Below are 129659 nucleotides of genomic sequence, written 5' to 3' on the forward strand. Positions count from 1 at the left end.
GTACTGAAAATTTACTCTGCAAAGTCACATGCTGCTAATGGCATTTACAGATGGGGCCTTAGGGAGTGAGGTGGTTTGAAAGAAAATGACCCCCAAAGGAAGTGGCACTATTAGGAGATGTGGCTTTGTTGGAGTAGGTGTAGTCTTGGAGGAAGTGTGTCATTGTGGAGGTGGGCTTTGAAGTTTTCTATGCTCAAGCCATGCCCAATGTCTCAGACCACTTCCTGTTGCCTGCAAGATGTAGCACTCTCAGCTCCAGCACCATGTCTGCCTGCACTCTGCCCTGTCCCACCATGATGATAATGGACTGAACCTCTGAACTATAAGCTGCCACCTCAATTAGACGTTTACCTTTGTAGGAGTTGCCATGGTCATGATGTCTCTTCACAGCAAGAGAAACCCTGACTAAGACAGGGAGGAAACTAGTGAAGAACCAAAGTTCCTCCGTTTTGTTCTCTGCCTCCATCTTCTGTCTTCTGTAAGCTATTTCCTGTAAAACATTCAGTCCTCAGAAATGACTAGGGGCAAGAGTAACAGGGTAGCCATCTGGAAAGTACAGATAACAGCAGAATGTTCCCACCCGAAGGTCAGCCGATAAGAAAACTTGATAAGCAACAGAGGAGGTTTGAAAACAAAATTTCTGAAAAGTCCCTGGACAAGAGCCAATCAGGATTGAACCCGTCACCCCACACTCTGCTAATGTAACTTTTCTAAGTTTTGCCTTTAAATAATGCCTTCTAGAAGGGCAGGGTATCTACCTCCTCTTGCTGCTGCGGTGCTGACAAGGTCTCTGCTGGCTTTTGCATTTTGGTGAGTCGGTCTCTGATGTAGGTGGATCTTCTTTCTATGTGTTGCTTTCATTGGTTAATTAATAAAGAAACTGCTTGGCCTGATAGGTCAGAACATAGGTGGGTGGAGTAGACAGAACAGAATGCTGGGAAGAAGGGAAGTGAAGCAAACGCCATGGAACCAGCCGCCAGATCAGACATGCTGAATCTTTCCTGGTAAGCCATCACCTCGTGGTGCTACACAGATTATTAGAAATGGGTTAATCAAGATGTGAGAATTAGTCCATAAGAGGCTGTAGATAATGGTCCAGGCAGTGTTTAAATGAATACAGTTTCTGTGTAATTATTTCAGGTAAAGCTAGCCAGCTGCTCCTTCTACAGGTCTCCCTGGTGGTCTTTTGGGGTCCAAACAGACTGGGCATAACCATTGGGTTTAGAAAAGGTCATGAGAGTAGGCCCCCACAATGGCATTAATAGTTTTATGAAAAGAAGAAAGACCCAAGGTGGCATGCTTGATGTACTACGTTCTGCCGTGTTATGATGTAGTGAAGGGTCCTCACCAGAGTCTGTTCCAGGCCGGTGCCATGCCTTCAGCACTGTGAGCTAAGTAACCCCCACTCTTTATCAGCTACCCAGTTTCTGCTATTTGCTACAGCAGTGGAAAGACAAAGGCACAGCCTTTTTGGCAAATTTTGTTGTTCACACAGGCAAATCCTGGAATAACTCAGAGTGTGGACACTAGAAGACCAGGATCATGGTGGGGGGCACATCTTGGAGGCTGGCTGCCACAGGCAACACATTTCAAGATGCCTATCAAAGCATCCCAAGAGCACTGGAGAATGGAGTGACATCCGTACGGGTAGGAGGGGATCATCTATCATCAAAGTGGCAGCCAGAAATGAAAAAAAAGCAGACAGATAGACCCTACAGGCAACTGCATCCAGGGACAGACTTGCGTGGCAGCTGGCAACCACTGTCAGAGGTCAGATGCCCAATGAAGATCCTACTGGAACGAGCAGTGACAACAGGACTGCTCCAGATGGAGATCATGGCAGCCCAGAGTGCCAAAGTGACCAGATCACCACTGCAGCAGACGGAAAGGGTGGCCTGTCTTGTGAGACCCTCCCATGGCTCATTGCCCACTTCTCTTCGACCTGTGGCAGGAAGGGTAACAGAGCATCTGCCTCAAATGAGACCTCTCCCTTCCAGGTTTGAAAGCTGTTTCCTGATTGGTTCCAGTCTGCACCTCTGTGTATACATACAGCCAATCAGGGCTCATCTGGCTCTGTATAACAGGTTGCTCAAAGGCTTTTCACAGTTCAGGTAGCTAAAGGTGGGGGCGAGGCTGTTTAGGTACTCTGGGAAGGAAGAAGACGCAAGACTTACTGGACGGGCGTGAGAGATGGCTCAGCAGTTAAGGCCATCAGCAGCTCTACATAGGACCTGGGTTCAGCTTCCAGCACCCTCATGGCAGCTCACAACAATCTGTAACTCTAAACCTAGGGGTTCCAACAACCTCTTCTGGCCTCCAAGGGCACGAGGCATGTATGTGGTCAAAAACAGCTACGCATATAACATATAAAAATTAAAAACAAACAAATAAATAGATGTTGAAGACTTTCCAGAGAAAGGTCCCATGAAAAAGCCAAGATCTATAGTGTCCACTGCAAGAATGGACGGATTGCCCAGTCTTTGGGACCTGCAGAGATGGGAAACTCATACTCTACTCTCTGCAGACCTGCACACTGGCTCTTAGGAGCTGTCCTTGGCTGGGCATCTTGAAGCCAGCTGAGAACACTACCAACCTCTCTCTATTGGTTGATACTCTGTATCCACTCTCCTGCTTGAGACCTCAGGCTCCTGTTTAAACTCTTCCTATGCAGCAATCAAAAGGTTCCCCTTCCCGTTTCCCTTTCACTGCCAGCCACGCCATTGTTGAAGTAAGGGCCAGGCTAGGACCTGGTTGGAGAATCGGCTGTCTCAAGGTGTGAGATGGAGTAGGAGGAATCTCCAAAAGCAATCACAGCCAGTGGCCACAGTAGGATAGCCTCTAGAAGGAAGCAAGAAAGTCTCTGACTGGTCAGGAACAGGTGCAAAAATCCCGGATGCACACTGTTGCTTTATATCCACCCCTAGGCTCGACAGCCAAATGCCCACATCCCTGTAACTGCCACATCACCAAGGGACATAAAGCTATTGTTCTGTTTGAGAATCCACCCCAATTATAAATGACTTTCGCTTTTCTAGAGGCTGACAAGTTCTTTCCTGATTGGTCCGTATTCTTCTTCCCTTTTGTTTGCATACACAGATCTAACCAACCAGAGACCTTAGAACTTTTATGAACCCATGGACAGTGCAAGCACATTGGTTACTCTGGCTCGTGGACAGGCTCAGACTTTAGCCAGATGGGGAGAGCGGGGATTCTCTGATTTTCAGACCTTGATGGCCCTCTCATTAGACAAGGAAAATGGAAAGACCCACTAGAAACAGACCGGCCTGAGATCTGTCATTCCAGCTGCAGATAGGGGACCCACTCCTGCTCGCCGGACTTGTTCTTCAAGGACTATTCTCTCGGTTGCATCCCCAGGTCTCCTGAGCGCTTCGAACTATAGCGCTGTCCAGTTCTTTGACTGTTGGGACTCCCAAGAGCCCAGAGCTTCTACTCTCCCACTCCTGTGGCCCTTCCCACATGGCGACCTTCTGTTTTCCAGTTTGAACTGTTCTCTTCCGTGAATGAAAAACCCTCCTTTTTTTTTTTTCACCTTTAACTCTTTACCGACTTCATCCTTGTAGAGAGCAAGACAGGAAGGAAGCCAAGCAGAAACAGAGAATCAACAGGGTGTGGCCTGGGGGAGGGGGTGGATCTGGCACCAAAGACCTAAACTAGCTCTCCAGCTTGTTGGCTCCTGATTTGTCCTTTTGAACTCTTTGATTAACAATCGCTGCCTTATCCCTTTCGCCCAAATCATTAAGTAAATGTGAAGTTCTCACAGCCCTGAGGCAGCTACTCCCAGCTGGATAACTGGGGCTAGGAACATGTTCAGGGGCTAGCTGGAAGATTCAGAGAGGCCAAGGTGACAGCTGTTTTCTGAAGAATCTGCAACTGAAGTAAGAAGCTCAAGTATGTGTGTCAAGTATTGTATGTAGCTGGACTTGCATGTATGAGTCCTCCATGTCAGCGGAGACCTCAAGCCTGAGAATGTCTCATGGATGTGCAGCTCCCCTGCACCCTGAGGAAGGGACTGGATCACGTTTGCAGAATGTGCTAAGGCTTATGAAACCAGACCTTGCTTGTTACGTATTTTTCCTTAGCTGATAAACCTCTCCACCATGCAATAATGGTTTGATCTGATCAAACCAGATCAGACCGAATTAGAAGACACCCAGGTTTAAGGGATGGCAACACTCCCAGGTGTCTCCCGCCACCACCACCATGACCACCACCACCCCAAAACACAGAGAACCAAAATACCACAGGAAAACTGGGAGACCACGAGTTCGATCCCCTGTGGAGGAGGGCAGTTTAAATAGCCTGTGGGAGGACTGGAGAGATGGCTCAGCGGTTAAGAGCATTGCCTGCTCTTCCAAAGGTCCTGAGTTCAATTCCCAGCAACCACATGGTGGCTCACAACCATCTGTAATGAGGTCTGGTGCCCTCTTCTGGCCTGCAGGCATACATGCAGAAAGAATATTGCATACATAATAACTAAATAAATATTAAAAAAGTAGCCTGTGGGAATGGGGAATGGGGAATGGTCTTGACCTTCCCTGGGGAGGGGGGTCACTGTTTGGTGGGCTGCCTTGGAGGCGGAGTCTGGACTGCGGCCACTCCCAGGGCTTGGAATGGAGTTTTCCTGCCCAACATTTGAAGATGGATGCCAGGGGTCTGGGGTGAAGCCCCCAACCGAACATTCCAGACTCTTTGTATAAACGGGTGTTGGGGAGCTGAGGTGATGCTTTTAACCAAACACTGCTGACATTCGAGTTCAGTCCCATCCTGCCTAAGCAACCACAGAGGGTGGGAGGGGCTGATAGAAAGCCTAGGCAGGCTGGCGGGAAATGCCACTGGCCCAGTGCTATGGAGCTGTTGCCTGGGGAGCTGAAATAGTCCATCCTTGGGTGAGCTCATAAAACAGAGGCAGCTGGGGCCTGGACTGCTGTTCAGGAAGTTTCCCAAGCCCTCTTCCAAGGAGAGCACTGGTAAACAATCAGAGGGGGACCCTGCGCTGGGGCTGCTTGTGAACCCTGCAGGCAGCAGACTGTAGACTAGGCTGACCTCAAACTTGGCAATCCTCCTGTCTCTGCTTCCCAAGTACCAGGATGTTGTGGGCACATGTCACCATTGTCAGCTTTCAGATTTAAAGTTTGAACTTTTCACTAATCACTTTATTTTTAGGATAAGCAAAAAAATATGCAATAGCATTTTAGAAATAGGACGAACACTGTCATGGGACCAGCTTTCCACTCCCCTCCTTCTAAGACTTCATCCCCACACAGACCTCTGACTAGCTGCATAGGCCCACAGCCTCCAGGGCCTCTCCCTTACGGCAAAGCCTGAACACAGAAGAGTCTTGTCCTTGGCTCCCAGTGCCAATGTGTGACACACTCAGGCCAAAAACAAGGGAATTTAAACTCACATGGGGGCAGGGCATGTGAAGAAATCAATTCCTGCCCTCCGTCACTGGGGTGGGGGTGGTCCTGCCAGCCATCACTGGGGTGGGGGTGGTCCTGCCCGCTGTCACTGGGGTGACAAAAGCCTGTGCACCTATCACCATCCAGTGAATGTTCTGTTATGGTGGCCACTGCGACCACCAGCCTTCAGGAGCTGCTCTGAGATGCTGCCAGGTGGTGAGGAGTATAGGCGTGACATCCTTAACTCCCCCACCAGCGATATAGTTGTTTGCTCTTCTGCCGGCCAATGGCTTTTTGTTCTTTTACAACACTAGATTCTAGAGGAAAAAAATGACAGATCTACACTTCCTCTTCACTCTGCCCCTATGTAAATATCAGCTTTGCCAAATAAGAAACCGGGTGGGGGGCTGTTCACACTGCAGTTGTCTCCCTACAGCCCCTGCTGCTCCTTCAGATCTTCTTGGGGTTACTAGGCAAAGGCATCCAGTGTAGGAAACCCGGCAAGAGAGCCTTTGGGCTAAGTCTTACCTTCGTACCTCAGATAGGAGTCAATCTCAAAGCCTCTGCCTCTGGCCCAACCTCTCCCGTTCCTGGTGGCTCAAGGGCTCCTCCCTCCCATCACTCAGGGCCCACTAGAAGGCACGAGGTTGTCCTAAGAGTCAGTGTGTCCCTGACATGTGGCTAGACTCCACAATAGCCTTTTGTTGCTGAGTGTGGGATCACATGCGTCAGACCAGGTTAACCTCCAACTTGCTATGTAGTTTGGGGTGACCCTGAGTGTTATTCCTCCTTCACGTCTCTAAATCCTGGGGTTCTAGGGAAGGGCCGCCACACATTGGGCTTCTTTTTTTTTTTTGCTGTGTGTGTATGTGTAGTGGATATACAGATTCTTATAGGTTGCTTTTGTGCCTGGAGGTTAGAGGAGGACACTGGTGTTCTATTCTGTCACTCTCGGCTTTATTTCCTTGAGATACAGTTTCTCCCTGACTCTGGGGCTAGGCCAGAGGCCAGCAAGTCCCAATAATACCCCAGTCTCCACACAGCACTGGGGTACAGGCCAACAGGATGCAGCCACAGTTAATTTTTTCACATAGGTGCCTGAATCAGAACTCAGGTCCCAACGGCTTGTACGGCTGACACCCACGCCCACTGAGCCATCTCTTCAGTCCCACTGATCCTTCTGTTTGAAATGTTAAGTCTTGTTTTGGTCCAATAAGCCTCTCCGCCAATGCAATAATCCAAATCAGATCAAATCTGACCGAATTAGAAAAAGGCCCAGGTTTGATGGATGCCAGCACTCCCGGGTGCCCCTTTCCCGGGAAAACACGGAGAGGGGAAAGGAGAACTGGGGAGAACTGTTCATTCTCTGGGGGGCAGTTTAAATAGCCTGTGGGAGTGGTCTTGACTCTCCCTGGGGAGGGGTCACCATTTGGTAGGCTTTCTTGGAGATGGAGTCTGGACTGGGGTAACTCCTAGGGGAGTGGGCTTGAAACTTTTCCACCAAACATTCCAGACTCCTTGTATATAGAAATGCCAGGGAGCTGGGGGAAAGCTTCCAACCAAATATTCCAGACTCCTTGGATAAAGGGGGGGCCAGGGAGCTGAGATGATGCTTCCAACCAAACACCTTAAGAGACGGGGAGCCTGTGACGTTCAAGTGGGAGCAGAGTGCTTGGCTTACTCACACTGATCAAACCTCTGTATGGCCGTCTCATCAAAGCCTGCTAAACTCATCTGTACCATTTGGAGGGCAGCTCTCCACAGGAGATGGACCGGTCTGAGGTTGGAAAACACCGCAGGGACCAGTGCCCCCTGGTCCAGGCCTCAGAGGGTCTTACCCTCCCTATGCTGCATGTTGGGGGCTGGGACAGCAGGAACGGCAGCTTCATCTTATTTCCCAGGTTGACTCTTGATCAGATCCCGAGGGCAACAGAGAAGAGAAACAAAAGGCTTGTGTCTTCTGAAAAGGATGTGGAAACGGATGTAGTCTGCCTCCTGTTTTTAGAACCTCCCCTTAGGCAGCTGCCACTCCCCGCACTTAACCTTCTGTGGGCTGTGAACTCACACCTCCCCCTGCTTTTAAAAGAAGCACAAGGCACTCTAGACGGCGCCAATCACGTCGAAACACAGCTACCCAGAAATAAGCAGCTATGGTCTGGAGGAGAAATGGTGGCTCACTACAACATCCGATGACAAGAGCTAGCCATAGGTCTAGCAGCAGGTTCTAGAGAAACGATTCTCAGAGATATTTTGAGGTTTCTGGGACACTCAGAGGGGGATGTGAAACGGCCTGAGCCGCGGCAAAGTTGCAGGTGCCTCTGACAGGCAAATTTCTTGCCTATTCCGCTTTGGCTCCTTTGGTTTTTTTGACTTTGGGTGGTTGGTTGTTTTTGGTTTTCGGCCCAGTTTGTCTTGGAACTCAATATGTGGAACAGGCTGTCCTTGAACTCACAGAAATCCTCCTGCCTCTGCTTCCAAAGCTCTAGGATTAAGGCATGCACCAACACTCCCAGTAGCTCGTTGGTTGTTTTTTCCCCACTGGCCTGAAACTTACTTGCTTTTTAGATCAAGCTGGCCTTGAGCTCACAGAGATTCTAGTCCTTGGGGACTAGGATTCAGACAAGTAGCTCCAGTCTCAGTTTGTTGTTTTTGTTGTTGTTGTTGTTTGTTTTGAGACACGTGTTTTACCTGATGTAGGCTAGGGTTGCTGTGTGGGTGAGGATGACCTTGGTCCTGCTCTTTTGACCTCTATCTCCCACGCGTTGGACACCTGCTGCCCCACAGCCTTTTATCCTTTAACACACGTCTGTGGGGTGTGTGTGTGTGTGTGTGTGTGTGTGTGCATGTGTGTTCGTGTAAGTGCATATGTGTATGTGTGTGTGTGTGTGTGTTGTAAAGGCCTGAGGCAGACATCAGGAGTCCTCCTTAAATACTCCTCCCCTTATTCACTGAGTCAGATGAAGCTAGAGCGCACGAGGCACCCATTTCTACCCTTTGAACGACGGAATTAAAGGTGGGCTGTTACTCCCACCCAGCTTTTACATGAGTTGGGGTTCCAAACCCTGTTTCCCACACTTGTGACGCACACTTTACCAACTAAGTCATCTCGCCCGCCCCAGCTGCTCACATTCTTAACGGAAGGAAAAGCTACACTTGATAAAAATCAGGGTGTGATGGTTTCCTTGCCAGTTTGGAGACTCAGCTCTGGGGACCACTGACAGTGAGCCTCCCTGGCAAGCCTCTTTCTGCCGCACTCCTTGGTCTAGAGAACATAATTTACTGGCTGGCAGGCTCTCTCCGGACTTGTACCCCCACCGCCTCCAGTCTAGCACTGTTTCCTCAGAACTCAGAGTTTTCAGACCGAGGGCTTTGCTGAGAGAACCTGGACACAGCTATGACCCAGCCCCCCAGTGAGCAGCTGGCCTCAGACCCTGGGTTCTTTACTCAACCCTAGGCAGAGTTCATCTAAACACAGGGGCACCTTGGCCTGTGGACTCTCAAGCACTGTGAGACCCATAGGTGGCCAGCACAGTACTCAGGACCTCCCTGTTCGTCTCTCTCTAGGGGCTCTAGCCTGGTGCCAGCGCTGTGACAGGGGATGTCACAGTGGCGTTTGGGAGGACTTAAAGCTTATTCAGAAATGCATCTCCTCAACCTCTGTGGAGGTGGCTCTCTAGGCACAGTCTCCTGGTGTTTTCTATGGATCCACAGCTTGGCTTTTCACACTGGGAGGTCAAGTTCCTGCCACAGCTCAGCCTTCAAGGCCCACCTTCCTCACTAAACTTAATGACGTCTGGATTTTGAAAATGTAGAAAACACAGCTTTTACATAAGATCGCTGTTGGAGATGGCGGTGACAGGACACGAAGTGGCTTGCTCACTCATATCTAGCTGGAACAGGAAGGAAGCTGAGAACGGACAGTAAAAATACTGAGCTAAAAACCCTAAAGCCCCGCCTCCCTTCCCCCTCTCTCTCCCACCCCCTCCTCTCCAGCTCTCTCCCCAGGACCCGGTCCTCCAGCTGAGCCTCCACTTCCTAAAGACTCCACCTTTTCCCATCAGCTAAGGACCGAATGTTCACACACATGAGCCTGTGGGGGACAGTTCACTTTTGAGTCATGTCTTAGGGAACAGGGACCCCTGAGGAGAGCGCGGCAGGGGACAGCTGGCTGGTGGAACCATCAGAACGTACAAGAGCAAAGCAGTTATGATAGTAACATCAAAGCACGGCGACCTACGTGATGAAAAGGTTTGAAATATTATGCAAATTCCCAGAAGTTGACACAGGACCATGAGCCATGCTGTTGGAAAAGAGAATTGATCGAAGCAGGATTGCCACACAGCACGATTCTGTGAAGCATCGTATCATTCAGCGGATGGGCGATGCTCTGAAAAGACTCTGAGAAATGGTCAGAAAGCGACCAAACTGGGGCTAACGTTCAGAAACACGACGTGTGGTAGGCACTTCGGAGTCCCCTGCTGCCTGCAGGACTGAGAGGGCAGATCTCCATCAGGACCCCTGGAACGGGTGGTAGGTAATAAACTCGCTTCTGTGGCTAAGTCCACACGGTCCCATCACACTGGTGCATGCCCAGTCGCACCTTGCCCTTCCCTCTAAACCTCCCACGTAGTTTCCAGGCAAGCTCTATCCTGGAAACCCAGACAGCTGAACACAAAGGATGCAAAACAGCTGTGAGAAGCCACATAGCCAATTCAGCACAAGTGAAAAAAAACGAGGGGACAGCTCACGACTATGAAACCAGTTTGTTCAAGGTCACGCCACCTGCAGGCGGTAACTGCCGAGGACGCAGTACCATCTTTGCGAATTCATGGAGACTGGGCAAAAGGGCTCACTGGGTGACTTTGACCTCTACCCAGAAGACAAACACACCCAAGATGACCTATGTAGTAAAGATCCTGGAACTTTAGCCCAAGGTCGGTGCTAGCCAAATGTCACACCACAGACCAAACAGATGCCTGGGGGTGCAAGAGTCATAGAGTTGGTGACTTTAAAAGATTTCATTTACCATGAACGAAATGCCTGACTTTTTTTTGTTTGTTTTGCTCTCTTTTTGAGACAGTGTCTCACTCTGTAGCCTCAGCTGGCCTCTGATGTACAGCAACCCTCCTGCTTCAGTCGGCTAAGTGCTGGGATTACAGCTATGAGCCACCAAGTCTGGTTTAGGACCGAACATAAACAGTAAATGAAATGTACACAGGCAGAACGCACTGAGCACGCGAGCGCTGTGGGACGGGACGCTAGCGCAGAGTTAAAGGAGCCCAGACAGAGGGCCGCGCATGTGCTTCTTAGCGCTTGCTGTGTTTCTGCAACGTCTCTGGCTTTGCGTGTATCAGCTTTTTAAACATTACACATACTCTACGGTGTGAGCAGTACCCCAACTTGATATTAGAAAATCAGGCACGGATGATTTAGTAACATAGGGGAAGAGAAAGAATTTTCTCTCTACCCTGTGTTGTTCTGAGTCACAAGGGGTCCCTAATAACAAGAGACAGTCAACCAGAGAGACAGAACCAAGATGGGTAAATCTTAAAGGGGTCACTTTAGATCATGGTTGAAATATCATCTTCCAAAAAATGGAGAGGAAGGTCATGGGACAGGCTGGTAGAGGGAGGTGGCCAGGAGGACCTGCTGCTGCCCACTTTCCAGAACTTTGGAGTTGTCTTCCTCTTCGTGGTACAGAAAGGAGGACACCTTGCAAGCAGAGACCTCTCCTGTAGACTAAACGTCCCTTACTGCCTCGATTGCAGAACACCTCTTGTGTGTGTGTGTGTGTGTATGTGTTTTAAAAACAATCACCTCAAAGTAGCCTTTGTGCCAAACAGGTGTATTTGGGGCTGACATATCCTGATCTCCCACAGTGACTTGGCGATGGTCACAAAGTCAATCAGTGAATTCATACAGCCCACACCCAGTGCCAACCCACTGGAGCCCGTCGGTGTTCAGAGGGCAAGGAAAGTGGTGGTTTCTTAGGACATTTATTTGTTTGTTTGTCTGTGTGTCTGCGTATAAGCTATGGAGTTCCTGTAGGCTGATAGGAGTTTCTTTTCTCCTTCCTCTACGTGGGATCTGGGAATTGAACTTATATCATCGGGCTCAGCAACAAGCACCTTAAATCAGTGTGCCACCTTGCCAGCCCATGGGTAGCTTCTGAGGACGGGGATTGGGAAAGCTTCGTGGAAGAAATGGCATTAGAGTTAAGTCCTGAAGGCGAAGTGAAAGACTAGCATTGGAGTGGGGTGGTGGTGGCGCACGCCTGTGATCCCAGCACTTGGGAGGCAGAGGCAGGTGGATCTCTGTGAGTTCGAGGCCAGCCTGGTCTACAAAGCAAGTTCCAGGACAGCCAGAGCTGTCACACAGAGAAACTCTGTCTTGAAAAACTAAAAAGGAAAAAGAAAGAAAGAAAGAAAGAAAGAAAGAAAGAAAGAAAGAAAGAAAGACCAGCTTTGGTTAGAGTCCATATTGCTTTGCATTAGGCCTGGCAGAAGGCAGACAACAGCAAGGAGAGCCTGGGCTCTCTCTGGTGAGCTGGCATTATTCTAAAGGAAGACAGAAAGAAGGAACTCTACACTGAAACTGTCAGATCAATTTTTGGGGGGGAGGGGGAGATTATGCTCTGTGCAGCCAGGTTGTCCATGCGATCCTGATCCTCTTGCCTCCACTTCCCAGGTGCTACGTGGGATTGGTGTGCCACTGGGCCCACAGTATAGGGTGCTGAGGATAAAACCAGGGTTTTATGCATACTGGGTAGGCTCTCTACCAACTAAACTCCATGCCCAGTGCTCTCACCCCACCCCTCAACCTAGAGTCTTATGTATCCCAAGCTGACTTCAAACTCACTATGTAGCCAAAGATGACCTTAAATTTCTTTTTTTTTCTTTTTTAAAATTGTGTATCTATGTCTGTCTATGTGTGAGTTTGTGCTTGTGAATGAAGGTGTCTACAGAGCTCAGAGGTAGGCGCTGGATTCCCCCAGAGCTGGGGTCACACAGGCGGCTGGGAGCTGCCTGATGTGGGTGGTGGGAATTGAACTCAGGCCCTCTACAAGAACAATACACGCTCTTAACTACTGAGCTAGCTCTTCCAGCCCCGACCTTGAATTTCTGATCCTCTTGCCTCTACTTCCCAAGTGCTGGGTTTACAGGTTTGTGCCATCACACCTGATTTAATAAATGTCTTTAACAGCCACGTCAGTTGGTGGGAGAGTAAACCGGTCCTTGCTTCCACAGAAATACATCTTAATGAAAGACATAAGAAATGAGGACACTTCCTGACCGTAGATGAATTGTAAACTGCAAGAGAAGAGAGACAGCCCTCAGGCAGAGCGTGATTATAAAACCTCGTGGCTTGCAGATTGAAGGTTACAGAGACTTTCTTGTTTTGGTTTGCGTTGAGGGCTTGCAGGGGCGAAAGGTAGAGAGTTTGCAGGGAGAGAGAAGTCAGTAAGGCCAATAGGGGCAGTTTCTGGTGGAAGGCTTTTTACATCATGGACAGCCAGCCCCCAGGTTGCCTCACACAGGAATGAAATAGCTCATGCCCAAATGACTGCCTTAAAAACCTTCCTTAATCCCCATGGCTTGCTAATGAGAGAGGAGAGGAATCCCTATCGTCCGTGACTGGGAGTAATAAGCAAATTAGCCCTGACCCAGTGTTTCTGGATCCAGCGAGCACCATACTGGCTTCATGGCCCCACAAGAAGTGTTTCATTACCAGGAGAAACGAACTGTCCAAGCCATGGAAAGGGGCAACAGATATGAAGAGTTCCCTGGATCTGTAGAAGACGCGCTCCTAGACTCTTGGTGGGGGCCAGAAACCACAGACGGCCCCGAATCCCATGTATTCACTCCATAGACCTGTGACCAAGCTGAATGTATAAGCTATGCCCCATAACAGCTGAGCGATGACTTGCTTCGAAAGGCATCCTTCTTAAACAACTTGGTAGGCGGAAAAATGGGCAAGGAATGTCAGCAGTAGACCCAGGTTCCACCATCAGCAGACTCCGCCTCTTCGCCATTCATAGACCCGGCCTTCCCACCATCAGCAGACTCCGCCTCTCCACCATCAGCAGACCCAGCCTCCACCATCAGCAGACTCCGCCTCTCCACCATCAGCAGACCCAGCCTCCACCATCAGCAGACTCCGCCTCTCCACCATCAGCAGACCCAGCCTCCACCATCAGCAGACTCCGCCTCTCCACCATCAGCAGACCCAGCCTCCACCATCAGCAGACTCCGCCTCTTCGCCATCCATAGACCCAGCCTCCACCATCAGCAGACTCCGCCTCTTCGCCATCCATAGACCCAGCCTCTCTACCATCAAATCCAGTCTTCCTAGTGATGTTTATACTTTTCAGTCTCCATTAATTCCTAAATCTATCCCACTTTTCCTTACTTACAATACATGGCTTAGTACCCAAGGGATCCCTCATGGAATTTGTCTTTTCTAGGCTCAATGCTATTGGGTGTAAATGTTTAAATAATTGTTTCGTTTTGGTTCTGAGACAGATCTGTGTAACCCATGTTGGTCTCAAATTCACACAATTCTTTTGCCTAACCTCCCCAAATGCTAGGATTACAGATATGAACCAAAATAACTTATTACAAAACACTGTTATGACTATTTTTTTAAATTTTTTATTTTTTTTTAAACTTTATGTGAATTGGTGTGAAGGTATCAGATCCCCTGGAACTGGGGTTACAGACAGTTGTAAACTGCCATGTGGGTGCTGGGAATTGAACCCGGGTTCTCTGGAGGAACAGGCAGTGTCCTTAACCTCTAAGCCATCTCCCCAGCCCCTGTTATAACTATTATTAAAGATTGTTGTTAACCTTCTACTGTACTTGAGAGATTATTCAGTGGTTAGGAGTACTTATTGCTCTAACAGAGGACCCAAGTTCAGTTCCTAGTACCCACACTGGGTGACTCACAACCATCTGTAACTCCAGCTCCAGGGGATCTGACATCCTCTTCTGGCCTCTGGGGCACCTACCCTCATGTACACATACATGTACAATGACATATAGACACATGATTAAGAACACATAGGGCGGGGTGTTTTATTTATTTATTCCAAACACCGGGATACAGGTGTGGGTTACCCACTGAGCTTAGCTTCTCTGGGAAATCTTTGAATCAGATTTTGCCCTAATTTGGCAACTGGACAGGTAGGGAGGCACAGAGGCTCATGTGAGTAGAAAGTGAGTGTGTGCCAGCAGCTCAAAGGTGTGCTGGGCACAGAAAATAAAACCCAAGGATCAGGTGAGCGAAAGGACAGTCAGCAGGATTAGTGTCATAAACAAGAAAAACCAGTGTCAAGGACGGGTGGTGCTCTTAATTGCTTCCTCCAGAGATCCTGTTTCTGGAGCCCTCACTTACTTCAGAGCAGATCTCCCCGCCCCCACCCCACCCCCACTGTCTACCTTCCTGAACAGGAGAACAAGAGTTCACATCAGAACCTCCTCCTTAGCACCTCCACCACCTCAAGACCTGCGCCAGTGAGCTCCAGGGCCAGAAGGCAGCTCCACCCTCAACATAAAGAATCCTCTTAGAAACAGGAGCGTGGCTCAGAGAAAGAGACTTAAGCCCTCTCTCCCGGCGGGGTGTCTGTCTAGAGAACTACAAAGCTTAACAATGCTCTCAACTCCAGGGGCCTCTGACTGCATGGACCCCTGACAAGCTGGCCGCACTTGGGTCAACAGAAAGCCATGTGGCGGTTCTGAAATGCCTTCCTCCCCACATCTCTCTGTTCTTCTGAGCCACTGGCCCCATGATCAGACTTCCTCCAAAAACCTAAATCGCTCCCACTGGCTTTCCCAGAAGCCTCATTATGAGGCTTTCCACATTCGTATTTTGAGCTTCGGACTCAGAGAGAAAGATGAATCCCGCCATTGTCTCTCTAACTAGAAGTCAGAGGGTATGTCACACTGCGAGACACAGGATGACACACGAGCTGCTCTGAGATGTGATGAGTGTAAGGAGATAGGGAAGTAGGCCAGAGATATGGCCCCATGACTTTACAGGGGCAGGGAGAGAAGATAAGTCAGGAATAGCCTTGGAGAGGCAGTCTGAAACTATCTGGGGCCACAGCTTAGCAGGCGCAGAGGGGAACTGGCTGCAGAGGTAGACCAAATCCCCTCATGAGAGGCCACTACTACTTCTGTGGATAGTAGTATCAGGGAGGTGGGGGGTTGGATGCAGTCTGAAAAAATTAAGAATTGAGTGGCTGCCAAGTGCAGAGCCTGCGGAAAGCCTGTTCACTGCGTGGGCACTGTGAAGGGAGGGAAAGAAACGGCTCCCACAGGGGAAGGACAGGGTAAAAGAGAGAACTGATTCACGTTGGTGGACTTTGTGCCCTTGCACACAGAAGAAAGGCCCTGAGAGAAAGGAAAGCCTTGAACCCTTGAACGACAATGAAAGGAATTGCCAGAGGCGCATCCCAGCCAGAAGGAGCCTTGGGAAATCACACTGAATTGGGAGCCACTGAGCCAGTTAAAGCAGAGTGCGAGGCTCTGGGGTTACAGGGTCTGGCAAAGCTGCAGGGCCATCAAAGCTCAGCCCAGTGGTGATGTAGCAGTGACTTCCTGTCCCTGCAGGAACAGCAGACTAAAGCCACTTAGTTTTGGTTCACAGTTCAAGAGGATGCAGTTCATTATGGTTAAGAACTCATGGCAGCAGGAGCTTCAGGCAGCCAGCCGGGCACGTGTGTCTGCGGATAGGAAGCCAAATGCGATGGTGGAGCTCAGCCAGTCACGTGTGTCTGCGGACAGGCAGTGGAGAGGTGACGTGGAGCTCAGCCAGTCACGTGTGTCTGCGGACAGGGAGCAGAGGTGATGTGGAGCTTAGCTGGTCATGTGTTTGACAAAAAGAGGGGAAGGTAGCCAGGAATAAATCAACGGACAGTGAGTTGCATGGAAAAGGAACCAGAAGGGATAGCGCGCACACACACACACACACACACACACACACACACACACACACACACACACACACACGGTTAGGTGTACAGGGGGCTCAAATCCATTTCATTTTCAGTCATTTTTCTTTCAGGAAGAATTAGATGAAGGAGCAGGAACAGCTGGTTGATTTTAATATTAGTTATATCACCTAGGCCCCACTCGGCTTAGCCTCTCTCACTTCTCGGCTCCCCTCCACACGGAGCAAATGAAGAGCAGAGGCAGGATTCCGGTCCAAAGCTGAGATCTCGCGTGACTCCTCGGTCACTTCAGAGAACGTACTCAGCTGTCTGTCTTCCCACCTGTTGGAATACAGGGTCTTAGGGACCAGCCTGGGCACTAAGGGGTTTACAACAAGCTGGGCATGGTAGTGCACACCTATAATCCTAGTTTTTGTGAGACAGGAGAATCGTGAATTCAATGCCAGTCCAGGCTATACAGCAAGTTCTGGGCTACACAGAGACAACCTGACTCCAAAACAAAACAAAACAAAACAAAATAAAACAAATGTAAAGCAAACAGAACTTATGTTAGCTAAGTTACCTAACATAAAAGGCATGCTAGGGTCACAAGAGGACTCTGTGGTAAAAGCACTTGTCACACAAGCCTGGCAGCCTGAGCTCAATTCCTAAAACCCACAGTGGAAAGGAACTGAAAAATAATATAGAAATAGAAGAATTGATTTGAAGATCGATGCAAAATAAAAATACCGCAAACAGAGTTTAGTACAGGCAGACATGGAGACCCAGTGGGAAGGAAGGAAGCTCAAACATTAAGCTCAAGGTGCGCTCTGCACAGGCAGCCACTCCAGCTGGCTCGGTTCTTTACAGCCATTGGTTCGGGAATATGATGGACCTTCGAAACGATAAATTACCCAAGATCATTCAGGAGTAACCGGTAGAGGAAGAATTCAAGCGGGCTGTGGGTGACTACCCAGAAGCCTTATTTCTTTCTTTCCCAGTCTTTGGACAAGGGGAAAGGACCAGTCAGCATACAGAATGCTGTTCTGCTCCCGGACTTCTGGGACTTCAGTGATGTCAGTGGTGAGTCTATCTGATGAGCCACGGTGAGGGATTTGATAAAGGACTCTTCCCACGGAAGCTTCCGCTCTGATAGACAATCCAAAGAATGAAAGTTCTGGGGAAAAGAGGCCCCCAGAGATTGCGACAGCCTGTATTGTCAGGGCTCACCAGAGACGCAAAAACGATCGTACACACTTGTAAAGAGATTTATCTCAAGGAATTGAGCATAGTAGTTTGTTGTGTCTAACACCTGATGGCCGAAGGTAGCAGGCTATTTGGACTCAGGAAAGACTTGTGGTTCAAATTCAAAGGCAGCTGGGCCAGAAATCCAGGAAATGTCCATATTGCAGACCAATATGCAGTGGACTGACAGACTCCTTTCAGCTACAGTGAGGGAGATCAGCCTTTTCTTGTATTCAGGCCTGGACAGACTGGATGAAATGTGCCCATGCTGTGGAGGAATCTGCTGTTCTCAAGCCCATCCCTTTAATTATAAATCTCATCCCACAACACCCTAGGAAACCACCTAGAATAAGTTTGAGCAAATGCGTGAGTTATGGTTTACCCCATAGAATACATACCTAGAAAGTTTGCAGCCCTGGGTTCGGTTCCTAGAGTCCCCCTAAACAATGACAAAAACCTAGATACGGTGATCCAGCCAAACTAATATATTAAATTTTCACACTTACCAACAGGTTGGTCTGCAAATCTCGGAATATTGCAGAATCCGAGAAAACTGTCCACAGATGTGACAAAGCATCAGTGACCTGGAGTTAGCCTCCATCAGTGCAGTCAGCTGTCAACCTATCAGGATCCAGGAGCTAAGTCTTGAGCATGGCTGTGAAGGGTTTCCGCACTGGGGTGAGATGAGAGGATCCATTCTAACTACAGACAGTCCCATTCCATGGGCTGGAGTCTCAGACTGAAAAAATCCGGCGAAAGTGGGCTGAGGACCAGCGTCCATCTCTCTTTGCTTCCCAGCTGCGGATGCCGTGTGACGAGCGGCTTCAACCTCCTGCTTCCATGGCTTCCCCGCCACGAGGAGCTGTGAACGAGAAGAAACACTTCCTTCTTTAAGTTGCTTTAGGTATTTGTCACAACAGTGGGAAGAGCAGCTAATCTAATTATCCAGGTAGGTCCTGAATCCAGTGACGAGTGTCCTTCAAAGAGCTACACAGAGGGCGGTACAGAAGAGAAGAAAGCTTTCTGGATGCCCAGAAGAGGCTGGTGTGACACAGCACAAGCTAAGTAAGCCGAGAAATGTCTAAAGAAGCTGGGAGAGCCAAACAGAAAGCATCTCTAGAGCCTAAAGAGGGAGCACAGGTCTGTTGACATTTTGGTTTTGGACTGTGGCTATCAGGGGTGTGAGAATAAATTTCTGTTGTTCTACTTTATGGTTGAATAATGTTCCCGAGGAAGCTGACACAGCTGGGGGACACCAAGTGGTTCATCTTCCTCTCTACCCTACCTTGGCCAGTCACACCATGGACTTGTGTGGGCATGTGCTTACATGCACCCCACACAAGTCAGGGGCAGGAGGACTTCTTCAGACCCTCTCCCCACATCTCCTCTCTCCTCCTGCCCAAATCCTGCATTGCCGAAGGAGCCCCGTCCTTGCCCACTCTTGGCTGCCGTTTCTCACTTGCTCAGCACCTTGGTTCTATATTCTGCACTCTTATAACTGCCCTGACTCTCTCTTCCGGGCCTAAGAAGCCCTGAGCTGGCTCATCCCTGGACACACTCACTGAACCAGACCCGACTGCAAAGCCCCTCTCCAGAGTGCAGCATCATTTGTTGGTCTTTCCGTGGAAAACACACATGCCCAGTGGGAAGCAAGGCCGGGGCTACCTCTGGCATGTGGGAGTTATTTTATTGACAGTGTAAACCTAAGGCCTATTCTTTTGTTTTGTCTTGTGACAGTCTCAACACACATCCCTCACTTGCCTGTAACTCACTATCATGGACCAGCTGGCCCTGGGTGATCCTCCACCCTCTAGCTCCCAAGTGCTGGGGATTCAGGCATGTTCCACCATGCCTGGCTAAGGTATAATTCTATTTGTATAAGAAAAGACACAGAACGATGAAGTTATATTTATAGAGTAAAGGTTACCTAAACACCGAGTCTACAAAAATGTGAGGTTAAGACTGATATCTTGAAATCTTGCTCCTTTCCCCCCACATTTATTTATTTTTTTTGCATTTGCCTGTATGTGTGTGGGCTTGAGCAGATCAGCTTGCTGATTTCCTCTACCACGTGGGTTCAGGCTCCAAACTCGGGTCATCAGACCTCGTGACAGACACCATTACCTGCTGTGCCATCCTGTTCAACAATTTTTTTTTTTTAAGTAGCGGCTCATTTAGTTCAGGCTGTCCTTGAACTCACTGTGTAGCTGCGGATGACCTTCAAATCCTAACTCGTCAAACAAATTCTGCTAGTGCTGGTATGGTGGCGCACGCATTTAATCCCAGCACATGGAAGGAGGAAGCAGGAGAACCAGAAGGTCAGACTAGATTACGTAATCTCAAAATTACAAAATCTCATATTTATATGAGATTATTATATGTATATTTATATATATTTGTAATGTCAACTTGTGTGACATATACTTCTGCAGTTGTAATATATGCTCTCCATATCCAAATTTCCTTAAAACAAGCACTCCACCACGCATACACACGTCAGTTCCTGCTTCCTAGTCCTGGTTGTCTCAGGACTCTCCCAAACTCCACATCCTCTCAGGCCCTGAGCCAGAACCGTCCCTCTTCTCTAAGAAAACCTCCTTGCTTCTTTTCTACTGTTCTTGCTTTAAGTCATCCAAGGCATGTTTACTCGCTCTGAACTGACAACTGGCCCACTGGGGTCACCTGGGCCTGTACGTGTTGGGAGAATCAATATCTTCTCATCTGGGAACAGAGTCTGCATGTTGACTGAGGTCTGAGGTCCCTCCAGCAAAGATCTACAGCTTCTTTGTGTAAATGTCTTGATCATTTTCAACTAGACTGATTCCTGGCTGCTCTGTTTATAGGCTTTGACACTTTGCAAATGAGAATTTTCTTTTGCTACTTAAAAAACATTATTTACTCCTGGCAATTTTGTATTTAGCCAAATTGTCAAAAATTAATTATAATAATTTTTAGGTTGAGTCTCTTTGGGGTTATCTAGATAGCCAACCATGTAATCCGTAGGTAATATGGTTTTATTTTTTTTAATTATTTTTTGGATTTTTGAGACAGGATTTCACTGTAGTTTTAGAGCCTGTCCTGGAACTAGGTCTTGTAGACCAGGCTGGCCTCGAACTCACAGAGATCCGCCTGCCTCTGCCTCCCGAGTGCTAGGATTAAAGGCGTGTGCCACCACCACCCAACCCGGTAATATGGTTTTAATTCTTTCTACTACTCACACTTTTATTACCTCTGTCGCGTGTGTTAGAACTGTCAGTGCAGTACAGAGTGATGGGAGGACACTGTGAGGATTTTATCTCAGCATTACCTGTGGTCCTCGCTATAGGTTTGCAGTTTTCTAACTGAATTAAGATTAGGCTTTTGCTAGTTGTTTGCTTTTAAAATCAGAAATGTGCCTAGCAAATGCTTTTTCAGGAGTTATCTAATCTAGATTATTCTTCTGTGAATGTTACAGACTGCATAAAGAGATTTCTGAAGTTGAGTCATCCTGATGCCTGAGCGATGAAGGCCATTCGGCCATTAGGGATTATTCTTAGCATGCATTGTTGGGACTCCCTGGGAACCTGCTGGTCAGAGAAGCAGACGGGCAATCTTCGGACCTTTACTCCCCCGCTTTCCTCCAAATCTAATCCCCCAGTCTCATCCTCAGCTCAGGAGCAGACTATAGGCTGTGGCCTTTCTACCCCCCTCTGCCCCCATCCCCAGGAAAAGAAGCAGATTCTAGTGGCAACCCTGCTTTACTCCTTTCTTAGACAACCAGTGTACCCACTTCTACCCCGTCACCACCCACAAGTGTCAGCTCCCAGTACCAATAAACATGTTCTAAAAAGAAACCCCAGTGGCCACACCTGGCAGGATGTCAGAAACATTCCCTTCTGGGGTACCTACACACGACACACTCACCTAAGAACGAGACATGACAACAGAAACCAAGGAATGAACACTGACGCCATAAAGACGAGACCAGATATCAGCACCTAGAATTACAGTCTTCCCAAACTCAGAAACCTAAACACCAGCATGCAAAAAAAAAAAAACCCAAAAAAAAAACAAACCAAACCAAAACAAAACAAAACAAAAAACAAAAAAACAAAACAGCAGCCAGGACAATATGCCTCCACTAAAGCTCAGCAACCTTACTACAGTAGGCCCTGAGAAATGAAATATAGATGAAACACAGAACAAAGTCTTCAAATTAGCCTTTATGAGCTGGGCAGTGGTGGCGCACAACACACCTTTAATTCCAGCACTTGGGAGGCAGAGGCAGGCAGATCTCTGTGAGTGGGAGTCCAATCTGGTCTACAAGAGCTAGTTCCAGGACAGGCTCCAAAGCTACAGAGAAACCCTGTCTCGAAAAAAATGAACAACAACAACTAAAAAAAAAAAAAACAAACCAAAAACCAAACAAACAAAAACAAATTAACCTTTATGAAAATAAGAGATGTCCTTAAAGAGGAGATGAAGAAACCCATTCAAGAGATCTGTAAAATACAAGCAATGGAATGAAATGAATAAAACAGTTCAAGACCTGAAAGTGGAAATAGAATCAATAAACAATACCATCTGGGAAAAAAATTAAGGAATTCGAACAAGAATACAGAACAAAGAAAGAGTATTAAAAGCTGCAAGGGAAAAAGACCCTCACATATAAGAACAGACCCATTAGAATAACACTTGTTTTCTCAATTGAGACTCTAGAAGCCAGAAGTTCCTGCACAGATGTCTTCTAGACTCAAAGACACCACAGAAGCCATCTTAGACTACTATAACCAGCAAAACTTGCAGTCACAATAGATGGAGAAAATTAGACATTTCATGATAAAACCAAATTTAAGCATTGTCTGTCTATAAATCCAGCCCTACTGAAGATGCTAGAAGGAAAACTCCCACCTAAAGAGGTTAACACCCAAGAAAACCCAAGGAACAAATAATCTCAACTAGCAAATCAAGGGAGGGACACACACAAGAACATAACAGGAGTCAACAAACACTGTCATTGATAACTCCCAACATTGATGGTCCCAATTCCCCCATAAAAAGACTAACAGAATGGATGCAAGAACAGGATCCATCCTTCTGCTCTACCCAACAAACACTCCATCAAGGATAGACATCTCCTCAGGATAAAGGGATGGAAAAATACAGTCCAAGAAAATGGACCTAATAAGTACCCAGTATAGCCACTTTAATATCTGACAAAACAGACTTCAAACCAAAATTAACCAGAAGAGATGGAGGACACTACATCTTTGTCAAAGCAAAAATCCACCAAGAGGACATTTCAATTCTTAACATCTGTGCACCAAACACAAGGGGCACCCAAGTTCATAAAATAAGCACACTACTACAGCTTAAAACATATATTGACCCTCACACTGATAGAGGGAGATCTCAATACCCTGCTCTCACCAATAGACAGGTCATCCAGACAAAACCAAATAGAGAAATATTGGCATTAATAGATATTATAAACTAAATGGACCTAACAGATATAGAACATTTCAAACAAACACAAAAGAATAGATCTTTTCTTAGCACCTCATGGAACTTTCCCCAAAACTGACTACATGCTCAGTCACAAAGCAAGTCTCAACAGATAACAGAAAATTGAAATAACACTCTGAATCTTATCTGCCTACCACAGATTAAAACTGGGTATCGGGCTGGGGAGATGGCTCAGAGGTTAAGATCACTGGCTGTTCTTCCAGAGGTCCAGAGTTCAATTCCCAGCAACCACATGGTAGCTCACAACCATCTGTAATGAGATTTGGTGCCCTGTTCTGGCACGTAGGTATACATCCCAGAATACTATATACATAATAAATAAACTTGAAAAAAACTGGGTATCAAGAACAACAGACCCAATGGAAAGCTTACAAGCTCACGGAAACTGGACCACTCACTACTGGATGAGAAATGGATCAAGATGGAAGTTAGGAAAGACACGAAAGACTTTCTAGAACCGAATGCAATGAACACATACCCAAACTTAAGGGGCACGAGTGAGGTGATTCTAGGAGGCAAGTTCTAAACTAAGTGTTTTGTAAACTAAGTGTTTACAAAAAAAAAAAAAAAGTGAGCTGGTGGTGGTGACACACGCCTTTAATCCCAGCACTTAGGAGGCAGAGGCAGGCGGATTTCTGTGAGTCTGAAGCCAGCATGGTCTACAAAGCAAGTTCTAGGCAACTGGTGTTAATACACAGAGAAACTCTGTCTCAAAAAACCGAGAGAGAGAGAGAGAGAGAGAGAGAGAGAAAGAGAGAAAGAGAGAGAGAGAGAGAGAGGAGAGAGAAATCTCATGCTAGCAACTTAAAGCACACCTGAAAGTTCTAGAACAAAAAGAAGAAATAACACCCAAAAGGGATAAAGAGCAAGACATAATCAAATTTAGGGCTGAAATCAATAAAATAGAAATAAACAAATAAATCAATGAAACAAATAGTTGGTTATTTGAGAAAATCACTAAGATTGACAGATCCTTAGCCAAATCTAAAATGTGAAAAGAGAAGATCCAAAATAATAAAATTAGTGATGAAAAGGGGAACATAACAGATTCTGAGGAAATCCAGAGAATCATAATGGCATATTTAAAAACCTCTACTCCACAAAATTCAAAAATCTAAGAGAAAAGGATAACTTTTTGAAAATATATCATTTATCAATATTGAACCAAGGGTAGATAAGCAATTTAGACAGACTTCTAGTGAAATACAAGCTGCAATTAAAAGACTCCCAACAACAACAAAAACAGGGCCAGCCTGTTTTAGCGCAGAAAACCGAAAACTATCAGCTTTTCAAAGAAGAGTTAATGCAAATATTCTTCAAATTATTTCACAAAATAGAAACAGAAGCAACATCACCCAAATCATTTTATTTTTTTATTTTATTATATTTACAGTTTCAGACTCAAGAAAAAAAAAGAATTACAAACCAATTTCCCTGGTGAACATAGATACAAAAATTCTCAATACAATACTTGCAAACCAAATCCAAGAACACATCAGAAAGATCATCCACAATGATTAAGTGGGCCTCATCCCGAAGATGCAGGCCTGGTTCAATATACGAAAATCAACAAATGTCATACACCATATAAACAGAGCAAAGACTGAAAACCTCATGATTATCTCATTAGATGCAGAAAGGGTCTTTTATCAAACCCAACACCCCTCCATGATAAAAGTCCCAGGGAGATTTAGGAATACAATGGACACGTCTCAACATAATAAAGCTGATTTATAGCAAGCCTACAGCCAGACTTAGCATCAATCACTAATTAAGAAAATGTCATCCATGCTTGCCTACAGCCCACTCTTAGGGAGGCATTTTCACAATTGGGGTTCCCTCTTCTCAGATGACCTCTTCTCATAGCCCGTGTCAAGCTGACATAAAATTAGTCCTGTTTCCAAACGGACTTCAAACTCAAGGTCCTCTCCACACTGTGGAGCGCTGAGACCAAGGCATACCTCTGCATCAGCGAGGCACATTATGTTTTAATTATAGATTTCCCTAAGTGTGTGACGTCATGCGGTAGACAAGGCAGAGCAGAGTAGGTAACTGTGCAGATGGCTGCTTCCCATTGAAACGGCTGGCTGTGTTTGGTGACAAGCAGATCATTAGCCTGAGTTCCTTCGGGGGTCCCTGGACACTAAAGATACAAACTGCACTCTCCGTAAGCTAAGAGCTAAGGCTGTTTCCTATCCTAACGTAGCTGAGAGGAAGGCGATTTGATTTTCCTTCAGTCTAATGAAGCTAAAGGTTTTTCTAAACATAGAGCAGTCTGTGGTTGTTAAGGAATCCTATTAAGTCTCTAATTTCTTAATTGCTTTGTTCAGCGAGCACATCAGTAGATGTTCTGAATATTCCTGTGTGAAAACCAGTGGAAAGGACAAGAGAGATTTTTATGATAGCTATCACTGGGTTTATACTCAGGAACTTTTTTTTTTTTTAATTGGAAATAAAAATCACTGAGTTGAGTCACATATTAAGAATAAGGAAGTGGCCCTCAGGTTCCTTCCTTCCTCCTACTTCAAACCCACTGTCCAGGAACACAGGGAGTGTTCATAAACACACACACACACTTACACACACACACACACACACACACACCCTTTCCAAAGAGGCGGAGCTTAAGAGTTAGTTTGGAACACAGGTGCTTACTAATGACCACTTCGTGCCAGCTAACCCAGGAGGACAGACAGCTGCTCGGTGATTCTAACCACACCTCGGGGGACAATTGTGCCACAGAATGGAAGCACGCACTTATCTCTACAGGGAACCGGGTTACCCAGGACCTCATGTGAGTAAGGCCGGGTCTCTCGAGCACTGTGGCTTTGCTCTCAGACACCAAGGCCATCGAAAGGAGGAAGGGGAAAACTTTGGTTTTCAATCTGTCACGTTTATTCATTTTTAAACATCTTTGCCCTGCTCACGCTGGCTCGTCATTCTGTGGTTAGTCACTGTACAGTTCTGGGTTGTGTCTCTGTCATCGCCCTGGCTCCCATGGTCTCTTTGCATTTCCAAACAGAAAGAAAAACAAACTCTTTATTATTATTTATTTATTTTTACATTCTAACATCAGTTTCCCCTCTGCCCTCTCTCCTCCCAGTATCTCCCCTACCTCCCCTCTGCTCCCCCATCTGCTCCTCTTCCTAAAAACAGACTCTTTCCTGCCAATTCCTATTGCTTTTAGATAAAACAAGTTTTGCTTTTACTTTTCAAATTCCTTGCTTCATAAATACAGTTTCTTTCCAAAAGGTACAGTGTTTGCTGTAACTTCATTTTTTAGTTTTGAAACATGACGCATAGACCGCCGTAATGGATATCCATCCCTACTTCTGAGTTTTCGAGTGACCATATGGCGGGGGGTCGCGTTTTCTCTGAGATAATTAGTATCTAAGCCCAGATAAAAAGGGATCTCCATGTTGATCCATCTTTAGCTACACCACACAGTACATTATATTAGAATGTATGTTTAAGCGAGGCTTTGACTGAAGCATCTGAGCAGCCCCACGCTCTAGGGCATCATCACATTTAAGTCGAACTGCTCGGTGTAAAATAAAGGTCACCTACAGTGAGGAAACGGCTGGAAGAACCTGTCAGAGGAAGGAATGAGAAGCAGGGCAGGAGAAAGGGAGAGAGTGTGTGGAGGGTGGGGTGAATTTAGCCAAATCGGAAAGAAAAACTCTCTATGCAGCCCATTACTTTGTCTCACGGATATGTGCCAGTAATTTTTTTTTAAAGAGGAGAGAAATCAGAAACAAGTTTTTAAAAAGACGTTTTCAGTTAGGTGGTGTCATTCATTCCAGTAGTTTAGGCCAGCCGTGTAGTGGGGAGTGAAGCTGCCAAGGCAGGGAGAGCCAAGTTCAACGTCTTCAATAAAAATGCATTATTTTTATTGTTTAGCAGTTAAATTCAAGTTTAGACTTTTTGAGCTTTTGCCTAAAATTAAATTGTTCCCTTCCCCTCCCCCTCAAGTCTTCAGTGAGATCTAGCGTGTACCGGTTGTCTGTAATTACAAGCGCGAGAGTTAGTCTAAGTAACCACTCTGGCTATTTTTAAGTCTCATCAGACTCGATGGCCTACAGAAAATGAGAGAGAAAGGGCAGAGGGAGGCAAATATGTCTCTCAGGTCATTGGATAGGCCAGGATTCCACTCACTGGGAACTGTGGTTGAGGAGAACGCCCAGGTGTAGGAGGACAAAGATGTCTGTATTTGGGCAAGATTGACTTGTGACGTCTGGGACAAATGAAGTTGACCTTTAAGCAGCTGGTTAGTGGCACTGGTGTGGGGAGCCTCTGCTAGATCTTCAGACTTGGAATCACTTTAAATGAAGGCTAAGCCACGCCAGCAAATGAGATCAGGCATGAACATTAAAATGGCACATAGGAAGCCTGGGTACATAATTCCAGGAGCCAGCTTTTTCCACAGGGATCTGAGGAAATGCAGAGTCTAAAGAGGTCAGAGACAGATAGGAAGCAGGGGTCCTGTGAGTCCCGGAAGTGGGATGTTTCGAAGAGGCTTGTGTTGTGTGTACGCTTGCAATCCCCAGCACTTAGAAGGTCCTTGACGACAACTCTAGTGAGTCCTAGACCAGTGTGGCACTCTGTCTCGAAAAGAAAAAAAGAAAGAAGAAAAAGAAGTAGTTTAGGAAACCTTAAGAACACCTTAAGCTAAGAGTTGCTGGAGGGAGAACGGGTGCTTGGGCTGTGGGGACAGGAGAGTGAGTGAGAAAGGGGACAGGTCCAGAAAAGCACACTCATGTTCAGGACAAAGTATCACAGAGCGAGGTGAGGTTTCCACAGAACTTTCTACCTTATTAAATTCAATTTCATGATGTTTGAGACTAAAGGTCTGAGACCCAGACAGTCAAAACACGTAAGAAACAAATAGCGACAGATGTCAAGTCAACCTTTGGCCTCAGAGAGATGGGATCCAGGGTGCATGAAGGCTCTCAAGAACCTGGGGATGTTCAAGGCCCTTGTAGAAAATGAGGGTGTTTTCATATGGCGATGACCTTCTCACAGCCCCTGTACAGCTAAATCTCCTCTAATCATATACAATACTCAGTACAGTGGAAACACTATGCAGTTTTTATGTTGTATTATCTGGCAAATTATGACAAGCAGCCCACACATTCTAGCACAGACACATTTCCCCCCAAATATTCCTATCGATAATTCTTTAGATCCATGGATGTGGAACTTGTAAGCGCAAAAGGAAACTTTATCAAAAAGAGTTAGCTGGGCAGTGGTGGTGCACGCCTTTAATCACAGCACTTGGGAAGCAGAGGCAGACAGATCTCTGTGAGTTCCAGGCCAGCCTGGTCTACAAGAGCGAGTTCCAGGACGGTCTCCAAAGCTACAGAGAAACCCTGTCTTGAAAGACCAAAATAAAAAAATTAAAAAAATAAATTAATTAAAAAGAATAAAGTAAAATAAAAAAGAATTGACCAAAAACAACTGGGAATCATGGCAGAGAAATGTGGGTGGCAGAAAGTATAGCTGGACACTTCCCTGGCAGGGGAGACACCATGGTCACAAAGGTGACTTTCCCAAGACGAGGTTTATCCACTGCATTCCCGTGCTGGACAAGGTTTATCCATCACATGCGCCTATTCCTGAGATTTCCCCAGATGTGGGAAACTCAGCTGGAAAAAACAGTAAGAACAAAGCCAAGCCAAAACAAAACCAGAAGAACAGTTAGGCGGCACCTTGAACTGAGTGAGAAGTATGTTAAAAACAAACAAAACAAACAAAAAAACGGGTAGTAGGTAGTGGAATTAATCATGTCCATGAGATATCTGCGTTTCTAACCCTTGTTTCCTCTGGATCCCTAGCTTCACAAAAACCTCCTAAGGTTCTACAGACTCAACAAATCCAAACCGAGAGCACCCACCTTCCCATCCAGAGCTCACCCCCAAGTGTGTCTCTCTTCGGGTTCAGAAGACGGCATTGCCGATCACCCACATACTGAACTAGGATGGATGGTCCCCACCCCCTCGAGCATTCCTACCATCTGGCTCTATCCGGTCTTCCTCCACGCTCTTTAGATTCCCTTCTCAGGATTCATTCAGTCTCTCCTCTTGCTTCTCTCTCTCTCTCTCTCTCTGTCTCTCTCTCTCTCTCTGTCTCTCTGTCTCTTTCTCTCTCTCTCTCCCTTGTCAGGACCTCACTGCTCACTACGCAGTCCCTGCTGTCCTGGAGCTCACAGCACTCTTCCCACTTCAGAGCCAAGTGCTAGGATTCCGAGCGAAAGGATTCGCTTTCTTAGTTCCTGCTACCATCACTTGCTACCATTTTCCTCTAGTCCCTCCTCTTCCCAACCAATCACTCGTAATTCAAAATACAGAGAGGAGAATGCCCAACTCCCTTACAGTGGAACATCCATATCCCTTGCTGATATGGCCTTGATCCATAGCTCGGTCACAGCTCCGGTTACTTTCTGCCTCCACACCTCAGTCTTATAACAATACTGACTTTCTCCTTGTTCTTCAGCTCGTTACTAATTGTCATACTTAATCATTATAAAGTCGAGGTGATTCTGTGCAGCCAGCTAGATGGCTCAGTGGATAGAAGGGCTGGCTGTGTAAACCTGGCAACTTGAGTTTGATCCCCAGATCCCAAATTGTCCCCCAACTTCCACATGTCTGCCATAGCATGTGTGAATGTGCAAATACATATGTACCCACCATGATTATAGTTTTTATTTTGAGAAAAGGATATTTAGGCCTAACTGATAGAGGATGACCAAGGAGGTTGATCACACAGTGATATGGGCCATAGAGAGAAACCGGAAGATGTGCAGGACCACTGTTAGATGTCTCAGTTTTTATTGACTACATTTCTTACGTAGGTACTGACTCGGGGACCCTCGGAGAGAAGCACATAGGACTAGCTTCAGAGGACTTGGGATCTGATTAGGAACTAGGTCACAGATAAGGAAGTAGCTAGTAGGACTGGTTTTCACAGAATACCAATAGGGATGCTAAATGTCACAGTTATAAACATAACCATTTTAAAGCACTGGATAATTCATAAATATGAAATGGGTACTCAAGCCAAATGCTACAGAAATCCAGTAGAGGTAGGATTATCTTTGGATAGAGTTCAGATTAAGTTTCAGGATAAATAGGATTTGAAATCCAGGTAAGGCACAGAAGCAAAGACAGGCTCAGTTCAGCACAACCACAGGAAGCAGAAAGGAAGCGCCGAAGGCCGAGAGCCTCAGGCTGGGGTGTAGTTCAGTGGTAGAGTGCTTGTCTAGCGTTCCTTCACAAAGCCCTGTGCTCAACCCCAGCACTACTTAAACCTGAGCACGGTGTAGTAGCCCAGAGAAGGGAAGTGAGGCAGGGGTATTAAAAATTCAAGGTTGTCGAGTGAGTGTTGAGGCTAGCCTGGTACACAGGAGATCCTGGAGAAGGGAAGTGGGGGAGAGGAGAGGAGAGAAAGAAAAAAGAGAAGAGAAAAAAATGAGAAAAGGGGGGAAATGGAACCAAAATCTCTGTGTACTGAGTTTGAGGTCGGGGAGTACCTTGACTAACGGTAACTCTAAGTGTGGACCCAGATTGGGGAGGCTGCTGCCGGAGTGGGTATCCAGGCTTTATCTACATGAAAGTCTGAATGGAAAGCTTAAGAATTAAAGTTCTGAGGACACAGTACATAGAGGGCCAGGGAAGGGTTGAAGCCCTAGCATGGCAGTGCCCACATTCACGGACAGGACAAGATGTAAAGAAGAAAAAGAAATGACCTGAAACATAGAATTGATGCTATCCCAGTCGGGGCACGGAAGATGCAGAGCAGAGAAATTGAGGCCTTTTGTTCATGCCAAGGCTTTAGAGATATTAATTATGTGTATTTGGATATGCCTTACACATTCATCTAGCATTACTTTGTTGAGATGGAGTCTTACGATGTAGCCCAGGCTAGTCTTGAGTTCCTGGACTCAAGGACTTCTCCAAGACCGAGCCACTATATCCAGCTTCGCTCCGGTATTAAACAGCCCGCTTGAACCACCAGGCCTGGTATCACATTCTTGTAATCTCAGCATTCACAGACTAAGGTGGAAGGAAGGACAGCAAGTTTGATGGCAGTTTGAGCTGCAGAGTGGAGGACAACATGGGCTACACAGCAAGATCCCGTGGGGCCTTTCCTTCAACCTTAGCTGCACGCATGCTTGTTACTAAATATGACTTGGATGCTCAAGGAGCACAGCTGATTAACATACAGTATTTATACAATGAATATGGTCGTTCCTCGGTCATCCCTCAGGTGTGAACCAGTCCTGAATAATCTCCTTAGCCTTTGTTGGGACATCATGAAGCCTCTCCTAAGGTTTGTGGATATTGAGTGCCGTTGACCGTTGTTAAGTACCAGGAAATTCAACAGAACAAACTTGTATAATTTTCACTGAGACATTATTTTAGAGAATAATTATGTTGACTCAACTTTATATTGTAGAGCCAAAGTTAAAAGCAAACTAGCTTTTTTCCAGGAAGTACAAATTTTTAAACTTCTATTAGCAAGGAATGTGTAGGCGGTAGCTGCTTGTTCATTCCCGGCCCCCAGACCTGAAGTAACCACACCGAAACTGTATTAATTAAAACACTGCCTGGTCTATTAGCTTATGCATATTTCTAGCTAACTCTTACATCTTAAATTAACCCATTTCTATTAATCTGTGTATTACCACGTGGTTGTGGCCTATCAGTAAGTTTCTGTCCAGCATCTGGTGTCTGTCTCCTGCAGCTGCTACATAGTTTCTCCCTGAGTCAGCCTACTATGGTTTGAAATTCCTGCCTTGCCCTGTTCTGCGCTACAATAGGCTGAAAGCAGTTTTTTTTTATTAGCCAGTGCTATTCACAGCATATAGAGGGGAATCCCACATAAGGAATGTCTGAGTGTTTCCTTGCCTTTACCATTTCTCTAACATCTAGATAGAACAATTTATCTTCATAGTCCATAGCGAAAATTGCATTTTAAATTCCCAAATAAAGAATGATATTCCACAGAAACAAACCCAACAACATTGTGTTTATTTGCATGTCTCTCCTGTAGCTGGGAACAGTAGCATAGAGTCGGCCTGCCATCACGGAACTGTGAAAAGGTTGGTGAGTGGTAAGTGCAGCAATGAGGAATCATTAAATAGCTCTGGAATATAAGCTTCAAAAGGCTCATGTTGCAGTCATGAATACTCTCACCAGCCTATCTTTTAATCTCAGACTAAAGTTGATGCTTTAGGATATTCCTGAATTCTTTCAGCCTATATAATCAATCGTGTGTGTGTGTGTGTGTGTGTGTGTGTGTGTGTGTGTGTGTATTCATGTGTGTGAGTGCGTGTGTAAATGCAGGCCCACTTGAACATTGTACACAACTGTGCAGAGGTCAGAGGTCTTCACGTTGTTCTGTTTTGTTTTGAGGCAGTCTCTCGCTCTCACTGACCCGGAACTCTACAGAGTAGGCTAAGCGCTGCTCAGACAATGTAATTATTTTATTTTATTTATTTGTTTATTTTTTAGTTTTTCGAGACAGGGTTTCTCTGTGAAACAGCCCTAGCTTTCCTGGAACTAGCTCTTGTAGACCAGGCTGGCCCTTCAGAAATCTGCCTACCTCTGCCTCCTGAGTGCTGGAATTAAAGGCGTGCACCACCCCGCACTGCCCAGCTCAGTCAACGTAACCTTAACCCTAATGATATTTCCTGGATGGAGGGGATGCTTCTCTATGTAATGCAGCTGCAGAAGGCCACTTAGTGCAAGAGAAGCCCTTCTCTGTTCCGAATGTTCTAGGAATCTTTCAGGAGTAAACTCCAGCACCAATGAGAGTGGAAGAGAGCCCGTATCACCAGGACAGCACCCGAAACGCCCCAGTGCTGGGTCCAGTTTGTGTTCCCATTTTATACTCTAATGCCTCAATCTGAGGTGAGCAAGCAAGATGAGTCAGTCAGGTTGTTTGGGTCTCTCTGTTCCGGGTAGCAAGTGTGGTCATGCTTGGCAGTAGGCAGGACAAGCAGTGCTCTAAGTGAACACTAAGCATACCAACAAACCCGTACTAAAAGTTGGTCTTTTCTGCCTTATTCCATGTCATGAGGAGAGTATAAACAATAGAGTGTACAGCCTGCTTTACCCCCAGACACTCAGACAGCCTGTCAATCCAAAGTATTATGAGTGAGAAAAACTAAAGGGAGGTTGATAGCTACATGTGAATATTCAGATGGATATGGCAGTCGACTACTCAGTTTTTGTTTGTTTGTTTGTTTTGGTTTTGAAATAGGGACTCCAGGATACTCTTTAGCTCACTGTAGTCCAGGCTGGCTCTAACCCATGTTGATTCTCCGTCTCTGGAGGGCTAGGATTCTAGGCAGGCCTAATTCACCATGCCCAGCTGATCACTCATTTTTTCCCACCCTGTGATTATCTTCTTTGTGACTCAAAACAGAGACAGGAACTACATAATGCCGCCTCCACCTCTCTACTGGCCCCGTCCAAACAGCACAGCACACACCCAAGAACTCTTTCCTCCACACTCTTATTCAGCCCAGGGTCATCGGGACAGCGTTCTCCAGGCAGCCCTCATCAGTGAGTTGGAGTTGGGACGCATTTTACGGGTCTCGCTGACGTTCCGCTCTGTTGATCTTCTGACTGCCTGACTGAAGGAAACAGGCACTGAGAGGAAAGGCTCACTGTAGCTATAGACACATTGGCTCCAGCATCAGAAGGCGGCACAGTGGCGGAGCACCAGCATCCCAAACAAAACAAACAAACAGACACAAACTAGAAAACAGGGAAGAAAAGTAAGCCTAGCTTCCAAGCGATTGAAACCAGAAAGCTGTTCAGGATCCTGCCTCACGCTCTACCAGCCCTGCCTCAATAGTATCTGTGTCTGTGTTTTTAATATGCCCCCCTTTCCCACACATATCCCACCACCTAGCTACTGTCTCTGTCTGTCTAACGGCTCCAGAGAGCTAGTGCAGCCCACCCCGCAGTTACTGATGTGTTTGGTAGGCACAGTCTTGGTGCTAGGTTTTTTGGGGATTGTGGACAGGCACCTTCTGAGTAGGCACTGATAATGTATTCTTTCTTTAGCTTAATGGCAGATTCTATTTCAAAAAAATACGAAGTCAACACTTGATTTAGCTATTTGTGGATGACTCAGTAATAAACACACACACACACACACACACACACACACACACACACACACACACACAATGTATATATATGGAGGGAGAGGGAGAAAGAGAGAGAGAGAGTAGTAGCTAGCTCCGTGGGCAAGGGAGATAACTCAGTTGGTAAGTGCTTCTCCGGCAAGCATGAGGTCATGAGTTAGAATACCTAATGCTTACATGAAAAAGTTAAGTTTGGGGAGAGTAAGAGAAGTGGAATAATTTGTGTGCTGTGAAGGGAGGCTGAACTGGGTACGTGACAGCAGTGAGGAACAGCCTGATGTGAGAAGCCGTAGTTATGCCCAGGCCCATACTGCTGCCGAGGGGCTAGGTCTGTGGCCCTGCCGCATCCGGGGATTGTGTTCATGTCGATGGCCCACATTACCACTGAAAACCATTCAGATGTCTATGGTTTGTGCTACTGCTTGAAGCCATGTTGAGGTCTGTAGGCTGTGCGGCTGCAGGTGGCCATATTGATCCGGTGGCTTATGCTGCCTCCTGAGGCCATGTTGATGTCCGGGGCCCATGCTGCTGCCAAGGGCCGTGTCTGGATCTGTGGCCTACTGCAGCTGGGGTCTGTGTTGATGTACATGGCTCGTGTTTTCACCAAAAGCCATGCAGATGTCCGTGTTCTGTACTGCTGCCTAAAGCCCCTCCTCACCGGCAGTGCGGAGGCAGAGGTGTGGGTGAGGGAGAGCTGGTCCTGTCCCTTGCCTGGGCAGCACAGGAGAGCTGGCTCCAGTGGCATGGGCACAGGGAGGCTGGCGACCTGACCAACTCAGCTCCCACCCAGGCCCAGATCCAGGGCCTTGAGTGGGACCACCCGAGCATCTACGCCACCTCCGAGCTGCTGAAGCACCTTGAAGGGGCGGTCCTGCCAAACCGTAGCCACAGGATCTCCTGGACTCCTGGCAATAGCGGAATATCTGAGAGGAGTTTCAGTGAGAACCCAGAGTTGATGGTGTTGCAGAAGCCGTGAGCCAGACTCGTTGCAATCAACATTTGCAAGTAAAGCTGCCTGGGCCAAAGGGTCTACTGTGTGACACACCACAGCTTCCAGTGCCACCATGACAAATGGATGTGTGACCGAGAGGCCGGTAAGACAGAGGAGCAGAATGGTAACTGCACGGCGGAGCTGGAGATTTGACATCTGGGCCGGGTGTGAGGAAAGGCTGCAGTTGGTAGAGGAGCAGGTTGTGCCCAGAGAGGCCGGCAAGACTTTTTTTTCCCCCAAGTTTTAATTTTTATTCTTTATTTTCTTTTTGGGGGCGATTACAAGGGTGGAGGGAGGATGTGGGAGGACAGGGAGATGAGTGGGATGGGAGTACATGATGTAAAGTTCCCAAAAGGATCAATAAAAAATTACGATAAATAAATAAACAAATGAAAATTCAGTGCCCCCCCCCCCCACAACGCTAAGTGGCACAAGCCTATAATTCCAGTGCTGGGGAGGTAGAGACAGGTGGATCTCTGGGGATTGCTGACTAGACAACCTGACTTAATTAGTGAGCTCCGACCCAATGAGAGATCCTGTCTCCAAAAAAAAAATTGCAAGATGAACATTCCCAGGAATAATACCCAGGGTGACCTCTGTCCTACAAATGCCTGCAGACACACCCAAGAGCTTTGCCAAGCTGATCTCATGCCCCCCATCAGCACCTCTTGTGTAATGCTGTGCACTGAGCCCAGGCAAGCTCTCTTAACACTGAGGTAAACCTCCAGTTGACATTTTCTTTATGTTCCTTTTATTATTATTATTATTATTATTATTATTATTATTATTATTTTGAGATCTGAGTCGCATGTATTCCAGATTAGCTTCAAATTTATTGTATATTCAAGAAGGACCTTGAACTTCTGAACCTCCTGCTTCTACCTGTTGAATACTGGAATTACAAGTAGGCACTATCTTGTCAAGTTTTATATGATACCAAAGGTTGAACCTAGGGTTTCATGCATGCCAGGTAAGTACCCTGTCAACTGAGTTACAGCCCCAGTACTTGCCCCCTTTCCTGGGGTAGTGTCTCACATAGCCCAAGGTGCCCTCCAACTTGCTATGTTGTTGAGTTTCTAGGCTTCTGATCTGTTTACATACAAAAGAATTCTGCAGGGCATGGTGATGCACTCCTCTAAGGCCAGCAATTAGGAGGTAGAGGCAGGTGGATCTCTGTGAGTTTGAAGCCAGTCTGGTCTACATAATGAATTTCAGCTAGGACTATGTAGAGAAACTCTGTCTCAAAAGACAAAATGATCAATAAACTAAATAGGAGCTCTAGAACAGATACCTGGATGTTGTGATGAGCCCTGGGCATAGATAATAAGCAGTTACTACTATGGGTAGCATGTACCGAGCAGGGGAGTACTTTATAATATTAAATCACCAAGTAAAAGAACAAAACAAGTCCGTGTGGTGAGAAATGTTGCCAAAATGGCCAGCTAAGTACCATCAGGATCCCCTTAGAAAGGGCTCACCTTCCATGAGAAGGCTTAGTAATTCTTCACAGTCTGTGTTTTGATGTTTTCACATATGCTGCAATCAATGGGTCAGCTATAGAAAGATCTTATTTTAGCCAGGCAGTGGTGGCACATGCCTTTATTCCTAGCACTCGGGAGGCAGATGCAGGCGAATCTCTGTGAGTTTGGCAAACGTGGTCTCCAAAGCTACACAGAGAAACATTGTCTCGAAAAACAAAACAAAACAAAACGACATTATTTATATTATATTATATTATATTATATTATATTATATTATATTATATTATATTATATTATAAACTGTAAGTCCTTAGATCAGAGTAAGGAAAGCAGGCAGATGGCCCTGCGTGGGAAGACTTTGGGTATGCCAGTTCAAACTGCTGACTAGAAGAGCCGCAGAGCCCCTGAAGTGTAGTCTCATTTGCACATAGAAAAATGGTCTGCACACTGAGACGCAAGTCCTTGGAAGGTTCTTGTGCAGTTCTGAAATTCAGAAATGCAAAAGGTGAGGTCATTATTTCATTTAATGTTAAATGACAAACACCTTACTAACTACCTAATATAGAAATATAAGATTTTTAACATTGGTTAAGCAACAACAACAACAACAACAACAACAACAACAACAAATAAATACACAACAACTTAGAACTGTCTTAAGTATGTATGGAGTCTAAAAAATGCTTTTCTTTTTTCTTTTTTCTTTCTTTCTTTCTTTCTTTCTTTTTTTTTTTTTTTTTTTTTTGCTGCGTTGGGATTGAACCTAGTTCCTCACACACGCTAGGCAAGCTCTCCACCACTGAGCTACATCCACGGCCTGTGGTTTTCAAAGTGTGTTTACATTTATATTAATTTACAGTATCCCCCTGCATACAGCCTTTTTTCTTCTTTTTCCTTTCTTTTCTTTTTCTTTTTTAAAGACAGGGTCTTGTGTAACCTCCGTTGGTCTCAAATTCACTATGAAGCTCAGGATAACCTGAACTGATCCTCCTGCCCCCACCTTGCATGTGCGGGTGGTACAGGTGTAATCACATCTTGCTCTAGATACACTCTTAAGCATTAATGTTATAGAAACACATTGCTGTGTAACATGCATACAAAAAGTGCATCATGGTAAGCACATGAATATTAAGAACATGCATATTAAATGTACAATATGAAGTTGTGCAAAACTAAGCATTATGCTAGTAGCATCTGAATTTCATGATAAATAAAAATAAACATTAAACATTATTTTATTTTTCTCTCATACATTATATCCTGACTAAAGTTTCCCCTCACTCCACTTCTCCCAGCACCCCTGCCTCCCTTGTCCCTCAGATCCACTCCTCCTCCATTTCCCTTCAAAAAAAGAGCAGGCCTCCCAGGAATATTAATCAGACAAGGCATAACAAGCCACAAGAAGACTAGGCATAAACCCTCATATAAAGGCTGGGCAAAGCAGTCAAGTAGGAGGAAAAGGGTCCCAAAAGCAGGGAAAAGAGTCAGAGACACCCCCACTCCCACTATTAGGAGTCCCACAAGAACACCAAGCTACATAACCATAATGTATATGCAGAGGACCTAGCTCAGACAGGGTCCATGATTGCCAGTTTAGTCTCTGTGAGCCCTATGAGCCCTGCTTCGTCTATTCTGTGGGCTATGTTCCAGAGGTGTCCTTGACCCCTCTGGCTCCTACAATCCTTCTTCCCCCTCTTCTGCAGGGTTTCTCTGTCTCTGCCTAGTGTCTGGCTGTGGGTCTCTGCATCTGCCCCATCAGTTGCTGGATGATGCCTCTCTGATGAAAATTGGCTAGGAACCAATCTACAAATACAGCAGACTATTATTAGGAATCATTTCATTGACTTTTTTTTTTTTGACAGCTATGTTTGATTTCTCCTGGATCTTTGGGCTGTCTAACCTCTGATTCCTGGCCATTCAGGCAGTGTCAGGCATGGGCTTCAAGGTGAACCAGTCATTGGCTGGCCACCCCAACAAGCTCTTCGTCACCATGACCCCATCACATCTTGCAAGCAGGAGAGATGGTAGGGCAAAGGATTTGTGTCTGGGTTGTTGGCCCAGTTCCACTGCTGGAAGCCTTGCCTGTTTCTAGGCTGGTTAGGACTCTGTACCCACGGTACTAGGATAATCTTTGTTAGAGTCACTCTGACAGTTCCGGGGACTTTATCCTGCACTAGGTTTCCATATCCCACTAAATATTTTCCCCGACTTCAGCCATCTCTCCCAGTACTCCCTCCCTCCGTCCCTCCACGTCCCTTCTGTTTCCATTCCCACCCACTCCCACTACACCTGAAAAATCTATTTGATTTCTCCTTCTCAGGGAGAGCCATGTGTTCTGTCTTGGGCCCCCCTTGTTACTTAACCTCTCTGGGTCTGTGGTTTGTAGCCTGGTTACCCTTTACTTTACAGCTAATACCCACTTATAAGTGAGTACACATCAAGTTTGTCTTTCGGGGTCTGGGTTACCTCACTCAGAATGTTTTGTTTGTTTGTTTTTGTAGTTCTATCCATTTGCCAGCAAATTTCATGATGTCATTGCTTTTAACAACTGAGTTGGACTCCATTGTGTAAATGTGCCATATTTTCTTTACCAATTCTCTGGTTGAGAGACATCTAGGTTGTTCCCAGTTTCTGGTTATTATGAATCAAGCTGCTGTGAACATAGTTGAGAAAGAATTCTTGTGGTAGGATGGAATGTCCTTTGGTTATATGCCCAGGATAGTATAGCTGGAATTTGAGGTAAATCAATTACCAGTTTTCTGAGAAACTGCCATATTGATTTCCAAAGTGGCCATACAAGTTTGTACTTCCACCAGCAATGGAGGAGTGTGCCCCTTGCTCCACATCCTCACTAGAATGATCTGCCATTTTGCTTTTTTATCTTACCCATTCTGACAGGTGTAAGAAGGAATCTCAGAGTTGTTTTGATTTACATTTCCCTGATGGCTAAGGATGTTGAACATTTCTTTAATTTTTCTCAGTCATTTGATATTCTTCTGTTGATAATTCTGTTTAGATATTTATACCATTTTTAATTGTATTGTTTGATTTGTTGATGTCTAGTTTCTTTATCCACGTCGGGCGCCAACTGTTGTAAGGGGCTGCGGGCAGGCCTGCTTTTCGTCCCACCCGGCTCCTGCATGGCTAGCTTAGTCCCAGAAATAACAACACACAAATTGTATTCATTTAAGCACTGCCTGGCCCATTATCTCTAAAGAGTTAGTTACTGACTAACTCTCATATCTTGATATTAACCCATTTCTATTAATCTGTATCACACCACGAGGTGTGGCTTACCGGGAAAGATTCAGCATGTCTGACCTGGTGGCTGGCTCCATGGCGTCTGCCTCACTTCCCTTCTTCCCAACATTCTATTCTGTTTACTCCGCCTACCTAATTTTCTGTCCTATCAAAGGGCCAAGGCAGTCTCTTTATTGACCAATGAAAATAACACAATAGACAGATAACCCTCCTCCATCAATTTTGGATAGTAATTCTCTGTCAGATATGGAGTTGGAGAAAATCTTTTCCCATCTATAAGCTGCCTTTTTGTCCCATTGATGGTGTTCTTTGTGATATAGAAGCTTTTTTGTTTTATGATGTCTCATTTATTATTGATTATTGATATTAGTGCCTCTGTTGTCAGTTTTCTGTTCATGAAGTGATCTCCTGTGCCAATGCATTCAGAGCTATTCCCCACTTTCTCTTCTGTTTGGTTCAGCATATCTGGTTTTATGTTGAGGTCTTTGACCCACTTGGACTTGAGTTTTGTGTCGGCTGATAGATATGGATCTATTTACATTCTTCTACATGCAGACATCCAATTAGAGCAGCACCATTTGTTGAAGATGCTTTTTTTTCCCATTGTGCATTTCTGGTTGCTTCATCAAAACCAGATGTCCATAGGTGTGTGGATTTATGTCTGGCTCTTCTATTCAGTTCTATTGATCAACGTGTCTGTTTTTATGCTAATATCATGTCCTTTTTATTACAATAGCTCTGAAGTACAGTTTGAAATCGGGCATGATGATAACTCAGAAAGTTCTCTTATTGTACAGAATTGTTTTAATTATCTTGGATTTTTTGTTTGTTTTTCCATATGAAGTTAAGTATTGTACTTCAAGATCTGTAAAGAATTGTGTTGGAATTTTGATGGGGATTTCATTGAATCTATAGACTGCTTTGAATAGGATGACCATTTTTACTATGTTAATTCTATTGATCTATGAATATGGAATATCTTTTCATTTTCTGTTTATCTTCTTTGATTTCTTTCTTCAAAGACTTTCTGAGTTATCAACATGCCCGATTTCAAACTGTACTTCAGAGCTATAGTAATAAAAACAACATGATATTAGCATAAAAGTTTTGTCATACAAGTCTTTCACTTCCTTTGTTAGAGTTACCTCAAGATATTTTATGTTATTCGTGTCTATTGTGAAGGGTATTGTTTCCCTGATTTCTTTCTCAGCCCATTTGTCATTTGTGTATAGGAGGGCTACTGATTTTTTGAGTTAATTTTGTGTCTAACCACTTCACTAAAAGTGTTTATCAGCTGTAGGAGTTCCCTGGTAGAATTCTGGGGGTTCCTTATGTATACTAGCATATTATCAGCAAAACCCGATACTTTGGCTTCTTCCTTTCCAATATGTATCCCCTTGATCCCCTTCAGTTGTCTTATTATTCCTTATTCAGTTACTATATTAAATAGATATGGAGAGAGTGAACAGCCTTGTCTTGTTCTTGATTTTAGTGGAATTGCTTTGAGTTTCTCTCCATTTAATTTAATGCTGGCTATTAGCTTGCTGTAAATTGCCTTTTTTATGTTTACATCTGTCCCTTTTATCCCTAATCTCTCCAAGACTTTTTATCATGAAGGGGTGTTGGATTTTGTCAAAGGCTTTCCATCATCTAATGAGATGATCGTGATTTTTTTTCTCTCTCAGTTTGTTCATATGGTGGACTACAGTGAATGATTTTCATATGTTGAACTATCCCTGCATCTCTGGGATGAAGCCTACTTGATGATCTTTTTGATGTACTCTTGGATTGGTTTGCAAGTATTTTATTGAGTATTTTTGCTTCTGTGTTTCTGAGGAAAATTGATCTGTAATTCTTTTTCTTTGTTGAATCTGTGTGGTTTGTGTATCGGGTGACTGTGGTCTCATAAAATGAATTTGACAAGGTTCCTTCTGTTTCTATTTTGTGAAATGCTTTGAGGAGTATTGACATTGCTTTTCTTTGAAAGTCTGGTAGAATTCTGGGCTAAAACCATCTGACCCTGGGTATGGTCCACCATGCCCAGCTAAACACTGATTTTTGAAGTTAGCTTAACTTCAACACTGGCTATGTAGTAATGTAGTATGTAACTTAAAAGGCAGATGCCTCTCTTGAACATCCTCCATGATTTCCAAGGCACTCATGACAGACAGAATAATGGCTACTTTCAAATGTCCCTACCCCTCCTTTGGAGATAGAGTTTGCAGGTGTGATCAAGCGTTTTGTGCTCATCACCTTAGCCTTAGTCACCCTTTGAAGTGCCACAACAAACCAGCCAATTACTAAAATTAGAAACCTGGAAGCTATTCTTTATTCCTTCCTTATAACTAATCAATTATAAGTTTCACCAGTCTTATAGCCAAATAAATTATATTTCTATCTACTTCAGCCCAGTTTCCCTGGCACCAATTCTTGATGAGCGCCTCTCATCCTTGTCTACCCAGGTGCCCGAGAGGTGTTCAGAAAAGACACGATCAGAGATGTGTTAGAAATGGGTGTGTTAGCAGAGCAGATACAAATGGCGACTCGGTCAACTTACAGATTACTCTGACCTCAGAAAGGAAGGTAGATGAGGGTGCACACCTCCATGTACAAAAGCTCTCACTGTACTTCCAGGGTGATGTGACCCTTGCTGGGTCCAATAAGGCTGCATAAACACCATGCAAACCCCAACTTCACCCTTAACTGAAATAAGTCACAAACTGCAAAGTGTGATATGGTTTGCAATTGGTTTTATGGCAAGAAACCCCAGTGGATTGCTAGATTGTTTAAATAGTGTCACTTAGTCAGACTGGTGGACCACGTCTCTAATCCCAGAATCTGGAAGCTGAGTCAGGAGGACTGACATGAGTTTGAGACCAGTCTGGACTACACAGTGAATCCTATGGCAGGGTCAGCTAGCTAGGTACAGTGTAAGACCCTGTGTCAGAAAACTAAAGAATGTTTTCAATGTTTCATTTGTGATAATCTTTTTCTTGTTTGAGACATGGGTGCAGTTATATTGCTCAGACTACTTGTCCAACTTCTCATTCTGTTCCATGCTGGGGTCAATTTCACCCTATCAAGTGGTACGGTTGTTTGTAACTCCAGCCCCAGGGTCTCTGATGTCCTCTTCTGGACACTCTAATATACACCAACCTCAAACACACACACACACACACACACACACACACAAATAAATAAATAAATAAAATCTTAACACAAAACCCAAACACTTCAGTAGGAGCTAAGTGCTCAGGCCCCTCTTCCCCTTCCTGGGTCTCGGAGCTGCAACCAGCGTGGCAGAGATGAAGATATCCTAGAGATATCTGAGTCCCTCAATCTATCAGACTACTGAAACAAAGGACTCAAAACTGGAATTTCCCCACGAATCTCATGCTGGGAGGAGGACAAGGCTGAATCCTGATGTTGGAAATAGATTTCACACGGGGCGCTTTACTGGAGAGACTGGAATCTAGACAGTAATAGATAGAGCTACAGCCTGATCAATTTAGATATGTACATCCAACTCTCCCTGTATATTATAACCTCAGTTTAGGGGTTCCAAATGGATCTGGGGAGAGGGCATCCTTGGATATCTTTGTTCCTCTTTGCAATATGATCACATTGAATAATAATAATGATTATTATTATCATTATATTAATTCTGCTGTTCTCATTGACTTATAGAGGATAGGTGGCAGAACCTGGCTTTTCGGGGCACAAACAGTGACACCCAAATTCGGTAATAGAATGCTCAGCTAATATATGCGTCTTGTTACTCCGCACTCCACCAGAGCCTCCTGGCTGGCGTGGCCAGGCTTAATCCCAGGGACCACTCTGGGCTGGTGCTTGGTCCATGAGATGACTCTCAGTTTGAGCCCAAGGCTGAAACAATCATCTCGTGGAAAACTCGGGCTTCACAGTGGGTTTCGGCAGAGGAGAGATCACCCCCAGGCTCAGCAAACCGAGTGGATGCCACTACCCGAGCTGACGCGACAGCGGAAGGCACTCTGTGCAACAGCCCGGGGCTAACAGAAATGCTCGGGGTGGGGTGAGGGGGACGGGGGCGGGGCCAAGGCCGAGGCCGAGGCTGGGCGGAGCGATCGACGGTTCGACGCTCCGCGGGAGGGGGGGGGGGAGGACGCCTGGAGGAGCAGCGGTCGGGCGGAGCGCCGAGTCATCGAGCGGCGCAGGAGTAGCGGAAGCCACGGGGTGCGCTGGCCGGGGCCCGCGTTGTAGGCCGGCTGGAAGCTCGCTGAGCGCTGAGGTGGCGCTGGAGGGAACTAACTCGGCTAGGGCCACACGTCAGTCGGTGACTCACACGCATCGTGCCGCGCTCCGACAGCTACCGCTGCAACTGTGGGCCTTGAGCTGGGTGCCCCGGGACTGCGCGGCAGGGCGCCTCTCCCGCCCGGCGCGGGGCTCCGACGCGTGACCCCGGAGCTGTCAGACTCAGCGCGTGGGTGAATGGGAACCCGGGCGTGAGGAGGTAGGCCTGGTCAGGCTCCTGCCGGTCCCCGCGGGCAGCGCAGTCCTGGGGCCCAGGGCGGAGGCGTGAGGGAGCTGCTGGCCAGCCCTGCCCCGGGTGGACGGGGTGTGATCTGGGAGACGGTCTCGGAGGTCCGCCCAGCACGGGCCATCTGGACTCTTGGCTTCCTTGGAAATGCGATCGGCGTTTATATCCATCCAAGAACAGCCTTGTAAAATCGCTAGAGCACAGTTGGGCGTTGCTCCTCAGATAGGAGGGGTGTGGCGGGGGTACAGTTTAACCGTAAAGAAAATGGTTTAGCCCAACTGTAGAGGCTCTGGAAGGAACGACAGACTGGATTATAGCAGGGCAGCGGGGTGCTGAGAACTCCGCACCCCGTTTTATCGCGGTGTGTTCCATCCGCTCGGCGTGAAAGGAAGGTGTGTCAAGATCTCCAGAAAGGTTTGCGCTCGTGGGTGTTTGTGGAATGTACACACAAGGCAGAGGGTGTGTAGGGCAGTGACCTCAGTGCAGGAAGATGGTTCTGTCAGTCATTAACTATGTTTAACTGTAATTTAGAGCAAGATGATTTTTTTTTTTTTTTTGCTATACCTCAATGTCCCTGACCGTGTAGCGGAGTGAATGAGATAAGATTGAAAGATGCTTATAACGTTATGTTAGCACAGTGCGAGGTGAAAGCGCTTAGCAGTGTTTACCGTGTGACTGGTGGCTACTTGCACAAGCGTACTTACAGAAAACTCTCTCGTGGTTGGGACATTGACATTACCACCTTTTGCAACGTTTATAAAGCAAGATTGAGTTGAACGCGGTATGTGAGCATTGCCATTTCTTGGAGCTTGGAAGATGGCTGGTGGTGGTTGCTGGAGGGTGTGAAGCTGAAAACTTAACCTGAGTTTAGGTCCTCAGAACCCGGTAAAACCAGTTGTAGAATTCGAGCAGCTGTCATGCAGACAATCCGAAACGTTGAGTTCCCAGGAAGGGGCGGGGAGACTACAAACAGCCTGTCTCCGACAAGGTGAAAGTGTAGCGGGGTGTTGGTGAGATTGTTCTGTGAGACAAGCAAAACATTGGTGGAGAAAGCGAAATAAAAAGCTCTGTTGAAGCCAGCTGACTGCTGCTGTTGGGATGGGATGGCCCAGATTTGAGGGTCCTTGCAGGTGGTCTCCGGGTTGGGCATTTTATAAACCCTCGTGTCCTCCCATTTCCCTTATTGTCTGGTCCACTGATCAAGTGTTCGCCCAGGTAGCCTTTCCTTCCTGCTGATTTGCTGTGTTCCTGACGTGACGGGTCCCCCACCCTAGCCCAGAAGGCATTAAGTTGCGCTCTGTGTCTGTGTTCTAACTCTGCTTCAGCTTGGAGGACTGATACCCGAGTTTGTCTTTGTGTGTGTGTGTGTGTGTGTGTGTGTGTGTGTGTTTTGAGACAGGGTTTCTCTGTAACTTTGAGGCCTGATCTGGAACCAGCTCTTGTAGACCAGGATGGCCTCGAACTCACAGAGATTCGCCTGCCTCTACCTCCCGAGTCCTGGGATTAAAGATGTGAGCCATCACTGCCCGGTTGGAGTTCGTCCTTTGACCTCCACTTTCACCTGTGCAGCCAGCCATCTCACTGGCTCGAGTGCTCAAAACTGTTTGCATTTTGCAATGTTTGGGGCCTCAGACTTTGGGATGGGAAAGTGCATAGTATCCACAGTATGCACTGACAAATATAGATACAGTTGATTAATTTTAATCTTTGTCTCGTATTCCACCATGTGGAATTCAAATTCAATCCTGTTTTACATTGTACTTTATGAAGCATAAATTACCTTTAAGTGGTTTGAGTCAGTGTTGTCTCATTACTCATCCCATATTAGTGGTGACGATGCTGGTCACTGTCTTCAGTATAAAAATGTGTCTTTAGTGGTGCAAGTCTTTAAACCCGGCACTCAGGAAGCAGAGGCAGGCAGATCTCAGTGAGCTCCAGGCCAGCCTGGTCTGCAGAGAAAATCCCAGGACAGTTATGGGTATTGAGAGAGACCCCCGTCTCAAAAACACAAAGAACAGATTTTTTTAAAAAGTACTTTTGGGAATACTTTATTCAGAATAAATAACAGACAGTTTGTTAAAGTTTCTGATTTCTGTTGCACCTGCTTGTGAAAGCGGAGTGGCCGGGGTCTGTTGTGTTCCGGGCCGTCTTCCACAATATTCTTTCCTAAAGTCAGAAACGGGACCTTTCTCAGCTCCTCACCCATGTCAGTTTTCTGTGCAGTGCCCTACACAGATTAAAGACTCTGTAAGTTCTTGTTCATTCGGTGTTTATTTTCAAGGCTCTTACAATTCTTCATTTATTTGAAAAGCTGGTAACTTGCACAGTTGGTTTAATATTTCCATTGTCTTTAAGTTTTTCCTTGTTCCCATTTAATTCATAAACACAATTATAAATATTTTAAAAGTAAAGAATGTAGCAATAGCTTGTAAAATGTTACCAATTGCATACTATATATTGTATTATTTATAAATAAGTACACACACACACACACACACACACACACACACACACATATATATATATATATATATATATATATATATATATATGAGGATGGTACATGCCTGTAATTCCTACACTTTGGATACTTACACCGACCACGGCAGACGAGCCAGGGCTACATAGGGCTGTCTCAAAAGACAAACAAACAAACAAAAAACCCAAGCAAGCAAACAGAAAACCACTAATAAGCCCAAATAACAAATGTTAGGGACAAGGAGAGGAGACGGGAAAGAAAAGACGGAAATGAAGACAAACCAGTACTGTGAGCCGCTAAGAGCCACGTGGCCGAGAGAACGGCCTGGCCGACCTTTCATTCTGAGGTGTGGTGTGACCTTTTCATTTGAAGCCATGTGAATACACCACCTAATCATGAATTTGTGTATTTATTTATTTATCTGTTTGTTTATTGGGATAGGGTCTTACCATGGAGCTCTGGCTGACTTGGAACTTGCATGTAGTCCAGGCTGATTTGGATCTCACAGAGATCTACCTGCCTCTGCCTCCCAAGTGCTGGGATTAAAGGTGTGTGCCACCATGTCCAGTATGCAATAATTAATTTTTAAAATTCAAGAAATGCCCCTCTTTAAAAAGTTTTAAGATTTACTTTATTTTCCTAAAAAGTTTTGACTTAAGAAAAAAAAAAAGAACACGCATAGTTTATACAGCTGGCTAACGGTTGGTTAGGACGATAGCTCGGTAACCTGGCAAACAAAGCGCTGCCAGCTGGAGCGTTCACCGTCCACGTATATAATACATTGGCCAACGCCAGCCGTTTGCTTTGCCTCACCCAGCAAATTAAATATCACAACTGAGTCAGTCCACATTTGTTCAGTGGAGGGAGGAATGTGTACAAGACACTTAGGATGGCCGTTCTCTAGTGATTAGGTAGTGCTTTAGACTCTTGGCAGTATTCTCATTTGACAATTAGTTACAAGGGCTTTTCGTAGGGTAGAATTAGCCTTTCCTGGGTTTTATGCTTTGGAGTGGGCCTCAGTCATCATGGGACAGTTTGCACGATCAGGGAACTCCACTCTGAAGTGTGCCCACATCAGAAGACCCTCGATGGGCTGACTGCTGAGCCTCGGGGGCTACTCTGCTCCCTTTATAGCCTGGATTCCTAGTTCAAGTTCAAATATTGCTGTACTTCCTCAAACCTAAGCACCGAGGTCAGAGTCCATGAGGTGAAACTTAGCATTGCTACTGGGAAATTTAAAGTTTTCCATAAAGAAAGTCCCTCCCCACTTCTTTGTAGCTCCCCCCCGCCCTGTCTCTTTTTCCCTTCCTCATCTCATTTCTCACCATGTATACAGATAGGCTTCCAGCTCAGGATCTTTGAATCCTCCTGCCTCAACCTGACAAGGACTGGGGTTGTATGATAGATGGCCTGCAGAAACAAGTTCCCTAAGTCAACCATCTCTTGCTCTGGTTTTGACTTTGTAAGTGAAGGGTGTGGGGTGAGGGCAGATGGAAAGGTAGGTCGGCCGCGGAGTTAAACAAAAGTGTTTTCATGGGTGTAGCAGGACCACAGTGCTGAAAAGGAGGTGGCTCTGCGAGGGATAGGGTTAATGAGGCCTCCCCAGAAGAGGTGACACTTGACTGGGGTTTGAAGCCTGGGTAGGAGTCTGGGCAAGAGGGGAAGGAAGCTGTAGGTCCAGGGGCTTAGACCTAAGACTGGCATAGATCCACTAGTAAGCAACGGGCATTTTGATTCGCTGATGCTTTGACACTAGTAAAGGTCGGAGAGATGTGGTTTAAAAACAGACTGAGGTCCAGATTAGCAGTTTGGATTTTATCCCATAGTGAGGTATGCTGATTGGTGTGACAATCAGATCACTCTGAAAGTCTGTGGGAGAAGGACAGACAAGAAATAAGCTCACCACTTTGACCACTATCTCAGACCCAAGACAAATGGACTTTTATCTAAGGGAAGTGCTGGTGTGGACAAGAGGAAGAAACAGTGAGCTCAGGAGGTACTGATGAGGAATGGAAGCGGCAGGATAGCAGGGAATTTGGATGAGTCGTAGTGCATAACTGGGTTAGGGAACAAACCAGGAGAAACAGCTTTGCAGGAGAAAATGAGTTCAATTTGGGACACTGACTTTCAGGTGCCTTGGGGAAGCGTAGCAGAGCTACGCTTTGGAGTCGGCTTTGGAGTCGGCTTTGCGACCTGGCATGTGGTGCAGATGAGGTCTCGAGGGAGTTCCTAAGGAGCATCTCTCTTCCGAGGGAGTGTCATGTGAGGGCAAAGACATTCTCTTTGAAGATGTGATCTTGAATCTTGGGGCAGTAATTTTCTCTCTAGACCTATCTCTCCCTTTTGTGAAATTAACCAGTAGGTGATTCTCTACCCACATTTTCTAACAGTCTGTTTTGTTGGTCTCACTTGTGAGTATACCAAGTATTTTTTTCCTTAGTAAGTACTTTTAAACTAATAATTAAAGAAAGGATATTTGTTTATCTTTGGAATGAAAACTGTGTTCAGGTGTGGCAGTGAGAGAAAGGATGGAGGCTGCCAGCCTGCTGGGGGTTCCTCGTTTGACACCCCAGTGAGGGCTTTGCAGGTGGAGCAGGGTGGAGCAAAGACTGGACGCCTCTGTATTGAACCACAGTGCTTTCAACTGGAAAGTTCTACTCTCCTACTTCCTAGTTATTCCGGCTGTGAACAATAACTTTTATTTTTGTATCATTAGGAACTCTATTTTAAGAAACTCTCAACTAAAAAAAAGCAAGTCATGGAGAAGAATGGGAATAACCGGAAGCTTCGGGTTTGCGTTGCTACCTGCAACCGCGCGGATTACTCCAAACTCGCCCCGATCATGTTCGGCATTAAGACGGAGCCTGCGTTCTTTGAACTGGATGTGGTGGTGCTGGGCTCGCACCTGATAGACGACTACGGGTGAGACGAGTGCTTTCCTGTGCTTCGCCCAGCAGTGCGCCTGGGAGAGCCTGGGTTTGTAGGCTGCTGCGGGCCTCGGCCTCTGTGTACCGCTGGGGACTGGGGAAGACGCTCAGAGTCTGTTACTTCAGTTATAAACCAGGGTAAAAACCAAATGGTGATGAAGCCTGCCCCAGTGCTGCTGTTCAGCAAATACTTGATGATTGACAGCTGGAAATGTCACTATTTGTTACTACACTCAGAAGAAACACATATGTGTGTGTATAATTGTATGTAAAATTAGACATAATAACATGGCTTCATGGCATAATTTTTTGGTGTTGGGGTCTGAGCCCAAAGCCTCAAGAAAGCTAGACCTGTGCTTTATGATGGAGCACGCTTATTTCACCCCAGGGTATCTTGTGAGTTCTAATGGCAGTTCTTCAGAATGGTTTACTAAAACTGAGTGTATTGGTGTGTGCCTATAATCCTACCCGCGCTGAGGCAGGAGGATTGCTTTGAGTTTGAGTCCTGCCCAGATTGCAAAGTGAGGACTGCAATCCTGTCTCCAAATAGAAAAAACAACAAAAACCAATCCTGGTTTACAAGTCAATCACATATTAAGAAGTATACATGAGACAAGATTTATAGAAATCTAACTTATCGTAAGGTAAATGAAAATGTTATATTACCAGGATCATTAATTTGTGTGTATGTGACCTTAAGATCTGTACTGTAGGGTAGCAGGGATGATTTGAAAACTGAGGGGTAAACTGAGAGAGACCAGGAAGGAGCCTTGGCTTTGCTCTCCTCGTGCACTTAGTGCCCCCTTGTGGTGTGAGCCTCCTAAGACTGGGACCGTCATTTTCAGACTACTTTAAAGGCACAGCGGTGCACCGCCAGAACAGTAAGCAGAAGCAGAATACCACTGTCTCCTACACTCTGTGGCGGGTGGCTTGCTCTAAGAAGACAGTTAAGGAGCAGTGAGGAGGCTCATGGGTAGCTCCTATAGATTTTTTTTTATTGAAATGAATCTGGCTATCTAAAGTAGGCTACTTGAGTGATTGGACGTTGTAGTTTGAGCCAGAGGTAGAAGTCTCGGTAAGTTCTCTTCCGTGACAAAGCTTGTGCAGGAAGCTGGTGCAAGGAGGCTCTCTGGCAAGTGGTAGTTGCTGTAGCACCCGAGTGGAAAGGTATATTTGATGGTGAGGCTATTGAATAGGAAAATCAACTAGTATTTAGGAGGATTTCCTGGGCAGGCTTTATCTTGATCTGGAGAAAGCTACTGACTGTGTAACAGTGTGAATCAGGTGTAGGTACATTTATGGTCTTTGCTCTTTATTTATAGTTTATACTTCAATTTAATTACTTGTTTTAACAAGCGAGACTGTGAACAGATGTGCTCTCTTGTGTAAGAACATAGTGTCACCCCTGTGCTCTGCTTTAGAAACACATATCGCATGATTGAGCAAGACGACTTTGACATTAACACCCGGCTACACACGATCGTTAGAGGGGAAGATGAAGCAGCCATGGTGGAGTCAGTAGGCCTTGCTCTAGTGAAGCTTCCAGATGTCCTTAATCGCCTGAAGCCTGACATCATGATTGTTCATGGAGACCGATTTGACGCCCTTGCCCTGGCGACATCTGCTGCCTTGATGAACATCCGAATCCTGCACATTGAAGGAGGAGAGGTCAGTGGGACCATCGATGACTCTATCAGACACGCCATAACGAAGCTGGCTCACTACCACGTGTGCTGCACCCGAAGCGCAGAGCAGCACCTGATATCCATGTGTGAGGACCATGACCGCATTCTGTTGGCAGGCTGCCCTTCCTATGACAAACTGCTCTCAGCCAAAAACAAGGACTATATGAGCATCATTCGGATGTGGCTAGGTACGTAGGCCAAACTTTATTAAGGCTAATGTTTTTTGTTTTTTTTTTTTGTCAGAAAGTGTTGGGCATATTTCAGTGTTTTTGAAAACTCATGGACACAATATTCCATTAGAGACCAGAGAACTAAGGTTTTACTTCACAGTTCTTACTTTGTGGTATATGCTTACCTCCAAGGTTCTCTATGAAATAGAAAAGCTGGATTGATGTTAAAAATCTATACTATGTTTGTACATATGGAATGCTTTTGCTCCACTGAATATTTTAGTGAGTAGTATTCACAAGGATAGTTCATTCTTTAACAGTTTTAATTTATGTGTTGATAAGCTTTTTAAAAATGAATTTTATTATTTGTGTGCATATGCATATGTGTGTATGTTCAAAATGTGATGTGCATACAAATCTGGAGTCAGACCTCCACTTCCGTGTGTTCTAGGGATTGAGTTCAGGTCCACATGCTGGAGCGCTTTAACCCGCCTTCACTTTCTTTTTCTCTTTTTCTCTTTCTTGAGACAGAATCTAGTCTAATCTGGACTTGAACTTGGTATATTGCTCAGGATAACCTTGAACTCTTGATTCTCCTGCATCTGCCTTCTAAGTGCTAGGATTATAATCATATGCTACTATACCTGTCCATGAGTACAATTCTTACTTTATCAAAAAAATGGGGAAAAGGAGAAGGAGATAGCTCACTGGGTCAAATGTTTGACATACAATCTTGAAGACCTGAGTTTGTTCCCTAAGAATCCACATCAAGAGCCAGCTGTGGGGGTGCACCCTTGCCCTGGCATGGCGGGGCGGGGTGGCATGGAGACAGCTAGTCCAGCTGGATTGGTAAACTCTGAATTTAGTTAGACCGTCTCAAGAGGTATAAGGTGGAGAGCACCTGAGGGAGACAGTCAGAGTTGCCCTCCTGTATTCGTATGTACACATGCATGCACATGTGTACACAGTGTTGGGGGAGCATGCTATAAAACTGCATGTATAATGTGATCCATCTCTGTAAAAGCTGTAATAGTGGAAAGGCTAGAAAGTAGGTAAAACTAATTTATTATATTATTTTCCAGTGTGAGCTTAGAGTACTTTTACCTTTTCTACTTTTTTTCCCTTGGTTTTTCAAGACAGGGTTTCCCTGTGTAGCTCTGACGTCCTGGAACTCGTTCTGTACACCAGGCCGGCCTCTGCCTCCTGAATGCTGGGATTAAAGGCATGTGCCATCACCACTTGGCTGCATTTTATTTTTTAGTATGGAAAATTGTTGCTTTTACTTTTGTGTGTGCACATGGGTTTGTGGAGGCCAGATGTTGATGTCCAGCGTTTCCCCACTGCTTATGGCTTGAAACATGGCCTCTCACTGAAACTGCAGCTGACGGGTTTGGCCAAACCGGCTGGGCAACAATCCCTAGAAACTCTCTTGTTCTCATACCTCAGGGCTGGGAGTATGGGTAAAGAATGCCATACTTGGGGTTTTGGTTTTGGTGACTTTAAAAGAAAGCGAGCGTGCTGGGCCAGCAGGATGGCTCAGCAGGGAAAGGCTCTATCTAGCCCCTGACAGTGCAGCCCTTGCAGCCCACATAAGGTGGAAGAGACCGGGCTCCACAGAGTTGCCCTCTGACCTCCACATGTGTGCAGTGGCATGTACATTTCCTCACACGAGGCCCACAAAAGAATACTAATTTTTTAAAAATCAAGGAAACAATGTAGTAAGATTGTAAACACAAGCTTAAAGCCCTGTTTGACAGTTTATACTTCATGATGGAAAGAGCAAAACCTGGATTCTTACTTTTTATAGTTATTTCTTTATTTTTAGACAGAGCCTTGCTATATAGCTCTGTTTATTCTAGTACTCATTGTGTAGGTCTGGCCAGTCTCAAAACTGTAGCTTTCCTGCCTCATTCTCCCGTGTGCACACAACTGTGCACACAATACCCAGCTTCTTGTTTTACTTTTAAACTGGTGAAAAAGCAGACACAAGACAGTGAGCCAAACTGTATCTAGCAGTAATACACTTGCACAGGTAGCACTGTCTGCTTCTCCTCTAGCAGCTTCCTACATTTTCACTCTGCTCACAGGAAAGTGAAATTGTGCAGGTCACCTACAACATGCAGCTTTATCACCCGATCCCATAAGAATATTAGCAAGGTCGAGAAGATACAGTAAACTTGTAGTAATGAGAGGCATCCCAACAGTAAATATCAGTCTTTGATGCCAGGAATAGATAGTTCTGGCTCAATGACTTGAGCTTTCTTTCTCAATATTAAGACAAAACAAAACATAACACAGCAAACAAAAAATACCTAGTCAGGTATGGTGGTACATGCCTGTAATCTTAGCACTTGGGAGAAGATCAAGAGTTCAAGGTAATCTTTAACTGTATTGAATTTAAGGCCAACCTGGAATACCTGAGACCTTGTCTCAAAAAAAAAAAAATGCCCAGCTGGTAAGAACACTTGACCACAGCCTGAGCGTGGTCCCTGTAAGATGGAAGGAGACCACCGCAGGCTATCCTCTGCATGCATCTGACCCTCACTAGTAATGATACTCAATAAGACAAAGGTTAAAAAATTACACTCAAAGTATAAGGTAAATGACAAGTGGAAATCACTCATGGAGCAAGATGCTAGAATTCTTCCCCGAGATCTCTGTTTATTCTTAGCAATAGTTTATATAGAATGGTCCTTCTCATGGGACTGGAGAAGTGCTTTGATATCCCAACCCTCAGGGCTAACAATGCAGCTGGCTACTTGATTGGTGAACCTTGCGTTTAATTCCCAGACCTCTGGGAGTGTGTGAAGGGGAATCCTCTCACCTACAAAGAAAATACCCTGAAACGCCTAGAGATCAGAGATTTGCCTTCTATGTGCTCTCAAGACAGTAGGCAGACAAAGAATGACGATGAAGGACGTGGGACCAGGGGGGTGAAGAGACTCTGAGAGGAGATGGTGTCCTCCGTAGCTTACTGTCTACATAGATATTTGTGCTCTGGCTGCTGCTGTAAGGATGATTCCGAGGGCCTCGGCTGCCACATCAAAGGATGACAGCATTCCTCTCTCGGGATTCACGTCACAGCACCACGTGCCGCAGCTGAGGTTTAGAGTGGAGCTGTCTGTTGAACTGCCGTATCAGACGTGGTACGGCACTTAGATTGTCTGCACTTAGATTAGCTCACCCTTTAGACCATAACAGGAAAGGCTCTCCTTTTTCACTTTTGAAAATGTGTTCCAGGCCAGCCAAGACTACATAGTGAGACCCTGCCTCAAAAAAACAAACAACAGCAACAGGAAGAAGAGTCTTAACTAATGAAGCACTGTGGTTCGCCTCTCTTTAAACAGGTGATGATGTAAAATGTAAAGATTACATTGTTGCACTGCAGCACCCTGTGACCACTGACATTAAGCATTCCATAAAGATGTTTGAATTAACACTGGATGCACTTATCTCATTTAACAAGAGGACCCTAGTTCTGTTTCCAAATATTGATGCAGGTAATGGAACTTAAAAATGAAATTGTGCCATCTCCCTTTTAAAACTTTAGTTTCTGTTACTTTCCTCTCTTCTTTACAGTCACCTTTGCTTGCCTATCGTATCTTAGGGCCCTTCTGAAAAGCATCCCAGTCGAAGGTCACCAGTCAGAATGCTGTGATGGTGTGGTCCTCCTCTAGTAGAAACAGCAGGAAGTAAATATTCAAGAGGCTCTCTGCCCTGCAGTTTGCCCTCGTGCTCCGTCGTTTCCCTCCAGCTTCCTCTGAGAAGGACTCTAAGGGCTGTGAGGCGCACACCTTAGAGGGCAAGGTCAAGGAGGGTCTCTAGGCTGGGGTAGCTGTGGCCTCAGTGCTAAGTGAAACCTTAGGAAGTGATGGGGTCTGAGGTACACGAGACAGATCAGGGTCTGACACTAAGGGGTTTTCAAATCCTGCTTATTGTAGCTGACATTAGTCACTGTGAGCTCTTAGGATTCTCTTGGTAACAGAAGTGGGACCTTTTCTCTGAAATGCTAAGCTATTACCTGCCACCTTACTTAAGAAGAATTTTTTCTGTTAGAAGAAGGACTCTGAACCCAGATTTTGATCAGGCAATACAGCAATATCTCAAAATCCTTTAGATTCTTTTGGTTCCCTTAAGTTCTGGATAAGTAATTATCATCTATCTGCCTATCTCTGAATGATGTGTTCTGGTTGTTGTAACTTTCTGGGCTGTGTACGCTGCAGAATTACTTCTCTTCTGTTAAAGAAAGGCTGTGACATGCAGTGTGGTGCATCTGTAGTCACAGCTACTCAGCAGCGGGGGGATCCCTTGGGACACTGGCTCAAAGACAAAAGATTCTGACTTAAAGGGAGATTGTCTGAGTCCTGCCCCTGCACACCCTCTGCTGTCCACGGAGCAATGTCAGTCTGTGGTTTAGTGCCCCAGCACGCTTGCCGTTCCCGGGAGGGAGATGGGCTCTTGGGAATACTAGACGGGAGCAGTAGTTTAGGCTTCAGACCAAAGTGGAGCCTTGGAATAGGAGCACCTTCTGGGGCACCATACTCTCCTGTAATTGTACATGAGGACTGGCATTTAGGGAGGGAAGTGGCCAGTCATCTCCCAGGGCGTTGGAGTTCTGAGCCCATCTGCCTGTCTTTCACATAGAGAAACTTTAAAAAAGAGATGCACACACAGTTTCTGGTGCCTGGATGAGTTCTGTCCATTGAGAGCTTTATATGTTCACTGTCTGCCCTAAGTCAGATGAAGCCCTCGTCCTCACATGGCTAGAGGAGAATGGCTGGAACAGCAGAGTCCTGCTCACCTGTGGTCCTAGCGCTTAGGAGGCAGAGGCAGGAGGATCCTGGAGAGGTGGCTGAGAGTTAAAAGCTTGTGTTTCCCAGCATCACGTTATGCAGCTCACAACTGCTTGTAGCTACAGTCCTAAGAAGAATTCAACCCCTCTGGCCTCAGTGAACACCTTCCTGTACATGAACATACCCCCACAGAGACACCCATACATACACATAAGAAAAAAGGAATAAGACTAAAGATCTTTTCTGTAAATCACAGGAAAAAAGTTTCAAGCCAAACTGGTCTATATAGTGAGACCTTTTTCAAAAAAATGAAGGAAGTGGGGCTGGAGCTATGGCTCCGGGGTTACAAGTGAACTGTTTATGCAGCGTACTGGGCTTAGTTCCCACACGGCAGCTCACAGTGGTCTGTGCTCCAGTTCCAAGGGGACTTGATGTTCTTTTGACCTCCACCGTCTCCTGCATGCACAAGGTACACATACACTTGCACAAGCAAACACGTACACATAAGTAAGTCAGTACATCTTTTTTAGAAATTCTTGCCATCCAATACTAAGGAAGAGACTGGGGAGACAGCTTAGAAACTACTGCCTTCTTTTTAGCCTAATTAAGGTGAGAGTATACTGAGGTATTACTACAATATACTTGCTTTGCTAAGTTCTGTTGGAAGCCCCCGACTGCTACTGTGTGAGCTAGATGAGATGCAGAAGCTGACCACATGCTATGTGCTGCTCATGAAAATCCCAGCACCAAAAACTGGAAAGATGAGTGGTTCAAGTGACTGTTTTCCTAATAACTCGTAGAGGATTAGAGCTGTACTTGCCAGGAAAAGTGATTTCTTTGTCTCATTTGATTAAATGGTTGCATTTAATCATGTGATCTTTTCATTTTCACAGGGAGCAAGGAGATGGTTCGAGTGATGCGGAAGAAGGGCATTGAGCATCATCCCAATTTCCGTGCAGTCAAGCATGTCCCATTTGAACAGTTTATACAGCTGGTCGCCCATGCGGGGTGTATGATTGGGAATAGCAGCTGTGGGGTGCGAGAGGTTGGCGCTTTTGGAACACCTGTGATCAACCTGGGAACACGCCAGATAGGAAGAGAAACAGGTGCCTGCCTTTGCCTGTTTCTCAACTGACTAGTGTCTCTGTAGCCGTGTGATGGACTGGTGCTGACCACGTTTTTCAAATTCACTTCATTTTTTGAGAATTTTACAGATGAATACTGTATATTTACTTCATTTCTACCCTTTTACCCCTTCCGACTCCTCCTGTTTTCCCCTCCACTCCTTTTCAAATTCATGACTTTTTCTGATTTATATTTTACACACACACACACACACACACACACACACACACACACACCCCTACCTTACCCCTTATTGAATCCATTTATTGGTTGTTTGTATGTGTTTAGGGCCGACCACTTGGAATTAGACAACCTATCAAGGAGCTTGTCCCTGGGAGAAACTGTCTCTCCCTCTCTCAACAACCAGCGATGGCCGATAGTTCTTCTATCTAGGGGTGAGCCAGTGGCGGCCTCTAGTTCTATCTAGGGGTGAAGCTTTGTGGCATTTCCCCCATTCATGTTGTTATGTCAGCTGGGTTGAACTGTGCAGGTCTTGTTCAGGCCACCATACTGTTGAGATTTAATGGTGCAGCCTCCCTGTCGTGTCTAGAAGACACCGTCTCACAGTAGGTGTCCTGGTCCACTGGCTCTTAGAATCTGTTTGCTCCCTCTTTGGTGATTTTTTTCCTGAACCGTAAGTGTGGTGGTTTTGTAGTTGCAGCAGCCGGGGTTGGCCAGCCCCAGTCACTCATTCTCTGCATTTTGACCACTTAGGAATCTGTGTAATAGTCTGTCTGCTGCAAGAAGCTTCTCTGATGAGGGATAAGAGCTACACTTCCCTGTGGGGACAAGGACAGTTATTTAGAGTCTAGTTAGAAAATATATTGGTTAGGAACGTGGCAGTAGTGGGTTCTCCTATAGGGTCTGTGAACTCTCTAGCTGCTGACTGTTGAGTGGGCCTTGAGTCCAGTTTAGCAGCTGCTGCTTGCCCCAAGGTAAAATGCCACTGTTCCACCATCGGGATAACTTGCCACAGCCATTGTGCTTTGTGGGCATTACAGCAGGCAGGACTGCTGATTGCTTTCTCCTTGGGCATCTCACATAGCGCCTTCCAACACTGAGAGAGCCAGCGCTCAGGGAGGAGGCTTCCTCTACCTCCTCCGTCCAAAGTGCATGGGTGCTCAGCAATAAGTCTTTACATTCCAGTTCTGGAAAGCAACCAAGGACAATGGCAATAGCTTGTTTTGTTTTGGGATCCTTTGAAGGCCTCTGACCAACAATTCCAAGGGAGGTTCCCATTCTTGGCACTGAGGTCTTTGTTAGATTGTCTATGGCTCTTGTGTGTGTGTGGTGAGGGGAACATTGCCACCTCATGTGGCATAACTCTACTTTAAAAGTGTGTGTGTGTGTGTGTGTGTGTGTGTGTGTATTTCAAGTAATTCTATAAAATAACGCATTTCCTGGGGCTTTTTCAAACATTCTTGGAGTTACTTATCTTTCCTTCTTCCCTCTCCTCTGTATTACCTTCCCTCCACACTCCCCAGCTAGAGCCTCCCCGGTCCCGCCCCCATATAGCACCTGTGTCATGCTATCCCCTCCCCCCATGGTCTTCTACTTCTCTGGCTCCTGTGGTTATTCCAGGTTATATACCAGGTCTAAAGACTGGGGGCTGGGATCCACAAGTCAGAGACAACACAGTGTTTAGATTTCTACATCAGGGTTCCCTCACTCAGGATAACGTTCTCCAGTCCCATCTGTTTACCTGCACATTTAGTGATTTGCCAGCTCATCAGTTGAAGGCCATGGGGGTTGTTTCCATTTCCTAGCTGTTGTGAGAAGTGTGGCAGTGAGCGTGGCTGAGCAAGTGTGTGTGAACATGGCTTAGCAAGTGTGTGTGAGCATGGCTGAGCAAGTGTCTCTGTCGTAGGATGTCAAGTTTAGGTATCTCTCTATACTTAGGTATATATGTTTCATGTGTATCTCTCTATACTTAGGTATATATGTTTCACGTATATCTCTCTATACTTAGGTATATATTTTAGGTATCGCTCTGTACTTAGGTATATTTTAGGTATTGCTCTGTATTTAGGTATGTATTTTAGGTATATCTGGCTACGTGTTTTTGTGAACAAGGAGGTAAGTGAAGTGAATGGCCAATTGTAGCTTAATATCTATAAATAGCACAGATGATTACCACATTCGTAGCTCTATTTGCATTTTTATTGCTTTATAAAATCAATTAGAGCTGAATGGTTCTTAATTATGGTCTTTGGCCTTGTTTAAGAGAGACTGTAGTTGGATGCGTCTTGAGTGTATGAATGCTAGTCTGTATTCGAGCCTGGTCCAGTGTCCTTTCAGTCTGCAGAGTATGACAGTCCTGAGCAGTGAAAGTGTAAGTAGGATTATTAATGCATTGCTAACTGAGCTATGCATGTTATTAGCATTAGTCAGCTTCTAATGCTGTGTACGTGCAAATATGCATCCGTAGCTAATGGGAAAATGCATGTCATTAATGTAAAAAGAATTGGACTAGAACTAAGGAGATTAGTTCCAGCTCTGCTGTTTCTTCCATTCTTTTTCACACCACCCTACATTTCTATTATTGTTACATCATTCCCAGAATATTACTTTGCTCTCTATTTTATAGGGAAAATAAAAGACCAGGATGGAAATTCTTTCAGATCTGTTACGAAAACACTTAGGATGTATGAGGCACTGGGATATGGCGGTATCAGACTAAGGAGCTAAGGACACAGCATTTGTAGAGTGTTCACGCAGCAAACATGAAGCCCTGAGTTCAGTTCCCAGCACCGAGGCATGATGGTACACACTAGCAATCAGAACGTAGAGGCAGAGGGATCAGAAATTCAAGGTGTCCTTGGCTACATAGCAAGTTCAAAACCAGCTTATGCTACATGAGACCCTGCCTTTGAGGAAGAAATGAAAAGAGTGCTTTGTGTCTTGTGGTGGAAGGAAAGCTTTAGAAAAGGAGTGAGGAAGCCCAAATTACCAGAAAATTGGTGTGCTTTGGCTCTTGCTAGCACCCGAAAGAAACAGAAAAGCAGGAACAGGGAAAGTTAGCTTTTTCTGAATCAGAACTCAGGAGACAGGCAGACCCAACATGGTAGTTTGTAGGGACCACCACGTGCTGAGCTCTTAATGAATGACATTCTAGTGGGGTAGGGAAGACAAGTAAGCAGCCCCAAAAGAAGATACTAGGGTTTCTAGGTGCCATGTAGACGGTAATGCAGGGTAATGGGATGGGCTACATTAAATGCTGTGGAGGCCTCTTTGAAAGGTGGCACTTTAGCTGAGATCGGGCAGAAGCAGGTAAACATGCATGCCAAGGCTATAATTTTTTTTGTTTTATTTTGTTTTGTTTTTCTCTTTTGGACCAAGGGTCTATATAATCTTGATACTGGGGAAACAGAAGAGTCAGCCTGATTGTAAACTATTAGCTAAGAAGCAGATGAGAGCCAGGTGTGGTGGTGCACGCCTTTAATGCCAGCACTTGGAGGCAGAGGCAGGAGGATATCTGTGAGCTGAGACCAACCCAGTATACATAGCAAACTCCAGAACAGCCAGGACTGCATAGACCTTCTTTCTCCCTCTACCCAAAAAATGAGAGGCAAACTTTTTCGTCCCCAGATAGGGTCTATTTATGTAGCATTGGATTTCCAGGAACTTGCTGTGTAGACCAGGCTGGCCTCAAATTCAGTAATCCACCTGCTTCTGTCTCCCAACTGCTGGGATTAAAGGCGTGTACCGCCACTGCCTGGCCTCTAGTGTGAATTCTAGTTGATTTTAATAATAAAAACCTGAGTCAGATATAAGGGTAAATGCTGAAAGGTCAGAGAAGCAGAACAGCCAGCCACTAATTCTTACATCTACGAAATCCTCAGACTGAATGGGGTGTCCTGTCTCCACAAGTCCTCAGACTGAATCCTGTCTCCTCCTACCTTATATTCCTCTCTCTGCCCAGCCATATCTCTTCCCATTTACTGGGATTAATCCCTAGTACTGGGATTAAAGGTGTAAACCACCACTGCTTGGCTCTGTTTCTCTTTTAGACTCATTGAATCTCATGAAGCCAGGGCGGCCTTGAACTCACAGAGATCCACCTGTCTCTGTCTCCTGAGTTCTGGGATTAAAGATGTGTGCCGCCACTGCCTGGCCTCTATGGCTAACTAGTGGCTAGCTTCGCACTCTGATCTTCAGGCAAGCTCTATTTGTCAAAGCACAAAATATCACCACAGTACATTACCGTCTGACTTTTATAAGATAAAATATTGATGTCCTTGTTTGCTTTCTTTTGCCGTGGCAAACACTTGGGGAGGAAAGGGTTTCTTTGCTCTTACAGCTTATGGTTTTATTATGAAGGGAAGTCGGAGCCGGAACTGAAGCAGAGGCCATAGAGGAAAACTGCTTGCTCCTTAGGGCTTGTTCAGCTTGCTTTCTTATATATACACCCTTGGACCTCCTGCCCAAGGGGGGAACCTCAATTAAGAAAATGCCTCCATAAGATCAAGCTATAGGTAACATTGTGGGTGGTGCCACGCCTGGTCTGGTGGTCCTGGGTTCTTTAAAAAAGCAGGCTGAGCAAGCCACGAGGAACAAAGCCAGTAAGCAACACCCCTCCATGGCCCCTGCATCAGCTCCTGCCTCCAGGTTCCTGCCCTGTGTGAGTTCCTGTCCTGACTACTTCTGATGATATGGAAGCATAAGCTGAACAAACCCTCTCCTATTCAGGTTGCTTTGGTCATGGTGTTTCATCACAACAATGGTGACCCAAAGGAAGACAGTGGTGTATTGAGATAGAGAACATTACATGTGCATTTTGTTACTAAGGTTACCTAGTGCATGTGAGCTGCAAATGGAGGGAGAGCGCCAATGGCAATGTTTAGATTTTGTGCTGAGCAGTGAGGTGTGTTTTCATGACATGGGGACACTGAAGAAACAGTGGGAAAGGGATGGAATGAAGAGATTGCTTGTTACCATGATCAGCTGATGCCAGTCAGATCATCAAGGCAGAGAAGGAGCTGCATTGTGTCAGGGAGATTTAAAGATGGAGGTAAATTTGAGAATTGGTGGTTATGGATGGTATGTAGTAGGGCATCAATTCACTTGCTATAATGGAGACCCCCCCTAACAGCAGGAAATTAACACTATTTTCCTTTCTGGTGTGGCAGCACCTCAGCCCATGTTCTTGGTGGGTATTCTAGCTTTTTTTTTTTTTTGTCTAGTCTATATTTGGACATTTGGAAGAAAGGAAGGGTCACTTGTCTAGCCTTGAAAGTTGTAAATATTTCCTCTCACATCCATCAGAACCTGGTCATCACAGGTTACATCTAACTGCAAGGGAAGCTAAAGAATAGCCTTTGGATAGATTCCTAGATAGAACTCCCATCACCAGTACTACAAAAAGAAAAGATATTGCAGATAATGGCCCTCTGCTATGATGGTATTTTAAGCGAAGGAACTAATGACATATACCCAGGGAAAATGTCTAAATAGGGCAAAACTGCAGCCCAGCACCAACCTTGAAACTGTTCAGCAGTGAAATAGAAGGCCAGAAAAGAAAACAGAAAAGGAACTTTCAGTGATGTGATACCATTAGAGTCCAGAAGGAGACAGTTCCCAGGAGATGGTGCTGAAAGTTGCTCTGGGCCCAAATAAGAGGTCAGAGGAGCTGGGCAGGATGGTGCAGGTCTGGCGCTCACCTGTGGTCCCAGAACTCTAAGTGCTTCCTTTCTCTGCACTTAGCTAACTGCACGTTCCGTGGAGCCAGGGGCAGGGAGATGAATGTGTTTCCTGCGTCTCTGCTGCTCTTTGTCTTACCTATGCTTGAAATCCCTCTCCTCCTGTCTCTCCTGGGCCCTACTTACCCACCAGTCGACTTTCTCTTCCATGTGTGCTTAACTCCTTCATCGAGCATGCTTAGATTCTTATTTTAGGAAACAAAAACAAAACCCCCCTTTGGCCTCTCATTTCTCTCCAGCTACCTCTCTCCTACTCCTCTTAGCCAAGCCTGTTGGAGACCTAGCTGTTTGCAATGTTTACTTCTCAGAGATGTATAGAGAGAAAATGCCTGCCCTACAGCTGGCTGGCCAGCCCTGCCTGGCTGCTGACTGACTGACTGCCTATTGAGAAAGGGCTTGGTGGATAGGCAGGCAAACTGTTGGTTAATTCACTCTACACAAGTGTGGTGGCACATGCCTGTAATCCCACTCAGAAAGGTCTTGAGTTCGAGGCCAGCCTACGCTGTAGAGCAAGACTACCCCCCCCAATAAAAACCAAGCTTCTGTGTGATCGCACACATCTGTAATCCTATCACTTAGGGGAGATTCGGGGGAGTGCCACAGGTTAGAAGCCAGCCAGGTCTACATAGCGAGACCTTATCTCTAAAACTAAGTAAACTCCTGTCTGTTTTTATTAAGTGGCTTTGTCTGCTGTAAGGAAGTCTCATCAGGAGTGCTGTCAGTCTGCCGGATTTTAGGATTCAGTTATGGATCTGGTACATTGCTATTTGTTTTTCTTTGAATAGTCACCAAATCATTATGTCTGTGGATTTATTTAGGGGAGAATGTTCTTCATGTCCGGGATGCTGACACCCAAGATAAAATACTACAAGCGCTCCACCTCCAGTTTGGTAAACAGTACCCTTGGTGAGTATACAGCCTTTCATTTTGGAGTGGTTAAAAGGGGAGCTACCTCAGGCAGCAAAGGAAGCTTGCTCCATCACCCTTTAACCATCCTTTTTTAAAAATTAAAGATGTATTTATTATGTATACAGTGTTCTGCCTGCCATGTACGCCTGCAGGCCAGAAGAAGATACCAGATCTCATTATGAATAGTTGTGAGCCACCATGTGGGAACTGAACTCAAGACCTCTGACCTCTGGAAGAAGTTAGGAGCACTGACCATCTCTCCAGCCCTCATTTAACCACCTTAACAGAACGTTCCTTCTTACATTAGCACACCCTTCACCCAGCCAGGTGGCGGTGGCTCACTCCTTTGATTCCAGCACTCAGGAGGCAGAGGCAGGAGGATCTCTGCGAGCTTGAGGCCAGCCTGGTCTACAAGAGTTCCAGGACAGGCTCAATAGGTAGAGCAAAACCCTGTCTTGAAAAACAAAACTCAAAACAAACAAACAAACAATTAGTGCACCCTAGCAGCTGAGACGACAAGGATATCACACCCTCAGTGCTCTGCCCAGGTTCCAGTAGAGAAGTTTCAAGATTTATGTCTATTAATTAAAATTGTACTACCCCTACAGTGTGTTTCTCTGGTATAATTCGACCACATATTAGAAAACAATGTATCGGAATCTTTAAAACTTAATTTTGGCTACCCTTCCTTCTATTTCAATATGATAATTTCTCAGAATTGTAAAGAAAAAACTTCTAAAATATTTTTTTCTTGTAAAGAAAAAACTTCTAAAATAGCAAATCCCAAATTCACATACTAAGTTACAGTGTTGTCAAAAGGTCCAGACGTTACTGTACTTAGTTCTATGTAATTATGACTTGTGGGATTGTTGTTGTGTTTTCATTTTTTTTTTTGTTTTGAGACAGGGTCTGTCTGTTGTACAGCCCTGGCTGTCCTATAACTTAGTATATAAGCCAGACTGGCCTCAAACTCAAAGAGATCCCTCTTCCTCTACCTCTCAAGTGCTGGTATGTGTCACACACACACACACACACACACACACACACACACACACACACACTGTGGGGATGATATTTTATTTCATTTTATTTTTGTGGTGTAAGAGACTGAACTCAAGAGCCTCATGCACACCAGGCAAGTGCTCTACCACATCTACCAGTCCCCAGCCCAGAGAAGTTATTTTAAAAAGTACAAATTAGTTCTACCTGAAGACTCCGATTTCAGTGCCCTTGGTATCGCCTGTCATGCACAGCAAAACCATTTCACTGAACTGACTTCTTTGGATATTCCAGCTCAAAGATATATGGGGATGGAAATGCTGTTCCAAGGATTTTAAAGTTTCTCAAATCTATTGACCTTCAAGAGCCACTACAGAAGAAATTCTGCTTCCCTCCTGTGAAGGAGAACATCTCTCAAGATATTGACCATATTCTTGAAACTCTGAGTGCATTGGCTGTTGATCTTGGAGGGACAAATCTCAGAGTGGCGATAGTTAGCATGAAGGTAAAGTCACTGCAAAACATTTAACTAACAGCCCTGGTTGTCCTGGAACTCTTGTTGTAGACCAGGCTGGCCTTGAACTCACAAAGATCTGCTTGCCTCTGCTTCCGGAGTGCTGGGTTTAGAGGAGTGTGTCACCACGACCAGCTGAGTGATTGATTTTTTTAAAAATATTTATTTATTATGTATACAATATTTTGTCTGTCTGTATGTTTGCTGGACATGAAGAGGGCGCCAGATCTCATTACAGATGGTTGTGAGCCACCATGTGGTTGCTGGGAATTGAACTCAGGACCTTTGGAAGAGCAGGCAATGCTCTTAACCACTGAGCCATCTCTCCGGCCCGTGATTGATTTTTTTAAAAGATTTATTTATTATATATAGTGTTCTGCCTACATGTATGCCTTCAGGCCAGAAGAGGGCACCAGATCTCATCATAGACGGTCGTGAGCCACCATGTGGTTGCTGGGAATTGAATTCAGGATCTTCAGAAGAGCAGGCAGTGCTCTTAACCGCTGAGCCATCTCTCCAGCCCTGAGCGATTGATTTTTAAAATGTTTTAAGTGGAAAGTAGAACTAGAAAACATACAGGGAGTTTGTCATCATTTGCCTGTTGTGCTGACTTTGGAATCCATTACAATATTTTTTTCATATCTACTGATCAACATTTCAAGCTGGTGTGGTAGCTAATGCTTATAGTCCCAGTAGTTGGGAGACTGAGGCAGGAGGATTCCTGCAAGTTTGAAGCCAGCCTGGGCCACAGTGTGAGACCTTGTTTCAAAAACCAAAAATACAACAAAATAGACATTATGAATCCAGTATGGTAAGTCTGAATTGGCAATGGGGAGACCTCTGTAGACATGAGAGAGGGCTTTGCCACTCAAGAAGACAGGAATTCTATAGTTGTAGACACCATGAGCGTGGAGTCCAGTGATTCTTCCCCACCTACAGGTGAAGAAATGTGCCTCTTGTAGAGCATGGTCAGCTTATGCCTCTCCAGTTTGCATTTTCACAAGGCTGATCTTCCCAGAGTACCACATATCCCTTCACCCTGCTACCTAGCATACTGCTGGAGCTCCGGCAGGTGAGAAAGCCTTCGTGCAAACAGCAAACTGTGTTAAAATGATCTCCTACTGACCTTATGAAAAACAGGCCTCCCAGGAAAATCAGCTTTCAGCATCATAGATATGTAAAGTTTCAAGAGTCCTTGAGAAATGGCAAATATTTTAAACACAAATCATTAGAAATTTGCTAATATTAGGTCAATTAATGAAAAGCAAAACAAAACATAGCTTTCTCAAGAGAAGCCAAAAGACCTCCCAATACTTTAAAAAAGTTAATAGACTATTCTCCTAACGTAGGATTTTTATCAGTGACCAAACACCTTTTTAGAGGTGAAATTATAGAGACATTTCTATTGAAATCAAGGAAAAAAGTTTTCTGTTCTATAAAAAATAAAGCAAGGAACAACAAAAATGGAGATTATACATAACAAAAATATTATTGATAAGCTATAAATTAACTGGATTATAGAGTTAGGATGATCCAGTAAATGGCTGATGTTATGATTAATATGTATCAGTAAATTTCTGGTTATGTGAATTTGTGGCAAAGATCTTGGATCCCTTTATGTGACTGTGTCAAATATGCCTGCACATTAGCGTTCCTCAAACGCTGTGATCCTCCAGGTTCCTGGCTCCTGCCCAGACTAATTGAACTGGACCTCTGGGGACAGCACAGCTGTGCTCTGCTGACTCTGTCACACAGTAAAGATTAGAAGCACTCCTGTAGATTTATTTGTAATGATAAACAGCTTTAACCCTTGTGTTTGAAGTGTAAAAATCCATTAATACAAATGAATATGAAGGGAAAAGGAGATCCGATTTAGAACAACCAGATTCCAAAGAATAATCAAAACCATAAAACTGTGATTTACATAAATACAGTTATGAAATAGTACCATACAAAAGCCTGAAAAAAAATCCTTGGTGAAAGTGCTGAGTGTTTTTAAATGTCAGCACCTCACAAATTGGATTATAAATTCAGCATAATTATAGTCAACATTTCAATGGGATCTTAAGTCATCATAAGCTATTGGAATTGGCTTTCTGTTTTTGGTTTTTTGAGACAGGGTTTCTCTGTGTAACCCTAGCTGTCCTGGAACTCAATCTGTAGACCAGGCTGGCCTCAAACTCAGAGATCTGTCTCCTGAGTGCTGTAATTAAATTCCTACCTGGCTTGGAATTTTTTTAAAATAACATCATTCTGAAACAAAATAATATACAGTTGAGGTGAGTAAAAACAAAACAAAACAAAACAAAAACCCCAAACAAAAAAACCTGGGGCACTAAGAATAATGAGGAGGGACTGTCTGTTCAGTATTAAGTCACAGCACACAGCACAGTGTGATATGGTGTTTGCCAGTCCACATAGAAGCTTGTCATGAGTTGAGTGTTCATGCCATTACAGACTCAGATAAAGTAATAGCTGAAGTGCAGACATGAGGGTGACCATTGTTTGCCCCAGTATTGAAATCAGACAGTGTATCAACCTGGAAAGAGGAATTAGGGCCTTTGGTGAACTATGAACTAGATTTAGATTGCCCACTGTTGACCACAGGCCTAAGAGAGTCTTCCTCGATGGCTGCGGGGTTGCTGTTGTTTCAACAATCTTGTGTTGGGATGGATTCCCGGGAATTACTTAGGCTCATCTCAGGGACAGGCCCTCCGCACAGCACACAGTCACTCTGCATGCACAGCTGGGCTCCCGGAAGGGACAACTGACTAGCATTCACAGAACATAGTGGGTAGAATGTAGTAGCTATGGCCACTGAGCCAGACCTGTGTTTTGTTTTTTCTCTCTCCTTCTAGGGTGAAATAGTTAAGAAGTACACTCATTTCAATCCTAAAACCTATGAAGAAAGGATTAGTTTAATCCTGCAGATGTGTGTGGAGGCTGCAGCAGAAGCTGTGAAGCTGAACTGCAGAATTCTGGGAGTAGGTGAGATTTTACATTACGGATCCAAGAAAAGCCTCTTTCTGTGCTCACAGGTCACCGCGTTCTTACCCTTGACCTCGGGCCAGGGTCTGCCTGTGACTAGGTTTTCATGCCAGCAGGCACTAGGGAGACGCGTGGGTGGCTCTGTTGTGCTGCGGGCACTGTAGACTTAGCTCAGAACTGATTTCCTCGCAGTCCTTGGCAATTTGCAAGGAGATGTGGGGTGAACTGATTTATGTTTGCAGCCAAGAAAGTTGACAGGCTTTCCTAAATGTGTAACCAAAACTGTCTTCCCTGTTTGGGGTGGAGCTCAGGCATTTCCACAGGTGGCCGTGTGAATCCCCAGGAAGGAATTGTGCTGCATTCCACCAAACTGATACAGGAATGGAACTCGGTGGACCTCAGAACACCCCTCTCTGACACCTTGCATCTCCCTGTGTGGGTGGACAATGACGGAAACTGTGCTGCCATGGCGGAAAGGAAGTTTGGCCAAGGAAAAGGACAGGAAAACTTTGTGACGCTCATCACAGGGACAGGTGAGAAGGGAGGAGCTGCAGCCCGCAGGGCTGTGTCTTAGCCTTCACTTGCAGCTGGAGTGGACCACGAAGGCGATGCACACACGCCCTTTCCTGAGCGGGTAGTTCAGGGGTAGGAGCTTGTGTCCACCACATGGGAAGCCCTGAGTTCTGACCCCAGTACCACCAAGACGAAAAGGAATAAAGAATTTTAGCCAGGCACGGTGGCTTACACCTGACATCCCAGCACCTGAGAAGCAGAGGCAGGAGAATTGCTGCAAATTTCCAGGTTAGCCTGGGCTACACAGCTCTTAAATTTTGTGTGCCTCCACTTTTGTTGTAGGCTCCTATTGTTTGTTTGATGTTTCGGTTGAGAAAGATCTCATATAGCCCCGCCTCCTGCTCCAGCCTTCCAGACTCTGGCTACAAATGGCACACCATCACTCCTGACTAAGCTTGTGTTTTCCCTGCGAGTCCTCTTTTTGTGTTAACAGTTTTAACAAGTCTGGATCCATTCTAGCTCCGGGCAGTCAGTCAGCTACAGTGAGAGGGAGAAGAATGAATTGAGGAATAGGTGCCAAAATAAGTAAGAAATGGAGACAGGCATGGCTCAGCAGTGAGGAACAGCTGCTCTTCCAGAGGACCCAGGCTTGATTCCATAACCACACAGTGGCTCATGACCATCTGTAACTCCATTCTCTGGCCTCTGCAGGTACCAGGCACAAGTGTGTTGCTCTTAGATACATGCAAGTAAAATGTTCATATACATAAGGTTGAAAGTTAAAAAGGTAATAGTTGGCAGGACGGCTCTACAAATGGAGGCTTCTAAGGTAAAGTGTACGTTGCTTCCGTAGTGAGAGCTAATGCATTAGCATTCCATAATAAGTCATTTGTCTTTGTGGTTTAGAATGGGAGAATTTCAGATTCCATGCTCTGGGCTTCTGGAAGTGAGCCCTGTAACACAATTAGACAGACTGTCTTATCTTACTTTTCCTTGAAGCAGAGCTTGCACAAGGACTTAGACATGGAGGTGGTGGGAGCGGTAATGGAGTGAAACCACTTAGGAGCAGACCACCCAGGTCCACTTAGGGGCGGACCACCCAGGTCCACTTAGGGGCGGACCACCCAGGTCCACTTAGGGGTGGATCACCCTAGTCCACTTAGGGATGGACCACCCAAGTCCCCTCAGGACAGTAAGGGCCAAGATCTCCCAGGATGCCAAAGAAGTTTCCCACAGCTCTGTCTGGAGTTGTCTGCTTTCCGCTGGCTCCCATCTCGGACCAGGCCCTCACTGATGACCTGTCACTCGAGTGCAGAGTAGGCAGTGAGTGCTGGAGGGACCACCGACCAACACAAGACGGGCCAGATGCCATGACCAGTCTGGTCACAGACACCAGGTCTGCAGCAGCTGCTTCCTTCCACAGTGGCACCAAAAGTCTCGGTGCCTAGTGAGCCTCAACCATCTAGAGACATGGGCATTTTATGAACACACAACAGCTTGGCTAAACAGCTTCCTGTTTCAGGTAGTGCCACACAGTGACTTGTCTCTCACTGCAGGGATTGGTGGTGGGATCATCCACCAGCACGAGCTGATCCACGGCAGCTCTTTCTGTGCGGCAGAGCTCGGCCACCTCGTGGTGTCTCTGGATGGGCCTGACTGTTCCTGCGGAAGCCATGGCTGTATTGAAGCATATGCCTCTGGGATGGCCTTGCAGAGGGAAGCAAAGAAGCTCCACGATGGTTCGTAGCCCTCTCCTGCGGAAGTGACTAACCAAATGCAGACAGTACCTGGGAGTAGACATTACAGAGAGCTGAGCATGGAAGCCATGATTTAGAGCTAACTCTTCATTGCCCTCGTCCAGGGCATCCTTGGCTTGGTCCTGACTCGGATTTACAGTTGCCCTTGCCATGGCAGAGCACACAGGGGCATCTACAGCTCCAAGACAGCAGGGAAGAGTTCTTTCAGTTGTTTCTCAGCTGTTGGTTGGCACAGGACCCAAACTCCACATACATTTTAGTGATGAACTAAACAGTGAACATCTTAGAGTTTCCGTGTGCCAAATGCACTGAGAATGATGGCCAAGGAGGTGGCTGCCTGTGCAGAGGGCACCGCAGTTCCTTCCCTGCCCTCCATACAGGGAAAGGAGGGAGTGTTGGCTACCATCCTGGGAGCTGAGCGGTAGAGAACACGTGAATCTGGAAGGAGTCTTCCAGGGTGGAGACAGTGGGGTCGGCCTGTGAATGGTACCGGGTGCGAGGAGGACCAGTGGGTCAGAGGACCACTGAAAACCTCTGGGAAGCGTGATCTGAATTTCAGGTTCCTCAGTGAAGCATAACCTTTTGATTTGTTGTTGGTTTTTAAGACAGGGTTTCTCTGTGTAGCCCTGGCTGTCCTAAAACTCACTCTGTAGATCAGGCTGACCTTAAAATCAGAGCTCCGCCTGCCTCTGCCTCCTGAGTGCTGGGATTAAAGGTGTGTGCCACCACCGCCTGGCCATCTCTTGATTTATGAGAGGAAAATGGTGGTTGACTAGAGGATGGATTGAGTTGTTATAGACGGACTTTTAGTTTTCAGATTGGGCCCCTTGGAGTTGGGAAAAGCAGGTATAGGTGGCAGGGGGTGCTGGGAGCTATCCATGTGCAAATACTTAGGAGGCAGGGATTCAGAAAGGTCACAGGTACCAAAGTGGTTGTTAAAGCTGGGACTGAGGCACTAGACAGAGTCAAAGGTAGGATCCTGAGAGATCAACCTGTGAGGCAGAGAGAGGCCCCAGGAGAAGGTAACGTCAGGACAAGTATAAAGTCAGAGTCTGTTGGCCTCGTGAGAAGTGGGAGACGGCTGAGGTGGGAGCTGAGGCCCGGGGAGGAGAGCATGAAGTGACACCTAAGCAGGAATGGAAGGAAGTGAGACCGTGTCTCAGAAAAACTTGGGGTGGGGGTGCTGGGGAGATGGCTCAGTAGTTAAAAGCACTGGCTGCTCTTCCAGAAGACCAGGGTTCAATTCCCAGCACTCACATGGCCGGTTACAACTGTCCGTGTCTCCAGTTCCAGGGGACATAAAATCAAATAAATTATTTTTTAAAATTATTTTTAAAAATGATTTGAAAGGTAGGGAGGCTTTATTTTATCTCAGTTTCAGACTTCAGTCCGACTAGTCAGCTCCAGTAGTATGGCCCCCAGCAGCACAGTGCATCATGGCCGAGGCTGTCCACCTCATGGACAGGAACAGAGGTAGGGCTGGGGACCTGGCATCTGAGTGCTTCCCTAGAAACCTAGCGCCCAAACACAGCAGTCCTGACTGACAGAGACAAGGGCTACAGAGAACAGCAGGATGTGCACTTCTGGGGCAGGAGGATGGCTTAGTAGGGTGCCTGCCTCACAGCAGGACTTCATTAGGTCTCAGCACCCACATCACACCAGGCATGGTGGTGCACAGCTGCAGTCCCAACAGCTGGAGTGAGGAGGCCCCGGGGGCTTGCAGGCCAGTCTAGACAGAATAGTGAATTCCAGGTTCATGGAGACTCAAAATATAAGCTGGACAGGGATTGAGGAAGACACCGAATCCACTTCTAATCTAAACACACACACGCACACATATACATGTGTACATGCCTACACACACCCACACCCACACCCACACAGAAAATGTGTTTATTAAGCACTTAGTCTAGTCACCTTTGTACATAATCCATGTCCCTTGTCTATATCTAATTCCCAAAATAACTCTAGGCATTTCTATCCCAACCTTCTAGAAAAACCTATAGAAATGAAATGGCCTGTGCAGCCAGTAGTGACCACTGGGGCAGATCTGAGCTGGTACTGGTCAGACCTGTCACGCTGGCCTCTGACACTCAAGGCCTTGCTGGTGCCTTGTAGACCACCTCAGGGCTCTGGCAAGGGTGCAGCACTGTGTCTACATGAATGAGGTGGAGAGGGAGAAGGAAGAGTGGGGCGGGGAGAATAACAAGGTTTAATATTGCAAGTGAGAAGTGAAGGAAACAGCAGGCAGGGAGGCTGTATTCAGATTTGAGTGGAAGTTCAGACTCGATAGCAAGAGGTAGCAAAGGCTTTGGGGCAGTATGTTGGGGTTGTTTTACTCTTAGCTCTTTTGTTCTTTGTTATATTGACTTTTTGAGGGACCCACCACCCAGCTCCAAAATAAATCATACACAGAGGCTTATTCTTAGTTATTAATGTTCAGCCTTAGTTTGACTTGTTTCTTGCTAGTTTTCCTTAAATTATCTTGAGCTTTTGCCTCTGGGATTTTTCCTTTTCTTCTGTATATTTTTACTTTCACTCTTACTCTGTGGCTGGCCCCTGGCATCATCCTCTTCTTGCTGTTTCTCCTTCTATTTATTCTCTCTGCCTGCCAGCCCCACTTATCCTTGCTCCTGCCTTGCTATTGGCCGTTCAACTCTTTATTAGACTGGCAAAGAGTCACAGACTTCACAGAGTCAGGCAAATACAGCATAAACAAAAGTCACACACCTTAAAATAATATTCCCCAACAGCAATGTGTGGGTGTTTAGATGTGCTAAGTAGCTCAGAGTGGAGAAAAGAGCCACCTCCTTAGAGTGCGCTGCCAGCGGGCACAGGTGCGGTGGAGGCCTCCTCAGGGCGGCTCGCCGCTCATTAATGACTCTTCCTTCCCTTCAGAGGATCTGCTCTTGGTGGAAGGGATGTCAGTGCCCAAAGATGAGCCTGTGGGTGCCCTCCATCTCATCCAAGCCGCCAAGCTCGGCAACGTGAAGGCCCAGAGCATCTTACGAACAGGTAAGCCTACGGTCCTGGACGCCCAGGGCTCCCAGAGAGAGCCTCAGTTTCCCTCAGGTGAAGTGCTCTGCATTGTGATTCCTACTTTCTGAGAAAGGGAAACGTGTTGAAGATATTTAGAAGCACTGCTGTAGTTGTGTTTTACTTCTTATTTCATACTGGAAACATTGCTTATTCACTTTCCAGGTATTTAGAGAAGTAGAGGATAGTAAGAAAAACTGTCTCGAGTCACCGACTGTTAGAAAGTCTTCCCAGTCTGTTTGTTCTTGTAGTGCTTACATAATTAAGATTACATTTTACCTATTTTGCAGTGCTCAGAATGAACACAGGGCCTTATATGTTCTGGCGAGCACTCTGCCACTAAGCTCGACCCCCATTCCTCTTTTTCTCTCAGATGGCATCTCACTTTGTTGTCTGTGCTGACACCAAGAAAGAAAGATGGTACCTGGGAGGCCTAGGAAGACAGGAGATCAGCTCTAGGTATCTAGGTAGCAGCTTGCATGATTAAGTGAGCTCAAGAGAGGCTTAGGTCACAGAATGAGATCCTGTCTCAAAAAGGAGAATAAATCAAGGCATTCTCTTATAGGCCTCTCTTTTCAGGAGGCGGAGGCAGGAAAATTGCCTGATCCCAGGAGTTCTGAGCCATGTAGTGAGACTCTTGTCTCAAGACAAAAAAAAGCCAGCTCAAAGCTTAGACTCAAGTGCTTGGGAGCTGAGGCAGGAAGGCTGCTGGGAGTTGGAGACCAGCCTGGATTACACAGTAAGAGTCTGTTTCAAAGAGAGAAAACAAAAGGTATAAGAAAGAGTAAGTCACGAACAGGTTTGTTTTGTTTTGTTTGGTTTGGTTTTTTTGAGACAGAGTCTCTATGTAGTCCTGGCTGTTCTAGAATTCAATGTATAGACCAGGCTGGCCTACTCACAGCGATCCACCTGCCTCTGTCTCCTGAGGGGCAGGACTAAAGACTACACGGTTTTTGTAGACAGTTTATAGCACAGCACTTCCCAGTGTCTGGTTCAGCATTTTCCTGGAAACTTTTCTGCTTTTTGTTCCCCTACAGCTGGAACTGCTTTGGGACTTGGGGTTGTGAACATCCTCCACACTATGAATCCTTCCCTAGTGATCCTGTCTGGAGTCCTGGCCAGTCACTATATCCACATCGTCAAGGACGTCATCCGCCAGCAAGCCTTGTCCTCTGTGCAGGATGTGGATGTGGTGGTTTCCGACTTGGTTGACCCGGCCCTGCTTGGCGCTGCCAGCATGGTTCTGGACTATACAACCCGCAGGATTCACTAGGTTTCCTGGGAGTAGACATGGACCCAAAAGCTACTTAGTGAAACGAGGTTCTTTTAGATCAGTACTTCTCCAAAGGCAAGTTTGGGGGTGGGGGGCTGCTGAGATGACTCAGTGGTTAAGAGCCTGTACTGCACTTGCAAAAGATCCCAGTTCGGTTCCCAGCGCTCAGTCGGGCACCTCAACTGCCTGAAAGCCAAGCTCCAGGGGATCCAAGGCCTCAGCCGCCTAGGGCATCTGCATCCAAATGTACATACCCCTCCCCACAAACACAGAATTAAAAATAAATCTTATTTTTTAAAAGGCAAATTTGGTATTTATTCTCCAGCAACACCAGCAGAAGTACCTTTGCTTTTTGTTTTTTGTATTCAGGGTTCTCTAGAGCAGAACTGACAGACTACATCTTTCTATACATAACGGGAATTACTAGAATAGCTCCCAGGCTGAGGTCCAGCTAGTCCAGCAGTGGCTGTCTCCCAAGGGAAATCCAGTCCAGGAGAGTGGGGGCAGCCAGGCAATCACTTCCTTCTTCCACGTCCTTTAGAGAGGCTGCCACCAGAAAGTGTGGCTCTTTCTACTTCAAATCATTTAATTAAAAATCCCTCCCAGGTGTACCTAGCCTCTTGGGTTTTTAGTTAATTTCAGATATAATCAAGCTGACAACCAAGAACAGCATCACACCTTTCCCGTGAGCCTCTGCAGGGGCTGTGCCGATAGGATCTTACTGCAAACTCTGTGGGTTCCAGCGACAACACTTGTGCAGCTCATGGGAAGATGTGGGTTAACAGTCCTTCCTCAGACACAGTGAAGGAAAGCTCACCAGGAAATGCCTGCTGTTTTTTTAACGACGTAACTTCTTTCATTTCACAGCCTGTCCAGCAGGCATGCGCCTGTAAAATAGCTGCCAGAATCAGGGCCTGGACAGATATCTTATCCCAGTGTCTGCAGGAAGAGGCTCTACTCATCAAGGTTTTTTTTTCTTCTTCGAGACAGGGTTTTGCTATAGCTTTGGAGCCTGTCCTGGAACTAGCTCTTGTAGACCAGGCTGGCCTCGAACTCACAGAGATCCACCAGCTTCTGACTCCCAAGTGCTGGGATTAAAGGCATGAGCCACCACTGCCTGGCTGGGTCTTTGCTTCTATGCAGCAATGCCTGCCACTTCTGTTTTTCACTGTTCCCTGTGACCTGGAATATCAGAGTGGAGCCAGTGTGTGTGTGTGCATGCACGAGAGCGAGCGAGAGAGACACCTAAAGCTCAGAGCCACAAATCTGAATTCTGATTAAATTAGAATTTGTGCTTTTTGTTGTGTATGTTTGTTTTTGAGACAGAATCTCACTTGTCTCACTCTGAACCTTGGTTCAATCCTCTTGATGCAGTTTCCAGAGTGCTGGAATTCTAAACAATGAGTTACCACACCCAGCTTAAGACCTGTTCTTTCATTTATGACACAATACACCTAAAACAGCACCAACTGGGAGCCATGTGTGAAGTACTTGAGCCTATGGAGAACGTTCTCATTCAAGCTTCCCCAGCCAGTCCTGTAGTGGCACATTTATTTGTTTTTTGATAAATAAATCTTGCTTGAAGACCAGAGGCAAAGCTAAAGCCACTACAGGTCAGGCAATGGTGACACACACCTTTAATCCCAGGATTTGGGAGACAGAGGCAGATGACCACCCTGGGCTACACAAGATCAGTGCTGAAACAAATACAGGTAGTGGTGGCTCACACCTTCAATCCCAGCACTAGAGGGACTATAAAATGGGAGGAGAGAGAGGCTTAGTTTGGTTAGTTTAAGGTTGCCCAGGCTTGGTAGAGGTAAGACTTCTCTAGTGATTTGGCTGCCTTGCTTTTCTGACCTTCAGGATAAAATTTCTGTCCCTGGGTTTTTAGTATTTGTGCTACAGTTCCTGACCCCCATGAACCTATGAAAATATCACAAATCAAAACGCAAGTTAGTTCACCGGTAAAGTCCCTGTGGTCTCTAACAGTCTCAACACCATTCAAAAAATTTCTCAACTCCATCCCCCTGTAAAATGAAAATTACACACTTCCAACCCACAGTGGCAGAATACACATTCCCCTTCCAAAGGGGAGCCAGGACAAGGACACAGTGAGGACTAGGGGCAATGAGGGCACTGGACATAAACAAGACCCAACCCAGCAGGGCCAACTGCAGATCCTGGAGCTTCAGGTCAGCACCCGGGCCGCCAGTGTCAAAGGGCTTGGATGGCTCAGCCCTTCCTGCTCCGACACACGTTTTTCTTGGGCTGGTTATAAGGAAAGGGTAAGACAGTTGACCCTGAGGGCTCTTCCAGCCCTTATGTCAGCGCTTCTCAACCTTCCTCATACTGCCTCACAGTTCCTCATGTTGTGGTGACCTGAGCCACAGGATTAATTCCTTGCTACTTCCTAACTGTAATCTTATCACTGTTATGAATTGTAATGTGAATATCTGATATGCAGGACATCTGCTATGTGAACCCTGTGAAAGGGTCATGCGACCCACAGGTTGAGAACCACTGCCTTACAGTGGTTATAGGCAGTTGTGTCTGGGACAGAGGATACACAAAGGGGCATCAGCACCCACTCCTGGCTGAACCCTAATACCGCATACCAAACAACTGAATTGCTACCAAGTTCTGGGCCAAATTCAAAGCCAAATTTTAGCTTTAATCAAATTTGTGGAAAGAGTAATATGTCCTGACATAAATTATTATATATGGTTAAATTACATCTTAAATATTTTGATTCTGAACTAACTTTAAAAGAAAAAAATTCCATCTCCTTGTCTAAGTCTTAACAACACCATAATACGCTTTTTCCCTCAACTCAGCTAGAAGTACTACTCTTCCCAGGAGAGATTTGTATTTGTTGTCCTGCTTATTCAGCCTTTAACATTATGTAATAATTTACGGTATTGAGTACCACTGTTTTCTGAACCAAGGAGGAAGGAAGTGCTTTCTGAACCAAGGAGGAAGGAAGCTATTAATAGACAGCATTATTAAACTAGCATGTAGTACCCGACACAGAGAAAAGGTAGTCCCAAGAAGGAAACTCAAAACTAAACGTGGAACACCCACTAATCACCCCTAGATCAATTACTACTGATCTTTTTTTTTTTTTTTAAGGCAAATGAACTTGGGTTTCCTTGCTGCACGGTAGCTTCAGGTACAGCTTTTCATGTAGGGGCTCAGGGTCACCAGGTAGAGAACTGGACCGTATCAGCCATAAGCTGTGCTGCCCTTTACTGTCTGGAATGCACACACCATCACTTCTGGACAACATCAGATTTTAAAACTGTCCCACTGCCTTCAGGAAACCCCAGACAACAGTATGTAGACAACGCCCAAACCAAGCGGTGTTAGGGTCATGGGAGTTGAGGGGAGAGGAATAAAACATTACGGGGCCTTTAAACTGCTTTTTTAATTGGACCCCATCTCCAAAAGTCAAAAAGGCCTGCTGTAGTACTCTTACCTAGTACACCCAAGACCCTAGGTACGCTTACCCAGTATCCCCATCCTCCCCAAACACCAGAACTATGGAGTTATTACAGTTTAAAGAGAGGTGGGTGCTCAATGGCTGTGCCTTCTCTGCCCCAGAAGAGAATCACTCACCGCTTTAAGCCTGCCCCAAGCTGCAGCACCAGTTTGAGGTCAATAAAGACGCTTCATGTATATTGTCTGAAACAGAAATTTATTCTCAGAATAATGCACAAAAGCACGGGTTGAGGCTACTGTCGGGAGGGTCCTCCCCTCCTCCTCCCCTCTTCTCTGAATGCCAGGGAGAACAGTTGAAGGAAACATGCAATCACAAACAATGATCAACTCTAAAGACAAAAAGGTTTGGTCCAAAAAAACTCAACATAATTAATCCAATTACGTGAACAGCTTCACTGAGTAGGATTAAGATATCGCAGACGTAGTGTTTCCACAGGGTAGCTCTTCAATGCACCAGGGGGGCCTGCTTCAAGGAGATGAGGACTGAGCGCATGCGAGAGACATCTTTGGCCTGTTTGCTGGACTTGGGGTTAAAGTCACACAGGCGGGCCACCCGCTCCCATTCAGTGCCTGGGGATGACTCATCGATGTCGTTTACAAAGGCTTCTTCTGCTGCCCTGGAAGCAATAACAGAATATGTTGGTTTAATGTAAAAACCCACTGAGCAATCTGGTGGCTGCCTTGCTATAACTTGCTACAGGATAAGTGTTTGTCTCTTTTGACTCAGGGGTGTTATGGTTTTTCAAAGAGTATCAGCCCCTGGCTCAGGTCAGAAGCAGGGGCAGACACTGGCCAGCTCTCCTTGGTACAGGTACCCAGGCTGCTGTATGAAATGGTGGAATACAGGTGTTTGGTTCAGTGCTCAGTCTGTCCCTATGGCTGTCTTTGCTCATCAGAGCATGAAAAAGCAAGTCCTTGGCCACCTATGCATTGCTTTTTGCATAAGAGCAAAGCAGCAGGCTGATCAAGGGCTTGCAGAGTAGCTTGTGCTGGGCTATACTGAAGTTCAAGGGAATTGAGACTTCTAAAAAGGCCTTGGGTCATTGCACAAGAGCCCAAAACTTACTCCTAAGGCTGGAGAGAAACAGGGCAGAGCAAAAGGCATTCAAGACCAAGCTCCCATGCTAGCAGGCACTAGAGACTAAAGCCATTCTGGAAGGGTTGTTAGGACAGTCACCAGTTCAGCCAAAGGTCTGCCATTTTCTCTCCACCCAGGTGCCTGGTGCCACTCAGGGAATACCCTGGCAGGAGAGCCAACATGAGCTGCTTTTTGGCAGGATGCCACTTCAATGTTCTTTTCCATCAAGATCAGCCCACCCCCAGTGGGGAACTAACTGGCACGAGCAGAAGCCCAGAAGGACAGTGGTGGAAGTGGAAGACACATGTGTTTCATCTACTCCAACAAGCATCACGGCAAAGCAGAAGCAATGGAGATGACCGGTCTGTGGGGACAAAGGGTGGCACTATCACAGGGATGGCCGTGGCAAACACTGCTGAAGCCCAGAGCCACTACAACACTGCGACTTCATGGCACACACAGTTAGGGGCAGTGAGAAAGGTTTACTTAACTGTTCTAGGCTGTAGCAAGGATGGTTTATGTTTGTGCTTAAAGGTGAAGAGAAGAAAAGAAACAAGGAGAAACTTTAGGTCAGATATAGAAAATGAGAATGAGCTCAATGCAGATGGTCAGTAGCTAGACATGCCCTTGCCGATCTACCTCTGCCTGGGACATGCAGCTGGCTTTGCTGGGCCTCCCTGCTGTCCAGCAAACCCAGACTCAACCTTTCCAGTAGTCTCCATTTCTACTCCAGAGAATGTGTAAAAGTCAAATTAAACACCACCTGTAAGTCCAGCATTTCACAAGTCTCACTGCAAAGGCATCCAGGTCTGTCTTCTAATGAGGTGGCCACCTCAGGGTCATGGGCCCTGAGGTTCTCCGCCTACCACCCACCTTCCACAAGTGGCTGCTGTTTTCTCCCCTAATTCTGTTGTAAAAAGGAAATCAGTGAGGACTATTCCAAGTCCTCAGAAATACTGTTTTCAGTAACAAGGATCCTTTTTAAAAACAAAAAAGTTTTTCCAGGAAAGATAACAGTTTTCTGGGGCAGGGTGGGGGGCAGGAGGAGGGGAGAACACTTGAATATCTTGACCTCACAGCGGGGGGGGGGGCTCTGCTAGGGTGGGAAACAGGGTACCAGAAGCTGGCCATTAAATTAACAATCTCTGATGTCTGAGACCAGAGAAAACAGTGACAGACACCCACTTTGCCTGAGTGAGCACCACTCACCTCCCAGCCTTTAGGATCAAGAACTGACAAGGCAGAGCACCTCCTCCCCGCAACTCCCCACTCTGACTGGTAATCTATGATGCTATTGTCCTTGGGCTCCTAACACTTAGGTCATCAACTGCTCCATGTGGGAGACTCTCCTTCCCATCTTAGGCAGACAGGCAGGCAACAGGTCCTGGAAGCAGTACCAGTGGCAGCAACAGCAAGAGGTCAGACCATCTGAGCCCAGAGCCTTCCCAGACAGACTGTGAAGGACCATGTTTGAAAGCTTGTTTCCCACCAGAATCGGGTATGCAAGTGGTCGCCAGGGAGTGTGGGGTGAGCACTCTGCAAGGTTAGCAATGATCACAGCTAGCTTATCAACTGTCAAGCAGCCCCACAGAGCCAAGGGGAAATATTTTAAAAAGCAAAGCAACTTGTGACAAAAAGGAGCATTAACTCTAAACAAAAAGAATCAAAACAAGAAAAGGAATTAGTTTTGCAACATACACATAACCAATCACGTCAGCGAAGGGTTGTTTGTAGAAAGCTTCATCTGCCACCCTAGACAGCAAGAAGTCCAAAAGGCAGGCAAGCAGGCAGGAAAAAAGAGAAAACATTGAGAAGCAGAAACATCTAAAATCCACAATAGAGGTGTGACAGTGCCCTGGGAGCTGCTCCCAAGACTCCATTCTAACCAGAGGGGCTTCCAGTGGTGGAGACTCCCGTGCAGAGGCATCTTGGAAGCTGGCCTTCATAGGCTCTCCACAGAGAGCGCTTCAGCTTCAGCTTCAGCTTCGGGCCACTCCACACATCTCAACCATTACCACCTATGGCTGCCAGTGTGCTCGCCCTACTCCACGTGGAAGATGACTGGGGCTTCAGAGGTGAAGACCTGGTCAGCTACAGCAGTAGCAATGTGGCTCGTAGTGCATATATTTTACTTACTATAAATTAAAGTCGTTTCCAAGCTCGGGATGGCAAGCTATCTTTCTGCCAGCCTTACTCAGTATCACTGGGTATGAATACTGTCAAGCAACAAATGGGCACGGGCCCAAAGATTTAATCCCCAATATTGGTTCCAATCACTGCTTCCCCACACTGGCTTGGTGGAAGAAACAGTCTGTGGTTGCTGCAAACTTAGAGATAAGAGCAACCGGAGGGGAAGTGGTCTAGGGAAATGGAAACTAGTGTGGCCTCTGGCCCCAGGCTTTTCTATTCTGCTCAGGAAGCCACGGCAGTTTCTGAACACCTATATGTTAGTCTTGGCTGGCTCTGACAAAGTGTAGCTTAAAATCCCACATTTCACCAAGTCTTAATCTACTCAGGGGGAAGTGGACCAAATGACAGAATGTGGACTAACCAGGGACACAAGGTGTCAGGAAGGTATACAGCAAATAAAGTCTCAGCCCGTCCTTTGCCAGGTTGTTTTATGATGAGAAACTGAAAATGTCTGGTTTTTTGAGACAGGGTCTCAAAGTTCCTGGCTAGCCAAGAACTCACTTGGCTTCCCAGTAGTGAGGCTGCGGTAACTGGCTGGGCCATTTTTCAATGACAATCACACTCACTCATTATCTTAAGCACACATTTATCTGAAGGCAAATTCGAATAACTTACATTTTGGCTTCTTTCATTTGATACAGGGTCTCAGGTAGCCCAGGTTGGCCTTAAACTTCATAAGGAGATGAAGATGACCTTGAAATTCTGGTTTTCCTGCCTCCTAAGAACCTGAACATGCTCTGGGGCACCCACTTTATGAAATGCAGTATTGTGGATCCAGATCAGGACTCAGACACTACGACACTACTGACTGAATGACACCGTCAGTGGGTTTCAGATTATTTTTTAGGCACACACACACCCTTTACTCTTTCAAACTTCTCCACACAGAAGGTGTTTGTGGAAATTTAGAGAGAGCAAAAGGAGCAGCCTGGCTGTGGCTCAGTGACTCGCAGGAAACAGCTGCTGAGTGAGAGAAAGGCTCACAAGGGCAGGCACTGTGGACGCTCTAATCATTTCAGTTTATACAAGGGGTTTAGCCTAATCCATCTCGACTCTGCCTCACTCCCTGGAGGAGGATAAAGGTTTAATGTCTTCCATCAAGGCATCACTTGACAAAAGGCTTCTCTGTTAGGCTCTGTTTGCAACTAGCCCCAAAACTACAGAGCTAGTGACAAGCAGGGCCTCACAGCAGATGCAGGCACCCACCTGTTTGTTCTCCCAGCTTAAGGCGGACCTGGACTCAGCGACTGTCAGAGAGCTCAGGGAAGCCTGGGAAAGGGGAGAGGAATGCCTGCCTACAGGACAAGCTCCTCGGGCCTAAAATAACAATTCAGAACTTCATCCTATAAATAGCTCCACAGTGGACATGGGAAAAAGAAATCTACCACTGCTAAAAATAATTAAGATTCCTGAAATGTTTTCAGGCTACAGGAGAACTTAAAGTCCCAACACAAGAGACCTCTAACATGGATAATGCTTCTCTTCTTGCTTGGGAAGGGTTGCTCTAGGGTTGCCCTCCATGGATGGACTGCAGGAGACCACTGCTTGGACTCTCTGAAAAGGGGATTTCTTCTTATAGCTACCACCGAATGGCTTGGGATGAAGGGAGCTGCAGTCCAGCACTGATGACCCAGCACCACTGACATGGGAACAAAGACCTCTATGTCTGCTGCTATTCCACACTCCACCCTGCAGGACTGGGCAGGACTCACTCCCAATGTCTTGGTGAGGTGTTTTGTTGAGACAAGGTCTGTGCATCTCAGGCTAGCCTCAACATTCATTTCCGTCAGAGCCTTCAGAGTGTGAGATCGTAGCAGTGTGGCACCACAAAGAGCTTCGTCACCACCCTTCCTTCACTCTGAGTTGTTGCAGGATGGACACAGGGCCTTGCACATGCTAAAGTGCTCCTACCACAAACACAGAGCTTCACTCTTAGAGTCCCTCAAAGGGCCTGCAATGCTCCTAACACCAGCCTCTGAAGGAATCGCTGGAAGCCTGGTGGCGGCAGTGGCACACACGGTTAATCCCAGCACTGCAGAGGCAGAAGCAGGCGGATCTCTGTGAGCTGCAGGACAGCCCGGACTACGTAAAAGGACTGTCTCGATACCAAACAAGTCAACAAAACTACCGGAATAAACAGCGGGAGCAATCTGTCCTGACTGTGGGGTGCTGGCCAGCGCGCCTCCAGCTCTCTGCAGTCTGAAGCCGGTGAGCGCGTGCTCCAAGGTGCACATGTTAACACTCCACGGGAAATCATTTCTGTCTGGAACTTGAGCAGATCGGGCAACTCAAGATTCTAAAATTCCAAGAAAAGTAAAGTACTATCGTCTGGCTCCACGCTCAGAACCTCAACCTTTAAGGTTAAGTACCTACAACAGACATGGAGTGTTCCTTTAGAAGGAAGTAAAAGCTACTCCAGCAGGAAGTCTGGTCCCAGCATAGTTTTTATCAGATTTGAAAATCTATTTGCCAAGTTGCTGAAGACTTGAGGGCGCAGCACAGAAAGATTTAGAGCATTTGGCCCAAGTACTTCAGAGTAGCTCAAGTGCCAAGGCAGCCTTTGCTGGGGAATCTCACCACACCACAGCAGCCTTCATTAGCACGGATCCAGAACCAGGGAAAAAGCATCCCGAGGAGGCCCAGGGCAGAGAGGGGCCTGGCATTGTGGGCACTTCACAGCACAGCAGACGCAGAGCAGCGGGAAGGCAGCTGTGCCCTGGTGACTAACCTTGACCAGACACTAGTTTCCACCCTGCCGGACACAAAACTTCAAATGGAACCTGAAGGCATTGTTCTAAAGTGTATCCCTCTCCTCAGAGAAATGACCAGGTTAAGAGGCCTGGGCCTGGCATCAAAGGACAGTGCCAAGGATGACTCCCCCCCAAAAGTAAATAAATAAATAAAAAGGCTCGGGCAGTTTAAAGGCGCCCATCTGTTCCGTCACGGCTGCCTCACAATGGCGTCACCTGGCTAGTGAAGGGTTAGCTACATTTTTCTGACAGATTTCCATCTAAGAGCTGCCCACAAAGCAGCACCAGATCAGCCTTTAGACACCAACCTGAGGCCCCACCCTAGTCTGCCTTGAGTTTGTTTTTGTCTTTTTAAACAATGAAATGAGTGACATGCCTCCTACTCAGTAAAAGGCGGCTCTGGATCCAGCAGAAAGCGAGCTAATCTGCTTTGCCTAGGGAGTCTACTACAAGCATCCCGCCAGGCTGCCTGAGAAGTCTGTGCAGACCACAGCCAATGTAATAGCAGGGGAATGAGTGTTTGCCCCCTACATTATGAATTCTCAGTAAGTGAATGTATTCTGAAAAGAGCATCTTTAGGGGACCTATTCAAGACTTGATAAGTACGGGTGGTAGCTAGTGAACCCTAATCCTGTAGTCCATGCTGGAACATCCTGAGCTACCTAATTACAGAGCATGCCCACGCTCAGGACCCTCGTGAAGCCTCTTTAGGAGGGCAGGGCTACATTTAGGGAATGCGGATAAGTTAGTCTGTAATCGTCTCCAGAGTAATAGACGGCAATCGACCTTTCATCTCAGAGTTCTCCAGTGCGAACTGTCCTGGATCACGCCATTACACTGGTAAAACTAAACCCAGTTTAAGAGCCATATTCAATAGAGGCTGAATTGTTTCTAGTTCTGAATTGTTTCTAGTCTCTGTTTCTAGCAGTTTCTTCCAAGTTGGCCAAGGCCTTTCATATGAAGGCAGGCACAGTCAAGAAGCTACACAGTGCGCTGGAAAACGGACTTGATCCCGGCTCAGAGAACCACAGTGGACTGACCTGTTGTTTGCTTTTGTTTTCTGTAGCTGCTCATCCTGTCTCGCATACCATTCTTCTAGCTCCTTTATTGCTTTTTCTTTCCACTCTGCTTCTTGCTTCCGAGAATTGGCATCTTTTAAAGGAGAGAAAAGAATACAACTGAGGGAAAGCAAAATTTAAGTTCACTTCTACATGTAACATTTTGGTCTTACCGAATTTACCTAAGTATGGGAATGTATGTGAACAGATATGCTGGGGAAATGATGCGAGGCAGCTGGAGAGATGGCTGCCCTGCTCTTCCAGGGAACAGGTTCCATTTCCAGCACTCACATCACACGGTGGCTCACAACCGCCTGTAACTCCAGTTCCAGGAGATCTGACACCTTCTTCCGGCCTCCACAAGTACTTCACACATGTGGTGCACAGGCATACACACAACTTTTTTTCTTTTCTTTTGAGCCAGTATGTATTTCATTTAGCCCAGGATGACCCCGAACCTAGACAACCTTGAACTTTTGGTTCTCCTGATCCCACCACCCAAATGCTAGACCACAGACATGCACAACTGTGCCCAATTTTGTGCTGCGCCAGGGACTGACCTCAGGACTCTCTGCACGCTAGGCGAGCACTCTTCAACTCAACAGTATCTCTGCTTTCCTCACAGACTGTATGGCCTACAATCATTCATGTTTTTACAGCACATATTTACTCTCCCGTCTATAAACATGGTGCAAACACTTGCGTGAAGCAGAAAACTAACGGGAAAATTAGCAGAGATAGAAATGACTCGTGAGCCACAAACTATCTACTAAAACTATACTCAGACTGCAGTTAATTCATAGCAGAGCCAGCTGTGGAAGAAAGCAGGATGGAGGGAAGGGCAGGGTCAAGGACACAGAATCTCTGTTAACAATTACCCAAAACCTTCAAGACACTAGAGAGAGAAAATTCACACACACAGATTTTCTAGTCTGGATTCCCAAATGGGAAATGTCTTTTTTCTAAGCTTTTTATTTATTTGTGTGTATGTGTGCGAATGAGAATGCAGGTACCCAGAGGCAGAGGGCATGAGAAACTGTAGAGATGGCGTTACAGGCTGCCATGTCTGTGCTGGGAACTGAACCTGGGTCCTCTGCAAGAGCAACAAGTGCTCTTAACCGCCGAGCCACCTCTCCAGTTTCAATGTGAAATTTCCTTAAGATTAAACGTGGTTTTCCTAAAGTGTGTACTTGACGATGGTCTGTCACAAAGTGAGGGAGAGAATATTGTCCCAGCCGGTGGTGCACTTGGCACATGAACTCGCTCTAACAGTCGAACATGTTCTTCAGGACATCCTCACCAGCTAGTGTTTCACATGCATCCCAGTCTGGACAGTACTCCCAGGAAGATAAATTCTGGGTCCATTTTCAGCAGTGAGGGAAACCAAACCAAACTAAACACCTCCGAAAGGCGAGTGACCTTGCCACAGTCCAGGGCAAAGCCTTAGTCTGCTCTCCAGCTCGCACTGACTTACTTCATCACGCAAGTCTGGAATAATCACATGACTGACTATCAAGGCTACCAGTAACCCAGAGTTCTCAAAGTGCAGAGCAAGAGCCCAAGCTGTAATTAGTATCTTGGAGAAAGCAGAGTGGCACCAAATAGTGATCTGAAGAAGCAAAAAGTGTTCGTGGGCATCTTTATGACCTTTGCAAGAAATGCACTAACAATCAGCACAAGGCTATACCTAGCTAAAATTGCCTGGTGACAATTAGGAGTCACCAAGTTTCACATGACTTAAGTTCTTCATTTTGTTGTTTAACTCATCAGAAGATGGCCAAGCACTCACATACATAGTAACATACAGTCCTGGTTCAGGGCACACACAGAGCAGAGGGTAAACTATACTGCTATCAGAGTTTACAAGTTGATGAAGCCATGTAAACTTCAAGGAACTAAAATACTACCAAACCTAGATGCAAAGTAGAATTTCTTCCCAAAGCACCCTTTCAGGGCTGGCAAGATGGCTCTGTGGGCAAAGCATCGGCAGTACAAGCACGAGGACCTGAGTTCAATCCTGGACCCCACAGGGGAAGGGAAGAGCCAACTCCTTGAAGTTAACCTGTGACCACCAAATACACATCATAGCACTCACACACACACACACACGAAAATTTTTTAAAAATTTAAGTGCTCTTCGATTGGAGTATATCCTTTCGATATACTCTAACAATCATTAAAATTATTTTCGTTAGGGCTGGGCATAGTGGCACACGCCTTTAATCCCAGCACTTGGGAGGCAGAGGCAGGCGGATCTCTTTGAGTTTGAGGCCAGCCTGGCCTACGGAGCGAGATCCAGGACAGCTAGTGTTACAAGGGATATATAATGGAGAGACTGTCTTTCTCTTTTCAGTCTCATCATTAGCCCAAAACTGGCAGTCACTTGCTGTCCAGCCCAGTTGGCCTCACACTTGTCTGCTCTCAGGGCCTAGGATTAGAGTTATGTATCATACAGCCAGTACATGTTTTTATTAAATGTTGGCATTAGAATATACAGACTTTTTCTAAGAAGGATTAGTCTAACTGAAGTAAAAATTGTGACCATCTGTAACAGGACCCTTGTCCTCTGGCCTTTACAGATCAGGATGTAGTTAGAACCTCTAGTGTTTAGCCTGAAGGGACGGAGATGGAAAGGCATGGGCTGGGGTGGAAGGGAAGGTAGGCTGATAGGCACCTTCTTCCCTAGCCCCCAGCTCACTGGCTGTCGCTGGTCCTCTACGGTGACACCTGTGCCTTCCACAGTTCTCACAATGGAAAGGGGACTGCAGAAGCCCCTCATCTGTGGACAATCTGGCTGGAACACAAAGCCAAGCATGTGATTCCCCTCAAGAAGCCACGCTGAGCTGGGGGAGCGATGTACACCTGTATCTCAGCATTCGGAGGATCACAGGTTTAAAGTCAGTTTGGTTTACACAACAAATGCCAGGCCGAGCAGGGCTACACTATGAGGTTCTGTGGTGGAGATGGGAGAAGATCTCGAGTTAAGAAAACTCTTCAAATAGTTCAACATACAAGCTTGGTAAGTTTTTTAAAAAAGAAATTTCCTATGAGCAAAACATATCCTGTCTGTGAAGACAGACTCTGCCTCCAAGCCTTCAGTAGAGACACACAGGCACGCACACGTGCACAAAAACAAAGACCGCAGCAGCTAAGACACCTGGCAGCCTGTTTTCATCTCCCTAAAGCTGTGCTAATACAGGAGCTTCCAGACACACGTTGCTACTGGAGTATAAGCTTACTAAAAATGAACAAAGCATAAGACTGAGCTGAATTCCAGCCATGAGTACCTGAATACCCACATGTGGTCAGTGGCTACTATACTGTAAATTACCACATACACACACAACTCTATTGAGTGGCTACTATTGTGTATTGCCATATACACACACAACTGTATTAAAAACAAGGACCAAATTGGCCAACAGTATATATAGCAAGTATTTCCACTGAAGAAAGGACATTCAGGCCCTTCTATGCAGGGTCACTCTGTACCAGGGATAAAGATCTGCCATTAACTGGTTAGGTTATCTGGGTCAGGTTTTTTCCTATATCCAGGTGTCAGTTACCCCATCTGAATAAGGAGTCATGTTTTCACTAGGCCAGTATTCTGGGAGAAACCTACTATTGGTGTAGATACATGAAGAAATGTAATATTTCTAGAGTAATAGAATAAAAAAGTTAGACAGGACATTATGTCTTCAAGATAGAGCACATCAGTCAAAACAAAAGAAGTTGGTGATGGTGCACGCCTTTAATCCCAGCACTTGGGAAGCAGAGGCAGGCGGATCTCTGAGTTTGAGGCCAGCCTGGTCTATAGAGTGAGTATGGGAATGGAGAGATGTCTCAGTGGTTAAGAGCACTTATTGCTCTCCCAGTGGATCCAGGTCAGGTTCACAGCATCCATGTGGGGGCTCACAGCCACCCATCTCAGCCATCTCAGCTCCAAGGGATCCCACACCCGCTTCTGACCTCTGAAGGCACCAGGCACACATCTGGTACATATACACACATGTAAGCAAAACATTTATGGACACAATACAATGAATAAATCTAAAAATAAACAAAGTATGCACACACACAATATAACTACAACGAGAATCATCTAAGAACTAGGGGTGATAGTGCACACCTTAGCTCACCACTCAAGCAGGCAGAGGCAAGTGGATGTGAGCTCTACACATCAAGCACCAGACACACAGGCAGTAAACACACATGCAGCCAGAACATTCACACACACACAAATTATCAACCTTTAAAAAAGGCTCCTGATGCTATCTGATGGAAAGTGACTGGACCACCTAATTAATGGAGCCATTCATGATTGATCACAATTGAATGGACCACTGAGAGGTGGTGGTAACATGAAGTGAGGCCTGCAGTGGTGGCTGTGCAGAGTGTCTTCACAGGTATATGTTGTCCTTGGCCGCCAAGGCTCTGTTTCCTAGCTGCAGGGAGGTCTCTGCCTGTCCTGCCATGATGCTTCTGTCTTACCAGTAGCCCATTTCTGAAACTGTGAGCCAAATTAAACCTTCCTCCTTTCCGCTGACTTAACACCATGACATCACAACAATGGGAAGTTACTAGCACATGCCCTAACATTTGATTCATCTTGTAAGAATGTCATTCACAGGACAGTAAGTCAAGTCTCCACATAGCCTGTAAATAGCATGCGCTGGAGGTAAGTAACACTGTTTCCTTTCAGATGCTAACAGAATAGAGATCTGAAAGTGTCCACACAGTAAGATCAAATCCCAGCATAGCCTTTTACTTCAAGTCCAGGGACCTTTAGCTCCCTATTCCCATGTTTCTCATAGCCTGTGATGAAGCATGTCCATGTTGGTGGCCTTGTGACCTTTAGGCTGAGAAATGCAGCTTCCCAAAGACCAGACAAGGACATTACAGCTAATCTAAGCTTAAAAGGGATAAAAGTGGAGTCCAGGTCAACCACCCACTGAAAACAGACACCCGGAGGCAAATGGGGCTCCTTACCGAGGGCTTCCAAGCGCTCCGTTTGCTCTTCTCTCCACTTGCGGATACTCTCAGGCTCTGATTGCAATCGATCCACTTCTGAAATAGCTGCGTAACTGTCTGTTGGGCCATTGCTCTCCTTAACACAAAATAACACACTCTGTCAGTACCCAAATGCCTTCCTGAAATGCTCTTCATAAAAATTAGAACCTCAGGACACATGGCATGGCTAGCTGCCATAAAACCTTAAAGGATTGCTTAAAGCAACAGCAGAGCTTTCAGCATTACTGCGCTCCGTGCTCTCCTGAGGAAGGCAGAGTAGCTGTGTCTGTGAATAGTGGGAAAGCTGAGGTGGGTGGGTAGGGGAGCCGCTATCAGTTTGTTTCTTCACTGACAGAGAGATTAGGTGTTATCTTCAAAGTAACAGAGCTAAGCTCATAGCAAAGCCGCGCCTAGAGTCCAAGACTTCGAATGCTACTTTATCGTGCAGGAAAGTCATTTAACACTATCTAACCAAACAGTGCATTCTAAGAAAGAATCCAAAAGAAAATGCACAACAACTATAGCCAAACCAGGGAAGGAATAAAAAGGTGGCAACCATGAGTCAGAGGCCACAGCGCTTCTCTACAGTGGGTAGAGCTGGGTGCTAATGACAAGGCTATACAACCTCATAGCCGCTGACTGGAGATTTACACTGTGGCCAACTGAGGATTATTACCAGCTTAACCTTCTTAGACTCTAACTTCTGAGACAAAAAGAGAAGTAAAGCTCTAGGAATTGCCAGGCTCGGTGGTGAATCCCAGCATTCTGGAGGCAGAGGAGGGCCAAATTCTGAGAGGTAACCTAGCCTGGTCTACCTAGTGAACTCCAGGACAGCCAGGGCTACATTGTTTTTGCTTGTCTCAAACCGACAAAAATAAAAACAATAAAGCACTAGTGACTTTTCTAGTGTTTGACACGGTACGTGGCAGTGTTTAAATCGATCGCCATCATGGAGGATCAGTTCTTGAAAATAAAGACAGCAAAATGTTAGAATAGTGCTCTCAGTTGAACATAGTGACTTATGGCTTATGCCTATAATCCAAAAACTTGGGGAAGCTGAGGCAGGAAGAATGCCATGAGTTCAAGGCCAACCTGGGCTATACAATATAACCTTGTCCTAGAAAAACAAAATGAAAGACAAGTGTAGTGGCTCAGACTTTTAATCCCAGCACTCAGCAGCAGAAGCAGTCTGGTCAGGGTCAGCCTGGTCTACAAAGCACATCACAGGCTAGCTAGCCAGGCAGCATCGTGAGCTTGATTTTTTCCAAGCTCTTCCCATCAACACCACTTTCCAGTTTAGTAGGTAATGTACCAGCACTGGGGTCTCAGTTAAGACTCGAGTTTGCTATCATTTAATAGTTAGAGTACTCTGTACCTGGTAGTATTCACCATTCATCACTCCATCAACAGCATCTGCAAGACACAAGGTTCCAGCCTGTCAATCAGGGCAACTAAATGCTGGGCCAAAGGAGGAAGGATTATACAGTTGAACACAGTACTGCGTGCTGCAGAGACTATGAGCTACTAATGGCCTTTAAGAAGTGATACCAGGGATATCTTGTCTAACACATGCCTCAGAGAGGCTCTGGGATCCACAGGCAAAAGAGTTTGGCAGGAGAGGGTACGGCTCCATGGTAAAGAGCACTGGCTGCTCCACTGGAGGACCAGGTTTGATTCTCAGCGCCCACATGGCAGCTTACACTGTAACCCCAGTTCCAAGAGATCCAACACCCTCCTTCTGGCCTCCATGGGTACCAGGCACCCTAGTGGTACAAAAACATACTCAGGCAAAACATTCATACACGTAAGTTAAAAAAAAAATTGCCTGACACCCGTAATCCAAATAGTAGGAGAGAACAGGATTCCTACAAGTGTTTCCCTGACCTGTGTGTGTGTGTGTGTGTGTGTGTGTGTGTGTGTGTGTGCGCGCGCACGCGCGCGCTAGACTGTCATGGTGAAAACATGCCTGCAGTGCCAGCATAGAGGCTGAGGTAGGATGATCAAGGGTTATGAGGCCAGGCTGGGCCAATTCCAAGTGAGCTTGAGCCATACAGCAAGAAACTAAAAGGTGGGTGTCATACATCCTAGCAATTTTAATCAAGTATGCTAAAGTGAATAAGAGTACTTGGCTGGTATAGTCAACTACGTCCTGATAATAATAGCATCATCCTTGTTGCAGAACTGCGGGGCCACAGTTTGTATTATTGGGGAGGTCCTTATTCCCTGTGAAGTAATAATGGATCTGACAAGGATTTTTTTTCTTTACTGAGATTTGCCTATTTTTACTATCTTCTGGTCTCTCAGTTTTATTTGCTAATAATACTATTATACTGCAAATATTTTTCCCATTTTGTCCACCTCCCTCCCCAGGCCCTATGTGTATGTATGCAGGTGTGCATGCATGTGGAGGTCAGAGGTTCTTGTTGGGTACCTTCCCCCAACTGCTCTCCGGCCTTCTTTTTGGAGACAAGGTCTGCTGGCTCATCTGTCTCTTTCCAGCTCTGGGATCACAGGCATGCACCAGAGCAGGCAGATTTTACATGAGTACTTGGGGTCTGAACTCAGGCTCAAGCTTGTGCAAGAAGCCTCTGACTAGCTCAGCCATCTCCCAAGCCCCCATTTTGGCTTTGTGGATTTTTGTTTAAGTTTTTAAAAAAATTGACACAGGCTTTCAATGTGACTCAGGCTAACCTATAATACTATGCCTCCACCTCCCAAAACTGGGAATACAGGCACGCGCCGCTTCACTTGGTTTACCCGGAAGTGGGAACTGAACCTAGGGCTTCATGCACACTAGGCAGGCATTCTACCAATCGAGTTCCATCCCAACACCCCACTTTGTTTTTCAATTCGGTTAGTGATATTTAATATTAGAACTACAGCTTAATTTGTATGTAAATGTTTCCAGCTCTTCCTTTGTGATTTCTACATGGGCTTTTATGCGGCAGGCAATCCCACAACAGTATTTTTCTTCTGATATTTAAGAAAAAATTATTACCTTTATTTATTTAAGCCATCAGGTTTGACAGCAGAAGCCTTTTCCCCACTAGTCTTGTCTCTGGCCCTCTTCTGATATTTTAAAAATACCTACGTCACCTGGAATGTATTTCTGTGTAAGGTAGAAGAGTGAAGTAGTTTTAAATCCTAGAGCCTCCAATGGCTAGCCAGCCAGTCCTACAATATGGTTATGTATTACAGCTAACACAGTATCCAGTTAACACACTCCAGCCCAGGGCTATTACCCCATCTATATAAACACCCCAAACCTCATAAACTGCTTGCATCCTGTCCTTTAGGTTTGAGGCTTTACCCAGACCCTCTGGCACATGTTTTCAGCTCTTTATTAGATACTGTATTATTCTCTTTTAAAGACTTATTTTATGTCTATGAGTGTTTTGCCTGGATGTATGTCTGTGGCCAGGTGTGCAAAGCCCACGAAGGTCAGAAGGCGGAATCAGATTCCCCGGGAACTGAGTTACGGCCACCATGTAGATGCTAGGAACTGAATGCAGAGCCTTTGGAAGAGCAGCCAACGATCTTAACCACTGAGCCGTTCTCCAGTTCTGCTCTAACAGTCTTAAATGACCCAAGTCAAAGGACAATCTATTGCTACAGGAACAACAGAAATTATATCTAGGGCCCTGGACAACTATCCCAACTTTAATAATCTAGAAGAAAACTTTGTCAGGCACCTTTACAAGTCCAGAAAGAAGAAACAAGGGCCAAGCCAGGACAACGGCACATGCTTTTAACTGCAGCACTTGGGAGACAGAGGTGATGGATTTGAGCTCAGCCAGCCTGGTTTACATAGCAAGTTCCATGATAGCCCAGGCTACAGGGAGACCCTGGCTCAAACAACCACTCCCCTCCAAAAAACAAAAAGAAAAGAACCAAGCGAGAAGTCCCATTGAGCAAAACACCTCTAAATACGTCCATCAGCATATGACTTCAAGCAGGCCTAGGGATGAACCCTAGTTGAGCTACTGAATAGCTTGCTACCTCAGGACACTGCTTAGCTTGCTCAGTAATCAGTTCTCATCTGAAATATGTCAACACCCAGCTTAGGGGGCAGTTACTCCATGGTTCCAGAGGCATAAGGAGTGTTTGGCATGCAGTATATGTATTGCACATTTAAATATCAAGCGTAACATTCTCTTTTCTCTTCCACTTCTGCCAATAAAATTAATCTCTCTTGAGAAAACAGACCCTTAATTTATCTTTTTATCCAAGAAAGGACTTGTCAGAAACGCAGGGCCTTGTGACCACACTCACCACCCCCACCCAGGGTATTCCTCTCCTGCCAGGCCCCATCACGGAGACTTTCTAGTACCCAGGCTTGGGCTGCCTCCATCCTGACCCCTGCCACCTTACCCAGCTACCTCTTCTAAACTTACATCTTGGCCCAGCCTTCTGTTTAACCTGTGCTCCCAGAGGGAGCAAGCTCTGCCTACTCGTTCAAATTATTTGGTATCCCCAAAACCTATGCCCTTGTACCTCCTCTTCTTTCCTACTCCCCGGAAAATGCAGCTGGACTTTACCCATCACTTCCTGCACACCAGTAAGTACCTTACATACTAACGTAACCTAAAACACCATGCAGTATGCACCGTGCACCTTTGACAGAGAAGAACAGGCTGGACAGTGAAGACAAGTACATAAACTACCAAGTTCACACTCAAGCCACACAGGCATGACTGTGAGCATGAAAGTTCTCTAGTCCCAAAAGGAAGCGCTGAGGCTGCACTACTGCCAACCTCAACACACTGTCGGGATCTGGCATTAAGTCATTAAATGCTTAGTTCACGAAAATGTCTTTCCCAGGAACTAAGTCAGCAACCGCCTCTTTCCTTCCCTTTGCTGCACAAAAGGCCCAATGGTGTGGCTCTAGTCTCCCCCCTTTATTTTCCCAAACTGCCTACCCCCAAGGGCTGTGTGTTCGGTACAGGGCTCTTTTCGGCCATTTATTTGTTAAACACCTATTATAGGCCAGACAGTGTTAAGTAACCCAAGTGTTTTGACACTGAATACAACACTGTCCACAGAATTGCTATCGTCTTCTAACTAGGGGTCCTACTTCTCCTGGTTCTTGCCTGCCCGAAACACCCACAAAGCTTTTCTTCCACCCAAGCACACCAGTCTAAAAGACCTGCAACAGAGTGCAGTGCTGTCTGAGAGGGCAAACTTGAGGCTCAGCCTTTTATCTTAACCAAGTCACACCCCTCTCTACAGTCACCCCTCTCTACAGTTTAGATTTCTACGAAATGAGGAAAGAAAGTTATAGGGCCAAAAGGCAAATTTTAAATGTTCTCAGGCAAAGGCAAAAGACCACCCATAGAAAACAGCCCCCGACACTTAAAATCAACTTCAGTTCTAGGTCACAGCCCAGTTCTGTCCAAGCAGCGAGCTGTAAATGGCAGACCCGGGCACAGTACACGCTCCCATGTAGTTCCTGCTGAGGCTGACTGGTCTAGGGGACGGCACAGGGTCCTGACTGGTTTTTCCTTAACAAAAACAAAACAGATGCTGCAAACTAGGAGCACCTCTGACCCATAAAATTCCACTTGCTTAGGATGGTAATTTGAGATTCCTGTGTCTCAATTACACACACACACACACAAAAAAACGCCATCTGGTGCACCAAAGCCTAAGGCTGCAACACTCACGGTCTCAATGCTGTCTGTTCCTATTTGTTACCTTGGCCTCAAAGTCAAAGGTGTGGAGTGGAGCTATTCCACTTGTCTAGGGAGCGCCATTTCTCTTTAAGCTGCATTTTTTGATTGGGGGTTTGATCTGTTACTGAGGCTGAACCTCTGGCACCAGCCTCTCAAATAAAAATAGTGCATGCTCCCAAGGCCAAGTCGCTTTTTTTTTTTCAAATGAAAAGCCATTGTGTCATTTTTTTCTAGTGAATTTCCTACTTCCTTATACTAATGAATGGGTCTTTTCCACTCCATCTTTGCTCCCACACCACAGTGCTAAGCATCACAAGTTATGGCATTCGAAGGCCAAGCAGTCATTCTAAGCCAGCCCCTTTGCTTTTACTCGAGGTTTGCACTGGAAAGGCCCACGACTGCATTTTATATTCATCTTGTTTTCCTCTTTGGTTGGTCTAGACTAAGCCAAGCTTTTCCTGAATCTATACTTCCTTCCAGAGCTGTTCCAAAGAAAAGTGTCAGGAGTCCTGGACACCGTACACTCAACGATGTGACACCTATCCTTCTGGGCCAGTTTCTTTGTCCACGGTCAGACTGTCTTTTCTTGAGCTCCTTAATTTTCTCTCTTCCTCCCCACAACCCAACATTTTATATATCTTAACTGCTGAACTACGCTGCCAATTTTGTTTGTATGTGTGTCTCAAGTAGTGTGTCTGTCTTACTTTTCCCCAAAGAGCCGTTCTTTTTGTGTAGACTCAAACATGTCTGTAAGCCTGGTCAAACTGCGTCAATGCGGTGGCTTCCGAGACCTGGCTTCAAGCACCAAGTGCTTAGTGAAAAGTTGGACTGAACGGGCCTGGCTCCTGACCATGACTGCATCTGCACTCCCTCCGCCCCAGCCCAGGCACTCCGACGCCGGCAGCTTTGCAGCAGCGGAGGTCTGTGCACGACCCAGACGGGGTCTCGCTTCCTCTTTGCGTTCCTCTGTAGTCTTCAGCTTCAGCCAGAAACCCGAGTCCCACGGAAGCGCACAGACCCGCCCCGCCCGAACGCCGCCACCCTCTCACCCGGACCCCCCGGCGGCTCGCCGTGCGGCTGCGGCCCGGGGGCGCCGCCGTCCAGGATGGCGAAGGCCTCGTCGTTCTCGATGCCCGCAATCTCACTCTCCTGCTGCGCCAAGAAGGCCGCGGCCGGGTCTTCCTCGCCGGCGCCCGCCACTCCGTTCCCCAGCGCGGGGCCACCGGGCGCACCGGCGGGAGCGCCGAATGGATCCAGCTCAGCCATGACGGCCCAACTCAACCGCAGCGACACCGAATCCGACACCAACCGACCGACCAGCCGACACCGCGCCCGGCAGCGGACACTGTGCTATCGGCTGCTACCGGAGGACGAGCGAGAGGAGGGAGAAGGTGGAAGCGGAAGCCCTGTTTCTATATCCGGTCGGGTTGGCGAGCCGAAAAAGGAGCATCCAATCAGAGGACGGGAGCTGCCCAATCAGCTGGCAAGGGGCGGAGCCCTGAAGACAACTCGTGACTGGGGGCAGAGGGAGGAGCGAGCGGAAGTGCCACCTGATCGAAATCGGGGACCTGCGGAAAGAACATCCGCGGCGGGATTGACGGGGAAGGGGGTGTGTGGGGCGCAGTGATGTGAGCTCTTCCCTGACACACGAGACCTAACCACTTGGTCTTCTTGAACCTCAGTGTCCTCGCTTAGAAACCAGGGAAAAGAATTCTGCAGTGCCTCCCTCCTGGTTTCTTGACATTTTTATGGATACATAGGCCAAGAGAAGTATGTTTCTCTTTTATTGTCACCGGCCTAAAAAGAAGTAAACAACAAACCCCCACCATGTGTGTTTTATTTTTTTAGTTATAGTTACTTAAAATGTGTGTAGATTAAAGGCCAACTTGTGGGTTCCTTGAATGGAGCTCAAGTTACCAGGCTGGGGTGGCAAGCACCTTTACCCAGGGTGCCACCTCACCAGCCCTGTGGGTTTTAATACACGTCTTGGATGTTTTGCTTTGTTAAAAGTAGCTACATCAAACGCTTTTTTTTCTTGTTTTACTGACTAGGGATGGAAGGCACCTGCTAGGCAAGCCCTCTACCACTGAACTCCATCCCCAGGCTTCCTAAGGCCATTTTAAGTATGGAATGTAAGACATTTAGAAGGGTGGCCAGATGACTTGGAGGGTAAAGGTGTCGATTGTTAGCCTGATGACCTGAGCTGGCTACTAAAGCATGATCATATATGCACACACAACACAGTACACACGAGAGAAATGTCAGAACAAAAATTAGAGGAAGGGTAAGAAGAAAAGCTTGGGGAATGTTAATTCCCGTCTGTAATGCCGGCACTCTGGATGCAGAAGCAGGAGTGTGCTGGGCAGTCTTATGTCAGCTTGGAGGTATGTGAAAAAAGGGAGCGTCAGTTGAGAAAAACGTCTCAATAAGATCCTGTTGTCAGGCATTTTCCTAATTAGTGATCAGTGAGGGTGGGGGAGCCCATTGTGTGTGGCACCATCCACAAAAAAACTACTACACAAAGAAGTAGGCTGAACAAGCCAGTAAGCAGTACCAACATCCCCCCTCATGGCCTCTGCACGGGATCCTGCCCTGTTTGAATTCCTGTCCTGACTTGATTCAGTGATGAACAGTGATATTCTAGTGTAAGTCAAATAGACTCTTTCCTCCCCAAGTTGCTTTTTGGTCATGGTGTTTCATTGCAGCAACAGAAGCCCTCACTAAGACAAGGAGGAACACATAAGTTTGAGGCCAGCTTGGTCTATGTAGCAAAGACAGATGCCAGGGCAATTGATGGCTTAAAAAACTATATATATATATATATATATATATATATATATATATATATATATATATATATATATATAGGCAATGATATATGAAGTATTTCCCTCATTCCTCTTTGGAACACCTCTGTGAAACTGGCAGGGACTGCCATGAAGGGGTCCCAGGAAAGCAACTTTTAGTTTTGTGCTGGCTAGTGTTCTAACAACTGATATAAACTAGAGTTATCTGGGGGTTGAGAATGCCCCTGTATGTGTATGCCTCTGTAAGATTTTTCTGTGCGAAGCCTGGCGCTGGTGGCACACCCTTTAATCCCAGCACTCAGAAGGCAGAGGCAGGCGGATCTCTGTGAGTTCGAGGGCAACCTGATCTACAGAGCTAGTTCTAGCTAGTGCTGTTACACAGAGAAACCCTGTCTCATAAAGTTTTTTTTAAAAAGATCTCCCTGTACGTAAGTCTGTAGTACATTTTTAATAACTTTAAATGTTAGTTCTTTTAAAATAAAATAATTATTTTCATAAACTATATTCCAATAATGGTTCCCCACCCTCATCTCTCAGATCCTCCTCACCTTCCAAACTCCACTCCTTTCTCATGCTCTTAAGAAAACAAACAGGAAAAAAAGACAAACAAACAAGGATAAAACAAAATGAACAGACTAACAAAAAGAAAAAAATAAGAAAGAGCACAACACACACACACACACACAGAAAAAACCCATAAAAACTCAAAATTGGAAACCTTAATGTACAAGCAAAAGTCCAAACAAAGTAATAAGAGACAAAAAAAATCTCCAAAGATAGTTTTGGATTTGTTTTGTGCTGGCTGCTTGCTGCTGGGCATGGGACCTGCCTGAAGGTGGATGTATCCCCGGTGAGATTTCTTGGAGGAACTGATTTTTCAGCAGTTGTTAGTTGGAGATAGTTTCTGGCTGGGGATGAAAGCTCCTGCTTACTTCATCATCTCAGGGCTGGGACCCACTGGCTGGATGTCTGCATGTCTATGCACACTGCCTCAGATCTTCCGAATTTGTACTGTGTAAGGCCCGGGCCTTCCCTTGCTCCCTGGGATGAAAATCAAGGACTGTTTTGGCAACCAGCTAAAGCTTCCTGCTAAGTTCCGTGCTTGCTCTGCTCTAGCCTGGTATAATAGCCTAGGGCTCTATATTACTTTAAAATGGTAATTTCTCAACCTGCCAGGGAGAGCCCAGGCACCAAGGTACCTCTCACCTGTCTGACACTGCCCTATACCCCTAGCCCACCTGCCTGTGGAGAAGCTCACTCGGCGCCAGCTTCCCCATCCCCCTCTGGCTGGGAGGGGTTTCCATTACTGGGGCCAAAGGGTATTTTAACCCCGGATTAAGTTTAAATAAAGGGGCATTCTCCCTGAGAATGACTCAAACTCTCTATCTCTGTGTTGTGCGTCTTGTGTTTTAACCCCTAGGACCTTACCTAGCTCATGGAACCCCGGTCCATACCAGGTGGGTGGTGATGCAGACCTCGGTCGGGTGTGGAATGTTTGCCACAGTATTGCATCAGTCCTGTTGGGTCTAGAAGACACTTTCCTTGGTATCATCCGTCTTTTCTGGTCCCTAGAATCTCTGTGCCTCCTCTTCCTCAAATTTCCCTAAGGGAAACTGAGCCCCAAGGGGAGAGATTTGATGGGGACATTCCGATTAGGACTGAGTATTCAAAGGTCTCTCATTCTCTGTACATTGTCCAGCTATGAGTCTCTTATTAGTCCCCATCCACCGCAGGAGAAAGCTTCTCTGATGATAGCTGAGAAGACACTGATGTATGGGTATGGCTGAATGTTCTTAGGACACTTTCTATTGCTATGTTATTTTAGTAGAATAGTAGTATTTGGTTTTCCCCTAGGTTTATGGCCTATCTAGTCTCAGGTTCTTGGCCACTTAAACAGTGTCAAGCATGAGTTCCATCTCATGGAGTGGGCCTTAAATCTATCTAATCTGTTAATGGTTGGTTACTCCAAAAATATCTGTGCCACTATTGCACCAATGTATGGTGCAGTCAGGTCACCCTTGTAGATAGAAGGGTTTGTAGCTGGGTCAAAATTTACCTTTCTTCTCTGGTAAGGTACAGACTACTTTATAGTACAATGTATACTATTTGAAGAAGCTTCTACTGAAGTAGGTTTCTATGTGACCGTCAAATGACCTTAGTGTTTGCTGTCCCTCCCTGTATTTCCTCCCCTACTCCCCTCCCCACTGTTCCATTTAATTTTGTTCCAGTCTTCTCACCCCTGCTTCTCTCTATGTATTCTATTTTCCCTTTCTTGGTTGGGGGGGGTCCTTGCCTTCCCTCTGGTTCCTTACTATATACTTAACCTCTGTGGTTTTTCATATCGGGAGGCAGAGGCAGGCAGATCTCTGTGAGTGGGAGTCCAATCTGGTCTCTAAGAGCTAGTTCCAGGACAGGCTCCAAAGCTACAGAGAAACCCTGTCTCGAAAAACAAAAAACACACCACCACCAACAAAAAAGCTAACACCCACATATAAAAGAATGCATACCTGTTTTAGTTACTGTTCTATTGGTGTGCAGAGACACCATGACCAAGGCAAGTCTTACAGAAAAGAAAGCATTTACCTGGGGGCTTGCTTACAGTTTCAGAAGTTCATTATTATCATGATAATATCATGGCAGGGAAGAGGCAGTAGCTGAGAGCTTTATATCCTGACCCACAGGCATCAGATGGCAAGTTGGGGAGAGGTGAGAGAGAGAAAGAGAAAGACTAGGCTTGGCATGGGCTTCTGAAACCTCCAAACCAACCCCTAGTTATACACTTCCTTCAGCAATTCCCAAACAATTCACCCACTGGGGACCACCATGCAACCACACGAGCGTACGGGACCATTCTCATTCAAACCATCACAAAACCATATTTGACTTTTGACATCTGCGTTTCCTCACTCAGGATGACATTTTTTTTTCCTAGTTCTATTCATTTGCCTGACAGTTTCATGATTTTGTTTTTTAACAACTAGATCATCTTCCACATTTTCCTGATCCATTCATCTGTTGATGGTCTTCAAGGCTGTTTCCAGTTTCTGCCCGTTATGAATAGAGCAGTAATGAACAGGGCTGAGTAAGCGCCTCTACAGTTATAGGATAGGGAGTTCTTTGTGTAATGCCCAAGAGTGGTACAGTTGGGTCTTGAGATCAATCTAGTACCAGTTTCCTCGGGCACCATCACACTGATTTCCATAGTTACTGTACAAGTTTGGTATAAACGGATGAGTGGTCCTTTACCCCTCATCCTCACCAGCATGGGCTTTCTGTTTTGTTGGTCTTTGTCATTCTTACTCGTGTTAGATGGAATCTCAAAGTAAAATTTGATTGGCATTTCCCTGATGACTAAGGATGCAGAATATTTCTTTAATTTTTAAAGAAATTAAAGATGCCTTTTATGTTTCATCTCTTGGGAACTCTATTTCTCTATTTAGTTCTGTACCCATTTTTAATTGTGTTGTTTGTTTTCTTTATGCCCAGGGTTTTTGTTTTGTTTTGTCTTGTTCTGTTTGAGTTCTTTATATATTATGAATATTAGCCTTCTATCAGATGTATAGTTGACAAAGATATTTTTCTGATCCCTAGTCTGCTTTTCTGCCCAAAAGACAGTGTTCTTTGCTATACAGAAACTTTTCAGTTTCATGAGGTTCCATTTGTTAATTACAGATCTTATTGCCTGTGGTAATGATGTTTTGTTCAGAAAGTCTTTTCCTGCATCAATAAGTTCAAGGTTACTTACCACTTTCTCTTCTGCCAGGTTCAGAGTATCAGGTTTACGTTGAGGTCTTTGATGTATTCGGACTTAAGCTTTGTGCGGGGTGAGAAGCATGGATCTATTTGCATTCTGCTACTTACAGACATCCAGTTCGACCAGTGTCATTTGTTAAGACGCAATCTTTTCCCAGTGTCATTTCTGGCTTCTTAATAAAAAATCAGATGAATTGGCGTCTGGGTCTTCTGTGTCACTGATTCGTGTGTCTGTTTTTGGCCAACACCACACTGTTTTTATTCTATAGCTCTGGAGGAAATCTTGAGAATGGGGATGGCGAACCTCCAGCCGTTCTTTTATCATTCGGGGTTGTTTTAACTATTTTGCTTTTTAATTTTTTCATATGAAGCTGAAGATTGCCCTTTCAAGATCTGCGATGAATTCTATTGGAATTTTGATGAGATTGTATTAAATAATGTAGATTGTTTTCGGTAGGATGGCCATTTTCACTATGTTAATCCCACCAATCCGTGAGCATGGGATATCTTTCCATCTTCTGATATCTTCTTCAGATTCTTTCTTTGTTGTCTTAAAGATTTTATTTCACCAATCTTTCACTTGCTTGGCTAGAGTTGCCCCAAGGATTTTTTTTTAAAGTTATTGTGAAAGGTTTTGTTTCTCTGATTTCTTTTTTCAGTCTGTTTGACTTTTGTTAGCAGGAAGGCTATTGGTTTTTGCGTGATAATTTTTGATTCTTCTGCTTTGTTGAAAGTATTCCTCAGCTGTAGAGATTTTTCTGGTGGAACTTTTAGCATCAGTCTTAAAGACACTTTTCTTATTTCTTACTACTTTTCCTAAAGATATTTTCTTATTTGTATCCTCTCTATCTCCTGCAGTTGTCTTATTGCTCGAACTAAGACTTCAAATACTATGTTGCCTAGGCATGGAGAGCGTGGACACCCTGTCTTGTTGATGTTGGCTATGGGCATGCTGTAAATCACCTGTCTGATGTGGAGGCAAGACCCTTGTATCCCGGGGCTTCCCAGGACTTTTCTCAGGAAGGAGCGTTGGATATTTTTAAAGGCCTTTTCTGCATCTAGTGAGATGATCATGTGGCTTTTGTCTTTAGTCTGTTTGTATGACAGGTTACACCTACTGGTGCACACATGTTAAAATATCCCTGTGTGTCTGGGTTGAAACCTACTTGGTCATGGTGGATGATCTCTTTCATGTGTTTTTGGATTTTGCTTGCAAATATTTTATTGAGAATTTTTGCATCTATGTTCCTCAGGGAAATTGGCTTGTAATTTTATTTTTTTGTTGGATATTTGTGTGCTTTAGGTATCAGGATAATTATGGCCTCATTATAAAAAAATAGGCAATGTTCCTTTTGTTTCTCTTTTGTGACATAGTTTGAGGAATGTTGCCATTATTTCTTCCTTGAAGTTCTGGTAGAATTATGCACTGAATCCACCTGGGCCTGGGCTTTTGGAGAAAGGGGACTTTTTAATTGCTGTTTCTATTTTACTGAAGTTATGTGTCTGTTTAAGTAGCTTATCTGACCTTGACTTAACCTTGGTAGGTTGTGTATAGCAAGGAAATTATCCATTTATTTTAGATTTTTCAGTTTGGTGGCATACAGACTTTTTAAGTATTTATGATTCTCTAAATTTCCTCAGTGTCTGTTGCAATGGGTCTATTTTGTCTCTAATTTTATTAACTCAATTTTTACTCTCCATCCTTTAGTTAATTTTGCTAAATGTTTATAAATATTAATGATTTTCTCAAAGAACAAACTCTTCATTTTATTGATTCTTGGTAAAAAATTTTTTGATTTTATTGATTTCAGCCCAAAATTTGACTATTATTATCATCTATTCCTTTTGGGTAATATTTCTTCATTTTGTTTAGGTCTTTCAGGTGTGCCATTAAATTGTTAACATAAAAGCCTCTTCATTTTTTTAAAATGTAGGCGCTTGTGATATGCGCTTGCCTCTTAGAACCCCTTCATTTGGATATGTTGTGCTTTCATTTTCATTCAGTTCTAAGAAGTTTTTACTTTCCATTTTAATTTCTGTCTTAATCCATTTTCATCAGTAGTGAGCTGTTCAGTTTCTGTGAGTTTTAAACTTTCCCTTGTTGCTATCCAGCTTTAATCCATGGTGGGCAGACAGACGCAGGCTGTCATTTCAATTTTCTTCCATCTGTACAAGTAAGTAACTAATTTGTGACAGGACCCGAGACCTTAGCACACCTGACTCCATGATGGAAGTATCATTCAAGCCGTAAAACTCAGCACATAGACAGCGCCACCTGACATGATGAGAAGACCTAGTCCATCAGAGTCCACAGTTCTGGGAAAGTTTCTAAATGTGCTCACCTTGCTTTTCAGCTTCTGTCATTCTAGCTAACTGCTATCGTTAATTGAAGTGTGTTAACTAAGAACTTGTTTTTTTGTGTGTGTTTAAAAAAATGCTCACCCGAAAAAAGAGGCTCAGGGCTATCCTGGGATCCCAAATAGCCAGTGTAGTCGCCGCCTGGTTAATAAGACTTTCAGTTGGCTTAAACCCATGCCAGAGTGGTCTTTGCTGGTGAATACCCCATCACAAATTTTGGAGAAAGTTTCATTATTTGTTGAGAAGATATATTCCCTAATATTTGGGTGAGATGTTCTGTAAATGTCTTCTAGATCCTTTTGATTGATGGCACTGACTCCAGCGTGTCTCTGTTTAGTCTTTGGATGGCCTGTCTATTGGTGAGAATGGGTACTGAAGTCTCCCACTACCATTGTGTGTGGTCAATATTTTATCTGAGGCAGTGCTTATTTATGAACTTGCATGCTCCTGTGTTTGGTGTACAGACGTCTAGAATTGCAATATTCTCTTGGGGACTTTTTCCTTTGATAATATGCAGTGTTCTTCCCTATCTCTTCTGATTAGTTTCAGTTTGAACTAATCTTACCAGATATTAAAATGGCTACACCACCTTGTTTCTTGGGTCAATTTGTTTGGAATATCTTTTTCTATCCTTTTCCCATGAAGTGATGTCTACCCTTGTTGTTGAGGTGTGTTTCTTGGATGCAGCAGAAGGATGGATCCTGTTGTTCTACCCAACCAGTAAGTCTGAGTCTTTTTATTGGAGGAATTTAGACCATTGATTTTGAGAATTATCAATGGGCAATGTTTATTGATTCCTGCTACTTTATTGTTATGGTATGGGTTTTTCCCCTCTTTTGACTTGCTGGGTTAGGATTATATATTCTTTTTATTTTCTTGGGTGTGGTTAACCTATGTGGATTGAAGTTTTCCTTTTAGGCCTTCTGAAGAGATGAATTGGTAGACAGATACTACTTAAAATTTGCCTTTTATTATGGAATGTCTTTCTCTGTCTATTGTAATTGGTAATTTTGCTGGTCATATAGTAGTCTTGGCTGGCATTATATTCTCTTACAGCTTATAAAACATCTGTCTAGGTCCTTTTGGCTTTTTAGAGTCTCCATTGAGATGTCAGGTGTTAATAAAATGGACCTGCCTTTATGTTATGTTACTTGGTCTTTTTCCCTTGTGGCTTTTAATATATTCTTTCTTTGTTCTGTATGTTTAGTGTTTTGGTTGTAATATGTTGTGGGGAATTTATTTTCTGATCCTGTCTATGTAGGGTTCTGTGTGCTTACTGTACCTTGATAGGCATCTCTTTCTTCAGGTGAGGCAAATGTTCTTCTATGATGTAGTGACTAAGCCTCTGAAACTGTAAGCCAGTCCCAATTAAATGCTTTCCTTTATAAGAGTTGTCATGGTCATGGTGTCTCCTCACAGCATTAGAACAACAACCAAGACAGAAGTTGATACCAGTAGTGGGGTGTTACTGTGGCAGACTTGACCTTGCTGCTTTTTGACAGAATATAGAGTTTGGGATGTTAGATCAGGAAAGCAGCCAAATGCTTTAAGTGGGCCATACTAGTAGGAATGTGGAGGAAGACAGTGGTGCCTAGAGCAATGTGGATGATGATGGTCCAGCTCAAGAGGTTTTAGAGGAGAAGAATGTTAGCAAATGGCCTAGAGATCATTCTTGGGATAATTTGGAGAAGAATGTGACTGCTTTCTACCCTCTTCCAAAAGTTCTGCCTGAGACCAGAGCCAAGAGTTTTAACTTAGTGGTGTTAGAAGCCAAGATTTCAAGACAGCCTAGTGGTGACTGTGTTGTGTGGTTATTAGTGGTGACTCTTTAAGCAAGATGAGCAAGGAAAAATAAAAAATGTGCAGCATGAATGTAAAGCAACACCAGGAAGTGCAGTGGAGCTAAGTTCAGGACTCGAGAAGACAAAAAGTTTTAAAGAAAAGCCTGAAGTAAAATGGAATAAGGGGAGTGGTGACTTCAGGGCGAGACCACACCCAACCTGTGGAAGGGAACTAAAGAGAAGCTTTAGCAGCTAAGAAAACCACCAAACCCGAAGAGCTGATGCGATGTAATTGGACAAGGGCAGACATGGTCCAGCTCCAGCAAACAACAAAACTTGGCAGATTCAGCCACATGGTTCTGGCTTTAGAGTCAAGAAAAAGGTTATGGATTTGTAACAGGGTCCCAAATCTTAGTAGACTCACAGACCTGAACACACCTGACTCCATGATGGAAGTACCATTCAGGCTGTAAACCTCAGCAAATAGATAGCACCAAATAGTTTAGCGCCTGCCAAAGCTAAAACAAAGTCCTAATTCATCATAGTCCTAGAAAAGTCTCTAAGTGTACTAACCTGCTTCTTGTCTTCTGTAGTTCCACCCTTGGCTAACTGTTCCTGTTACCTGCAGTATGTCAACATACCTGGTTTTAATGCTAAAAGCTCACCCCAAGAAAGGCTTGGGGCTGTCCTGGGATCCCAAATACCCAGAGTGGTCACCAGCTGGCTAATAAAGACTTTCTATTGGCTGAACACGTGTATGAACAGTATTCTCTGGCGGATATCCCACAACATTTCTAGAGGCCCCACGGAGATTCCCAGAGTCCAGACCTCAAGATGCTGGGGGTCTCAGAGTCTGTTGGAGTGGGGAAGAGTGTGGTAGTCAAGGGACTCCTCTGGTGTGTACAACCTGCAATGTTCCAGATCCCCAGTACTTCCTTTGATCAATCACTACCTAGCACGAGAATGAAGAGTCGGACACTTCTGCCCCAAAAGGAAACTAATTAAAAAGTCTGTCACTTCTGAGACAAGTCTGGTTAAGGTGCCTTCTGTTTGGACACAAAGGAGAGGTTGGTAATAGTCACCGATCCATTGTCCAGGACCCACGTGAGATGTCACTGGATTCCCCCAATTGCATGACTGTGTGGTGAACGCCCTTGGTTGTCTTTACTGTGTGTCTCTGTGTTTCTTTCTATGTATTTCTGTCAGTTCTGTTTCCCTGAATTGTCCAGTGACTTTCTCTGGAATGATGGACTTAAGACCTGTGCTCCCTTCTGTTAGGCACCAAATCCTTTTGGCTCTGCCAGGTTAGGAAAAGCCAAAAGACAACAATGAGTAAACTAAAACTAAAAACCCTCCACCTGCCCCCCTCCCGGGAGCTGGAGCCCTTGCTTGTTTTGCTGCTAGACTCCCGCTCAGTCAGGGCTGTTCCCTGTGTGAAGGTGGGAAGGAGCTGGGCCTCTCATTCAGGGCCCCCCATCTAAGTGGAATGCACACGGAGAGACTTCTGCCGTTCCTCCCCGGCTCTAAGCAACCCCAGGGAAAAGGGAAAGAGGAAGCTTTACTCCTTTTTCGTGATTTATGTCACCTTTTCAACCAACAATGCATATAATTGAAAAATCCACGATTACCTGAAAACAGTAGGAAAACTCTCTGGGTCCAGGAAGGGGGAACTGCTGAACAATGCATACTGGATGGAATGATTCTCCCTCTTTCCAACACTAGCCAAGGAGACATTAAACAATTTTTTCTAGATCCTTTTTAGAAGGATTAAAGACGACTGCTAAAAAGACTTTCTTTGTCTTAGTTGGCCCCAGATGTTAGGGGGAAAGCTATAAAAGTTAGAAACATTTAAAGATATACATATGTCCCAGTTAAACACTCAAAAGGTGTTTAACAACAGAGAACTGATTGGGACGAGACCTTTCGCATAAATTGAAAGCCACCATCACCTTCTCTGAGATAGGACAAGTTAGACTTACAGATACCCAGCTGTAGTGGCATTTCAATTGTGCTTTAATAAATAAAACTTGCCTGAAGATGTGAGAGTTAAACAGTCCCACTGGTCAGCCTTACAGACCAGGTAATGGTAACACACACCTTTAATCCCAGTAGCCACACTAGTTTGCCGTGGACATCAAAAAGAACATGGCTTTAATCCCAGTGATACACACTTTTAATCCCAGACCTAGAGAGGATTATAAAAGTGGAGGAAACAGCTCTCAAACGTGGTCTCATTTTGAGATTCCTGGAGGCAGGATCACCATTCTGGACTGAAGTAGAACAGAGATAGAGGACGGAAGAAGGCAGAGTCAGGCAGGCCCCGTGAAACTACCAAAGTAGAAAGATGTCAGAAACTTACCAGTAAATTACAGCCTTGTGGCAATACACAGATTTATAGAAATAGGTTAATCTCAGATATAAAAGATATGCCTGAGTCCTTAGCCAAAGAGTGTGGTAATTAATATAGTTTCTGTGTGATTATTTGGGTATGGGTGGCTGGAAAAAGAAAAAACAGTCACCGCTTACACCCTGCAAATTTTTGGTGTATTTTAATGACAGAAGAAAATCTCCTAGCTGAAAATTCTGTCCCCAGTGAAATTATCTGGCTCAAGTGAAGAGAAAACACGGACACACAACAAACCCGCTTAGGAGTTTATGGTGTGGGGTGTACGGGCCTGGTGAGATCGGTGTGCAGAGAGAGAGAGCTGAAGATGGCGCATCCAGCTTTTAAGGGCTGCCTAGTGCATGCGTGCAGGGGGGTGATGTGATTATGTCATATGCAGGTGACAGAGCTCACACGTACGCACAAGGGCTCATGTAGCTGTGTCATACGTAGGTGATGCAACCATGCTGCACGTGGGTCATGACCGAGGGCTTGTCCGCACATGCATGGCCCTGGAACCCGGAAGTGTCAGTCATATTGTGGCTGAATCATAACATTCCACCCTTTTTGTTTAGTATAAACATTTGGGGAGTTTGGGGTCTTTAATGGGTGGGAATGGGGCATCATAAAGTCTCTCGTGACTGCTTCCTGCTGATTTTGTGGGCATTGGAGAGTTGAGATACTTGACCTCATCCTGGGGTGGCTGATTATTTTTGTGTTTTTTTAACTGGAAATTTAAGTATGACGTTGAAGATATAGAGAAGTTGGTAAAGCAGATAGGAGAAAGAGGGAGAGTATATGGAGTTTTTGGCACAGGAGAGTTGAGTACAGTGGTGAAACTTTTGTTTTCTGGAACTGGAGAAAGAGTGGCTGATCTTGGTGTCCTCTGGAACTTAAGGGAGCAGGGCCCTGTTTGAGTTACCGTATATACGAGTTGGCATCTTTAGCTGGAAGAGTAAGTAAAAGGTTTAAGATGGGACAGGTGAATCTAATGAGGAGGTCCCCCGAGCTTGGCAGCTGTGGGTTTTACAAGAATTACTTTAAAGAGGCCCTGCCATTTAGGGTAAAGGGATGAGGGGTGTTGGTCTAGGGGAGAGAATATCGCCTGATCTCCTATTTTAATCAGTGGTGGGCGTGAACTGGCACATGGCTGGGGTAATGAGTAGTCAGTAAAATCCCAAAATAGGGAGCATAGATGGGATAACAGCAGAATAAGAAGGTGATCAGGAAGGGGAGAGGTTTGGGGTGAGAGACCAGGGGTTAAAACCGGCCGCCATACTTGAGTTCAAAGGGCAAGATGGAAGGGGAGCTTTGGGGGAGAGCCCTAAGCCTAAGAGGGGACAGAGGCAAAATTTTTACCCAGTCAAGGTGTAGCTCCTGCGACATCTTAACAAGAACATTTTTAAAGAAATGGTAAGTTTGTTCTACCTTCCCTGAAGCCTGAGAATGGTATGGGATATGAAAATGTCAAGGAATGTTAAGAGCCATAGATAAAGTTTGAGAGATCTGGGAGGTAAACTCTGGGCCATTATCCGACTGAAGAGAGGTTGGGATTCCAAACCAGGGGATAATTTCTTGGAAAAAAACATCGGAAATTGTCTGGGCCCTCTTGTTAGTGGTGGGAAATGCTTCAATCCACCCAGACATGGTGTCCACCAAAACCAGGAGATATTTAACTCATCTGATTGTGGGCATATGAGTAAAATCCAGCTGCCAGTCAGTCCCCAGAAGGGAGCCCCTGGCCTGGTGAGTGGGAAAAGGGAAGCTATGATATTTGGTCTTGGGATCTGACTTTTGACAGATTTTACAAGAGGCAGTGATAGCTTTTAAGAACTCTAGGTCCTCAGGGGTGGGTTGGAGGTGAGCCTTGACAAAATGAAACAGAGCTTCACTATTAGGATGAAAGATCTGATGTAGGTAGGACAGAATATGCCAGGTGTCAGGGGGTGTCTGAGAGAATGTGAGTTGTACTGTATGAACCCCCTGAGGTTTGGGCTCTGGAATGCTGCTGTTCTAGCTGCTTGGTCAGTCCGGTTATTTCTCTTGGAAATAATGGCATTGTCAATCTGATGAGACCGACAATGAATAATTCCTATAGCCTTGGGGAGATGGGAGGCTTTTTAACAAGCCCATAAGTAACCTGAGTTAGTTATGGATCCTCATTTTGTCGTAAGAAGCCAACACTCTTTACAGATAGCTACATGGGACAGGAGGATATGAAAGGCATATTTGGAGTCTGTGTAAACATTTAAAGACTGTCCCTTTGCTAACTGGAAGGTATGGGTAAGGGCTATTAATTCAGCCTGCTGATTAGTGGTATGGGCAGGGAGTGCCTGTGCCTCCACCACCCTAGTATCTGACACTATGGCATAGCCTGTTCTATGAGTTCCTTCACATAAAAAGGAGCTGCCATCTGTGTACTAGGTATAAGTGGCCTGGGACAGTTTGCCCTCCTGTATATATGAGGGTTGGGGCAGTAGGTCCTCTAAGGTTTCTATGCAGGAATGAGATGAGGAATAATTAATGTTGGGTTGAGGTAGGAGATTTGAGATATTAAGGGGTGGGCAGCATTGGAAAGTGAGTGTGGCGTCTTCTACCAGTGCTACCTGGAGGGAAAGAACTCAGGAAGGGGGTAAGGTTTGTAAGCCCTTGTAAGTTAAGACAGGGGACAGATGGTGGTGGGAGAAGACAGTGGTGGGCGACCCAAAGGTTAGCTGCTTTGACTCACAAGTAAGAAGCTCAGAAGCCACTAAAGCGCACATGCAGGGTGTCCAGCCCTGAGTGGTGAGGTCCAGCTTCTTTGACAGGAATGCTACAGGTGCAAAGGAAGGTCCCAGCTGATGTCCTAGGATCCCAAGGGCATATCCCTCCTTCTCTGTTACACAGAGGGAGAAAGGATGAGTTAAATCTGGGAGATGAAGAGCTGGGGACGGGTAAGGGCTTGTTGGAGTCTCTGGAAGGGTTTAGTAATGGGATGGAGAAGGGGCTCATGCAGAGTCGAGAACTGCCACATATAAGGGGTGGGCGAGGAGAGAAAAAGAGGGGATCCAGGAACGCAGGAAGCCAGCTATTCCTAGAAACGATAAAACCTCTTCTTTTGTAAGTGACTGAATTAGCTTTTCCCTGTCTAGGGTAATAGCTTTTTGGGTTTGGGTAATAGTTAATCTCAAGTAAATGACCTGAGAGATAGAGAGTTGGGCTTTAGAAGGTGAGACTCTATAGCCCTTTTTGGACAGGAAATTTAAAAGAGTAGAGGTGTCAGTTTTGTTGATCTCCAAGGATGGACTGCAAAGTAAAATATCATCTACATACTGTATGAGTTTAAACTTAGGGAGAGACAGTGAGAGTGTATCAGAAGCTAAAGCCTGACCGGATAGGTGTGGGCTGTCCCAGCATCCCTGGGGAAGGATGGTCCAGGTGAGCTGTGTGAGAGGCGAGTGTCAGGGTCAGTCCAGGTGAAGGCAAAGATACTTTGAGATTGAGAGCTGAGAGGAATAGAGAAAAAAACATCCTTGAGGTCTAGAACTGAGAAGTGGGAGGTTCCTGGGGGGGATAGTGGAAAGAAGTGTGTAAGGGTTAGGTTACAGGATGAAGAGGGACCACTGCGGAATTAATGAACTGGAGGTCTTGAATCAGAAGATAGATTCCATTAGGTTTTTTAACAGCAAGTATAGGGGTGTTAAAGGGAGAAGAGGTGGGGCGAAGTAGCTCTTTTCTTAGAAGGTCAGAAATAATAGGCTTAAGTTCCCTAAGGCTCTGGAGAGAGAGGGGGTACTGAGCTTGGGTAATGTACTTAGTAGGATCTTGTAATTAAATAATGATGGGGGAATGGTGTTTAGCAACAGAGGGGTTTTGTGTGTCTCAGACTTGGGGGTTCACCTGAGAGGCTGGTAGAGGAAAAGACACATTGGAGCTGGGAGGTTGGGAGGCTGGAAGGAGGAGGAGGGGGGCTGTTGGAGAGTCTGGGGTAAGGTGAATGGAAGGAGCAAACAAAATGGAAGCTCCCGCTTTTGCTAAAAAATCTCTTCCCTTAATAGGTACCAGGCAGGTTGGCATGACTAAAAATGAATGCGTGCGATAAATACCCCCCAAAACACAGTTAAATGGCGGGGTCAGCTGAGGTAGATAAGGCTGTCCCCCTACGCCAACAATAGGGAAATTAGAAGAAGAGGTAGGCCCCCAGGATTCCCTCAGTACTGAGTATGTGGCTCCAGTGTCCAAGAGAAAGGAGATGGGCCATCTTGATACTGTGATGTTTACCTGTTGATGGTTGTTGCGGTTAGGTCAAAGGAGCTCAGGTGGCCTCACTTATCCATGGCCAGACTTAGAAGGTCAACTTGGGAATTCTCTGGGTTTGATGACTACATGCTATTATGTGCACAAGGACAATCAACTGCCCAATGTCCTTCCCTATGGCATCTTGGACAAGGTCTCGCGGGACCAAGATGAGGATTAGGGCATGCTCGGTTCTAGTGACCAGTTCTACCACATTTGAAAAACGGGCCTGGTGGTTCTCAAGCCCTGTGTGGGTGGTGGTGGTGAGGGAGCAGCATGGACAGCACAGATCAGACGGTCTGTTGCCTCAGCCGGTAGGAGGGCCGCGGCTAGCACATGACAGCGGTGGTTGTGGGCTTTGTCATTCCTTGCATGGTACACTTTAAAAGCCAACTCTAAGACTTCTGCCCATGGGGTCAAGGGGCCTTTCTCCAAACGTCTAAGTTTAGCCTTAATGTCAGGGTAGCACTAAGAAAAAAAAGTCATGAGTAACTGTCTGCCTTCTGTGGTTTCTGGATCTAAGTTAGTATATTGTAACAGGGCTTTAGTGAGGCATTCCAAAAATGCAGAAGGATTTTCCTTTGTATCTTGAATGACCTCTGAGAGCTTATTATAGTTTACTGGCTTGAGGGCAGCCTTAAGGAGACCTGCCAGGAGACAAGTCAAAAACTGGTACCTAAAATTTCACCTGGGGTGGGGGGGTTGCTGGAGAGATGGCTTAGTTGGGAGAACTGGCTGTTCTCCTAGAGAACCTGAGTTCAATTCCCAGCACCCACATGGCAGCTCACAACTGTTTGTAACTCCAAGATCTCACACCCTTACACAGACATACATCCACATCAATAAAATAAAATAAAAATAAATAAATTATTTTTAAAGATTCCACCTGTTATAATTCCAGTGTGGTTCCTGCTTGGGGACTGCCTCTGCCCCCTGCGGGGGGAGGGGGTGTTGCATGTGTTTGGTGAGCCTCGTATGCCTGTAGTCTGGCCTGCTCCCAAACTCACCTGCGCTCTTCAGGAAGTAGGTTATTAGATAGGATCATATAGATATCGTGAAAGATGAGATTATAAGAAGGAGAGGGAGTAGCTGCCCGCTGAGGTGGGAAAGGCGGGGGTTCATTAACTAGGTCCAGAGCAGAAGTGAGGGTTCTTTCGGCTCAGACGGCATAGCCAGGAACATGTGAGCAGACGAACAACTTGCAAAGACAGAGGGCTTAGGCTTAGATAGTAAAAGGCTTGGATGTAAGGAAACTCCTTCCATTTGCCTGTGCGCTGACAGTAGTTAGAAAGCTCCCATAGAATATCAGGATCAAAGGTGCCGTTAGGTGGCCACTTTAAATTGTTACCTAAATTGTGATGAGGCCATTTTTTGAAGAAAGATGGACAAGTGTGGGATCTGTAAGTAGGGCATTAAGGCCTGGGGTTTTAAGGCCTTTAAAAGGCATCCTAGGGGGGAGGCTGGACTGATGGTCTTAGATGGCTTGCTATCCATAGCTGAAACCATGAAAACCGGTAAAAACGGTGACACCACAGGCTTATAGGGGGGTGTCTCCGCTCTACAGGCGAACACCGCAGGGCCTGTAGAAGAGCATCCTCTACTTACAGGTGGGGCGTTAAAGCCTGACTGGCCCCAGTCTGGAAGACTAGGAAGCCAGAAAGGCTAGAGACCGAGTGGTCTCTCATGGTGGGGACCACTGACGAGTGGTTCAAAAGAAAAGAAAAAGAAAAAGAAAAATCCGAGTCACGACACCAATAAAATTACCTGACGTGAGTGAGAAACAAACAGGGAAACACACGACAAACCCACTTAGGAGTTTATTGGGTGGGGTGTGCAGGCCTGGGGAGATCGGTGTGTAGAGAGAGAGGTGAAGATGGCGCATCCACCTTTTAAGGGTTGCTTAGTGCGTGTGTGCAGGGGATTGACATGGTTATGTCATACACAGATGACAGAGCTCACGCACGCGTGCAAGGGCTCACACAGCTGCGCCATACATTGTTGATGCAACCATGCTGCACGTGGGTCATGCCTGAGGGCTTGTCTGCACATGCATGGTCCTAGAACCCGGAAGTATCCATCATACTGTGGCTGAATCATAACACCCAGTTAAAAGATGTAGTTGGATTATCTCTCAGATTGACAACAAAGATTCCCAGATTTGGGCAGAAACCATCCCCACAGGACTGGCCCAACTCCAAGTTCCTATAATTGCTCAACTAATCAGTTCAACTACTCCTGTGTAGATTAAACAATTCCTAATAAATCTAGAAACAAAGTGAAAACTGCAGTTTATATTGCCTGGGTTGGAGAGATAGGCATCCTGGTGTTTGCCAGTCACTGTGGAATACATTTCTCCTGCCTGTGAAGAAACCTGGGACCTTGATTCTTGTGAGTCTGATTCTTTCAGAGAAGCAGGTGTACATTGCCTTCAACCTGAAAGGTGATTATTCAGCCTTACATTGGCAGAGGTGAGTCAACTCATCTTTGCTTTTGAATGGACAGACAAGGATGAATGTTATAGTGGGTAACTTACATGGATTAGGTTGCCCCAAAGATTTAAAAATTCTCCAACCTCATTTGATGAGATACTAAATGCTTTCCTCATGCTCTTCTGACAGAGATTTCCTGGAAAAACAGATTATAAAAGGGCCACCAAGGAACTGCTACAAGAGTTACAGACCTTGGGCTACAGAATGTCAGCTAAAAAATCAGAGGCTACCTATCTTGGCTACAAGCTGAGGGGAGGCTACCTGTTCCATAGTAGGGTTGCTACCATCCTCCAGATCCCAACTCCAAAGACTAAGACACAGGTTGGACTGTCCCTAGATGTAGCTAGGTATTACTGCCTCTGAATACCAGATTTTGTGGAAATAGAAGGGCTCTACACACCAGCAAAAAGGGGGGCTAGAACATGGAGCCCCTAATCTGGACTGAGACTGAACAAAAGGCCTTTGTGGCTTCAGTTCCAGCTCTAGCACCTCCAGATGTCTCAAACCTTTTCATCTGTTTGTCCAGGAAACAAAAGACGTTGCAAAGGGGGTTTGAACCCAAACTTTGGGCCCATGAAATTGTCCTGTGACATACCCATCCAAATGATTGGATCCAGTAGCCACAGAACAGCCCACCTGTCTAAGAGATGTGGCAGCTACTGCTGGTCTGATGAAAAACAAACAAAACAAACAAAAATGATCAAGTTAACTCTGGGTCAAGATCCTATACTCACAGCACCCCATGTCACTGAGTTCCTCCCAGAAACACCAGAACGCCAGGTGCCTAATGACTGTGTCCCAGAGACCAGCAAAGGGTAGATTGATCGCCTTACTTTGTTTTGCTTTAGTCACCCTGAGCCCCATATAGGGAGGGATTTACCCACTATGAGATGATGTTTGGAAGCGCTCCCCCTGCTTCCCAGCTCAGAGAGCAGCAGTTGGCAGACCTCTCTAATCGTCCTTTCTCCAGTCACTACAGGCCCTCCAGTCCTCCATATGGGCTATTCACCTGACAATCTGAGAGACCCCCCTGACCTCTGAGTCCACCACCAGTTTCTGCTGGTTTGAGTCCACTGAGACCATCTGGGTCAAGCAGGTAGCCTAAGGAGCATTAGAACTAACTTGGAAAGGTTCTCTCCACTTCTGTGACAGTGAAGAAAGCTAGCATTACACCATGGATCCACCACACCCAGGTCAAGAAAGCAGAAGCCACACACACTGCCACCAAATGGACTTTCTCCCAGACTATGGACCCACTAAAATTAAAGTTTCCTCAGGCTCCAGGACATTCTACTCCCTACCCCTCCACCTCCTCCTGGGTCTTATGCTTGGTATGAAAACAGGGTCATGGTCCAATACCCACCACCCTCAGGCCTGGACCTGAGACTGGAGGCAGACAGAGGAGGTGCTAGCTAGTGTGACTACGGACCAGCAACCCATATTCATCTTAACCTTTGCTCACTGATGCCTGCTTTAAGTGTCTGTATTGGAGAAAGTAAAGGTATGGGGGGGTCTATCTTTTGAAATGGAAATTCAGAGTTAAAATTCTGTGTGTGCCCTACAGCTGGGCCCCCCTAGTTCCTGGACACAAGAGTTTCCAATTCAAAACTTGAAGCTTCCTGAAAATTTTCTTTTAAAAGATTCTGGCCTTTGGGAAACAGGGGGAACTTGGGAAATCACATTCCATGCCACATGAAGAAACCCTGGGGATAGGGTTAATCATTCCCAGCTGGCAACTGGCCAAGATTGCTGGTTATGCTTAGACACTCAGCCCCTATACTACATAGGAATAGGCACTTAGATGGCTTCTCATGAGATAAAGGAAATTATGTATGGCTTTGAGAGAAGCCTATTCTATGTTAATCAATCATTGATAATTAAAAAAATTCTCGGCATGATTGGGAAAAACATCAACCAAAGAGAGAGAGAGAGAGAGAGAGAGAGAGAGAGAGAGAGAAAGACAGAGACAGAGTCAGAGTAAGAGACAGAGACAGACAGACAAAGTCATAAATCAGATAATTCTTACTTGTCTTTGTTCTCTTGGTTCCCAGGGCAAACTATTCTGCTATCAGCACTGGCTGAGCCTTTAATTGTCATTCTGACTGGATTCACAGTGGGACCTTCCACCTTAAACTGTAAGACCAATTATATATCAGTTCAGTAAAATCAATGGTTCTTAGGACCTCCTTAAAGGAGGATGAGTCCATGATTTGACTCCTTCAGTAAGATCAGTGGGGAATAGGACCTGACTCCATGATGGAAGTGCCATTCAGGCTATAAAACTCGGCACATAAACAACATCACCTGCCAAAATGAAAACAAAGATTTAATCCACCAAAGTCCATAGTTCTGGGAAAGTCGTGCTCCCTGCTATGATGACGACAGCTCACCCTCTGGAGCTCTAAGCCAGCCCCAATTAAATGCTTTTCTTCGTAAGAGTTGCCACCGTCAGAACATTGACCAAGACATGATTTTGTTGAAAACATTGTCTGTGCCTCTGACCTGGGTTTCTTCCCCTTCTTTTATTCCTATATTGCATAAATTTGAATATTTTGTGCCAGAACATCTTTAGATTTAACATTTTTTTTGATGGAGGTATCCATTTCTTCTATCATGCCTTCAATGCCCGAGATTCTCCTTATCATCTCTATATTCTGTTAATGAGGGTTGCCTCTGGGGCTTTTTGACTTCTTAAGCTTTTTTATTTTCAGTTTTATCTGTTTGGGTTTTCTTTAGTGATTCTATTTCTTCTGTCATGTCTTGAGCTGTTTTCATCATTTCATCCCACTGTTTGTGTTAATGGATTTATTCATTCCATTTTTAAGGTCCTTGATCATATTCTAGAGTTCTTTGGAAGTCCTTGTCTTGTGCTGGAGTTATATTTCATTTCTAGTCTATTACAGCAGGGCTACTGAGTTCTAGGGGAGACATCTTGTTCTGGCTGTTAGTCATTTTTTTGTATGCTAGTGCCTAGACTTCCAGGTTGGGATGGTGATTTTAGGTGTTGATATATAGTCTAATCTTTATTGGATTGGAGTTCTGTTCTTTGTTTTTTGTTGCTCTCTCTGGATTGTATTAAGAAAGTGTGATGGCTGAGGGTTGTTTGGTAGGCAGTACCTCTGCAGAGATACAATGAGTGGCAGAGAGGGACAGAGGCTGATTAGGTGAAAAGACTGAGAGAGGCTTCAGGACAGAGCTAGGCGGATCCTTCACACCTAGAGGCAGGGTCCCTAGGGAGTTAAGGGGTGGGAAAAGGGGATCCTGTTATGCCTGTGTCACTGAACTCCAAATGAATCCATGGACTCTGTTTCTGACACAAAATACGTAAGGTTCTTTCTTTAATAAACTCGAGTCTGGACCACTTTTCCAACACACCAACACAGTGGGTGAGGAGAGAGTGAGGCCCCGAGCCCGGGGAAAGGAGAATTTTTAAAGCGGAACAGTTGCAAGCAGGATGGATGCATGCCTTGGGTTCTTGGGTTGCCTGAGACGGTACAGAGTAAGGTGATTCCTGAAACCACTGTCAAAAATAAATTATTGGCTAGGTATCTGCGAGGGCAGGATGTCTTCAGAAACATCTGGATCTTGTTAACTTTCCCTGCCTTACACCTTAATCAGCTGTCCAGACGACTATCCGTTTTAAATTTTGTTATAACAGCACATTCCTGGAACTGAGATTGACCCCTGGTCACCATATGACTTAAGACGAAGCCCTGTCTTTTTTTTTTTTTTTTTCTGAGACAGGGTTTCTCTGTAGCTTTGGAGCCTGTCCTGAAACTAGCTGTTGTAGTCCAGAATGGTCTCGAACTCACAGAGATCCGCTTGCCTCTGCCTCCCGAGTGCTGGGATTAAAGGTGTGTACCATCACCGCCCGGCTAGCTCTGTCTTTAAAATGGAGTCTACAAAGTCAGGTCCTCACAACCCTGCAAGTAGGGTGTGGTAAAGAGTGAACTATCTGGGGAGGCAGGGGTGCAAAGTGGTATAGGAGGGTCTTCTTTCTATGTGTTGCTTTCATTGGTCAAATAAAGAAACTGCCTTGGCTTTTAGATAGGGCAGAATTTAGATAGGTGGAGTAGACTGAACAGAATGCTGGGAGAAAGAAAGCAGAGTCAGGCAGACGCCATGGCTCTCCTCTCCGAGATGGACGCTGGTTAGACTCATGCTGGTAAGCCACAGTCAAGTGGCAATACACATTAATGGAGATGGGTTAAACTAATATGTGAGAGTTAGCCAATAAGAGGTTAGAACTAATGGGCCAGGCAGTGTCTAAACGAATATAGTTTCCATGTAATTATTTCGGGCGGCCGGGCGGGACGAAAAGCAGCCTGCTCCTCTTTTACAACAGCAAAGGCTAGGGATACCCTGGGACCCTGCACCTGAATGAAGGGTTGGAGTCTCCAGTGAACAGAGCTGAGGTTGGAGGAGGGGCCTGCAGAAGGGGAGGGGCCTATAAGGAGGGGAGGAGCCTTACAAAGAGGAGGGACCTGTAAGGGGGAGGGGTCTGTAAGAAGGGGGAACCTGTAAGAAGGGGGAACCTGTAAGAAGGGGGAGCCTATAAGAAGGTTGCTACTGGTGAAGGTGAGAATGGAAAGTTCATAAATGAGGACAGAAAGAGCAGTGTGATTTACCTACCCGAGGTGCGGCACTGGGGGTCCTATAGTGTTTCTAGGTATAGTCAATCAACACAAAAAAAGGTGGGGGTGCAGAGAAAGGAAGCTGGGTCCACCACAAATTTTGACAGAGTGCCCAGGGAATGGGGCTATGGAGAGTGGAGAGGCCCCTGTAAGCCTGCAGTGCATTTTCTTGATTGACAGTTGATGTGGGCTCAGCTCACTAGGGTGGTGCCACTCCTGGGCTGGGAGTCCTGGGTGCTATAAGAAAGCAGGCTGAGCAAGCCATGGGGAACAAGCCAGTAAGCAGCACCCCTCCATGGTCTCTGCATCAGCTCCTGCCTCCAGGTTCCTGTTTTGAGTTCCTGCCAAGTTCCTGAGTTCTAGGTTCCTGGCTTGAGTTTCTGTCTTCGTTGGAAGAGACTTCCCACCACATGCGAAACCAACACTTAAAGAGCCAAAACAAATCACCATTGGTGTGATCAGTCACATTTTCACAGAGGTGAATCGGAACTCAGAGAGAAAATTCAATAATGGGAGCCAAGTGCTATTGTTTAAAAGTTCACTGGTAGAAAGAGCAAGCTTTATTAATGGGGATAATGGGTATGCCAATTGGGTTAGGGTCTAAGGGTTCCATTCTTCGAACCTAACTTAACTTTAATTCTTTAGAGGTCTTATTGCCAAATACAGCCACTCTAGGCATTAAGGATTCAATATATGGGTTGAGAAGGAAGACATAAATATTCAGTTCTTAACAGAGAGAGCAGGAGAAAGGGGGCGGCAGTAGACATATATTTTTTTCTTTTTCTTTATTCTTCTCTCATACAATACATCTTGACCTCCGCCTCCCCTTCCTCCCCTCCTCCTTGTTCCTCCCCTCCCTAAGAGTCACTGCCTCTCTGTTTCATTTCAGAGAAAGAGCAGGCCTCGCAGTGATACTAACCCAATACAGCATAACAAGATACAATAGGACCAGGCCCAAAGCCTAACACCAAGGCTGGCCGAGCTGGGGGGTGGGGGTGGTGGGGGTGGGAGGGAGAGCGGAGGTGCAATCTCAGCTCCAGAAATGGGCTGTGATAGCAGAATTTGAATGGATACCCTGAAATAGCCAATTAAGGAGCTAGGGAGTGGGCATAAAACTTAATGAGGCCCAGATGCTCCTAGGAGGCAGCCTGTTCTTGAAGATACCTTGTCAGTTCTTAATGGCTCTTTGTTAGGGTTTTCACACTCAAAAACTGACCAATGGATTCAGAAACTACCTTACCCTATGCCCTCCTTACCCAATCCCAAGACGACAGGACATGAACTCCCCTGATTACAGCGTTTCCCCTTTAAAAGTTTGCCCCTTCCCTGGGCTTGGGTCTGCTCTTTCCTCATCCATTGCGTTGGTGTGGTGGAGGTGTAGTCCAAACTCAAGTTTGAATATTAAAAAATTCTTTTGTGCTTTACATGGGAATCCAGTTCCGTGGAGTTTCTTTTTGGGGATAATTAACTTGGGCATAGCGCTATCTCTTTCCAGAAGTCCGGCCTATCTTCTCCTGCCTAGCTATTGGCTGTTCAGATCTTTATTAAACCAATCAGCAGGTGCCTTGGCAGAGACACATCATCACAGATTATCCCACAATACCCTGTCCTTGGAAAACAAAAGCGAAACAAAGAAACAAAAATATATATCTGATGGAGTAGAGGCAAGTGAATCTCGATGGGTTCCTGGCCAGCCACAGGTACTCAACGAGATTGTCTAAACTAAAATAAATATAATGGGACCTAAATTTGAGATCTTCCTCCATCCAGGAGAAATACCAACCAATGGGGATGTGGTAAAGCACTCGCCTAGAACGCTGAAGGCTCCCGAGTTCTCTGTCCAACGGAGGAGGAAGGAGAGCCCTTGAGGCGCAGGCTCTGCAGACTCTCCTCGTGTTCTAGACACACATTCCGTCATTGTGCTCACCCCAAATTCCGTTTTATGAATTTTCTTTGTGTGCTTTGCTTGACTTTATTGATTCATCCTCTTCGTATGCCCACACTTTTTATTTTTTATTTTTGAGATTTGAATGACTCACTTTATAGTCCATGTTGGCCTTGAACTCAGGGCCATTTTCCTGCCTCAGCTTCCTCCGTTCTGGGATTACTAACGCTGTTTACCGCGTGTTATTCCATTGGCTCACTTTAAGAGCTAACCACGCCCATCCCAGCCACTTTTAACCCCTCCCCTCGCCGCCATCTTCATTTCTCTCTCTCTCTCTCTCTCTCTCTCTCTCTCTCTCTCTCTCTCTCTCTCTCTCTCTCTCTCTCTTTCTCTCGTGCTCTCGTGTATGTGTGTGTATGTGGTTGCGTGCGTGTGCATATGTGTGTTTGTTTTGTCTCGTATGTACCTGTGTCTTTGTTTTCTCTCCTTTAAGCAATAAATGTCTCCCTCTTCTTTAAATAATACTATGTCCTATGAGCCTTTTATCCGCCGTAACTGCCCGCCTGACTCCCCGGCCGCATGGCACTGCAGGGACTCACAGCCATCCTTGCCGGACTCCGTGAGCTGCCCGGGACTTTCCATCATCATATTTATCATAAAAGAACAAAACTGCGCTCTACTGATGCTTCTTTCTAGAAACATTTATGGTCATAAGGCTCTAACTGTTAAAAATTCTGTGCTGGGGGCTGGAGGTAGCTAGCATTGTTAGGTCGCAGATTTGATTCCAGCACCACGAGAAAGATTTTTATTGTCCTGTATTGACCTTTATTACACTTCATCGGCAGCAGTGCATAATATACCAGAAAAGTAATAACACAGAACTATTAAATGTAATTTATTAGGCATTTCTGTCTTAGAGGAATGGGTAGCTGGTATTGTCTATTGCTGTGTGCTGACCATCCCAAAACTCAGCACCTTCATAGCAAACACCATCTCACCTGAAGGCCAGAGGTCTGGACAAGCACAGCAGGGCAGCTCCTGAGGCTGTAGTCAGGCTGTTGACAGGGGCTGCAGCCTGAGGCAGGGTGATCCACGTTCAAGGTCACCCACTGGGCTGTCTGCTCTGCGGAAGCCTCCGTTGTGAGTTACAGAGGCCTTTCTGAAAACTCCCACGACACAGAACTCAGCATCCTCAGAGAGGTGCAGGTGAGAATGAATGATCAAGACAGAAGCCATGCTAATTTTTTTGAACAGCTTTATTGAGATAGGATTCACACGCCCTACCATTCACTCACATAGAGTTTTATATCCACGAATAATGTGCTGATTACAACTATGCATAAACATTCCCATCACCTCCAGAAAATCATACTTTTGACAGTGGCTTCTTCAAACCCTTCTAGCCCTGGGAAACCACAAGCTGCAGGATCTCACTTTGTAGGTGAGGCCTTCCTGGAACTCCCTTTTACTCCCTGCTCCACCTCCCACATGATGGAGGCTATGTCACCTGCGGTGTCACCAGATCTGGCCCTCACTAAAGATTTGAACCTTAACTTGCCAAGCCTGGGTCCCATATGGTGGAAGGCGAAAACTAACTCCTGAAGGTGACCCCTCTGACTCCCAGAGCACGTGTACATACACACACAGACACGCGTGCACACGCACTCAAGAACACATGCACTCATGTAGGCACACACACACACACCAAAATAAAAAAAATGTGAGGAAAATTTAAAGCCATTGTAATGATAATGAAGTACAGAAACTTTTATGTTAACGTTTTAAAATTTGGGCTAGCTGTAGTGGCTCACACCCATGATCCCAACACTGGAAGGCTGAGGCAGGAGGATTTCCACTCATCCAGTGATAACCTGAAGTACATTGTGAGACCCTGTCCCAGAAAGCAAGCCAACAATAAGGAGAAAAGGAACTGACTGTTTTCAATGACTTTAAAACCTCACGTGTGTGCAAAAATGTTGCTTTCGTTAGTGAAGACTTCAGTCTTCACAAATACTTTGAAACAGATTCCTCAACTAAGTATGCGGGATTAGCACAATCTTGATAAGAAGCAAAGCTATGGGAAAGGCCTGGGCAGAGCTAGGTGACGCAGCACATTCCTGCTCTCTATTTAATGAAGCTGCACAACTGACGCAGAGTTCACGGACAGAGAGACTTGGAGACTGAAAAGTACGACGACCACACGATGAAGACTCAATCTGGGGACTGGAGCGAGGGTCCAGTCCTTCAGAGGACCAGACCTCCATTCTCAGCATCCACACAGTCTGACTTGTAGCGTTTAAATGGTAATGTTGAGAGGAAATATCTTGAATAGGATTCCAGTTTAAACTGGAAAAAAAAAGAGCAATGTAAACACAGAGCAGAAGGAAAATGAAGAGGCACATAAGCCAACAAAAACAGAGATACAAGCGGAGACGCGAGGTGTGGAGACCTGTGCCTGTGATACCTGAGAGGTAGGGACAGAAGGGTCAGGGGCTCAGGATCCTCCTGTCTCCAAAAACCCAGCAATGGCAAAAATAGAGAAATCAATGAAATCAAAAGCTGGCGCTTTGAAAAAAACAAACAAAAACCTCTGTAGCCAGACTAGCCCAAGCAGAAGGGAAGAAACAAACCAGATGAAGACAGCATGCATTACCAGCAGAGAAATGAAGCTCCTGGAAACTGGAGACAACAACAGAATATGCGAACAACTCACACGCCTGGGGCTGACGCTCCCCAGACCCACTAGAGACAGGATAGGTTATCTGAGTAGTCTCTAACTATTTAAGAAGTGCCGTTCGCAAGGGCTTCATGAAGCCCACCTGTGGTAGTTTGAAGACGCTCTTAGGGAATGGCACTATTAGGAAGCGTGGCCTTGTTGGAGGAAGTGTGTCACTGTGGGGGTGGCTTTGAGGTCTATGCTCAAACTATACTCGGTGTGGACACAGACTCCTGCTGCCTGCTGATCAAAATGTAGGATTCTCGATTCTTTCTCTGGCACCGCGTCTGTCTGCACACTGCCATGTCCCTCTGTGATGATGATGGGGTAAACCTCTGAAATGTCAGCCATCCCAATAAAATGTTTTCCTTTATAAGAGTTGTCATGGTCCTGGTGTCTCTTCACAGCAACAGAAACCCTAAGACACCACCCCTAGCCCAGGAGCTATTAGCAGTTATTGCCTGCTGGGGAGAGAGTCAGTTTTCTTCAAGACTGACTGTGTGCACATATACACATGCAGACCAAAATGTCCATGCACATAAAATAAAATAACTTAAAAATAAAAATGAATACCACTACAGAAAGACTGACTATCCAGTTGCCAGTTGTAGTGGGCATACACCTTTAATTCCAGTGCTGGTGAGGGAAAGGCAGTCTGATGTTTGTGAGTTCCAGGCTAGCCTGGTCTACATAGGGACTTCCAGACTGGACACAGCTACATCATAAGACCCTGTCTCAACAAAAATAAAAATGGAGGGAAGGAAGGCGGGAGGGAAGGAAGGAAATAACAAAACCCTGTACATGAGTGCTTGATTCATTTCTTGTCACAAATCCCTCAAACTGAAAACAACTCAGAGCTCTGCAGGGAGCACGGTGAGTAAATGGACTGATGCAGAGTCACAGGATTCCTTAAAAAGATGAGCCTGTAGCGGAGGAAAACCTCTGGTTTTATTTGGATTGCAAAATAATAAATTTTATCTAAGTCAGATGGCTTATAACTGTCCCTAACTCCAATTCCTAGAGGCCTCTGGCCTGTAGGTACTTGCACTGTGTGTGTGTGTGTGTGTGTGTGTGTGTGTGTGAGAGAGAGAGAGAGAGAGAGAGAGAGAGAGAGAGAGAGAGAGAGATTTTTTGAGACAAGATTTCTCTGTGTATCCCTGTCTGTCCTGGAACTTGCTTTGTAGACCAGGCTGGCCTTGAACTCACAGAGATCTTCCTGCTTCTGCCTCCCAAGTGCTGGGATTAAAGGTTGAGCCACCACCAACCAGCTGGCACCTGTACCTACAAGGCATACACTTACACACATAGAAAGACAAGCCCATATACACATAGCTAAAAATAATAAATATTTGAAAAGAGTAAATAGAAGTACATAGATGGTAGAATAATCACTAAACCTAACAATTATGTAAAATTGTCCATGTAGTATGGAATGATATATAATTTGTCCCAACCAAGATTTATTCAAGCTATGAAAGGAAAAGTTTACATCAACAAATTAATAATAATAACATGTTCCATTAATAGAATAAGAGAGAAAATGCACAATCACTTCAGAAGATGAGGAAGTATTTGATAATGGGCAATGTCCATCTGATAACCCAGCATTCAGGAATCTGAGGCAGGATCATCACAAGTTCTAAGCCAGCTTAGACGAAATAGCAACAAACTTTCTCTATCTCTTCAAAAGAGAACCCATCTTAATATTATAAATATATCAGTTTTTCCCAGTTTAATCTATATATCTATATATATATAAAATCTATATATCAACAAAGTAATAACAAAAATCTCAACAAGTCTGTGTAGCTACAGACAGCCTGATTCTAAACTGTACTGGATCTGACAATGCTGTGTTTAGGGAAACTGATGATGGCAAAAGGCCAAGCAAGTGAAATGAGCAAGGGGCAAACACAAGCTCATCACTGCAGAGGAGCACTACGGCAAGCGTCTATTCGGTAAAAATCCAACAGCAGCAACAACAAAACCAACGAAACCCACTTTACAGCACACACACACACAACAGCAGTCTCTTGAGAGTTACAGACCTCAATATGAAGGGCTAATGACCATGTTTCAGAGAGATTGGAAAGGAATACTGCAGGACTTCAAGGTATAGGATTATTTTTTCAGGCAACAAGGAGCAATCAAATAAGATGGGCATGGTGGCTCACACCTGTGCTCCTAGCACTTGGGAACAATCGGCAGAAGGGTCACCTCAAGGAGATCTGGCTGATCAGGGATGCTTTCTCAAAAGAAAAAAAAATCAAAACAAAGCAAGACACACAAAGAGCAATAGCAACAAAAGACAAGTTAAAATGAAAACATTCCCCTTTGGATGAAAGGCTGCAGAAGAAGGAGATGTGGTATGTCCGTGGTAGCAGTGTCCTGTCACACCTCACTAGGACCTCCTGCTGGAAGCAGGCAACTGAGCAGGAAAAAAACGACTTGGTCTAAGAAACCCAGACAGTGAATGCACACACATGGCAACGAGCTTAACTAGCTATCGGGATCACGCAAGTAAGAAACATGCGGAGGTTTTACTTTATACTAGACTGAATATACTTAGAAGTAGGACAATACCAGCTATTGGCAAGCAAGAAAGTAAAAGGGCTTCTCATACACTGCCAATGGCAGAATAAACTGGCACAATCAATTTGCAAAGTGTTTTATAATATAAATTATAAAACAACAAAGCGATTCTACCTCTAGCTATCCAGGCTAGATAAATGCATGTGTAGGAACATACTTACATAACACTAGCATTATTTGTAATCTCTCAGACTGGAAATGACTCAAGTGTTTGTTAATAGATGGGGCAAATCAAATAACACATTCATACGGCAGAATGAAGACGTGAAATGGGAAAACCACACCTATGTGCAATGGTGTGTAAAAACTGGGGCTGGAGAGATGTCCAGTGGTTAAGCACATTTGCTGTTTTTGTAGAAGACCTGAGTTAGATTCCTATCGCCCACATGACATCTCACAATGCTAACGCCAGCTCCAGGGAGTCTGATGCCCTCTCCTGGCCTCCACAGGCTCTGTGCGCACTTGTGCACATATCTACATGCAGACAAATATTCCTGTAAAATAATTTTTTTAAAAAAAATATTTTTGAGTAAACCAAAGAAGGCACCAAAGAACCTCTGCTAATTGTCTTATGTGTAGTTTAGAACAGAGTGGACAAGTTCTTAAGCCTGGTGGCACGAGTCTGTAATGCCAGGTATGTGGGCTGGGGCTAAGACAGGGTGACTACAAGTCCAAGGCCAGCCTGGGCTTCAGAGGGAGCTCAAGGCTAGTCTTGCAATTTAGTGAGACTCTCAAAAAGTTCAAAGAGGGCTGGGGAATGGATATAGTTCCATGATAATGTATTCACCTAGCTTGTGTGAAACCCTGGACTCAACCTTCCACACCTGGACGGTCTCTTTAAATGGTAAAATTATGTGGAAAAGAAACACCACAGTTTTGATGGGAAAGGAGGTCTAATCAGGATGACAGCCACACGAGAGGCTTCTGGGGACAGTGGAAGGCTCTATTTCCATGAACAGAGGTACACAGATATTTACAATAACTTTTATCCTGTACAGTTACATATCATGTATTATTCTATGTGTGTATTATATTTGTTTTTTTTAAGTCAGCTGTAGTCCTAGCTATCCTGGGACTGACTCTGTAGACGAGACTGACTCAGAGAGATCTGCCTGCCTCTGTTTCCCAAGTGCTGGAATTAAAGGCATGCACCACCAGATCTGGCTCAACAGTGTTGAGGATTGTGCAGGAGGACCCGAGTTCTAGGCCAACTTCAAAACAAGATTTTGCCACAGATAGCCCTTTTCTTTGATAAAAAACCATTTATTTCTGTGATAGCAGCTAAGTACAGAAGAGGCAAGGTTATTGAACAATTGTCATCAAAAAGAGGTGTTCTTTGTCTATCAGGGAAATGCA

The 129659-nt window shown here is 45.5% G+C and overlaps 2 protein-coding genes and 1 long non-coding RNA gene across 8 annotated transcripts; 2 read left to right on the forward strand and 1 right to left on the reverse strand.

The window, feature by feature from the left end:
* Positions 1-660: 660 nt before the first annotated feature.
* Positions 661-3034, forward strand: LOC125391258 (uncharacterized). The gene is made up of 3 exons (XR_007229042.3): positions 661-810; positions 897-1004; positions 1496-3034. It is a non-coding gene; the product is annotated as an uncharacterized LOC125391258 (long non-coding RNA).
* A 22705-nt stretch (positions 3035-25739) lies between these two features.
* On the forward strand, positions 25740-75680 carry Gne (glucosamine (UDP-N-acetyl)-2-epimerase/N-acetylmannosamine kinase). 3 transcript variants are annotated; one of them, XM_048419758.3, is made up of 12 exons: positions 25740-25894; positions 49703-49908; positions 51335-51786; positions 55116-55268; positions 57455-57667; positions 64204-64291; positions 65588-65798; positions 68666-68795; positions 69107-69328; positions 70865-71047; positions 73964-74080; positions 75139-75680. In XM_048419758.3, the coding sequence occupies exons 1-12, from the start codon at positions 25844-25846 to the stop codon at positions 75372-75374; spliced, it is 2262 nt and encodes a 753-aa protein (XP_048275715.3). In that variant the 5' UTR covers positions 25740-25843; the 3' UTR covers positions 75375-75680. The 3 variants fall into 3 exon arrangements, with proteins under 3 accessions (XP_048275715.3, XP_048275716.1, XP_048275717.1); XM_048419759.3 differs by lacking the exon at positions 25740-25894 and adding an exon at positions 44194-44480; XM_048419760.3 differs by lacking the exon at positions 25740-25894 and adding an exon at positions 44879-44899.
* Positions 75681-79049: 3369 nt separating this feature from the next.
* Clta (clathrin light chain A) lies at positions 79050-98033 on the reverse strand. 4 transcript variants are annotated; one of them, XM_048419838.3, is made up of 7 exons: positions 97680-98033; positions 92334-92371; positions 90938-91055; positions 85931-86042; positions 81649-81702; positions 80442-80477; positions 79050-79489 (listed from the first exon to the last, which is right to left on the reverse strand). In XM_048419838.3, the coding sequence occupies exons 1-7, from the start codon at positions 97894-97896 to the stop codon at positions 79318-79320; spliced, it is 747 nt and encodes a 248-aa protein (XP_048275795.2). In that variant the 5' UTR covers positions 97897-98033; the 3' UTR covers positions 79050-79317. The 4 variants fall into 4 exon arrangements, with proteins under 4 accessions (XP_048275795.2, XP_085533340.1, XP_048275796.2 ...); XM_085677214.2 differs by lacking the exon at positions 80442-80477; XM_048419839.3 differs by lacking the exon at positions 81649-81702 and having other exon boundaries at positions 97680-98032.
* Positions 98034-129659: the final 31626 nt, after the last annotated feature.

Source organism: Myodes glareolus, chromosome 16, assembly GCF_982192425.1.
Source record: "Myodes glareolus chromosome 16, mMyoGla1.1, whole genome shotgun sequence".
NCBI lineage: Eukaryota > Metazoa > Chordata > Mammalia > Rodentia > Cricetidae > Myodes > Myodes glareolus.

What these genes read in the sequence shown, in the direction of transcription:
- Clta (XM_048419838.3), bottom strand. Translation starts at nt 97,896, where the DNA reads ATGGCTGAGCTGGATCCATTCGGCGCTCCCGCCGGTGCGCCCGGTGGC. An exon ending in GGAGCGCTTGGAAGCCCTCG is followed by an intron (nt 86,043 to 90,937) that starts GTAAGGAGCCCC and finishes CTCCTTTAAAAG; the next exon opens with ATGCCAATTCTCGGAAGCAA. An exon ending in AAAACAAAAGCAAACAACAG is followed by an intron (nt 81,703 to 85,930) that starts GTCAGTCCACTG and finishes CTTGCTGTCTAG; the next exon opens with GGTGGCAGATGAAGCTTTCT.
- Gne (XM_048419758.3), top strand. Translation starts at nt 25,844, where the DNA reads ATGGAAGCACGCACTTATCTCTACAGGGAACCGGGTTACCCAGGACCT. An exon ending in CTGCAGAATTCTGGGAGTAG is followed by an intron (nt 68,796 to 69,106) that starts GTGAGATTTTAC and finishes GGTGGAGCTCAG; the next exon opens with GCATTTCCACAGGTGGCCGT. An exon ending in AGCAAAGAAGCTCCACGATG is followed by an intron (nt 71,048 to 73,963) that starts GTTCGTAGCCCT and finishes CCTTCCCTTCAG; the next exon opens with AGGATCTGCTCTTGGTGGAA.